This window comes from Coptis chinensis, chromosome 5, assembly GCF_015680905.1.
Source record: "Coptis chinensis isolate HL-2020 chromosome 5, ASM1568090v1, whole genome shotgun sequence".
Lineage (NCBI taxonomy): Eukaryota > Viridiplantae > Streptophyta > Magnoliopsida > Ranunculales > Ranunculaceae > Coptis > Coptis chinensis.
This window is the reverse complement of record NC_141460.1, coordinates 96,488,834-96,605,430: the sequence shown is the minus strand read 5'-3', so window position 1 is coordinate 96,605,430 and position 116,597 is coordinate 96,488,834. Positions and strand designations below refer to the sequence as shown.

Here is a 116,597-nt window from a genome sequence, read left to right as displayed (position 1 = left end):
TCCTTATGTAACTAACCTTAGCCGATAGTATGAAAGACTACACATGATTAATAATGGTTGTGTTGTTCCCCAAAAACTATAGTGCACACTAATCCAATGCCAATGCAACGGAAGCGAACAACTAATATCAAATGCGGTAGAAATAACAACCCACAACTACAAGAGAAACAAAGAAAGACAAAAATTTACATAGTTTGCACCTAATTAACTATAATATATGAAATCAACTAAATAATTCATAAATAAATAATAAACAATGTAAATTACTCACCAAATTAGCAAACCAATCAACCAAATAAGAGAGATAAATATTTACGTGGTTTAGTTTGTGCCTAATCCACAACCAAATATAAACTCCAATTGAAAGATAATCAAATAATGTTACACACTCACATTGGTTCAATAAAACCTCAAATTTCTTTTTTCTTTTACAAATTTCTTTTACAACAAACAACCAATTGTGTAGACAACTACCAATGAATTTGGGCATGAACAAAACTCTCAACAGAGACACTAAATTATAAACCCTAACAATCAATTTTGTCTCACATTCTCTCTTCTAAACCCTAATTTTATTTTAAAATGTAACTGAAATTTCAATAAATTTATTTCCACAAATAATTATCAAAATATCAAATCCCATTCGGCCATCCCAACAGACTGGTGTAGCAGAGACTACAATATGCTTGTATGCACAAATTCTTTGGGCAACCCAAAATCGTGATTACATCGTAGCAGAGAGTACGATGTAATTATTATGTCAAAGGAAGTCAAACGATCGCTAATGTATATTGGAAAGTGTCTCAATTTCAAGTGGCATGTATTCATTATGCAACTCAAAAAGCGCATTGCCCGCTAGAGTGCTAGTTTCCTAATATTATTAAAGTATCGGTGCTGAGCTGATCCTTGAAATTTTGAAATACACTGATATGCCGTAAGCCGATATTTATTGGAATTTTGTATTCAGTTTTTGTCCGTTGGTTGGATGAGGAATCCTATCGATTCTTCCCTGAAACTTGAAACCAAAACACGAACTCGAATCACACTGTCCAACTTCCCATACAACGAAGATATATATGGCGTTACAGATTCATTGTCCTTGTTATCAGCTCATCTCATATTCAACAATATCACGCACATCTACATTTTCATACTCACCATTGCACTCGTTTTCTAACCTCTCTTACTTCAAAACTCTTGGGATATCATTTGACTTGAAAACAAGAAACAGAAGAGGGAGGAGAGGGTGTGATTTCAGCTTCATTTCAACCTCTAGACTTAACTGAAGATAATGTAATACTGGTTTTAGAAGATGCTCGAACAGAGGTTCATTTCTAACTATTCAAGTCCAATAGTAGAATTAGAATGATATTGGTTTTGATTATGTGATTGTTATATGTCACTTGCAGTTCGCGCAAATATTCGATACTTCTGTTGGCATGACAGGTGATTTTTATTTTTTCCATTTTTTAGTTTGCAATTCTAAATTTGCATGTTCATATAAACAAGTCAAATATGTTCATACAAGTGGTTTGGCTAAATTTGCACGCAATTGAAGTACACAGAGATTTTGGTGTAGTGGTTTTTATAAAGCTTATGTACAGAAATAAAATTTAATTTCAGGAGTGGCAGAGCTTGCTGAAGTGGATGGTCCCTTTGTGAAAATTCGTCTGAAGGGACGCTTCTGGCATGAACGTTCACTTGTTATCGCAAGGCTGGGTAATTACCTCAAGCAGAGGATTCCGGTAAATATATCATAAACTCGATCATAGCCACACGCTTCTTAAAACTTCTATTTAACAAGGAGCATGACTGCATTCGTTATACTAACTCAGGAAATTTTGGAAGTGGATATTGAAGACGAGAAGCAACTAGATGATAGCCCTGCAAACTTTTAAGCTGCTGGAATTCTTTCACAGAACAGGTTTTCTTTTTCTACTTGTCTTCTTATTAAGGATCTTTTCGTTGATTCAGTACCACATATCCAAATACTTATGTTCTTGGGCATAGTTGTACTGATATGACATCATATACAGTTATCAAGCCGTCAATTCACATATCCTACACCTTTTTTTGCACATAAGTTTTTCTTTAATTGACTGCTGCTTCATAGAGCTTCTAGGTATAGAAATTTCCATTGACAGAAGTATTCTTTTGCAGTGAAAATATTTTAAGATTTGAAAGTCTACAGTCTTCCATTAAACCTACCACCAATATATTTTGCATCTATACCTATGTAGTCTTCTGCTCTTATTACACAACAGCCTATACAAGCTAGTTGACTAGTACCTTGTCTGATTTTGCATATGAAAGAACTGGGAGTTTTCCAATGATCTTCATTCTCAATTTGGGTGGCAGTTCAGAAACAGTTAAATCGGAACATATATCTCTACCTTGCCAAAAGGTCTTATCGGTTGTCTGTACTGATTAAGGTCTGACACGTAGGTGGTTGGATGAATATATCTATTACATTCCTGGTATAGCACCACGCCACCAGAACCCCTAGGTTTTGTTTTGAAAAATGGATCACTTCCTATACATGTTTCTCTGTTATTGTCTAAGATAGATTCCATTTTCTGTGAAAGTTTCTTTTAAGTGTGGAAGTCAGTTTGTTGTTGTCATAAAGTCGTGCTTAATTCTAGTCTTATTGGAAACCATTTGCAGTTTTCATGATGGTTATGAACTAGGGATCTCTGGCCAACGAAGTTGCAAGTCCTTGCAAGGTGCATCTATGGATCTATTGTGTAGATTTTGAGATGAAGATTTGTTGAAGGTATGTGTCCTGTTTGATTCTTTTCCAGTGCACTATTCTCTATTATTCTTGGCATATGTAACATATCTTTCAACATGATGGACAACGAGTTCAGCTCTGCATTTAGAAAATTATATGGATTCTTTTTCTTGGATAAGCTTGTCGCCGTATATAAATGGAGACGAATATTGAGAAGTATCGCCTTGATGAAATTGTGAACGACTGTGTTTTTTTAGCATTAAATAAGAAAAATGGTACCAAAATGTTCATAATTAGGACTTCCGCATTCAGCTAAAAAAATGTATAGGCCGCCTTAGGATGAACACTACATTAGAAAGCTGTCTTGACAACATTGTTTGCTGAATGCCGTTGCCCGTTGGTGGAAAATAGTACAGTTCTTACTTGCAGCAAATTCATGTTGCAGAGTCTGCAACATCGGCAAATGCTCCTGGCAAAATATGGTACTGTGCAGCTTAATAGTAGGAGATAGATTGTATGATTTCATATAGAGTTCAGTAAACTCTAAGACTCCAAGGGGCATGGTTCGACAATGCTCAGGTCTTGATCAGTATGTTATATTCTATTCATATTTTAAGCATCTAATAGCAAAAGGGATTGAGATTGTACATCACGTGCCACAGGAAAGAATTTATCTCTTAAAATGAGCTATTTAGAGGCCTTTGCATAGCTTTTCAGAATTCAGATACTGCACTGGAACTTCTCCGTCCTTTCCTCAAAGGAACCAAAGTTTGAAAAAGTCCGGTCCCCTGCTTTTCCGTCATCTTTTTCACTGTGGTTAATAAAAGCAGCACTTTGCAGCTTAGAAAGAAAAAGGGAGGCAAAAGATTGCTGGGCAAACTAGCCATGGGTAATGCCGTAATGGTAGATGACTTTGCTCGTGTGACTGTCAACTTTCATGGAAGTGGTATCACAATGAGCAGTACCATACTTAAGATACTTGTCACCTCTTAGCCATATTTCAGTATGCAAAGTTCCATAATTTTGCTCAATAGGTGATTATGTCTTCAACGAAAGCCATGGGGCAGTATAGCTGTAAAACCTAGCCCAAAATCAAACGGAGTTCTAAAGCCTTGAGCAAAATCAGATAAAACCACTGACATGAAACCCGTCCAATTTATATTCTTTTTATTTTTAATATTAGCTTATAGAAAAGATCATAGTGCTCTAAAAAATGTGTTGGGTTTTCTCATATTGACGAAATTTCAGATTGCATGTTTTCTTGAATCTCAAGAAATCCTTAATTATGGTCTATGCATATATCCCAACCTAAACGCCCAGTTTAAACTTTAAAGTGTTAACACGTCAAGATTCTCATTTTGAAAAGAGGAACAGGTCCATCATCCATTTTACCAGTCCTCTTTTTCAAAAAGAATTCGTATTTCTTCTTTCGAAGCTGGTGTCTACGTAATAAAGTTCAAATGACTTCTTCATGACCTCTTTATTTTATATTCTTAACACAACCACTCCAAATTTACCTACGAAAGAATCTATACAACCATATCTAACATTCTAACTACACTCCCCACTTTCTGCGCTCCTCCTTCACTGTCTCTCCCTATAAAACCCACTCCATGCACAAACTTCAACAAAAACTTCCAAACATGTCTCTGTTTCCTCTGTTTCTATGTTTGGGTTTTCTTTCATTTACAGCTGCAACCTCAAACAAGCTTGGTGTCAATTATGGTCAGCTTGGAAACAACTTACCTTCATTTTCTCAATCTATTCAACTCATGGATTCACTCAAAGCAACTCGTGTTAAACTTCTACAGTGCTGATCGTCAACTCCTTAGAGTTCTAGGAAACACTGATCTTCAAGTTGCTATTATGGTCTCAAATCAAGAAATATCTCATATTGCATCAAGTCAAAACGCTTCTGATGAATGGGTACGAACTAAAATCCTTCCATTTTATCCCAAAACCAAATTTAGATTCCTCTCTATGGGTAATGAAGTTTTGAGTTACTTCTCTGATGAAGATAAAAAAACTTGGTTGAACCTTGTTCCAGCAATGATTAGAATCAAACGTTCAATGAATATTATGGACGTTAAAAAGATCAAAGTCGGAACACCCCTTGCTATGGATGTTCTTCAATCTTCATTCCCACCTTCAAATGGTACATTTCGGTCCGATATTTCGGATACAGTGATAAAACCGTTACTGAGTTTTTTGAACCGGACTAGATCGTTCTTTTTCCTAGATGTGTATCCTTATTTCCCTTGGTCTTCTACCCCATCTCAAATTCATCTCGATTATGCTTTGTTGAGAAAAAGTAATTTCACCTACACTGATCCACTAACTCAGTTAAAGTACACAAACCTTCTTGACCAGATGCTTGATTCAGTAAATTTCGCAATGGAGAAACTCGGTTTTGGTGACGTTCGTTTGTTGATATCAGAAACTGGTTGGCCAAGTTCTGGTGATATTGACCAAGTTGGAGCTAATGTTTACAATGCTGCCACTTACAACCGAAATTTGATTCGTAAAATGACTTCAAAGTCATCAGCAGGTACACCAGCTCGACCGGCTGCAGTGATTCCAACGTTCATTTTCTCTTTATATAACGAGAATCAAAAACCGGGACCAGGAACTGAACGGAACTTTGGTTTGTTACACCCTAATGGGACTAGAGTTTATGATGTGGATTTAACGGGAAAACAAACAGAATCTGATTATGACCCAATACCGTTGGGGACGAATAATGCTCCATACAGAGGGAAGATATGGTGTGTAGTGGCGCGTGATAGAGAGGTGAGTGAGAGAGAGTTGGGTGATGCTATATCGTACGCGTGTGGACAGGGGAATGGGACTTGTAAAGCACTTCAACCAGGGAAGGATTGTTATACTCCGGTGAATTTGGTTTCTCATTCTAGTTATGCTTTTAGTTCTTATTGGAAACAGTTTAGAAGTTCTGGTGCTACTTGTTACTTTAATGGACTTGCTGTTCAAACGACTAAGGACCCAAGTAAGCATTCATTTTTCATTTCGTTCCCCATGTAATAATTTATGTTTAAAATGTTGATATTTATTTATTTATTTGTGATCTTTGTGGTGTAGGTCACGGATCATGCAAGTACCCAAGTGTGACTGTTTGAAGATGACAATCTGATAGGGAAAGATTATTAGCTTGATGTAATCTTATTATTACCTCTTATTCACATAGCTCAAGGTTTCTGATTTTGGAGAACTAGAATCTTGTAATTGTTTGTTTTAAGTGGTTTGATCTGTCTTTTTTTGGCATGCTTTAAGATCATCATTATAGTACTTTGTCTAAGCTAATGGCTATATTTTGGTGACATACAAAAAGCAAGAGTCAAAACATTGGATGTTATAATCTGCAATATTTGTTTTGTTCTGAACTTTCAGAAGAAGATCTCTACTTCATTACATGTACAAAATTCACAACCTAATTTCCCAATAGAACGACTCACATGATCTCAATGATTATGCCTTGGGAGCCAGTCTGCAGCCCCATTCGGCAGTTGCGTCCCTATATATATCTTCATCCAGCTAGAAGGCCATTAAAGCCATTACCGCATAGCAATAGGGTCAAGTCATCTGAGATGGGTCTTCATACCTGGAAAATGTTTTAGGAGTCAACTTGTATGAGCAAATTATTTATATTGAGTGAAGATGAAAGTTTCAGTCTATAATCTATGTAGACTTACAGCTACAATTCTCTTTTTCTGCTTGGAAATAAAGTTACCTTGCTCATGCTTTGGTCACGAAAGTATTGAGGTACATCTGGCTCTGTTTGTGTTGAAGTTAACAGTCTTGGCCAGTTGGCCCTGGACACCCTTAGTTAAATTGATCTCGATTATTCCATGGAACCAGACGAGGGACTTGACAGAGTTACTTTCATGAGGGATCAATTGAACCGTTTAAGTCTTGATTCCTTTTCATTGCTCCCTTGAGTCCGTTGAAGACCTCCCTTCCTCCTTTCTCCAACTTTCTACGCATTCAATAAGGTTCATCGAGAAGTCGATCCCTTTATAATCGTCTGTGTCCTTAGACGGCATCAGTGGCTTTACAAGGGGGCCCAATACATTCACTGCCTCCTTGATGTCTGCCCTTTCAGTATGTGGCGACGAAGTGCAGTGACGTGCCAGCTTAATTACTTTATCAATGCTTTCATATGTCTCGCCGTTGGCGTCAAGTTCAAGTATTGGGTCTAGATACCCTCGGATATCCTCTACACTTGTGATAACCTTACGAAACCACCTTACAAGAATTTGTCTGTCCTCTGGCTGTTTCTCATCCAATGCTTTTCTACCGGTGACAATCTCCATTAAAATGGCCCCAAACGCATAAACATCGGCTTTGGTGCTCACACTTCCACGTTCTGCAAGTAGAAACCACGGTATCAACATGTTAGATTTTTGGCGGTTTACAACATATATAAAACAATATTAACATAAGAACGTACTTTAAATAAGGCAGCAGGTTTCCCTCCGACCACAATTTCAAACCGATGGCGAAATAATGGGGGGCAGATAGTGAAAATGAGGTAAAGCCATATTCATAGTTTCATAGTCGTCTTGGACCATACCATAAGCACAATTGTACCAAGTTACCGACCGAATTTATTTGTCTTCAGATAATCAAATGCATAAGCTAACTAGCTACCCTACATAGTACAGTATACTCATTGTTGACAATTTAATCAACTTTATTGTTAATTATCACCAAATTAGATTACGTAATGTGTGTTATTAAATGGTTAGTTTATAGTTAATGCAATACAATTGATGCTTAAGACAATTTAGTCATCGGTGGAGATTAATAATACAAGAAAAGAGTTCAGAAATTGGGAGAAAACAATTCTAGAGGACACCGTTTTTTTTAGTGATTCACAAGGAAAAATTCCAGCAATTAAGTAATCTACGAACCCACGATTTCAATTTTAGTAACCCTCAAGGACAAAATAAGTTTACCCAGCCTTTTTATATTTTTTAAAATACCAATTTTACTCTTCCGTGTTATTATAAATATAAAACATATAAATTTTTCTTTATTTTTTAAATATCAGTTTCACTCCTTTGTGTTATGTTTATAACGTAAAGAAATTTGGTGATTATTCGTACTCAAATAGGTGAATATATTTATATACCTCATACACTATGTGTTGATGTATGAACAATTGATCGATGTTCTTACTAATCATACATTATGTTGAGATATGAATAATAATTGTATATAGCTCATGCTTGAAGTATGAACAATGATTGTTCATAACTCATGCCTAAATAGGTATAAACAATATAAATATTGATTGCTAATAGCTTATGTTTGAAGTATGAACAGTGTTGATGTATGAACAATGAATCATTGTTCATACTCCAATAAATATTTTTATTGATAATACTTTATATTATGTTGAGGTATGAACAATATTGATGTATGAACAGTGATTGTTCATATCATGCATATGAACAATGATTGTTCACAACTCATGTTGAGATTGTTTATACCCAACAATCTATGTTCATATACCCCAAATAGATATCATGAACAATGAGTATTCATACTCCAATAAGTATTTTTACTGATCATACATTAAACAATGTTGATGTATGCTTACGTGGACCGAAGTTATTCAAAACTTTCTTGAATAGGTTTTATGTTCATTAACTTTAATATATTCATTCTTCTATCATCATACATTATGTTGTGGTATAAATAATGATTGTTCATGCTAATATATTCACACCATGTCGTTTTAAAGGTTGGCCAACCTTCATTACAAGTCATTTATTATTTCATCGTCAAATTTAGTATACTTGACATTTCATCCCTATGGTGGCGGTATTTTTTAAAAATCTTCAAGCAAGATGGACAAACCGCAGAGGGCTTTATCGGCCGGGCCACCCAACAACTCAAGATAACCACTATTTTCAGGGAAGGAAATATCACAGTAGACGCCTTGGCAAAGTTTGGTACAACCCTCGCAGCCAATGAAAGAACTGTTTTTGCAGGCAAACCAGACTGGATTCACAAATGGAAAGGACCTTTCCAAACATTCTACAAATTTCAGTGAAATGTATTTTATTCTATCATAATAAATGGAAGTAATAGCTGTTAGATTGAGATTGACCTTAGAGAGTGTAGCATGTTGCCTCCCTAAACACCTTTTGTACTTTTTTTTCTTTAATACAATTAAATTTACCTAACAAAAAAAAAAAATTCATTTACCTGAGTCATTTTTTATTTCGCGTCAAGGGTATACTTAACATTTCATCTACCCGGTCTTTGTATGTGATTAAAAAAAAATAGTGTTGAGAGTGACTTTTTCCTCCAATTTGTCTTGGAGTGTCACTCCATGTTAATAACATTAATGAAAGAGATAACAACCAAAAATACAACGAACTTTGGTTTTGGTTTAAAAAATAAAATGTACTTTTTTATTTATTCAAAAAATGTGACGTTGTTTGATTTTTTTCATTCATACATGAACTCCAATTTCTTTAACACCATGCTTACGTGGACCGTTAGTTTCATCCCCAAATTTAAAATGTCTATGTCGCAACCTACAAAACCATGATGTGGCCAATATCGATCAACCATAAATCGTGATATGGACTCTAAAATTGAAAAATCAGAAAACCAAAAAATTAAAAAACAAAACAATGCAAAGACTTGTCAACATTACAAATTCCAAATGTGACGACATGTCAATATTTCAAATTTGGGAATGAAACTAACGGTAGCATGCGGTTAGAGAAATTAGACAGCATGTCTCAATTGAAACCAAATCAAATTACGTTGCATTTTTTTTTTTTGAAACCAAAACCAAAATTCGTTGTATTTTTTGTTCGTTAACCCTTTATGAAATTATAATGAATCATGCAATTACTCTATTCCTGAATTTTAACAACGTAACAGAGGGCACACGATTGACATATTTTTTTCAACCACCATAAGCTAAGAACTTTTCAAACAAAAAGCAAAGGCAGTACTTACCAAGAATCTCAGGTGCAATATACCCATATGTACCACCGAAGTGTATCGTCAAAATTGATTTATTGACATCTTCTGTAATTTTAGCCATTCCAAAATCCGAAATTTTAGCTGTCATGTCATCACTGAGAAGTATATTTGATGATTTTAGGTCCCTATGGATGTAAACACGCCCGTCGTTGTTCAGAGTATGTAAATATTCGACTCCTTTAGCAATATCTAATGCAATGGAGAGCCTCTGGTTCCATGCAAGTGGAGCCATCCCATTTTCCTTCCATCCGAATAAATGCTGGTTCAAATTCCCTTGTGACATATACTCGTAGACCAAAAGTCTTTCGTTGCCTTCAATGCAATACCCTCGCAAGGTAACCAAATTTTTGTGTTTCACGTTAGTAAGAGAATAAATTTCAGCTTGAAATTCAGTTGTGTCTGTTTTAGTAGATTCCATTCTCTTGACGGCTAGTTGAGTCCCTTCATGAAGGACCCCCTTGTACACTGTTCCGAATCCTCCCTTGCCCAATATATTCTTGTCGTCGAAATTGTTTGTAGCTTGGCGAAGAACCTCAAATCGAATTATAAAACTTTTAGCGTCAGATAATAGGACAGCATTGTGATCTTTACTTGTAACATTTTTGGTTCGTAAGCGCCCAAATTTCTTGGGATGTTTCTTGGTGATACAGATGTAACTAACCAGGAATACAGCTGTGATAAAAACCAGACTACCAATTACTATCCCAGCAATCTTACCAGCCCTGATTCTAGAATCAGTATCATTTGTAATAGGAGTGCTGGAATTTCCAGTAGTACCAGCACTAGTCCTCGCTCCACTCCCGGTGCCACCTCCGACTGGCACGTCAGTACCCAAGAAAAGATTACCTGGTGTTTTAAGATTCACCTTTGACGAAAATTTTGGTATCTTTCCTGTGAGATTATTGTAGCCGACATCCAATAGTTGGAGTTGAGGAAGCGAAGCTAAACTATCAGGTATAGCACCAATAAGGTCATTGTCGTTCAACAGCAAGTTTCTTAACGAAGTAAGCTTGCCGAAAGCAGGAGATATCGTTCCCACAAAATGTTGCTTCGAAAAGTTTATACCAGTCACCTTTCTTTCTGAATCACAGGTAACAAAACTCCAATCTTCACACGCATCATTTCCTTTCCAAGATTCTGCCAAGTTCATCGGATAACCAATTGCACCCGCAATTTCAAGCAATGTCGTCACTTGAGGGTCACAAGGACCAGGTTTGGTGTCACAAAATTGGTTGGTATCTCCGAGTTTGACAATAACACCTTTTCCAAACTCTGGTTGAGGTCCTTGCAACTTATTATTTTGGAGCTCAACATTACTCAACCGAGGAAGCGTGGTTACTGAAGGCGGTACAACTCCAGTAATTTGATTATCACGAAGCTGAAGATCGGACAATTCTGTACAATTTGATAAATCAGGAACTGGACCAATGAATGCGTTTACCTGAAGCCATACTTGAGATAACTGTGTCAGTGTGCCGAGCACATCAAGTCTGCCAGATAGACCCAATGCCTGATTATTAAGCAATAACTGTTGAAGCCCTGTTCCAGCAAAACTCATTGGTAGTGAGCCTGTGAGATTGTTGTAGGAAAGTCTCACGAATTGCAAGCTCGATAGTTTCCCAAAAACGTCAGGTAGAGAACCCATCAGATTAACTCGACTTGCAGACAAATTGACCAAGGCTTCTGATTGGCTCAATTCTGGAGGGAAAAACCATGGTTCCAAATTTTGGTTGCCATCAATAGTCAATTCCTGAAGACTGCTTAAACCAGAAAAGCATAAGAGTGGAACAGATGTGAAGTTGTTGTTGTCAAGATCAATGACGCGTAGGTTGGAGAGATTGGCAAAAGAAGGTAATGGCCCAGAAAAATGGTTCCCTTGAAGAAATAAGCTTTGAAGCATTTTGAGCTGATTTAGATTTGTTGGTAATGTACCCGATAAAGACATTTTGGAAAGACGGATGGCGGTAATTTGATCAGATGTATCACAAGTAATACCTGCCCAATCACATGGTTTCGCTTGTTTCCATCCCGACGGCGTTGGTGATATAGCTTTCGAGAGCTCTTTCAAAACAGACGAATCATCTCCAAGACTAAAACGTGAAAAGAAAAAGAGGAGCAGAGATGAAAGAAACAGTGGGCTTGATTTTGGTTCTCTCATTATTTTTATTATGTGTTTTGGTGTTTGTACGAAGAAAATTGCTCTCCTGATGTTTTTAGAGTTGATATGAAAGGCTGAGTTTTGTGAACAAGAGAAAGGGAGAAAGGGAGAAAGGTTGGGTGTTTCTGTATTCTGGATTTAATTTTTCTTTTCTTCGAAAGTTCGTTATTTGGCTGCGGTAGCGAAAATTTCCGGTTTCCTGTTCCGAAGGGCTGTTATGAGATGTTTGCATGGAACACCGATCTTCCTGGGATTGGCATTGAAGTCAATGCATGACACATTTGAAATGTTGTCAATTTTAGTGCTAACATTTGGGTGCATTTCGGGACTACATTAGTTTGTGACTTTGTGTTGTATATTTTGTCGGGAGATTTCATTAGAAAGTCACACCTCAATCTAGCTACTTTATATTCCAAATGATTTCAACTTTGAGATCACACCAAACAAATCACCCACCCAAGACTTTAGTAGTTATCACAACAAACTCAACAAAACAAAACCACTAGTTTATCATCACAATTCATAGCAACAATAAATATGGAAGTAAATAATGCAAAAAGACACAAAGATTTAAGGTGGTTCGGTAAATGTTATCTACATCCACACAAGAGTCGAGTTTCATTTATAGTAAAGATTGGAGAGTTTACAAAAGATAACAAGAATCAAGAACAAGAGACCTAGCTCAATAGAGCTCCCACAATACCCAAGAAATGAATCTCTCAAAGTTGTCTCAAAATCCTATTCTATTTCCTTTATATAGGTACACATAGAAAAAGATGAGAAAATGGGTTTTGGGCCGAAATATCGTAATTATGTCAAAATTTCGGTAGGCATGGCCATGCCAGGGTGCCCTAACCAAGTAAAAACATAGGTTTTCCAATGGTCGAAAGCGAGGTGCACTCTCCTTTCTTTGTTGACTTCCAGTGATTTTCTCATGACCAGAGCGCAGGTCGCGCCTTCTCCAAAGCTAAGCTGGAGCGCAGGGTGCGCCTCCTTCTCCAAACAAAAAAGTCGAGAACACATCGGACACCGGAGCAAAGCTCGAATGTTCCACAAACCCAACATATTTTTAGGTGATCTATGGCTCTATACATCCCAGCTTGATGTGCGAGTTAACATCAATACCAACGTGTTGCACAACATTCTTCAATTTATCGTACCCCGCAAGAAACTACAAGTACAATACCAAAATTAAAGTTGCCCAATAAACAAAAAAGTAACACATAACAAAGGAGCACTTACCAAACAAGTAGCCATATCCATGGTCCCCAACAGCGTCTCCATATTTTCGTCTTCAACTTCGGCCTTATCGCCATCCAACACGTTTCCTTACCAATTGCTATGATTCTGTTACGCGCAAACCACGTGCCAAGTTTCACTTCCCATCAAGACGTCATCCAACACAACTTGAGCTCTACGGTGTGCCAGTCGGTCCGTTCACACTAGCCCGCTCTTCCACTTATGCTCAACACGCACTACCGTTTTCTCTCAGCAGATCGCTTCAATGTACAACACAATCTATTGAGAAGGGGCTATGTAAGGGAGTAATATTCTCATTAAGGAATATTAAGCACGCATTAATCATAAGCAGAGATCGTAGCGAACTCATGTCATCGACCTCTAAGATCGAGTCCTGAGCACCTCGCTTCATGTAGGTGGTACACTTCAGTTCGCTCAAGAATACCTCAAGACGAATGAACGGCCTGAGGTAGAACGCTTCGAATAAAGACATCATCCCTAATCCAGATATAATCATCATCAGAGCCTTACCTGTACTTCCAATCACCGTGAAATATGAACTACTGCACCAACTCCCAATCATCACACAATTCCTACCCAAAACCAATCTAACACACATTCATAATCTCCACCCTACATATGTATATGTCAGTACACGTGTCTCGAAGATCAACACTCCTTTGTGCCTATAAATATCATCTACATGAATTACGTGAGACCTGATTCTTCTCTCCCCCCAGAATCAAGAGAAGATACGTAGGCAGCTCGCTTCTTTGCGAACTCGGTCTTTCCTTAATCCAATCCCATTCCTCTTCCTCCCTTGTATGTAAAGGAAAAACGCACATTTACAACGAGTATCGAAACTATACACCATTCACAGCAAAAGCCGTGCGAACAAAATGAATTCCATCATACCATGTAATACACCCAAACTTGTACTCCTTTGATGCCCCCTTGTCGTAAAATGAGACCTTGAAAGACGTCTTTGCGGAACTAGAAAATATAAGTATCATAATGCACCGGCTATTAAAATTGCCAGTTAATCCTTGTAGTTAACCTTCATCTTTGAACTTTGAGATGATTCAAAACTCAAGGCTGGCACCAATTCTTCTTTCTCCAGTCCCTGCACATCACACTATATCTATATCTAGTTAGTGTTTTGTTTGGGCATTCATGTAATTCCAACAGTTTGTCAATTGTTCAGCATATTCAATCAAGTCCTCCAATGTTGAAAGCATGATTAAATTCCGATGAACTGGAAGGAATAGCACGACTCATGGACCAGCCTTTTGAGACATAGTACAAATCAAGGAATTGAGGATGATTCATTTTCATGAACATGTTCATATACATGTACATGCATAGTACAAAATATCCCGATATATCGCGATATTTGGGGATATCTATCCAGATTTCAAAAAAAGATATATAAATATCACGATATGTTTGATATGTTCAGAGATATATACGACTGTAAATATCAGTGATATTTTGACGATATTTATGATATTTATGATATTTAGGAGATATTTGGCGATATTTTGTGTATATAACAATTTTATTTAATATTTACTATTATATTTCAAATAAATATAAATAATGTATCATGATATATTAAAAAATATCTATAATATTTATGATATTTATCGATATTTTGGATATATCCACGATATTTGCATGTGAAACAATGTCAAATATCCCCAAAGATATATCCAAAAATTGAATATCGATAAATAACCTATTTTGATATTTTGTACTATGTGTACAAAAAAAAAAAAAAAAAAAAAAAAAAAAAAAAAAAAAGGCTGGTGGTCATGGTCATGTCAATGAGTCGTGGACTGAAAAAGGGATGAAACCCAACTCTCTTTCTCTCGCCGCCAATTCCTTCTTACATTCTTCAAATACTTGTTTTTCTTCCTTCTGTTGTCATTCTTTACCATCTCTGTAACATCAAAACTACAGAAGGTAATAATCTTCTCCTTCCTCTTATCCCTCGTTTGAAATATCAGTAACTCCAAATAGTGTGATAGGGTTTTCTATATAATGTTTGTTTCAACGTTTAAGCACTTTTCTTGTAAAAAATGGATTGCCCATTGTAAATTTCCTCCATTTTGTTCAATATCTGCTGCTATTCAAGAAGCGTCCGTGCCCATTTCACACGACCACCTTGTAGAACTAGATACTGTAAGGGTTGTAGACATTTTGAATGATATGTGGAAAAAACCCGATGATGCGCTTTTGTTTTTTCGCCAACTAAATGACCGCGGTTTTCGCCATGATATTAAGTGTTATTCGGCTCTTGTTAGGATTTTGTCTGGTTCTGGTAATAGGAAAAGGCTGGGTTCTCTCTTTATGGAGCTCATTGTGTCTAAAGAGAAACATCCCCATTTTGATGTTTATGAGCTTTTCGAAGTTCTTGGGGAGATTTATGGTAATTATGAGGAGTGCGATAAATCGAGTCCTCTTGTACGGGCTTTTGATGTTTTGGTTAAGACTTATGTTGAACTTGGGATGTTTGATGATGCTATTAATGCGTTCTTCCAAACGGAAAGGTGGGGATTCGTTCCTCATGTTTGGTCTTGTAACTATATCATGAATTGCTTGATTGACCGTGGTAAGTCCGACACGGCATTGGCCTTTTTCCAGGAATTGAAGAGGCCGGGATTGAGTGCAAATGCTTACACTTATGTAATTCTTATCAAGGCGTACTGTAGAAGAGGGAATCCGGACAAAGCTTTCGAAGTGTTTTATGACATGAAAGAAGCAGGTGTTACTCCGAGTGCGTTTGCTTACACGACTTTTATTGATGGATTGTGCAAGCATGGTCGAACACGTGACGGCTATGAAGAGCTTTTGGCATGGAGGGAAGCAGGGGTCCCAATTGATGTCTTTGGCTACAATGTCGTGATTCGTGGGTTCTGCAATGAGAGGAAGCTGCAGGAAGGTGAGAATGTCTTACATGACATGAAGAAGCATGGAGTGGCTTCTGATGCTTACAGTTACAGTGCCCTTATTCATGCGTATCGTAAGACTGGTGACTTAGACAGAGCCTTGGATCTTTACAATGAGATAGAATCTGATGGTATTAAGACGAATTGTGTAATTGTCAGCTCTCACCTCCAGTGTTTATGCAAGATGGGGAAGACTGTCGAAGTGGTGGAACAATTCCAGAGGTTTAAGACTTCAGGGGGTTTTCTTAATGAGGTTTTGTACAATATTGCAATTGACGCTTTCTGCAAGATGGGTAAAGTGCAAGAAGCTGAGAAGCTGCTTGAAGAGATGAAGGGGAAGAAAATGATTCCTGATGCCATCCATTATACATGTTTAATAAATGGGTACTGCCGTCAGGGAGAACTTGAAGGTGCCTTGGGTATAATGAAAAAAATGAATGAAATGGGGGTTAAGCCCGATCTTATCACCTACAATATACTGGCCGGTGGGTACTCGAGAAATGGGAAAGCACAGGAAGCATTTGATCTACTCAGTGATATGGAATCCCAAGGTTTGAAACCCGACGCTAGTACATACAACATGATAATTAGAGGTCTGTGTAGAGTAGGCAAGACGAAAGAGGCCAAAGTTTTTTTTGATAGTTTGGAAAAAAAAAAGTGTGTTGTTACTTACAGTGCTATGGTCAAGGGGTATTGTGAAGCAGGCCATACAGAAAAAGCATTTAAACTTTGTCTGCGCTCGTTGTCTGAGCATCAAAACCTTGTAAGTAAAAATGCTTGCTCAAATCTCCTGAGTAAACTATGTGAGGAGGAAGACACCCAGGGAGCTCTTGTATTGTTTGAGAAAATGTTACTGGATTGGGACCTGGATGAGATATATTACTGCAAAATTATTGCTGTTTTATGCAGAGCTGAAAATATGAAGATGGCGCGGTATGTGTTTGACCTTATGGACTTCAAAGAGTTAACACCGGATGTCAAAACTTACACCATAATGATGAATGGATACTGCAAGGCCCATTGCTTGCAGGAAGCTTGTAATTTACTTGATGACATGCAAAAGAAGGGACTCAAGCCTGATGTAATTACTTATACGGTGCTCATTGATGGGATCCATAAAGAAAATCGAAAAAGACGCCACTCCAGTCATAACTCTGAGGGAACCACAGGGAAATTGTATGATGCTTCTACATTGCTTAGAGAAATGAATATCATGGATATTACACATGATGTTGTTATGTATACTGTTTTGATTGATCGGAACTGCAAGGCAGACAACCTACAGGATGCTCGTCATCTTTTTAATGAGATGATAGACAGAGGGCTAACCGCTGATGCCATCGCGTACACAGCTCTGATGTCTGGGTATTGTAGTAAGGGGGATGTGGACAAGGCTGTAAACCTTGTTGGTGAAATGATCAGGAAGGGATTAGTGCCAGATGACCGTACTATATCTAAGTTACAGGCTGGAAAAATTCAAATGAAGAAAGTACAGAAAGTGAAGTTTCTAAGTTGAATGTTTGTATTGCCAATGGATCAAACCTAGAAGTTTGAGTTATTCAAGTTTTGTTCAGGGGTAAGTGAGGAAAGAACTCAACGGATTATTTGTTGTCATATTTATTTGTTTTTTAAAGTAGTAATTTTATTTCTCAAATTTGTCATGATGTTTTGCAGGCTTCAAGAAAGGAAGGTTCAAAATGAAAAAAAGATTCACCGTTTGTAACATGCACAGGTATGAAAGCGAAACAATGTGCTTTCTCATCTTTGTTTCCAGTTATTGTTACTGTCATTTATTTCAGTTAAATATATGTTGTAGCTACGTAAATTTCATTGTTCGTCGTAACCAAACAAGATGTCCAACTGAAATCTCATTATGGAACAACGTAACTGCAAATAAGTTGAAATTCACATATCATACGTCTTGTCCTTATTGCATGAAATTAGACCTGGCTGCTGAAGCGAGATGGTGTCGTATTTGTAAGATCTTGACAGAGGTTCTTTAGCTTTGTTCTTTGTGATTCATATGGGAGTTCATGGCATTGAGTGAAAAGAAAACCGAACCATATATGTCTAGAAGTTTTATATTTCAGAGTGCAGATACACCAGCCTCCTCTGTTTCTGGGCAGTTATTTGACAAGTGGAAAACTCCAAATATACCTGATATGCATCACAGCAGGAACAATTCAGTTTAGTGAGCACTGAAGAAGAAATGCAAGGTGCAGGTGTCAAGGACAGTGGTATAAAATGGAATCATGAGTTTGCTACAGTGAAGCAGGACGAAAACTTTGCTACTCTGGAACAGGTTTACTTGCTTTCTTTTTTGGGTTCACTTCATAAGCCTTAAACAGTATCTGCTGTGCATGCTCTCAGTACAATATCTCTCATCTCCTTGGTAGCCCTTAACTTAGCAGCTATGATTACTTGTTGGATCTATTGGGCCCTTCACGTGTACAACATCTGCTATAGGTTTTATCCAAGGATATGGGTTACTGAGGAACCACTTAATGTTAATTATTCTCTGTACCCTTTTCTGTTGAGAATCAATAAAGTTGACTCAATTTGCTTGTCTTGACATTTATTCTGGTGTCTTTTGTTGCAGCATATTGAAGATCTGACACAAGCAAAGTTCTCTATGGAGCGAGATCTGAATGCCTCAAGATCCTTAGCAGAATCATTAGCTACTGAAAATTCTTCACTCACAGATAGTTATAACCAACAGGTAATCATAAAGTTATAGTAGATATATTTTGCTACAAACACATCTCGAATTTTTTACCCCTGATCATCCATCAGAAATTTCCTGAAGTTTATTTTCCCACAAAGTTATTGTAGATATATTCTGGTATCTTTACATTACTTAATAACATCTGTGGTATATAACCTACAACTTGATTTTCTTGATCTTCCAAATGCGCCAATTATTTTATCTTGTGAACATTTAGTATTATTCATAATGTTTATATTACATTCCTTTGAACTTTAGTGCGTATTGTTTGACGCACTTTTGCTAATTTTGTATTGATCAGCGGGCTGCTGTTAACCAGCTAAAGTCTGACATGGAAAGTTTACAGGAGGAAATCAAGGCCCAGATGGTTAGTATAACTGCAACTTGTAAGCGATGTGTACATAGCTATCTGTATTTCTCTATGTCCCTTGTTTAAATGCAAGTTCTTTCCAATATTTTCCGTCTTCAACTTTTCACATATGTATCGAGCCCTATTGTTACTGCATTGGATCCTATCACTGAGTGTCGATCTTCAGTGTCACTCCTTGTTATGATAGTGTTAGTTAACATATACCCTTTAGTTTTTAGTTTTTACATCAAATTTCTGTTTGCAATGTTGTCAACACACTTTTTTCATGTTTCGCTGAAATTTTGTAATTACTTCACAAGTTTCATCGCATTGTTTGGATGTAATGAAAGCTTTCGAGTTTTTGCAAAGTTTTCAGAGGAACTAAAATTTATGCCAAAAAAAGAAAAAAAAATTGCTATATAATTTTTTTTTTCTTGTTGAGTGATTTATCTTTAGCAGTCACTTTAGACGAGATCATAAAGCATAGCATGTATGTCCCAACTGCTGTCAAATTCGCAAACATATTGAAGAAGATGAAAACAGCATTATGCCTTATCCCTTCTTTAGAGTTATACACATTGTAGAATTGTGTGAACTTGCGTATAGCATGGTGAAATCTTTGTGAAATCTTTCGCTCTGCATGAAGCACGGTTTCTATTCATTAATAATATGTATTTGCTTACCACTGTATACTGCAAAGATTTCACCATCTTATCAAAATTAATTTTGTGGTATTACATCAGTACATGTTAATTAGGTGAATAATTCTGCTGGAGAAGCATAACGATGTTAGAAACTTTGTGCAGGTTAGGGTAGAAATACAAAGAGTCAAATTGGAATTAATGTTTAAGCTTGGGAGAAAACCGACCGAGGAAGAGATAATAGAAAAAGTAGGAATCTCTCCTGAGAGATACCGTGAAGTTATGAGGGCCTCAAAGTCTGTTCTCTCTCTTCATGCAAAGCATGCAACTACACAAGAGGAGTTCATCAATGGGATTACAGATGATGGTGGTGTAGGAGGTGATAGGAGGAGGCAACCGGCACTTCTCAGATTTGCTCTTGATGATGTGGTAACATTTTTATCAATACCATTTCTAAATACCTTGTCAGATTTAAACACGATGAAACATGCTTTGAAATTTGAATTATCTATCCCTTCTTAGATTTGCATGTAGATATGCATAAAGTGTATCTGAATGTGTATAAATTCCAATTTTTCAGCCTCTAGTATTGATAGTTTGATCTTAATTTTCGAAAACAACCTACTTTGTTATGCTTTCTCCAGCTTGATTGGCTAAAGCCTAAGGAGAGCCTGGTGATCAGACAGAGGTATGGGCTTGACGGCAAAGTGATAGAACGTTGGGAGAGATAGCTGGTAACCTTAATATCTCTAGAGAGATGGTTAGGAAGCATGAAGTGAAAGCATTAATGAAGCTCAAGCACCCAACCAGAGTCGACTATCTTCGCAGATATATCCTCTAAACTAAGAACTTTGATGTTCTGCACTTGGAGTCACGCTTGAAAGTCTCGTGTGTGATTTCCTCGTCTGCCATATTTTTTTAAATTCCACTGCTCTTGTTGTATATAAGTGATCTATAACATAGTTCCATTAACTATAAGATATCTTATACCACATATACTTCATAGTGGAAGGCCATGGATACAACTATACACAATTAATATTTGTACCAAAACGATGATGCTACAGATAATCAAAATAGTCCAAGTCGGAGCAGATTAATCCTTAACTTGTTCACTTGATTATTTGTTGCATGGGGAGATTTTTACAGCTTATGGTTACGAATATAATTCATTTTTATTACATCTTTATGGGTACGTACAATTTCTTAGTTCAATCCCATGGCACACTTAAGATCAGTAAATCAGTTTGTATTAGAGTCAATAAAGCTTTCAAACATTTAGCAGCTTATTGTTACTGCATTGGATCCTATCAATGAGTGTCGATCCTCAGTGTCACTCCTCGTTATGATAGTGTTAGTTAACATATACCACTTTACTTTTTAGTTTTTATATCAAATTTCTGTTTGCAATGTTGTCAACACACTTTTTCCAAGTTTCGCTGAAATTTTGTAATTACTTCACAAGTTTCATCGCATTGTTTGGAGGTAATGAAACCTTTCGAGTTTTTGCAAAGATTTATGCCCAAAAAAAAAGAGTGAAAATTGCTATATAATTTTTTTATTTTTTTATTTTTTTCTTGTCGAGTGATTTATCTTTAGTAGTCACTTTAGACGAGATCATAAAGCATAGCATGTATGTCCCAACTGCTGTCAAATTCGCGAACAGATTGAAAAAGATGAAAACAGCATTATGCCTTATCCCTTCTTTAGAATTATACACATTGTAGAATTGTGTGAACTTGAGTATATTAAAATTGATGGAATGAATCGCGGCCATATTATTATTCCTTCCAACCCTTCAGGAGACTTGAAAGTTGAAACTTTAGAACTTAATTGTAGCTTCTCCTTACCTTTATTGCCTTGCTAGTAATGGAAGGTGCTCATAAATCAAGTCCCCCTGAGTTGTAATATGAACTTTGAGATAATGTACATAATTTAGTACTAGTTGTTGAATTTCACAAGCAACATAATGGGGGCATGGCATACATATTATTAGAGTGGATATAAGGCTTTTACCATTTTAATAGTATTATTAGATTTATATCCAGTAATATGCATGGGATCCTTTTCGAGTGTATTGCATAGCACGTGCATTCAAAACCGTACTCTGTTTCTAATATTCACACAAATCATCTCTACACTATATGATAGCCGGATCTTTAGGAAGAAAATTTCTCAACCGAACTGTGTATTTGTAATCTCTCTATTTTATAATTTTAGAACCACCTCCCTTAATTATTCTAATCAGCTCCCTCCTTTTTAAACAATTTACCAAAAACTCTCTCACTTTATTGAAATTAGAATTAGCTTCATATTATTTAAAATAATTTAGAAAACCTCATTCACGTCACTCAAATTATATTCAACCCCTCCTAATGTTTTTATATTATTTTTTAGATTATAACTAAAATTCAAAAAATCATACTATCAGAGAGATGTTAGAGCGACAGGTTTAAAGATTTGAAAAAACACCGATGCGTAGCACGGTTTGCATACTCGTTAAACAAGATGTCATATCAAGATTATTTTCTATAGCTCGGAAAATAATCTTTTGTATTTATATTAATAACCCGTAACAAATTGAAGCATTTTGGAAGTGCCAACTGTGTGTTTCTCCTTAGTTTTACTTTTTATTTTCTAATTACTGTATAATCACCATCATAGTACTTTTGGTTTTGTATTGCATTTTGTATTTAATTCTTTTTATGAGGTTATAAAAACATAACAAATTGAAACCTTTTGCTAGTGCCAACTGTGTGTTTTTCTTTACTTTTACTTTTTTATTTTATGATTATTGTATAATCACCATCGTAGTATTTTTGGTTTTGTATTGCAATTTGTCTCTAAATCTTTTTATAGGGTTATCTGGCTCATTAATTAGTTATATTACATACTCTTCTAAACAGCTAGAACTTGATTCAATCAAAATGGAGTATGCAAATGCACAACTAGAGTGTAATATTGCGGCTGATGACTTGATGAGAGTGCTAGAATATTGGCTTAGAAGAAAATGTATTGTGTTTAATGGAGGGGTGCCAATGTCCCATAAAGTGGGGTGTAAATACCGCGACCCCAAACACCGTTAGCGAGCACTAAATGGGGACGAATGTTAGAAATATCGTAATAATGGACACCATGGTTGCTGCGAACACGAAATTGTCCGTGCCCCTGACTCTCAATGGTGCCTTCCCACCTTGTATTGTCATGTACAACTTCAACCATTTGATACATTCTATAATAGCGGTTTGCTGCTAGTATAGCAGTAGAACGTCGAGGTCTAAGATGGTTTCGGTGAACAATCTCTCTTAGCCTTCCAGAGTTATCTGGCTCCATCACGTCTTCATGAACAATAAGGTGTTGATCACCTTGCAATCCCCCTCCTGTACGTGCAATAACAACAACATTATGATGACCTCCGTTGTCTCCTACTACTAACTCCATTTCACTATTATCTATGTATATATCCACCAAGATCCAAATGATCAGCCATTACAATAAGTAAATTGATACTAGAAATTCCATGTGAGAAGTGTTTTTTGCAATAAGAAATATGAGGTACTTGTTGAAATAACAAGTGTAAAAGAAAAATTAGGTACTAACATTGAATGATGGTTGAAAGAATATATATTTGGAATATTTCTTAAATTAAGTGGTGGACTTACTTAACTCTAATTTGGAATGAACGAACCACATTTTTGTTGGTATCTTAGCTAGGGATTCCTCGTATGAAATGAAAAGAGAAGAGAAAAAAGGTAAAGATTGGAACGAATATGTTCCTTCCCCATATGAATATGAACTGACCAATGAGTAGCTCGAGGGCAAAATATGAAGCGGGCCAGACTATAAACGCAATGAAACAAATGCAACGCCTTGTAAAGGTTTAGTCTCAAATACAGTCAAGAAGGATTTAAGACTGCAAGTACTAGTAAATGATCGTCACAATTTTTTCGAGTTCGTCACATTTTATAATTGCAACTCTTTGACATTCATTTTTTGTCGGGAATTGTGTCGCATCATAGATGTCGGTAATAAAAATCGTTGCATTGTTATCCTCAATAGTTTTTTGAAGTTTGCTCGATGTACTTTAGCCATCAGAACTAGTAATTGTTCCAAATTTTTGCGGAAACTATCGCAAATAAATATTCTAATATCATATTGTCATATCTCAATTTCTTTTAACTGAAATTAAAACCTTTTTCATTATTAGTTTTTTTATTGTTTTTCGAATAGAAAAAAACATAATTGTAATAATTTTGAAAAGAACATGTCTTCAGTGCGCATGATGTATGGGTACGCAGGAATAAGGGCCTTTGGATCAGTACTTCTTTGTTGAAATACAAGTGGTATGAGAGTAGCAAGAACTTCAGCTCTAGAAGCAGGGCAACTGGAAGAAGCTAAGACACACCAATATCTAGAATTAATATGAATAGTAGTGTGAACAGAGAAGGAATCTCAGCATTTTGTTGTAGAGAAGAATACTTTTGAGTTGCTAGCAAGTATTGAAGATGTAGTAGACGAAGAGTCTATTGGGGGCGCAATTGATCAAGTGGTAGTTGTTCTAGAGACTCAGAAGCAAGTGGACAAGGAAGCTCAACACGCACATTCTCAAATGGGTGAACTCAAGGCTCGAGGGTGACAGGGTAGAAGATGAAAGAGAATTCACCCCGGATGTGTGTTGAACAAAAAGGAAGCGAGAAGACCAAGAGAACTAGTGGGTGGATGCAGTCCCATGTCTCACCACCAAACACTAGATATAAGCAGATAGAGTAGCTCCAATGCTACAGAGCTGATAGCTAAACTAGAGGAAGGAAGTGCCTCCTTTTTTTTTTTCTTAATACAAAAGTTAGCTCACTAAAATAAGTGTTTTAAAAGAGTGTTGTTCTTTCCTAAAACCTCAATAGTTGTGGGAGGGTAGTACCGCCCAGCTGGCTGAAGCTTCAGAGGAGATGCAGGTTCAAGTCCCCAGACTTGTAATTCTACTAAAAGTCATGACTAATTAAGACGCGGGAGCGGTAGCCTACTCCTTGGCTTATCTTGAGAAATGCCTGGTGGGCTGGCAGGACTCCGTGGTTACTAGGATCACTCAAAGAGCGATGAATACCACGTTAGCAAAACAAACTAACAATTTTATTATTGATAAGTCTGTTTTAAATAAGATCAGTTAAGATCAGTAACTTTTTGATGCTGGCGAGGTTCGAGTCCCAGATTTCTGGTTTCATCACCCAAAAATTTTACTGAATTTGCTAAATTAGCACAATTTTGTAGGAGAGATTGAGGGCATGTACTATTAAGATGGAAATAAGCTTATCATTACATTTTTTATCTTGTTAAATGTGTTAATCAAATGATTGCAAACATCTAAATTCGGTAACAGCAACTAGCAATGTATGGGGATGAGCGAAAATTTTGAACTGTGTGACTGCATATTGTAAATGTACACACCATGCCTGGTTAAATACTTCCACTACGCAATTATATTGTTTTTTTTTGGTGTGTTTTTAAGTTCACCACGACTTGTCGACTTGATCCCATGACCAAATTAGCCAATAGTCAACCACACTACCAACAGATCAACGGGTTGTGGTCATTATATTGTTTAATCCGATATATAATTGTGAAAATATATTTTTGTAAGCTGGCAGGAAAGATTTGCCTTTACAGTTCAGTTCTAGTCGAGGGAGGCGTGGATGGACGAATTTTGATATAGCAAATCACTTAACTCAACAAGATTACAGAAGGACGAGTTCCATAACAAAGATTTCTATTTATAATGTGACTTGTAAGCCGGTGGGAAAGAATTTTAATACCATAAATTAACTTACAAGATATTAGCAGGAAAGTTCTATGACAAAGATGTGCTCCCCACATTCTCAGGCCCTGGAATCATTTCACTAGTTTTTGAATATAATTAGAGAAGGATAAAGTGCAAAAAGGTCGCTGTGGGCATGTGGCTGCAACCACTACATGTGCAGCACTTTTCAATTCTTCGTAAAAGAATTTTGCTTTCAATACTCTCTATCCATTCTCATCCCATATAATAATGAGTTAAAAACTTTAGCTTCTAAAACACAAATAAATTAATAATGAACATCAGCGTACACATATGAAGGAGGAAAAAGGCATATAGGAGAAAAAGAAAGAAACAACCAGCTCAATGCCTACATCCATCTCATCATACCAACATATAACTACTCCATCAAAATAAAGTTTACAATCCTAATGACGCCATAATTTCTTAGTAGTGATCCAAATTACAGATTGGTACAGTAATTGATAGAACAAACCCGTTGACTTGTTAAAAGATTTATTTTTCCCCCACAATGTGTTATGGCATTGTAGATATTCTGGAGTCTTTAACTGAAGTTCTGGTTGTGGCACTGCGCTGCTACCTTACATGACAACACTATGAATTACGGATGCTTTCATTTCGATTGTGATGCATTCCAACTTCGCCCGACCTAAATCCATTTTGAAATATAAATATAATCCAATTTGCAATAGAATCTACAACTTTAAAAAGGGGCATATTCATACAGAGAAGAGATTAAAACAATAAATAAAAAGTCTAGAACCACAGTGAAAAGATGAGCTGAAGAAAAATATCAGCAAATCCCTCTTCTTTTTCTTTCATTTCATTCAACTTCATAACAAAGTCCGGCATCACAACCACTACCAATAACCTATCCCAAACATCAAGAAAATCATTCCATTTACATCAGGAAATCCACCTTCCACAAGACAAACAAAACGATCTACTACTTTAGAGCTTCAAATATACATATCATGAAAGAAAAGAAGAAGGCCATGTGAACGTCAAATAACGACAAATGAAAAAATCTTCTTTTGAAACTCTGTTATTGGTCCCTCGCTAACGGCCTGTTGAACCAAATGTGTCCATCTTTGTTGGTGGTATACTGGATTGCGTATTACCAAATGTCATTGTACCACCGAAGTCCATTGTTGAAGTTCCTTCATTTGCTTGCCATCTTTGTAAGGCTTGAGGAAGGCTCAACTGCAAATTGATGCCAATATCATCATCAACACCATCAGAAGGTTTCCACTGCTCTACCAGAGGACCCAAGACGTTAACTGCATGACCCATGTCAGGCCTTTGAGAAGGCTCCCGGGATGTGCAATGACCTGCAAGCTCAATTACTTTGCTGATGTTCTCAAATGTCTCATCGTCGGCCTCAAGCGTGGGATCGATAACCTTTCGGACATCGTTGTTGCTGACAATGAACCGACGAAACCATGTGACGAGATGAGATCTCTCCTCTGGCGCTGTCTCATCCAATGCTGGTCTTCCAGTAATTATCTCCATTAAAACAACGCCAAATGCATAAACATCAACTTTTGTAGTTACCCTTCCTGTCACTGCAGATGGAGATACAATGGATTCAACATGTGAGATTTGTTGATACAAAAGTACAGGTACAGCTATGAATCTATTGAAATAAATAAGTAACATACAAACCAAAAACACAGAACACTGGCAACCTCTGTGGACAAGATTTAAAATGAGAAAAAAGCCTCAATGAGATGTTGAATTCGAACAACATAGGCATTAAACTCCGTACAATGAGACACAAATTTTTAAAATTAAATTTACTATGGTAAATGGTTTTAGATAACTACAGACAATGTTCATATCATAGAATCTTTCAACCACAATGTTAACAGAATATAATATATAATGAAGTCATTAGACCAAGGGGGATTGAGCCTCGAGAAAGACAGCATGATAAAGAAGAGAAAATGAGAAAAAAGCCTCAATGAAATGTTGCATTCAGCACAACATAGGCATCAATTAAACACCGTACAATGAGCCACAAATTTAAAAAATTAAATTTACTATGTTTAAATGGTTTTAGATAACTACAGACAATGTTCACATCATAGAATCTTTCAACCACAATTTTAATAGAATATAATATATAATGAAGTCATTAGACCAAGGGGGATTGAGCCTCGAGAAAGACAACATGATAAAGAAGAGAAAATCAAAACAAAAGTCATAAGAAATGGTATAAAACTTCATTAGGTCTCTGAAACTTAAGTACCCATAATAGAAAAGACTAAATTCAGGAGCAAGATGATAAATAAAGCCAACAAAATTCCTTGCGCTAATTGTTGACAATGCAATCAATATTACTGCCTAAGTTACATTGACACAGGTATGTGTATGAGTGTATCCCTATTCAACACGGATGCAACACAGCGAAACATTAAAAATTGAGGTATATCACATACAATATGTGTGTGTGTCGTGTCCGACAACGATACATGGACAAGTAACCAACACGGATTATTTTTGAAATACGGCGTGTCCATTTACCATAGATTACTGCTAATTGTCACCAAATTAGAATGTTGTACTATAAATGATTCATTTAGTCATTATAAAAAATAGTCGGCACTTTGAGATAATTACTATACATGGAACAATCATTAAAAAAAAAATCAACGTGAATTGCACAAAGGTTACTAATGGTGCAAATATTTACATGACTTTCTATCTCCAACCACCATATGAAGATACTCATAGCTAGAAACAACAAGATCTCTATGGATGTAACTGCCAAAATATTTAGAAGAAATGGTGAGATAGTACTTACCAGCATATTCTGGTGCAAGATAGCCAAATGTACCCGCCAATCGTGTCTCAACAGAAAACTTCCCATCAGGAGCATTCTTTACGAGGCCAAAGTCAGCAACCTTGGCTCGCATATCATCACCGAGAAGTATATTAGATGGTTTTAAGTCTCTGTGGATGAAACTTGATTGTGCCAGACTGTGTAGGTATTCCACCCCTCTAGCTACGTCCAATGCAATGGTGACTCTCTGCTTCCATGTAAGAGGACTAGTACCTCTCTCACCCCATTCAAATAAATGCTGGCTCAAAGTTCCTTTTGGCATATACTCATACACCAAAAGTCTTTCATTTCCATTAGCACAAAAGCCCAGCAACGCAACTAAATGCCTATGTCTTACCTTCGTAAGAACAGCAATTTCGGATTGGAACTCTTTCAACCCCTTTGTACCCATTACATTAGATTCCATTCTCTTGACGGCAATTCGAGTCCCATCGTGAAGAACCCCCTTGTACACAATTCCAAATCCTCCTCTACCCAAAATGTTCTCTTCACTGAAGTTGTTTGTCACTTGCCGAAGAACATGAATTGGAATGACAACATTTCCACCTTCAAAGAATTGGATATCACTGTAATCATCACTGCTTTGACTGGTCAGTTCATACCCAACACCACCAAACCCATTAATACCTCCACTAGTGGAACCATTGTTTGATGCTTCTTCCTTGCCACTTGGTGGAGGAATTGGTACCCGCCCAAATTTCTTAGGTTGTTTCCTTGTGTAATATTTGTAAGAAACCATGAGGACAATGGCAATAAAAACCAGAACTCCAATAACTGTACCAGCAATTACACCAGGGTTCATACCTCCCGACTGACGTCCAGAAGAACCTCCAGAGGAATTTCCAGTGGATCCGGAACTAGACTTCCCTCCATTCCCAGTGCCACCTCCAGCAGGTGTACCACTACCCAAAAGGAGATTACCTGATGTTTTAACATTCACTTTTGGAGGAAAACTCGGTATCTTTCCTGTAAGATTATTGTTCGAGACATCTAATACTTGGAGCTGTGGAAGCGCAATCAATCCATCTGGTATACTACCAGTAAGATTATTATCATTCAATAACAAATTTCTCAAAGAAGCAAGATCTCCATAAGCCGGAGATATAGTACCCACAAAATGCTGCTTTGAGAAATTAATAACAGTCACATTCTTTCCCTGTGAATCACAAGTAATAAAAGTCCAACCATGGCATGCATCATTTCCTGGCCAAGATTGTGCCAAATTCATCGGGTAACCCATAGCACCAGCAATATCAAGCAATGTCGTCACTTGAGGGTCACAAGGACCGGGTTTTGGGTTACAGAAATTGTTAATAGTCCCAATCGTGACTGTAACACCATTTCCAAACTCAGGGTAAGGTCCTTGTAAATTATTGTTATCTAACGACACATTACGCAATTGAAGCATGGACATTAATGAAGGTGGTACCATACCAGTAAGTTGATTATCTCTTAGTTGAAGATCAAACAAATTCACACATTTCGATAAATCAGGAATAGGACCAGTAAATGAATTTTTCTGAAGCCATACCTGGGATAACTGTGCCATTGTCCCAAGCAAATCAAGCCCACCAGAAAGACCCGACATTTGATTATTAAGCCATAAGTTCTGAACCCCAGTCCCATTAAAGCTGCTAGGTAAAACACCAGTGAGATTGTTATATGAAAGTCTTACAGATTGCAAGCTTAAAAATTTCCCAAAGATATCTGGCAATGAACCCATCATGTTCACATTACTAGCTGACAAATTCACTAAACCTTCAGATTGAATCAAATCTTGAGGAAATACCCAAGGACTCAAGTTTATATTTAAACTTAGACTCAATGCCTGAAGAGTAGTTAACCCAGAAAAACAAGAAGCTGGCACAGAAGTGAAGTTATTACTGTCCAAAAACAGTTGTTGAAGATTGGACAAGTTAGCAAAAGAAGGAAGTGGACCTGAAAAATGGTTTCTTTGAAGAGCTAAAGTTTGAAGATTGGTAAGTTGGTTAAGATCTGTAGGTAATGAACCTTGTAAAGACTGTGAAGAAAGATCAATGGACGTAACTCTACTTGAAGAATCACAACGAACACCCGACCAACCATTACATGGATTTGTTCCTGCTTTCCAAGTTGATGGTGTTGGTGAAATGGCTTGAGAAAACTCTGCCATGATTGAAGAATCATCTGCATGAGTGAATGTGTAGCTAAAGATGGCGATAATGAAGATGGATAAGAGAAGTGGGTTTTGAGGCTCTCTCATTTTTGGAAACAAAGATGCGTGTTTTTTAATGTTAATGAAGAAGTAGTGTTAAGTTGCGTGAAGTGAAAAAGTGTACTGTGTTTGAGTTGTTTGGTAGTGAAGCGCGTGGGGTGAGCTGGTATTATAGATACACAGATGGGGATAGTGCTGGAAAACTGGATTATTGAAACAAAGTGGATTGACTTATTAATTGTTATAAAATTTTAGAACATGGTTTTTTTGTATAAGAAAGATTCGAGTTTTGAATTAGGTTGGTTTGTGGTTGACTATAGTTATAAAAATCTTTAGACAACTGATTGATGGTAACATGAACCGGTGGTTTGAACTTTGAACATGAATTTGGCCTGGTCCAATCCGGCTCACAAAACCGGTTCTTGTAACAATGGTATCGATCTATTTTTGATAGTTCTATCTCTTCAATTTAGGAAGTGTTCTAGGAAGTTCACGGGTCATGACTAATTAAGAAAAAGTAGGAAATAAAATAGGAAATAAATATTTAACTTTATCCTTAGATATATATTATAGTTATATATCATCACCGATCTATTTTTTTGGAGCATTTCCAGACTCTAGTTTTTTCTAAACTCTATTACTAATTATAAAAAATTTATATAAATAAGAAAACAATCCCATCTAAAGTTTCATCCGAATTTTACCAAGTCTCTAACTTTTCCTAAACACTAGCTAATTACGAAAAAACAACCCCATCTAGTGGGGAACAATAGGAGTCCCGTTATTCCCTGACAATGAGTAGACATAAACTTTTGTAGTTAGTCTTCCAGTAGATGCAAAATATAATCAACATTAAACATCATACAATATACAATATACCACAAGTTATAAAAACATAGTTCACTATGCATTCAATGGATTTAACTAACATATCTTCAACAATATCTACTATATCACAAATCATACCAAAATATTCCGGAGCTTGGTAACCAATGGCATCGACCATCTAACTAGGCCAAAATCACCGACCTCCACTTTCAAATTGTTGTTAAGGAAAATGTTAAAAGATTTTAAGTCTATGTGAATAAATGTTTGTTGCGCCAGTCTATGCAGATAAACAACTCATTTGATGTCAATCTATGTAGATAATCGACCTATGTGGCCACATCTAAAAATATGTTCAGTCTTTGTTTCCATCTAACTAGAGCTATACCATTTTATCTTTATTTAAATAGAGAATGATTTAAATCACCCTTCGCCATATATTTACAAACCAATTACCGTTCATCTCCTTTAGTGAATGTTATAAACAACATTATATATATACTTTATAAATACTATGTAATATTAGTTTGGTATTTCTACCCAAGGAAAAGTGAATGTTATGATGAAATTCATGTTAATGTTAAGATGATATAAATTATTATTATTCTTATAATGTTAAGAAACAAAAATGTTATGTAATGAGAGCTACACCATTTTCTCTATATTCATATATATAGAGATTGATTTAAATCACCCTTCGCCATATATTATATTCATAAACCAATTACCGTTCATCTATTCCAATAAATATTATAAACTAACGTTATATATATATACTTTATAAAATTGATGTTAAAAAGTGATCAGTGTTAGGATGAAATTCGTGTTAATGTTAAGATGATATAAGATATTATTTTTTTTATAATGTTAAGAAAGAAAATGGCTGTAATACTTTTTCATATTAATATTTATCAAAATTATACTTTTATATATACACACTTTTACATGTAGTAACTAAACTCAAAACTGGTATATAATAAAGTGATGTACTACAAAAAAGAGCCATTAAATAATTTATGAAAAACAACCCATGTCAATTAATGAAAATAGTTGTATTTAAAGGAAAATTCATGTGATCAGTTTATTTGTTGTTTAAAAATATTTAATTTTAAACCTCTTAGGAAAAGATGATGGGGACTCTCCTATATGTTTTCAGAGTTGATTTTTCGAACCGGGTTGGCTCATAACAAATCGATTATTAAAATTATAGATCTAGAATTTTATAAATTATATTATCCAACAGTCATAACAATTGTAAATCGTGCGAGCACTATATAAAATCTTAAACGAGTCACTAGTTCACTACTCTCTCAATCTCTTCTCAAACAGAATATTGAAACTTATATTTTTTTTATCTATAAATAAAATACGAACATATTTTCAATCTCCTACTTTCTCTTCATTAGGTAAACCGATCTAGTAAATTGGGATTTTTATTTATGTTATTTTCAATTGTTATAAAGAATTTTTTTTATTAATTTTAATCTCTCTTGAACACTTGAACTCGCTTAACATTTAAAACCGTCTAGTTTATTTTTGGTGTTTGTTACTGCCGGACCCCATATTGTGTTGGGTAGACCCCAAAAACAAAAACAATTATTACAAATGTGTCGTTGGCCCCAAAAGTTGTTTTGTGTTAGGCACCTCCCAAATCAAAGTGAATTTGACTTGTTGTAACATTTTCAGCCTTTCTCTTATATTATTTTCTCTTCCACCATAAAAAATCTTAAACTCTTAAACCCCAAAGAAAACTATATCCTAACACTAACACTAAACACTAAACACTAATAGAAAAGCCCAACCCCATTTTAGAACATGAAGATGAAAAAGAAAATGTAATGCATCATGACCCCATTCAAAAAGAAAATGTAGAACAAGTTCCAAATGACCTCATTCAAGAAGAAAATGTAGCACAAGTTCAAAGTGAATAAAATAGAAAAATGGATGATGATGCATTTAATAATAATAAGGTAAATCTAAATTAAACGTAATTATGCATGTAGTAATTATACATGTATTAATTATGCATGTAGTAATTATTCATGTGTACAGTGATGTATAGGACGGAAAGAGAAAATTCGAAGTCTCAAACGACCCGGCTAGGTCGTTCGTATTGCACATCAAACGGTCTGGTCACACCGTCTGGACTGAGTCCAAAACGATGTGGCCATGTCATTTGGGATTTGGACTTAGAAAAAAAAAACTTACTGGTGTGGTCACACCGTTTGGACTAAGTCCCAAACGATTTGGCCACACCGTTTGGACTGACCGTTTGGGACTCAGTCCAAACGGTGTGTCCATGTCGTTTGAGATTTGAACTTTGAAAAAATATGGAATTATGTTTTTTGGAATCTCTAATGGTGAGTCCATGTCGTTTTATGATTTGAACATAGAAAAACACAAACAGTGGTAAACAGTGTGTTTGTGGCATTTGGTACTTAAGCCAAACATCAATTAACAATTGTTCTTCATTTAGGATCCTTCGGTGTGTTTCGAGAACTCTGGAAACTCGAATGACGTGGATGATGTTCAACCACTTTCAATGGATATAACATAAATATTTACTACGGAAGAGATACATAGTATGCATTGTTTTCACTTGTTTTTATTTTCTAAATGAAATTATATTAGTTTATCGATTGTTGTTTTCTTTCATATCTTTAGGTATTTCATACACATAATGACGTAATTGGTTGGGCAACTGCTCGGGGAAAACAATGTAATGTGGTTGTGATAATTGGGAAGTCGCATAATACTAACGGAAACCGAGTTCGGGCGTATATCCATAACATAATTCAAATTGAAAACAATCAAAACATATAGTAAGCTCAGGGACCTTAGAAAAAGTTGAGACGTCCAACTATAAAGCTTATTAGTGTAACGTCTCGAGATAAAAAACTTAGTATAACGTCTCGAGATAAAAGAACAGTAACTCAACTTAGCTCTCAAAATTAGTACAAGGTCATTTCTCAACATATATACCAATCTTGAACCATTCATTCCATTAACATCCACAATGACAACGAAATTAAAGCTGAAAACAATCGGAACCAAGTTAAAATACAAATTAATTAGCATAAAAACAATTTGAATGCATCACAACAACAAATTCCACGTGATTCTAACTAAATGAAACACCACTTAAATACTTTAGAGAACTAAACTCAATACATAAAATTCAGAAACTGGGTCTTGTCCAAGCTAGATGATTCTTTGAGCAAAACCAAATATTCCAGACACTAAATATGCACAAAACAACTACATAATTACAATCATATGAAGCAGAAACAAGTAGCTCAAAACATATAACAAAATGGGTGTCTAGAATTCAAAATAATTGAATCAAACATAACATTATAAAAAGCATTCATAAGGCAGTAATAATCTCCATTAATTTGCTTTATACCACGCATAAGCATTCATAAGGCAGTAATAATCTCCATTAATTTGTTTTATGTAAGTGGCGGACATAAACACATTATGGTAGTTGAATTGAATCAAACATAACATTATATAAAAAAAATAAAAAATAGAAAGATAGAACAATTACTTGAAACAGGGCAATATAAGTATTATAGTTTCAAAGACACCAACAACTTAAAAACCAAAAATGGATATTGAAATCCGTCTATAAATATCTGTACTCGTTTCTTTCCTTTCTCTGTGCTTGAGTGCTTGGGTAGTTGAGACTCTGTTTTTTGTCTAAACAAGAAAGATTATTAAGAGAGTTTAATTAAGACTTAAGAGAGTGTTTGAAGAGAAGGGATGATTCCGTACTTTAGTTAGAGACTTATGTGTCTCTGTTAAAAAAAAATCGAGATTGAGAGTTTGTTTTTGTGGGTTTTTGGTCGAGCAGAAATCACGAAATCGAGGGTTTGAAAGACGGAGTGTGGTTGTCGGTTTCTCGGTTTCTTGGGTATTTGGTTGGGGGGTGTATGATTCGAAGTTGTGCCCAACACAATGGGATCCGGCCGTAACAGGACTCTTATTTTTTAACCGGACGAGTCATAAAACCCATGGGTTGAAAGGCCTTGGATACACAACTAACACAACTAGTCGTCTAGTCCATTCAAACTTTAGCCCCGACCCATTTCCTTTTGGCGCCAAAATGAGTGCCTTTCCCTCCATTTTCTATAACATTTACCGCCATAAACACACTCCTCTCTCTCTATCTCATTCAAACCAAGCAAGAAGAAGAAGAAGAAAACGAGACAATGGAAACAAAGGTAATAAAATCAAACAAAAGAAAACAGTACACATCACCCACCGACCCCTTTGAAAGAATCTACACTCGAAGAAGGAAAAGTTATACTTCTTCTGTTAGAAATCTCCATGCAAGAAGAGTTTTCCCACCTGCTGAAGTGAAGGGAAGTATAGTAGAAGCTAAGTTTGATAAAAAGAAGGATAAAGCTGGTGTGGGGTTTTCAGATAAAGGTCAGAAAAACAGTGTAATGGGGACTGAGGGTTTATGCGAAGTGGCTTCTCAAAATACACCACCAGATAATGAACTGTTCGGTAGATCAGAGCAGAATACAGGGATTGATCGTGTTTCGGAGGGCTTGTTAAAAGGCGAAAGGGCTAAATCGGTTTGTGTTATTTAGTTTTCGAGTTTTTTTTATTGAGTAGCTTGGATTGCAAATGTAGCTGTTAAAATTTAAATTAGAAATATTGAAGAGTTGAAAACATTGAAAATGTACTAAACCACTAAACCAATTTTTGTACATTAAAAGAATGAACTGTTTCGTCATCACAATAATCTGTAATCTGAATTTTATCGATACTGTATAATTTAGTAGATATTGATATGAGTGTGTTGCAAACAATAGACCATACGAACTGTGGAAATTTGAGTTCAGGAAGTAGTATTTGGCTAGAGTTCATATTTTTCTAAGCCATATGACTCACTTTTTGGACTAGTACATCAGAAAATTTTATGTAGACTGTGTCGTGTGTCTTTATGTACACTTTTCACATCAGCTTTCCTTACACAATCTCGCAAATTTGTATATGGCAGGGTGATGTTATTACTCATTCGCGGTCGAAGTTATTTAAGAATCCAAGTTCTTTTAGCTACAGAAGATTGTTGCCATACCTTATGGATCTCGCGAAGAATAACCCTAGTAAGTTTTATGGCTCCTAAATCTAAATATCAATATGAACAAGATACATAGCAATTAGCTTATTTCAATTCCTTTAGTAACATTGGAGTATTTTGATAATGTATTATATGTTTTTAGAAGTTTTTTGTATGATCAGAAGTAATAATCTTAAGAATTCAATTGCTTACAGATGCTTTGGGAGTAAATCAATGTGGAACAGTTGCCAATTCTGTGGAAGAAATGCCTCCTCCTTCTTTGTTGGTGTCTCAAGATGGCCTAATAGACAGTGTTAACAAAGATAATGGACATCCTTTTAATGATTCAGGTGCTTTTCCTATTGGCACGTCGAATGAAGAAAGCTCATATCTGTTATTTCCTGAACACCCTTCTAGAGAATTGCCCGCTCAAAAGCCTTGTGAAGCCTCAACTGTTTCTACAGTTAATGGTTCTATGCCCACAAATCTACCACTCCATTTGGATTGTGAAAGCGTGTCACAGATTTCACAAGATACGTCCAATCCTGCTCATGATGCTCCTTTTGTTCAACCTTCATTACTAACTGAGGGTGTTGGGCTTGATAATGATAAGGTTGAGTTCACTGTAGAATCCTGTCAGGGGGATGAAGGACTTCAGTTGCCACCTCCACATGGTGGTGTATCTCTTAAACCAGAGCAGGGCAGAATCAGGCATGGTGCTCTTGGCAGACGATTGAACAACAGAAGTGCTAATGACAAAGACAGCTGCACTGGTGAAGGTGAAAGAGATAGGCGTTTGAGCCCAAAGGCTAAAATGGTGAGTTAAACCTACCGACTAATATGAGCTTCAGATGTTACTCTTGTTTCTATTGTTACTATACATTCTGTTCTATATATCTATTTGAGGTTCATCTCATAGTAATAAACTAATGATTACATATGGATTCCAATTTCTCTTTCTTGCTAATAAGTAAAAATAATATGTTGAGGGATTGTTATATTATTGATTACTTTGGGGCCGGGGCTATTGCTTTTTGTGTATTTTTGAGTGATACCCTATTTTGAAATTGTTGTAAGTTTGGAAATAGAAACCATATGGTGGCAGACATATACAAACACTTTGGAATAACTATTCCACTTAATATAAGCATTGCTAGGGTATAAGATTTAAGACAGCGAAAACTTGATTCATGTTATCATTGTAATTGTAATTGTTAGTTTTTTGTATCCTGTATTAATCATTTTTTATGAAATTGAAGTTCCGTTCATAAGATTTCACTTGCACACTTGCTTTTATCTGTCATTCTTGGGTTTTGTTTGCAATAAACTATTTATACTAGATTCTGAATGTGGAATATTATAGGGATTTCTTGTTCCTTGTTCGCGGTCGAAGCTATATAAGACTCCAAATTCTTTCAGCTACAGAAGATTGTTGCCATTTCTGAAGGATATTACGGAGAATGATTCAAGTAAGTGACTTATCGCCCCTTCGCATCAAACAAATAGATATTTATATGATGTCATTGGCTGACTTGATCCTGTTTTCTGCATCAGCAAACATGTTTATTACGCGGTTATTGGTTTAATAGAGTACGAGTCTTTCTTGTAACTTTGCAGATTCCCAGGAATCCCGTCCATGCCAAAAAGTTGACGAGTTCTTGGAAGAGATCCCCTCCTTCTCTTTGGTGGCATCTCAAACGATTTCTAAAGATGGACTTAACCAAGAAGTTCTGAGCAAAGGACATCCTCTTGGTAGTCTAGATGCTTCTCCAAATTTAAACCCAACCGAAATGACTTCATCTAACGTTGATTGCTCAAATCTGGAATCTAGTGAACACCCTCTCGCTGAGTCACCCATTCAAAATTCTCCTCAGTCTTCTATTCTTTCAACATTTAGTAGCTCGATGATCACAAATCCATCACACACATATCAAGAAAGTGGATCACAAGTACATCAAGGGATGCTTGATGGTTCCAAAACTACCAAGCCAGCTCATGATGCCATTTGTATTGTTCAGAAAACAAACCACCAACTCAAGTCATCTTCTCTTGTCATTTCGACCTCAGTAAACGAGGGTGCAACCAAGGATCCAAATCCTTTGCCTGAAGTTGTAAAAGACTGCTTTGTCCATTCTCCAAAATCTGGGACAGATTTTAAGTCTCCTGAAAAATTGAGCCTGAATCGTGAGCCATTCAACATTGAACCACTTTCTCCTATAGATAAGCTTGCATGTGGTCCATCAATGGGGATACTCAAGAGATGTCCACAGGGATGCAGAGGGATTTGCAGTTGTCTCAAGTGTGCTTCATTCCGTCTCCATGCAGAAAGGGCATTTGAGTTCTCGAGAAACCAGATGCAAGATGCTCGAGAAGTGGCCTTGGAGCTAATGAAGGAACTGTCGTGCATTCGCAGTCTATTAGAAAAATCTGTTGATGGCGCTGATGGTCGTGCCATGGTTGAAGTGGCTCAGGTATACATAAATTTGTTCAGAAAAAACACCTCAATTTTTTTCCTGATCTTACTACCTTCCTGGTCTTTTGTCATTCTTTTGAATTTCCCATGTCTATGCTGTTTCTAGGAAGTCTGCAAAGAAACAAATGCGGTGTAGAATTCTCACTTAGTTATGAAAATTTGAAAATCATTCTGTGCAGCTGTGCTATGTTTACGCTAGATCATTAGAAGAAGTATATCACGTTTTTATCTTTTCAATGACTTAACTACTTTAAATTGAAGTCTCGACTTCAATTAGGGGATTAAAGGAAATTTCTGTGATAAGTATGAATGGTGGTGTTGCTAACATGTATCTGCAAAGTTAAACTGCAGTACAAAACAATGTTCTATAATCAGTGAATAAGTTGGAAAAAAAGTGTCAATGGGAGCAGTATGAAGTTTTTGATGTCTTGGTCTGTAGCATTCTGATGGCTCATCTGTGTACGAGCTGACACAGATATCATTTTATGTGGCACATGTTGCTCTACGCCCTTGTCCTATTTACTTGGAATTTTTTTATGAACAAGTCTATTGTAAGGGTTCTCTATAAACACTTGATTTATCCAGGAAAAGTACCCAACTGAGATACTACTTAACGTACCTATTGGTGGTCATATGCACCATATGTCAAAGGATGTGTGTTATCTTAAAAATAGTTGTAGAAGTGCAGTAGGATTAGCTGAAAGTTGGCCTCCATTTTTACCTTTTTAGTAAATAACATTGCAGGTAAAAGTAGCATGCCAGAAGGCTTTAAGAGCAGAGGACTTGGCAAAGAGCCGTCTAAGGGAAATGAACGAAGAACTCAACATTCACTGTAAAGCCCCAGTAAGTCTGTTGGCTGTTAAAGTGTTATTTTGTTGCCTCAGAATAGCTGGAACATTGTAGTGCTCGTTACTGACTGTTTCCTTTGGCTTCCACCAGTGCTTGCAGAGGCCAGGAGTGAAGTTTGCTGATCCAAATGAACAAGAGTTGCTAAGCAAATAGCTCGATCGATGTATGTGAAACACATAAAACTGCTAAGAATGCAAACGATGTATCACGAGAGTTTATGTATAATTTTGTTGGCTGCCCAAGTTGTCCTGTCCATGATCATCATGAGGGCCTAAAGATGTGGAATACAGCATTAGCCAAAGGATGCCTTCGCTAATTGAGTTCCATAATAGGCTACACTCCGACGCTGTGTAGTCTTTGTGTTGTTGTTATATTATATACAGACTCATCTGAAGTTAAAGATTCTATTCTCTCTCGCTTTTGTTTAATCAGTGCACTAAATCTTCCTTGGTTTTTATTCCTAGCATAACTCGTTTTTAAGTGTAGTAAAAAACAAAAAATCACCATAAAAAAAAAAGTGTAGTAAAAAACAAATCAGAAAACATCAGTGCATAAAAGCGAGTGATTTTTTGCTCCTAGGTTCTTCTAATCCCTCCCAGGGAATTATCAGCTACACGTCTCATTTTTTCCAAAAAAAAAAAAGTAAATGTCTCTCATAAGTCATAACTAATAACTAGAAAAACAAAAAATAGGAATCAAAATATGAAAAACACAATGGATGGATTAAGAACAAATTAACAAGAAGATGATATTATTGTTATTAACATGTCTTTGCGGAAAGAAAATAATGAAAAAAAAATACACAAATTTTTATTGGTTTATTCTACTTTACATTTTATTTATTTATTTATTTTTATTATATTTTGAGAAACAACCTAGTAAAATTAGAAATTTTGAGGATTTTGCCGGTTGTAACTTCTTCTCATCATAGAAAAATGAGATTTGTATGGGGCTCAAAATTCTCTTGGAACGCTGAGAGCAAAAAAATCACTCAATAAAAGCGACAAATATAAAACACCACGTGTCAAAATTAAAGACCCAAAGGTAAAAAGAACACGTGGACAAAAACCGAACTGGTTCTTCATTTTTTCAGTCTCATCAACTTGATCACAGATTTCAGATCTGCAGTCAGCTGTTGTTTATAAACATACGAAAGAGATTACCGAATAAAAAAACTCTCGATTAAATTTGTTAAATCTCAAAACGCTGTTTGGTGTAAGTGACAATGATGGCGGGAAGAAGAGTAGCAACAAATAATAGAAATCATGGGAAACAAATGAACGGAGGTGGAATACAAGGAATGTTAAGTAGATTATCAATAGCTGTACTCGTTCTCATCATTTGTACTCTCTCTCTTTATTCAACCATCAAGGGCACTACTACTACCACTGACTCTCCCACTCGATCTCAGGTCACTTCTTCTTTCTTTCTTTTCCCTAATTAAATTTCTCAATTCTTTATTTATTATTAATTTTATGTTTAAAAGCAGATTAGTGTAGATCAACTTTGGGATACTGCTGCTTCTCATGGTTGGAGACCATCATCGGCTCCTCGTTCTGATTGGCAACGTATGTAATAACGTTTTCTTTTGGTTGATACTTTATGTAGTAGAAACTAGAAAGCAGTTTGTGATTATAGTTAATTTGTTTGCAGCTCCTCCAAGTGAGAGTAATGGTTATTTGCGTGTCCGTTGCAATGGTGGTTTGAATCAACAACGCACTGCGGTTTGTATTTGTTTGGCATTGGTTTTTTATTGGAATTATAGTTACTTTGAGTATCTTTCGTTGTGATGGTCGTACAAGTAGTTATACAATTATTTGTTGGATGTTGTAGATTTGTAATGCGGTCCTTGCTGCACGTATCATGAATGCCACACTTGTGTTGCCTGAGTTGGATGCAAACTCATTCTGGCATGACGATAGGTATTACTTTTTCATGCTCACACAACCATTGAGATGCCATCTCTTGTTAACTTGTTAAAATTATTAGATGTTTCATGGTTTCAGTATGCCCTTCATCATTTTAGTTTTTGTGAATTTGTTGATTGATTCTTAAATGTAAGTGTTGAACCTTGAAAGAGACCAGGGCTCTCATGGCATTGAACTCAACCTTGAAGGAGCCCACTGCAGAAAGATAATAGCCTTAATAATTTAAAATTTAAACAAAGTTGATCCCATTCTGCAATTACTAAACTGTAATTTTACTACCAGACAGTTGGGAACGTTTCCACTTAAACTCTTCCATTGAATCTGAGTTTATAATTGAGACCATACACCGTCATGTCAACTCACATTTACATGCCAACTTATGTGAAACAGAAATGTGTAAGGGATTATCAAGTGGATACTTTAAAGTTCTGAATTTTGTAAGCTACCATTAGTCCTCTTCAAGCAAGCCTTCCTATTTTGAGAAGTCTCTCCTTGAAACTTAAAAAATCTTCCATTCTAAGAGACGGAGGTACTCCTTTGCAATTTTATCAATTATATAATGGTCTCAGTCGACCGGATTCAGTGCATGTAGAATAGTGGTTTGTCGTCATTATTCATAATTTCATATATTCATCTTGTTGTATTGTGCAAGTGTATGTTATTTGATGCTTTCCCCCGTTTTTCATGTTCACTCAGTGGGTTTAAAGGTATTTATGACGTTGATCATTTCATCAAATCACTGAGATATGATGTGAGAATTGTGGAAAGCCTTCCTGAAATCCGCTCTAATGGGAAAACAAAAAAGAAAATGAAAGCTTATCAGGTGAGGCGAGATATTCGATGTGCAAAAACAACTGTATATATATATTCAATGTGATCATGGCCATATAAAGTTGCCTGCTAGATTTTGAGAATATTCTTGCTTCTTACTAAAATATTACATTACAGCTTCGCCCCCCTAGAGATGCTCCTGTCAGTTGGTACACAACAGATGCTTTAGAGAAGATGAAGGAACATGGTGCTATTTACCTTACACCGTTTTCACATCGTTTGGAAGAAGAGATTGATAACCCTGAATATCAAAGATTGAGATGTAGAGTGAACTATCATGCCCTGCGGTTTAAGCCACAAATTATGAAGTTAAGTAACCTGATAGTAAATAAACTCCGTTCACAGGGCCACTTCATGGCGATTCATCTTCGATTTGAGATGGATATGCTTGCATTTGCTGGGTAGGTACTTACATTACTATATTTTACTTTAATAGTGCATTTTGTGTCTTGAAAACTCCAAACTGTTGAGTGACAAAATGTTCCTCTCTTCGAGCAAAGAATTGTGAGAATGTTTCTTGATGGGAAAATGTATATAATCTAGTATTAAAATAAAAGATACACACACACACACACACACAAATATGCATATATGTATGTATATACATATGTTATGGGGAGGGGTGCACAAACATTGGCCTACTGGCTCAAACGCATAAGGTGAAATATCTCCAGTTGGCTTCACTCGTCAAGATGTTTATTGTGTGATCTAGATTACCTATTAATTCGTGCATATTACCAAGTAAACTATGTTGTATTGATTTTTACATGGATGACTCGTGTTCTTGATATTGAACATGGAAATAGATGTATATATGTGAAGATAGATGTGCAAAATAGATGTGAAGATTTCATAGTCCGTAATGGAAAATACATGTATATATGTGTAGAACCTTTCCTGTATGCATATCCATATCACATCCTGATGGTCTTTAATCTATGAACTACAGGTGCTTTGATATCTTTACACCCCAGGAACAGAAGATACTAAGGAAGTACAGGAAGGAAAACTTTGCTGAGAAATCACTTGTTTACAGTGAAAGGCGAGCTATTGGGAAATGCCCTTTAACTCCTGAAGAGGTGAATGCTTCTTGTTTATCTGACACCTGTAGTTCTTTTCTTATATTTCATTTAGTTGCATTGGCTTGAGATAGTAGAAATTGAAAAGGTATATTCCATCACCTACTCCACCCTAACACTGGGCTTATTAGATTATATCAAGGAAAAGAGGGAACAAAAGAAAAGAAAATAAAAAAGGGGGCCGCTTATATGTTGTTTTTTTGTCTTTCCCGTTGGATTTAAGGTCAGCAGTGCACTAGGAGGTATGAAACTAGGTGGGATGTCTTGTAGCATGAACCAAGTATGTTATTGTAGTTGGTAGGAGATGTCAAAGGTCTTGTCGTCAAGCAACATTGTCTCGTCCTGTTATGGCACAATCTTGATGCAACGTTGAGATTCGTATTTCTTGATGGAACATAGATTGGCTTTATTTTGGCCCAGCGTTAGTCGAGGATCTTTCGATTTAAAGAGCCAGATGTGCTCTTTACAAAATTAGCAGAAATGAGATTGATAACAGTACATAGCTTTGGGTAACCCGATCTGTTGACTTAAGTGGTCGATATCGTTCTTAGTAGACTTTATTGAATCATAATTTACCTTTTATCTGGTTTAACCAGGTCCTTTGAAATAAGTATTGTATGTGAAGGACAAAAAATGGTAGTTCGCATGCTTCATCAGCAACTGACAATGAAATGTTTTAAAAGTTCTAGTTCAAGTACAAATTTGCTATAATTGTTGATCCTTCCTTTTTATCTGTATTGCTATCATTACTTATTTTTGTTAATATTGAGAGATCCTTAATGTGTTTATTTTAAGAAGTTCGTATTCTATCGAAGCATAACAATAGTGTGATGACATGCTAAGTTAAATTATATGCAGGTGGGTCTCATCTTACGTGCCATGAATTTCGACAATTCAACTCGAATATACATTGCGGCTGGTGAACTCTTTGGTGGTGAACGCTTCATGAAGCCGTTCCGAACCCTATTTCCACATCTCGAAAATCACAGCACAGTAGGCCCTTCAGATGAGCTGGTTGAGAACACCCGGGGTTTATTGGGCTCTGCTGTTGATTACATGGTTTGCCTCCTAGCAGACATTTTTATGCCAACATATGATGGCCCTAGCAACTTTGCCAACAATGTTATGGGGCATCGTCTTTACTATGGCTTTCGCACCATAATTCAACCTGATAGGAAAGCTCTTGCTCCAATATTCATCGATAGGGAAAACGGTCGAACAGCTGGTTTTGAAGAAGCTGTTAGGCATGTCATGCAGAAAACACAGTTTGGTGGACCTCACAAGCGGGTAAGACCAGAGTCTGTCTTTACCAACTCATGGCCAGAGTGTTTCTGTCAAACATCACCACAGAATCCAGCGGATAAGTGCCCACCAGAGAATGTGGTAGAAGTTCTTAATAGCAAGATGCATGGTGAAGAAACTGATGGCAAGGAAACAGGTTCATTAAATCTGACTGATTCCACTGAAAAATAAGAAGCTTTGTCTCGATACAAAGATTGGTGGTCTTCTTTTTCTATATTGAGGCAGTTTTGTAAATTGGATGAGTGGATAGTGCTTCCTGAACGGGTTACAACTTTTCCGGGCGATTAATTTGTGACATTGTTGGATGTTGTGCGAGTGCAACGTCAGGGTGGTGGGTGATATACTGGGATTGCCGTTCAGCAGTGTGTAATATAAAAGGAAAAAAGGAACATTGTACCCTTCTGTAACCGATTCCCGTTGAAAGAATACAATCCTGTGTAGGCGTTAGTTGGAAAGGTGATACTGAGCTGTTGTGAACTTGGATTCTTTGTGTTTGACACTTGACAATGGTTACACGTAGATGGAGAAACTGTAATTGGGGTGAATCTTTGCGAGTCATCGCATAATTATATCCTAAAATCCAAAACTGAACGACTTCTATTACCATACTGGGCGAAGCAACTTCAGCCTAGTGCACCATGCAGGTTTACTTGAGATTGATTGAACACGTCTCACTACATGCACTTGCTAAAATTGTTGACTCGAATACAACTTATAAACTTTTCGAGATATAATCTACTGCTTTAAACTTGTATCAATAGTGGATTTGGATATCGTAAAAAAACCAGATTGTCCTCAACCACGAAAAAATGTCTCGTTACAATCCACACCGTGTGTTTCTAAAACTATTGAAACACAGTGTGGTGACACGACACAGTGAATAAAACTATTGAACGTATGGAACTGCAAAGTTTGCGGATAGAATTTGTCCAGAGCTGAGCTGGCACGTATGTTTCTAAATTCTTCCCCGCTTGCTCTCTTGTTTCAACTTTAATCCCGATTTTAACAACTTGTGTGTATTATTGTTCCTTCATTCTGGAGGGTGTTTTTTGGCATTCGTTATAGTAAATATATTATTGTCTCAACTCTCAGAGTGATTGGATTTTATATAGAAGAAAGAAGTTTTTTTAGTTGTGGAAATTGTATTAAAGCTGGCCATCCCGTAATCCACAACTCAACACCGATAAGTGTGTATTTCTATTACCTTGATTATAGTAGTCTACTAGAATTACTGCATAGCCGTGGGGAAGTGAGCGTAGCAAGGGTAGGAGATGAGAGGAGGAGGGAGATGAAGAGAAGGGACAAAGAGAGTGAGAGGAGGAAGATGAGAAGAGAAGCATAAGAAGAGAGAAGCTATAGGGGGGAGGGGGTGTGCACAGACAGACAGCAACCAAGAGTAATTGTACCCCTTCCAAAAAAAAAGCCAACTCAAGAACGTTCCCATACGCTCACTTGACTAATATACTGCGTGGCAGTGGGGAGTGAGCGGAGCTGCGGCGAAGAGAGAGAGTTGGGTGATCCGGGGGGAGAGAGAGAGACGGGTGAAAGAGAAAGGTATTTGGGCGAAAAAAAAATAAGAGAGAAGATGAGAACAGACAGACAGAAACCAACCAAGTTGGTTTTTGTCTCGCATAGCCCCCCTTCTCCCAAAATCGTTCGCTACGCTCACTCGACTAGAATCATCTTTTTGGTCGTTTCCTCCTCAAACTTCTCACAGGGTCCTTTTATATTGAAGTCTGGTTTAAGATGATTATATACTCACTGCGGAAAATATATCTCACTCATGTTCTCCACTTTTGCGTTAATGTTCTTTCTTCCCCCAATCATTTCAAACACCATCATTCCATAACTATAAACATCTGACTTGTGAGACACCCCTCCAAAGTTTCTGCAGTAGACATCAGGTGCAATGTAAACTATAGTTCCTCAAGCTCCATAACTTAAAACAATTAATAACTTGTTTGATAAGAATTAAGAAAATGGATAACTATGGATGTCTTGGTCTACAAAGGTATAAGTATTCAGAAGTCAAGAAGATGACCAATTCCTTCAAAGATACATTAGGCAAAGGAGGATATGGCTGCGTGTTCAAAGGACATCTCCGTGATGGCCGTTTAGTGGCAGTTAAGGTATTGAATGAGTCCAAGGGTAATGGAGAAGATTTTGTCAATGAAGTTGCTACAATTGGTAGGACTAACCTTTCAATGTGGTCAGCCTTCTTGGCTTTTGTACCGAGAAAGCCGAAAGAGTTAGTGTATGAGTTCATGCCGAATGGATCACTTGAAAGGTTTATTTACAAAGAGAAGGAATCAAGTTTCGCGCCTCTTTTGGGATCAGAAAAGATTTACCTAATAGCACTTGGCATAGCCACAGGTTTAGATTACCTGCATCGTGGTTGTAACACACACATTTTACATTTCGACATAAAACCTCACAATATCCTTCTAGACGAAGACTTTTGCCCAAAAATCTCCGACTTTGGTTGGGCTGGCCAAACTCCGTCCAACAAGAGATGTCAGTGTCGTGTCCATGGTTGGAGCTTGAGGAACTATAGTTTACATTGCACCTGATGTCTACTGCAGAAACTTTGGAGTGGTCTCACAAGTCAGATGTTTATAGTTATGGAATGATGGTGTTTGAAATGATTGGGGGAAGAAAAAACATTAACACAAAAGTGGAGAACATGAGTGAGATATATTTTCCGCAGTGAGTATATAATCATCTTAAATCAGACTTCAATATAGAAGGACCCTGTGAGAAGTTTGAGGAGGAAACGACCAAAAAGATGATTGTAGTGGCTCTTTGGTGCATACAAACACACCCAACGGATCGGCCTTCTATGACTAAGGTGGTAGAAATGTTAGAAGGAAGCAATGAAGAGTTGGAAATGCCTCCAAATCCTTTTCTTCATCCACCTTCGCAATCTTCTTCATCGTCATAAGAGTTACTCTACTACCGAATTTGAATTTGTGCTACGACACTGCTCTTTAAATTTATATAGGGAAGGGTCTCATTGTACTATTTTTCAGCAACTGTAAAAGATATTTTATAGCTCCTTTCTTCGACTGTTATCCTCCAATGGCATGATCGATCTTCAAGCTCCATATGACTCTTTGGTGTTACAGGGCTTTATTAAACTATCGAATGATCGCAATTTCTCTCAATGGCAATGTCAAACTTAGAAGTGTTATTTTTTTTGTTTTTTTTAGTTAAATAAGTATTAGATTATAAATTATTTCTTCTCAACCCTGTTTTTGAGGTACTTTTTGCAGCTTCCTGTGTTTGACATCTTTATCCCGATGGTTTTAACTTGACGCAAAGGAATATTTAGTTTACATTTTTGTATTTATACAGGTGTTTCTTGTTGCCACTGCAAAAGTGGAGAGTTCAGAGATAGAATCTGTCCACAGACGCGTATGTGATTAACTTCTTTCTCTCTTTACTGTCTTGTTCAACTTTAATCCGTAGATATTCAACAACTCATGTGTTTACAGCAATCTTATATTGTGTGTGTCCCATGTTCTGTTTATTTTATTAGTGGTCTCGTAGCTTGCATTGCCATTCTTAAATATTCATACTTTTACTAGCTATATTGTCATATAAGGGAGCTTTCCGTTTTCTTTTTCTTTTGTTCAATAGGTTTCAGTTGATAGAGTGGTGGATTTTGTTCTTTTGATTGTTGCCTTGGCAAACTAGTTTCAGTATTCAATTCAGTATGTTTATTTATAAAAGCTACTGACAATAAAACATTTTAAGTTCTAGTTCAAGACTTCAAATACTGAAATACATAGTTGCTACGATTGGTAGTCCCGCCTTTTTATCTGTATTGCTATCATTACTTATTTTTGTTAGTAGAGAGACATCCGCTGTGTTTGTTTTCAGAAGTTCGTATTCTACTGAAGCATAGCAAGAGTGTGCTTAATATGGCACTGGAACTTGTTAAATTATGTGCAGGTGGACCTCATCTTACGCTCCATAGATTTTGACAATTCAACCTGAATATGCGTTGCTGCTAGCGAACATTGAATTGCTTTCTCCTATGGGGATACTCAAGAGATGTCCATGGGGATGCAGAGGAATTTGCACTTGTCTCAAAGTGTGCTTCATTCCGTCTCCATGCAGAACGGGCATTTAAGTTCTCGAGAAACCAGATGCAAGATTCTCGAGAAGTGGCCTTGGGGTTAATGAAGGAACTGTCGCGCGTTCGTAGTCTACTAGCGAAATCTATTGATGGCTCTGATGGTCGTGCCATGGTTGAAGTGGCTCAGGTAGAAATAAATTTATTCATAAAAGTTTCTTTATTTATTTATTTTTATCTCGCTACCTTCCTTCCCTTTTGTCGTTCTTTTGAATTTCCCATCTTGTATATGCTGTTGCTAGGAAGTCTGAAAGAAACAAATGCGGTGTAGAATTCTCACTTAGTTGAAAATCTGAAAATCATTCTGTGCAGTTGTGCTATGTTTAGGCTAGATCATTAGAAGATACATAGCATGCTTTTATCTTTTCAATGACTTGACTACTTTAAATTCAAGTCTTGACTTCAATTAGGGAATTAAAGGAATTTTTTGTGATAAGTATGAATGATGGTATTGCTAACATGTCTCTGCAAAGTTAAACTTCAGTAAGAAACAATGTTCTATAATCAGTGAATATGTTGGAAAATAAATGTCAAGTGGAGGACTACGTAGTTTTTGATGTCTTGGTTTGTAGCATTCTGAATTTCTGATGGCTCATCTGTGTACGAGCTGACACAGATATCATTTTTCAGAGTTGTGTTGCTCTTCACCCTCTTCCTATATACTTGGAATTTTTTTATGGACAAGTCTATTGTAAGAGTTCCCTATAAATATTTGATTTATCCAGGAAAAGGATGAACTGAGATACCACTTAACGTACCATAATCATATGCACCATATGTCGAAGGATGTGTGTTATCTTAAGTACAGTTGTAGAAGTGCAGTAGCATTAGCTGAAAGTTGGCCTCAATTTTACCTTTTAGTAAATAACATTGCAGGTAAAAGTAGCATGCCAGAAGGCTTTAAGAGCAGAGGACTTGGCAAAGAGCTGTCTAAGGGAAATGAATGAAGAACTCAACATTCACTGTAAAGCCCCAGTAAGTCTATTGGCTCTCTCATTCTCTATACCTATGTTAAAGTGTTATTTTGTTGCCTCAGAATAGCTGGAACATTGTTGTGCTCGTTACTAACTGTTTCCTTTGGCTTCCACCAGTTCTTGCAGAGGGCCAAGAGTGAAGTTTGCTGATCCAAATGGACGAGAATTGCTAAGCAAATAGCTCGATCAACATATGGGACAAAATATGTTGGTGAAGTGCAATGATGGCGGGAAGAATAAGAGGAACAACAATTAATAGAAATCATCATGGGAAACAAATGAATGGAGGAGGATGGATGCAAGGAATGTTTGGTAGATTATCAATTGCTGTTCTTGTGATTTGTACTCTCTCTCTGTACTCCACCATCAAGGGCACTACTACAACTAGTAGCAACTCTTCCACTCGATCTGAGGTCACTTCTTTCTTTTCCTAATTAAATTTGTCACTTTTTTATTATATATTTATTATTAATTTGATGTTCAAAAGCAGATTAGTGTAGTTCAACTTTGGGATACTGCTGCTTTTCATGGTTGGAGATAGGGGTGACTTCGGATCGGATTAACCTCCTTCGGAATTTTTCTGAATTTTTTTCGGAACCTAATATGCTAGCCAAATGCTAGCCAAATCCGATCAAATTTTTTTTCGGATTCAAAATATATTTCCAATTTCGGAACTTTCGGAATAACTCCGAAATTTCGGAATACTTGGTAAATTTTCAAAGATCTCTTTACTTTCAATTATTTTTGGAATATCATACGCCAATGTTCATTGTAGGGAGAGAAAACTATGTCCACAACACCAATGTACCAACAACAATACGCACTTGTTTACTGAGAAAACCCATTTTCATTCAAACCAGTGATTCAAGAAAAAATGAGAAAAAGAACCTGCGACCACCAACGGCAAAGCGTTGCATTACGTTTGAGGTCTGGGTATTTGTAATGTTTCAATCTTTTTTCGTGTGTGGAAATTGAAGCGTGAAGTGTTTGCATGAATAATGGATTCTGGTCTTGGACTCTAAGTAGCTTTACATAGCATTCTATCTATTGGAATTTGACTTTTGGATTGGTCTGGAAGTCATTGTATGATTCAATGACATTTTTTTTCATATCATTATTGTTATGGCGATCGGTGTAATGACAGTGGAGTAGTCCAATTCAAGTGGGGAAGTAGCGGCTAGGTTATGTTTTTGTTTTGTTTTTGGAAGTAAAAAACTAGAAAATGAATGAACGGTCGAGATCTAATCAAGTGGATAGTGAGAGAAGTACATATTTTCGGAATAAATTGGCAATAATATCGGAAATTTCAGATCGGCTATATATCGGAACTTTCGGATCGGATATCGGATCGGATCGGTTTTTAGAGTTATATCCGAATCCGATCCAATTTTTTTTCGGAATTTTCGAAAATCGGAAAATCAGCCCATGAAAACTACACCCAGAGCCAGACCAATTTTGGGTCGGATTTCGGAAAAATCGGAAATTCGGCAAAAAGAGACACCCCTAGTTGGAGACCATCATCTGCTCCTCGCTCTGACTGGCCACGTATGTAACCTTTTCTTTTGGTTGACACATTATGTACTAGAAAGCAGTTTGTGATTATAGTTAATTTGTTTGCAGCTCCTCCAAATGAGACCAATGGTTATTTGCGTGTCCGTTGCAACGGTGGTTTGAATCAACAATGTAGTGCGGTTTGTATTTGTGTCATTGGTTTCTTCTCGGAATTTTAGTATTAAGCTAATCATTGATAATTAAAAATGAGCAGGCTAGCTGTTCAGCATTAGGTTACATGAATGTCTGTACTTTTTTGTTAACTGCTGAAATGTATCTTAGTCACTTTGACTATCTTTCATTGTGTTGGTCGTACAATTATTTGTTGGATGATGCAGATTTGTAATGCGGTTCTCACTTCTCACTGCACGAATCATGAACGCCACACTTGTGTTGCACTGTTGCCCGAGTTGGATGCAAACTCATTCTGGCATGACTATAGGTATTACTTTCTCATGCTCACACAACCATTGAGATGGCATCTCTTGTTAATTGTTAAAAGTATTAGATATTTCATGGTTTCAGTATGCCCTTCATCATTTTAGTTTTTGTGAATTTGTTGATTGATTCTCAAATGTAAGTGTTGAACCTTGAAAGAGACCTGGGCACTCGAGGCAATCAATTCAATCTTGAAGGAGCCTACTGCAGAAAGATAGTAGTCTTAATGATTTGAAATTTATACAAAGTTGATCCCATTCTACAACTACTAAACTGTAAGTTTACTACCATACACCGACATGTCAACTCACATTTACATGCCAACTTGGTGAAACAGAAATGTGTAACGGATTATCAAGTGCTTACTTTAAATTTCTGAATTGTGTAAGCTACCATTAGTCCTCTTCAAGCGAGCCTTTGTATTTTGATAAATCTCTCCTTGAAACTTAAAAAATCTTCCATTCTAAGAGACGGAGGTACTCCTTTGCAGTTTTGTGAGGTTTATGATATCAATAATATAATGGTCTCAGTCTACCTGATTCAGTGCATGTAGAATAGTGGTTTGTTGTCAGTGGGTTTAAAGGTATTTATGACGTTGAACATTTCATCAAATCACTGAGATATGATGTGAGAATTGTGGATAGCCTTCCTGAAATCCCTCTCAAATGGGAAAACAGAAAAGAAAATGAAAGCTTATCAGGTGAGACGAGATATTCGATGTACAAATATATATATATATATATATACAGCCCGGCTCCTAAAAGGACCTTACACCGTTTTCACATTGTTTGGAAGAAGATATTCAAGACACAACAGATGCTTTAGAGAAGATGAAGGAACATGGTGCTATTTACCTTACACCGTTTTCACATCGTTTGGAAGAAGAGATTGATAACCCTGAATATCAAAGATTGAGATGTAGAGTGAACTATCATGCTCTGCTGTTTAAGCCACAAATTATGAAGTTAAGTAACCTGATAGTAAATAAACTCCTTCACAGGGCCACTTCATAGCAATTCATCTTCGATTCGAGATGGATATGCTTGCATTTGCTGGGTAGGTACTTATGTGAAATATATTTTACTTTGATACTGCATTTTGTGTCTTGAAAATTCCAAACTGTTGAGTAACAAAATGGTCCTTTCTTTGAGCAAAGAATTGCTATACTGAGTGAGAATGTTTCTTGCTGGGAAAATGTATATAATCTAGTCTAAAATAAAAGATATATACACACACACACTCACACACATATATACATATATGTATGTATATGTATATGGGGAGGGGTGCACAATCATTGGCCTACTGGCTCAAACGCATAAGGTGAAATATCTCCAGTTGGCTTCACTCGTCAAGATGTTTATTGTGTGGTCTAGTGTACCTATTAATTCGTCCATATTACCATGTAAACTATGTTGTATTGATTTTTACATGGATGACACTTGTTCTTGATATTGAACGTGGTAATGGGGCAAGTAACACAAAATAAGTGATGTGAAGATTTCATAGTCCGTAATGGGATATACATGTATATATGTGTAGAGCCTTTCCTATATGGCTGTATGCATATCCATTTCACATCCTGACGGTCTTTAAGCTATGAACTACAGGTGCTTTGATATCTTTACGCCTCAGGCACAGAAGATACTAAGGAAGTACAGGAAGGAAAACTTTGCTGAGATATCACTTGTTTACAGTTAAAGACAAGCTATTGGGAAATGCCCTTTAACTCCTGAAGAGGTGAATGCTTCTTGTTTATCTGACAGCTGTAGTTCTTTTCTTATATTATCATTTAGTTACATTGGCTTGAGATAGTAGAAATTGAAAAGGTATATTCTATCACCTACTCCACCCTAACACTGGGCTTATGAGATTTTTATCAAGGAAAAGAGGGAACAAAAGAAAATAAAATAAAAAAGGGAGCCGCTTATATGTTGTTTTTTGTCTTTCCCGTTGGATTTAAGGTCAGCAGTGTACTAGGAGGTACGAAACTAGGTAGGATGTCTTGTGGCATGAACTAATTATGTCATTGTAGTTGGTAGGAGATGTCAAAGTTCTTGTCGTCAAGCAACATTTTCTCGTCCTGTTATGTCATAATCTAAATGTAGTAGGAGCTGTAAAAGTTCTTATCTTAGAAAGAAGTCAGGAAGTTCCAGTCAGGCGTGAATGATGCAACATTCCTCTTGTCTCTGCTCTATTCCTAAAATTCCTTGAAAATACTGGAGTTGTTATGATGTTGAGGTTTTAATTTCTTGATAGAACATACTTTGGCTTTATTTGGTCCAGCATTAGTCGAGGATCTGTCAATTTGAAGAGCCAGATGTGCTCTTTACAGAATTAGCAGAAATGAGATTGATAACAGTACATAGCTTTGGGTAACCCAATCTGTCAACTTAAGCGGTCGATATAGTTCTTAGTAGACTTTATTGAACCATAATGTACCTTTTATCTGGTTTAACTGTCCTTTGAAGTAAGTATTGTATGTGAAGGACAAAAAATGGTGGTTAGCACACTTCATCAGCAACTGACAATGAAACATTTTAACTTTTAAGTTCTAGTTCAAGACTTAAGTACATATTTGATATAATTGTTGATCCTGCCTTTTTATCTGAAATACTATCATTACTTATTTTTGTTAATAATGAGAGATCCTTAATGTGTTTCTTTTCAGAAGTTCGTATTCTATCGAAGCATAGCAATATCGTGATGACATGTTAAGTTAAATTATATGCAGGTGGGTGTCATCTTAAGTGCCATTAATTTTGACAATTCAACCCGAATATACATTGTGGCTGGCAAACTCTTTGGTGGCCAACGCTTCATGAAGCCGTTCCAAACCCTATTTCCACATCTCGAAAATCACAGCACAGTAGGCCCTTCAGATGAGCTGGTTGAGAACACCCGGGTTTATTGGGCTCTGCTGTTGATTACATGGTTTGCCTCCTAGCAGACATTTTCATGCCAACATATGATGGCCCTAGCAACTTTGCCAACAATGTTATGTGGCATCATCTATACTATGGCTTTCACACCATAATTCAACCTGATAGGCAACCTCTTGCTCCAATATTCATCGACAGGGAAAACCATCGAACCACTGGTTTTGAAGAAGCTGTTAGGCGTGTCATGCAGAAAACACAAGCGAGTAAGACCAGAGTCTGTCTTTACCAACTCATGGCCAGAGTGTTTCTGCTAAACATCACCACAGAATCCAGCGGATAAGTGCCACCAGAGAATGTGGTAGAAGTTCTTAATAGCAAAATGCACGGTGAAGAAACTGATGGCAAGAAAACAAGTTCATTAAATAGCTGCGACATCTTTGTAATTGTAGAACGGATACCAACAACACTGTTGTCAAGCTGCTGGCAGAAGTGGTCCCGGAATCCACTTAACAACTCGACAAAACAAAAAAATGTGTCTGCCTCTGCAGAGGCCTGCATATCAACCATGAAAAGCAGTAAGGAACGAATCGAGAGTCAAGACTGACTAAAGAATAAGGGCCCCCAAAAAATAATAATCAGATATGGTTTACCTCCTCTAGTGCCAAGTTACAAGAGTATGAAAGAATGATTACCATATATATGTTACTTATTATCATTTTTAACTTTTGTCAACTTGGAGGATCCAAATGTAGAAATTGTAAACAAAGAAACAACATATTAACTCATAATGCCTCTAATTTGAAACTTGAACGATAAGGGAGTTAAGTTCGAGTATCATAGAAAAGGAAAGGTAACCAAGCTGACTCAGCTCGATACTGCCTTAATTGCAACTTAAGTCTTGAGTATGCCATCTCCAATAACGAGAACCTTAAAGAAGAAACCCTTAATTGAGATCTCAGTGAAAAGGATTACTCATATTAGACTCCCAAGGATTGGGAATGGATAATTGGTGAAAAATGACAACTCAGCCAGTTTTTGACTTCAACCGCAATCAATTTGTGTCATTATGATATCACCCATTAACTGGATCTTACTTCCGAAACTTGACAATTATTTGTTCACTTCTTAAGTTCTTAACCCTTCCACCACTTGGCTCTAAACGACTACTTGACCACAGTTTTACCTCGGGCAGGACTACAGGATATAAAAAACAGTGCTCAACATTTTTAGAATAAAAAAAAAAAATTGTCTCTATTTATGATTCTAAGGTTCTTTATTCACTCAATCCAACAAAACTTTAGAGTTGAGACATAAAAGAAGATGTCAATTGACATGACCCCTCTTTGCTTTCTTATTAGACAACAATCACAACAAAATTAGTGTGTAAAACAGAAAGAATGAATGAGACATGTCCAAGAAGGGCACAGTCCGAAGTGAGATTTAAGAATCACTAATTCTTACAGCATTTTCCTCGTCAGGGTCATTCCTGAATACATAGAACAGTGGTGCCAAAACTTCATTCATTCCTTGAACATATCTTATACCAGGGTTCAGCTTTGCAAATATTATCAATATCCGTCTCAAAGCCTCCTGCAAATAAAAGAAAAACCAACTGCTTTAGGTCATTGAGCCTATCTCTTGCCTAAGCCCAAATAACAAGGGCCCACCTGATTAGATTTTGCAAAGGATGAATCCCCAGAGAAGAAATGCAAGTCAGGATGAGTGCGCTTTACATCACGGTCAATCTGCTCGATGATTTCTGTGTCCTGCAATATGTGATTTCCGATTATATGAAACTCTCTGTGTCCACATTTTAACCTTTCATTACACCTGTACCGAATTTAAAAACTATCTGAATTCATTACGTATAAAATCTGGGACTATGAGTTACCATGGCCTTTGATATAAGTACCTGGAAGAACTGATTCCAAATGCTGGTCTTTCCAAGGCTCAAAGGGTGTTCCCCCTGTGGAATTTCAGATCGTGGTAGCAGGCCTTTGTCTTCCAATTTTGATTCATCGGTTTCAAGTCTGGTAGATGTCTCCAACTTCCTTGTGATTTCTGACTGACTAGCCACAAAAACATTTAGAAATCCAAAACTCTCTATAGACACAAAAGAAAACGGGCACAAAAGGGACACCTATGGATACAAATAGTTTTTCAACCTAATTAGGACACCAATAAGTAACAAAGAAAAATATGTCTGTAGGTCATCTATCAAAATCCCCTCTCAAAGTTGTAATTGCAACCTCATTGTTTGAGGCAAGATATTAAAATTGTACAGCTGACGGTCTTTGATCTATGAACTACAGGTGCTTTGATATCTTTACGCCTCAGGAACAGAAGACACTAAGGAAGTACAGGAAGGAAAATTTTGCTGAGAAATCACTTGTTTACAGTGAAAGACGGGCTATTGGGAAATGCCCTTTAACTCCTGAAGAGGTGAATGCTTCTTGTTTATCTGACACCTGTAGTTCTTTTCTTATATTTCATTTAGTTGCATTGGCATGAGATAGTAGAAATTGAAAAGGTATATTCTATCACCTACTCCACCCTAACACTGGGCTTATTAGATTATATCAAGGAAAAGAGGGAACAAAAGAAAAGAAAATAAAAAAGGGGGCTGCTTATATGTTGTTTTTTTGTCTTTCCCGTTGGATTTAAGGTCAGCAGTGTACTAGGAGGTACGAAACTAGGTGGGATGTCTTGTAGCATGAACCAAGTATGTTATTGTAGTTGGTAGGAGATGTCAAAGTTCTTGTCGTCAAGCAACATTGTCTCGTCCTGTTATGGCACAATATTGATGCAACGTTGAGTTTCATATTTCTTGATGGAACATAGATTGGCTTTATTTGGTCCAGCATTAGTCGAGGATCTTTTGATTTGAAGAGCCAGATGTGCTCTTTACAAAATTAGAAGAAATGAGATTGATAACAGTACATAGCTTTGGGTAACCCGATCTGTTGACTTAAGTGGTCGATATCGTTCTTAGTAGACTTTATTGAATCATAATTTACCTTTTATCTGGTTTAACCAGGTCCTTTGAAATAAGTATTGTATGTGAAGGACAAAAAATGGTAGTTCGCATGCTTCATCAGCAATTGACAATGAAATGTTTTAAAAGTTCTAGTTCAAGTACAAATTTGCTATAATTGTTGATCCTGCCTTTTTATCTGTATTGCTATCGTTACTTATTTTTGTTAATACTGAGAGATCCTTAATGTGTTTCTTTTAAGAAGTTCGTATTCTATCGAAGCATAACAATAGTGTGATGACATGCTAAGTTAAATTATATGCAGGTGGGTCTCATCTTACGCGCCATGAATTTCGACAATTCAACTCGAATATACATTGCGGCTGGTGAACTCTTTGGTGGTGAACGCTTCATGAAGCCGTTCCGAACCCTATTTCCACATCTCGAAAATCACAGCACAGTAGGCCCTTCAGATGAGCTGGTTGAGAACACCCGGGGTTTATTGGGCTCTGCTGTTGATTACATGGTTTGCCTCCTAGCAGACATTTTCATGCCAACATATGATGGCCCTAGCAACTTTGCCAACAATGTTATGGGGCATCGTCTTTACTATGGCTTTCGCACCATAATTCAACCTGATAGGAAAGCTCTTGCTCCAATATTCATCGATAGAGAAAACGGTCGAACAGCTGGTTTTGAAGAAGCTGTTAGGCATGTCATGCAGAAAACACAGTTTGGTGGACCTCACAAGCGGGTAAGACCAGAGTCTGTCTTTACCAACTCATGGCCAGAGTGTTTCTGTCAAACATCACCACAGAATCCAGCGGATAAGTGCCCACCAGAGAATGTGGTAGAAGTTCTTAATAGCAAGATGCACGGTGAAGAAACTGATGGCAAGGAAACAGGTTCATTAAATCTGACTGATTCCACTGAAAAATAAGAAGCTTTGTCTCGATACAATGATTGGTGGTCTTCTTTTTCTATATTGAGGCAGTTTTGTAAATTGGATGAGTGGATAGTGCTTCCTGAACGGGTTACAACTTTTCCGGGCGATTAATTTGTGACATTGTTGGATGTTGTGCGAGTGCAACGTCAGGGTGGTGGGTGATATACTGGGATTGCCGTTCAGCAGTGTGTAATATAAAAGGAAAAAAGGAACATTGTACCCTTCTGTAACCGATTCCCGTTGAAAGAATACAATCCTGTGTAGGCGTTAGTTGGAAAGGTGATACTGAGCTGTTGTGAACTTGGATTCTTTGTGTTTGACAATTGACAATGGTTACACGCAGATGGAGAAACTGTAATTGGGGTGAATCTTTGCGAGTCATCACATAATTATATCCTAAAATCCAAAACTGAACGACTTCTATTACCATACTGGGCGAAGCAACTTCAGCGTAGTGCGCCATGCAGGTTTACTTGAGATTGATTGAACACGTCTCACTACATGCACTTGCTAAAATTGTAGACTCGAATACAACTTATAAACTTTTCGAGACATAATCTACAGCTTTAAACTTGTATCAATAGTGGATTTGAATATCGTAAAAAAACCAGATTGTCCTCAACCACGAAAAAATGTCTCGTTACAATCCGCAACGCGTGTAATAGTTTTCTAAAACTATTGAACGTATGGAACTGCAAAGTTTGCGGATAGAATTTGTCCAGAGCTGAGCTGGCACGTATGTTTCTAAATTCTTCCCCGCTTACTCTCTTGTTTCAACTTTATACTTAGATCTAATCCCGATTTTAACTTTATACTTGTGTGTATCCATAAACTATTACCCTGTTCCGATTATTTTGTTCCTTCATTCTGGAGGGTGTTTTTTGGCATTTGTTATAGTAAATATATTATTGTCTCAACTCTCAGAGTGATTGGATTTCATATAGAAGAAAGAAGTTTTTTTAGTTGTGGAAATTGTATTAAAGCTGGCCATCCCGTAATCCACAACTCAACACCGATATATAAGTGTGTATTTCTATTCCTAAAACTCTCAGAGTGATGCAACGTTCCTCTTGTCTCTGCTCTATTCCTAAAACTCCTTGAAAATACTGGAGTTGTTATGACGTTGAGGTTTTAATTTCTTGATAGAACATACTTTGGCTTTATTTGGTCCAGCATTAGTCGAGGATCTGTCAGATGTGCTCTTTGCAGAATTAGCAGAAATGAGATTGATAACAGTACATAGCTTTGGGTAACCCAATCTGTCGACTTAAGCGGTCGATATAGTTCTTAGTAGACTTTATTGAACCATAATGTACCTTTTATGTGGTTTAACCAGGTCCTTTGAAGTAAGTATTGTATGTGAAGGACAAAAAATGGTGGTTAGCACACTTCATCAGCAACTGACAATGAAACGTTTTAACTTTTAAGTTCTAGTTCAAGACTTAAGTACATATTTGCTATAATTGTTGATCCTGCCTTTTTATCTGAAATACGTACTATCATTACTTATTTTTGTTAATAATGAGAGATCCTTAATGTGTTTCTTTTCAGAAGTTCGTATTCTATCGAAGCATAGCAATATTGTGATGACATGTTAAGTTAAATTATATGCAGGTGGGTGTCATCTTAAGTGCCATGAATTTTGACAATTCAACCCGAATATACATTGTGGCTGGCAAACTCTTTGGTGGCCGACGCTTAATGAAGCCGTTCCAAACCCTATTTCCACATCTCGAAAATCACAGCACAGTAGGCCCTTCAGATGAGCTGGTTGAGAACACCCGGGGTTTATTGGGCTCTGCTGTTGATTACATGGTTTGCCGCCTAGCAGACATTTTCATGCCAACATATGATGGCCCTAGCAACTTTGCCAACAATGTTATGTGGCATCATCTATACTATGGCTTTCACACCATAATTCAACCTGATAGGAAAGCTCTTGCTCCAATAATCATCGACAGGGAAAACCATCGAACCACTGGTTTTGAAGAAGCACTGGTTAGGCGTGTCATGCAGAAAACACAAGCGAGTAAGACCAGAGTCTGTCTTTACCAACTCATGGCCAGAGTGTTTCTGCTAAACATCACCACAGAATCCAGCGGATAAGTGCCCACCAGAGAATGTGGTTGGAGTTCTTAATAGCAAGATGCACGGTGAAGAAACTGATGGCAAGGAAACAAATTCATTAAACCTGACAGTTCTGACTGATTCCACTGCAAAATAAGAAGCTTTGTCTCTATACAAAGATTGGTGGTTATTCTTTTTCTATATTGAGACAGTTTTGTAAATTGGATGAGTGGATAGCGCTTCCTGAATGGGTTTCACCTTTTCTGCGATTCGTTTGTGACAGTGTTGGATGTTGCGCGAGTGCAAGGCCAGGCGGTGGGTGATATACTGGGATTGGCATTCAGCAGTCTGTAATATAAAAGGAAAGAAGGAACATTGTAGTATTCTACCCTTTTGTAACCGATTCATGTTGAAAGAATACAATCCTGTGTAGGTGTTAGCCACTTGGTTGTAAAGGTGATACTGAGCTGTTGTGAACTTGGATTCTTTGTGTTTGACAATTGACAATGGTTACATGCAAATGGTGAAACTGTAATTGGGTTGAATCTTTGTGCATCATCGCATAATTAAAATTGGCTCCGGAGCTACCGAGATATTCTTAGGGGTGAGGGTCCGCAGACTGTTGGATGTATGATCCAATGGTATGAAAATCAAGAACAACAAGAATGAGAGAGAAAATGAGATAATATTGTATTTCTAGACCGTTGGATTACACATCCGATCACACACATCCAAACATCTAAAGGTCGGAGACCTCATCCCTATCCCTATGAGGACATTCTCGGGTAGACAACCTCATTAAAATTGCTTATCTTGGTCGTTTAGGGTAAAGTCAAGTCATTACAAATTCCTAAAATCCACAACTGATCGACTTATTATTCTTTTTAGATAAGAGGAAACAACGACTTATTATTCCCAAGCTGGGCAAACTGAAAGTAACTCTCAAGAAAAGCAGACTCAATACAACTTAGAATTGTAGACTCAATACAACTTGGTCTCATCCTGTAGGTGCAAAGTCAGGTGAACCTAAAACAATTATTACCACACATATTATGTGGAATTGAATGGCAGAAGACTTGATGAAGTCGTCTATGGAGATGAGCTCTATTATTTAAAATCTTGTCCCTGTTGTTCCACTGACCTGCTCAAGAGTTGTAAACAGATCAGAAGTATAGTATGTGTGTGTGAGATTGGAGTTGTCATAATGTTTCAATTGCTTCAGTTCCTCACTTTCGTCCTAGTTCTCATCGGCCTCAATGGAATTCTTCTAGTCACTTCCGAGAATTGTACAGCCGATTATCCTGTTGGATACCCGTTTCGACTTAATTCAGGTGACCAGTTTGTGAGAAATGACGGGTTTATCTATCACGGGTTTACTTTCAATGATGAAGGATATCCAGGATTAGTGATAAAATGTTTAGACTCCCGTCCGGTCATTAATATCTCCAACCACCACTATCTTGTGCGAGAGATAGATTACAGTAAGAAGTTTGTAAGAATAGTGGACGTGGATATAGTAGACCAAGATTGTCCTCAACCACGAAGAAATTTCTCGTTACAATCCACACCGTACTTGCGCTACTTCGATGAATATACCAGTGCTATTGTTTTCTACAATTGCACCAACAATACCCAAAATGTCGAGCAGCTTCTTCCTTGTCTAGACATATACAACAACAACCACACAAATGAACGTTCTTATGCTTTCACTGAAGGTAACATTCCAATAGGATTTGACGGGTACAAAACCTGTTCGGAGAGTGTAGTGGCAACGTTTAGTAACGCGGCACCAAACTTAACACAGGAATTAAAACTAGGGTTTAAGCTCAACTGGTCTGCGCCTACTAATGAATGTAAGGACTGCGAGAAATCAGGAGGTTTTTGCCAGTTTAATAGTACAAGTTTTCGTAGTTGCATCTTCGATTTTGTTCCTGATAGAGGTATGTTTCTAATTTCTAATTTCTAATCCTTACAAATAAATGAATAATCATCTTTTCTTAATTCTACACTATTATCAAACAAGTAATTCATTCTTTTAAGTAATTATCCATATTGTTTATAAGTGATTCTAACGCGAATTTAGCATGAAAAATCATTTCGATGACAGTTCAAATATCGTTGGTATTAGAAATTGAGATAGAGCTTGTAATGCACTCGGAATTCTAAGAGAAAAAAGAACAACAAAATTATTGTACGATTCAATAAAATGAGCTTGTGACTATGGTCATGCCATGTGCTAAGATAACCACATGTTTGAATTGCAGGCAATATGGCAATCCAGATAATAATTATTATTGGTGTTCTTGGTGAGCTTACTATATACTATATATCATGTATCGGCTCTTTATAAAAACATTTGCAGTTTTTTAATATAAAAGCTTTCTCTTTGTTTACAGGTTTACCCTCTGGAGTAGTTCTTACAATCTTATTGGTTCATTACAGGAAGATAATTTTCTCATTTGTCTCTCGTTGCTGGAATAAAAAGGAGACTTCAACAAATGTGGAAGTGTTCTTGGAGAACTATGGATGTCTTGGTCTACAAAGGTACAAGTATTCAGAAGTCAAGAAAATGACCAATTCCTTTAAAGATACATTAGGCAAAGGAGGATATGGCTGCGTGTTCAAAGGACAGCTTCGTGATGGCCGTTTAGTGGCAGTGAAGGTATTGAATGAGTCAAAGGGTAATGGAGAAGATTTTGTCAATGAAGTTGCTACCATTGGCAAGACTAACCATGTCAATGTGGTCAGCCTTCTCGGCTTTTGTACCGAGAGAGCCAAAAGAGCTCTTGTGTATGAGTTCATGCCGAATGGATCACTTGAAATGTTTATTTACAAAGAGAAGGAATCAAGCTTAACGCTTCCTTTGGGATCGGAAAAGCTTTACCTAATAGCACTTGGCATTGCCAGAGGTTTGGAGTACTTGCATCGTGGTTGTAACACTCGCATTTTACATTTCGACATAAAACCTCACAATATCCTTCTAGACGAAGACTTCTGCCCAAAAATCTCTGACTTTGGGATGGCCAAACTCTGTCCAACAAGAGATGTCAGTGTCGTGTCCATGGTTGGAGCTCGAGGAACTATAGGTTACATTGCACCTGAAGTCTATTGCAGAAACTTTGGAGGGGTGTCTCACAAGTCAGATGTTTATAGTTATGGAATGATGGCGTTTGAAATGATTGGAGGAAGAAAAAACATTAACACAAGAGTGGAGAACATGAGTGAGATATATTTTCCGCAGTGGGTATATAATCATCTTAAACCAGACTTTACTATAGAAGGATCCTGTGAGATGTTTGAGGAAACGACCAAAAAGATGATTGTAGTGGCACTTTGGTGCATACAAACACACCCAGCAGATCGGCCTTCTATGACTAAGGTGGTAGAGATGTTAGAAGGAAACATTGAAGAGTTGGATATGCCTCCAAGTCCTTTTCTTCATCCACCTTCACAATCTTCTTATTCATTATTAGAAGAGTAACTCTACCACCGAATTTGGATTTGTGCTACGACACTGCTTTTTAAATTTATATAGGGAAGGGTCTCATTGTAATATTTTTCAGCAACTGTAAAAGATATTTTATACTTCCTTTCTTCGACTGTTATCCTCCAATGGCATGATCGATCTTCAAGCTCCATATGACTCTTTGGTGTTACAGGGTTTTATTAAACTATCGAATGATCGCAATTTCTCTCAATGTCAATGTCAAACTTAGAAGTGTTCTTTTTTTTGTTTTTTATTTTTGTTCTTTTTGCTTAAATTAGTTTATAAATTATTTTTTCTCAACCCTGTTTTTGAGGTAATTTTTGCAGGTTCTTGTGTTTGAGATCTTTAGCCCGATGGCTTTAACATGATTCAAAGGAATATTTTCTTTACATTTTTGTATTTCTACGTGTGTTTCTCGTTGCTACTGCAAAAGTGGACATTTCAGAGATAGAATCTGTCCACAGACTCGTATGTGTTTACAACTTTAATCCATAGATATTCAACAACTTATGTGTTTACAACAATCTTATATCATGTGTTACCCCTGTTCTTATTATTTTATTCGCAGTCTCGTTGCTTGCATTGCGATTCTCAAATATTCATACGTCTACTAGCTATATTGTCATAGAAGGGAGCTTTCCCTTTTTTATTCTTATTTTTCAATAGATTGATTTCAGCGGATAGAGTGGTGGATTTTTTTTCTTTTGATTGTTACTTAGGCGAACTAGTTTCAGTATTCAATTCAGTGTGTTTAATTATAAAAGCAACAAACAATAAAACGTTTTAAGTTCTAGTTCAAGACTTCAAATACTGAAATACATATTTCTGCCCAAAAATTTGCTTTCCTAAAGTTCCTTCTCTATATTTCTTCCCAACATATACTGAAAATAGTGTAAAAAGAAAGTTCCTCATCACCTACGTGGTCTTTGTCACTGGACAAAATAGTAAGTTCCAGAATACACCAAATGCTCGGTCTGGGTGTGCACTAATATCTGTGCAACTCTTTCCTTTCATCCCAACTACCGAACACTTTTATATGGAGCAATATCATATAGGTGCATCAAGGATATATATATATATATATATATATATATAAGGATATATATATATATATATATATATATATATATATATATATATATATATATATTTTTTTTTTTTTTTTTGATATAAGCAAAGTGTTTTGGCCCATTTCATTGACTGAGCTGGTTTAACCATCAATTAGAAGTCTGTCAACATTGAGCCGATTGAACTGTTTTTGTCTTAAAACGACCACGTATTAAACCAATCAACTGTGACTCCGACGGGACAAAATCTCATCATACTAAACCAAAATGAAATGCATTATACGAAATGAGATGTTTGCTACGGACATACATCTATAACTGATACATTTTACATTCTGAAGCAAGGGATATGTGGAAAGAGGTGTTGGAGATGGCGCAAATTACAATCCCCAAAAATTTGGAATGGTTGTGCAAACTACCCAACTGACCGAGCACGTAACTTGTCAGCAACATACAGGAGGTGACTGATATTGGTTGATGGGTAGTGTTGGAGCAGCTTGAGATTAGAAGTGAAATCTCCTGCCAATAGACGCCTGCGAATGAGAACCAACATTGCACAGCATACCCGCAGCAAGGTCTCCTGCACATACCCAATCTTCAGCATAAAAAAATGAAAGAAACAGGATTACACTCACAAAAGCATCGACTCCTTACCCATTCACATACTGCACAAGTACATACGTTCTACTATGGACATCTGACGAATTTGCAACCAAAATAAGATAGATTGTACTGGCAATTTTTAAAAACATCTCTTTCCTTGGATTCTTTTCAATGAGGTATAAATCGAATTAATTAAAATAATTAGGCAACCTTTAACATTATATCTACTATGATACTACATATCCCCGACAAAATGTTTAAAGAGTGTCTTGGCATTGCAGATGTGAATACACAAATGGGATGCGTGACACCTACAGACTTGTATCTTTGCCAGTGTGTATTCAACAGTATTAGAAACAAGAGACACAAAAGCATCTCTCGCGAATATGTGAATATTATTGTACTTTAACACAGTTAGCTACAAGTAAGATGACAGTAGTTGTTATGAACCGCTTTATAGCATTGTTATGAACCGCTTTATAGCATAAAGAATACAATCAAAGAACCAGTACCCACCTGAGGACCTTCTGGGTCACTTAAAAGTGTGTCCCAGATGTGAAGGCTGTCTGCAAAGTTGAACTCTTGGGTCAGCAGCAACGTTATCCATCTAAATGCATAGAACTGTGGATTCACCTGTCATTTCAACATCCAGAAATGAGGTCCTTTAGATGAGCTATACCACTTGAGGACATATTTCTAGAAAAATTATGTTGCAAATGAAAGCCATAGCATCCAAAGGCAAAGAACCTGAAACCAAATTGTATGGCTATAACTACTGTAACTCAAATCTGTAAATTTAAGGGACTGCAGTTAGGATCTTTGAGAACATGGAAGCAACAGAGCATAAAAGATCGACCACTTTTTGTGTGCTCTTTATAAGTGTTGTACCATGAAAACTTCTCTAGCTTTTCAATAGGGTAGAATGATGTCAACTGCCTTGAACTCCATTTATGATTATTCTTCATCAGGAATCACTTCTTAGTATAATTTCACATTTCCTCTTGAAGCAAGTTAATAACTATTTAAACAATATCTTTACTTTGTCCCTCCTCCCCCCCCCCCCCCCCCACACACACACACATGCACGGAGAAATACATTGGATGACGAAAAATAAAATTATGAACTACTGGAAGACAAAATTTAGCACTTCGTAATGTAACCATATCTTACTTTGGTTGTGATCTCCAGATGACGCCAAAGTTCCTCGTCATGCTCCTTTAATAGCTGCGACATCTTTGTAATTGTAGAACGGATACCAACAACACTGTTGTCAAGCTGCTGGCAGAAGTGGTCCCGGAATCCACTTAACAACTCGACAAAACAAAAAAATGTGTCTGCCTCTGCAGAGGCCTGCATACCAACCATGAAAAGCAGTAAGGAACGAATCAAGAGTCAAGACTGACTAAAGAATAAGGGCCCCCAAAGAATAATAATCAGATATGGTTTACCTCCTCTAATGCCAAGTTACAAGAGTATGAAAGAATGATTACCATATATATATTACTTATTATCATTTTTAACTTTTGTCAACTTGGAGGATCCAAATGTAGAAATTGTAAACAAAGAAACAACATATTAACTCATAATGCCTCTAATTTGAAACTTGAACGATAAGGGAGTTAAGTCCGATTATCATAGAAAAGGAAAGGTAACCAAGCTGACTCAGCTCGATATTGCCTTAATTGCAACTTAAGTCTTGAGTATGCCATCTCCAATAACAAGAACCTTAAAGAAGAAACCCTTAATTGAGATCTCAGGCAGTATCAAGTGAAAAGGATTACTCATATTAGATTCCCAAGGATTGGCAATGGATTATTTGGTGAAAAATGACAACTCAGCCAGTTTTTGACTTCAACCGCAATCAATTTGTGTCATTATGATATCACCCATTAACTGGATCTTACTTCCGAAACTTGACAATTATTTGTTCACTTCTTAAGTTCTTAACCCTTCCACCACTTGGCTCTAAACGACTACTTGACCACAGTTTTACCTCGGGAAGGACTACAGGACATAAAAAACAGTGCTCAACTTTTTTAGAATAAAAAAAAAAAAAATCTCTATTTATGATTCTAAGGTTCTTTATTCACTCAATCCAACAAAACTTTAGAGTTGAGACATAAAAGAAGATGTCAATTGACATGACCCCTCTTTGCTTTCTTATTCGACTACATAATTAGTATGTAAAACAGAAAGAATGATTGAGACATGTCCAAGAAGGAATATAACATGTGACATGCACAGTCCGAATTGAAATTTAAGAATCACTAATTCTTACAGCATTTTCTTCGTCGGGGTCATTCCTGAATACATAGAACAGTGGTGCCAAAACTTCATTCATTCCTTGAACATATCTTATACCGGGGTTCAGCTTTGCAAATATTATCAATATCCGTCTCAAAGCCTCCTGCAAATAAAAGAAAAGCTTACTGCTTTAGGTCATTGAGCCTATCTCCTGCCTAAGCCCAAATAACAAGGGCCCACCTGATTAGATTTTGCAAAGGACGAATCCCCAGAGAAGAAATGCAAGTCAGGATGAGTGCGCTTTACATCACGGTCAATCTGCTCGATGATTTCTGTGTCCTGCAATATGTGATTTCCGATTATATGAAACTCTCTGTGTCCACATTTTAACCTTTCATTACACCTGTACCGAATTTAAAAACTAGCTGAATTCATTACGCATAAAATCTGGGACTATGAGTTACCATGGCCTTTGATATAAGTACCTGGAAGAACTGATTCCAAATGCTGGTCTTTCCAAGGCTCAAAGGGTGTTCCCCCTGTGGAATTTCAGATCGTGGTAGCAGGCCTTTGTCTTCCAATTTTGATTCATCGGTTTCAAGTCTGGTAGATGTCTCCAACTTCCTTGTGATTTCTGACTGACTAGCCACAAAAACATTTAGAAATCCAAAACTCTCTATAGACACAAAAGAAAACGGGCACAAAAAGGACACCTATGGATACAAATAGTTTTTTTAACCTAATTAGGACACCAATAAGTAACAAAGAAAAATATGTCTGTAGGTCATCTATCAAAATGCCCTCTCAAAGTTGTAATTGCAACCTCATTGTTTGAGGCAAGATATTAAAATTGTACAGCTGAGAACTTGCTCTGAGAATTAGTGTCATCTATCAAAATCCCCTCTCAAAGTTGTAATTGCAACCTCATTGTTTGAGGCAAGATATTAAAATTGTACAGCTGACACTAATCGTTGGAATGTCATCCAGGTTCCAGCCAAGAAAGGCTAAAAAGGACCAAGACATTGTCTAACTGAGTATACTTAAGGACTCAGATTTCCATCTAAAAGGGGTGATGCAATCAGTAGTAAGCTGTGCAGCATACTCTCAAAATAGTATCTTCTATGTTTTCATTCAAACAACACCAATATCCTAAAAGCCAATTAAAATGTGTGAGGCATCATTAATAAAACTGTTAAACTGACTCACGGGATTGACAAGAAGCTCGTCGGTAAAATGCTTATACTGAGATCTCTTCCTAGCTAATTCAGCTACCCAATGTCCACGATCAGTCGGTAAATAACTCAATAGAAGCTGCACAACCAACCAACCAAAGCAAACATAACAATCACTTCAAAAAAACAAAGATCCAAAAAAAGTCAACCACTAAAAATTCAATAAATATACCTTCCATACAGTAGAACGAATCCCAGCTCCATCAGGTATACCTTGTGATGCCAATCTTCTTAACTCAAGCAAATTAATCACCTTCCTTGACAACTAATGAATAAAGAAAACAATTAAAGTGAAATTTAATATTAAAAAAAACAAATAAAGTATTAAAGGTAATTAATTAACCACCTCAGCTAAAAGTTGAGATTGTCTAGAAATATCTTCAGGTGAGAAACTAGTTCCATGATGCTCATCCTCTTCTTCTTCTTCTTCTTGTATACTTTCTTGTTGTTTAACAATTTGGGGTTCTGGAATTGGAGGAGTTTGGATGATGGGTTCAGGTTTAGGAATTGGAATTGGAATTGGAATTGGAGTGTATCGTTCTTCAGTTTCTGGTGATGGATTTGAAGTCCATAATGAACTGTTCATCCATTCCGGTACTCTTTTCTTCACCATTTTCTCTCTCTAACTTTTTCAATTAATCAAAACTTTTTTCTTCATTTAATTTTGGGTTTTTTTAGGGTTTTGATTTTTGAAGATATCGATGATTATTAATTATTAATTAATTAATTTGAGTTGATTGATTGATTGATTAATTGATGTCTAGAAAGTAGAAACACGTGGATTACACATTTTCAAAGTTTCGATGCCGGTTTCTCAAATCTCGGCACATTATTGTCGACATATATTGATGAGTATAACAAGTTAGCAAGTAGCAACACACCATGTGCACTGATTGTTAGTTTTCTTGTTGGTTTTAGCTTGTTTTTGGTTTTTAGTTTTTGGAACAGTTCCAGATAAGGATAGATATATATGTTACTCGATGGTATGAAATAGGCCAGTGTATATCTCAGCTCAATCCGATTAAGTTTTGGACTTTGGTGGTTAGTGTCATGCTTTTTGTCGACCTGCTACGCATAACAAGTGTCTGAAATAATATGCTCATGAATCTCAAAATTCAGTCGGCTTTTAGTTTAATACTAAGAAAATGTGGTATTCACTGATGTGTTCATAATACTCGGGAACAGGTGCGTGGTGTACTTGGAAAGAATTGAAGCTTCTCCTCATAATGCTGAGTTGAAGTACTGAAGAGTAGTCCAATCTAGTCTTGCTTTCTTGTTCTACAGTAACCTGTAACCATTGCCCTTATGGTCGTATCTAGGGAATTAATACAACAATGGTAAACTAGCTAGCTAGCACTGATAGTGAAGTTGAGATAAATTAATGTTTATGAGTTTCAAATGTTTATTGCTCCTTCATCAATGCTACACATATGAACCCTGGCTAGTTCTTAGTGCCTGCAGATAAACAGAAATAACAGTAATGAACATTTATAGTTCAAGCAATTAAGAAGCTAGCCTCTGAAGTTGCAACTAACAGTAAAAGCATTATATTTATGAATTCAAGAAGGTACACATATTAACGTATATCTATCTAATAAAACACAATGGTGTGGGGCCTATGGGGCCTCCATCCAGATGGATTCTGGGTGTATTTTAAAGTTGTGGCGTAAAGAAAATAAAGCCCGTCCCAAAATGCTTTCATTTATGCCCTAACACCTGGATCTATTGGATCTTATTCTTCAAACAAACTATGTATGCCCTATCCTTCCTTCCTGCCGCCGTCACTCTAGAGAAAGAATTGCCTTGTTTCATTTCCACAACCAACACAGGTAAATGACGAAGCTTGAAGCACAGGTAAATGAGGTCTGACTTCAGTTTTCATTCTTAATCAATCTTTTGTTATTTTGTGTTATGGAAAAGCGGGAAACAAACAAACTTAATTAAAGGTTGGACAAGTTGAAGTACTACGACAAATCGATGGTGTTGTGTTTGCATGGTACTCTTTTTTACAAGTACTACGACAAGTTGAAGTACTACGACAAATCGATGGTGTATAGTGAAAATGACTTCAAAATCAGAATTTGGGTAAATATTGGTTAATAAAATGGATTTTGACAGTAAATATTTTGCAGTATCTCGCTTCTACTTCATAGATAATATAAAATTATTTTATGTTCTCTTGGTTCGCTTGTTTATTCAGTTTTTGTATGATTACTGTTGTGGTTTAATTAGTATTTTAATTATGAAGGCGGGGTTGAGATTTTAGACATATAGGTGCCACTCTGAAATTAAGTTGAAATTACGTCCATTTTCAGGCTTGTAAATTTACGAATGCATTCATCTATACCTAGGTTCATTTACCGCCAAACCACATAGAAAGATCAAAGATACATAAAAGAGCACCCTACCAATAAAGAAACAATACAGTCATATTAACTTCTTAATATGTCTAAAATAATGGAGCAATATGTCCTCTTTGTATCTTAATATAACACCCCGTGTTTTTATTTAATATTTTCTTAGTACAATAAATAATAAAAATAATAAAAAGAGATAAAATAAAATAAAATGATAAATATTAGAAATAGATAAGGTAAAAAGGATAAAGATTATGAAGAGATAGGGTAAAGTGGATAAAGCCCATTCCATATTTTTCGGGGTGGTTTTAAAGTTAAAAGAAAAAAAAAAGGATTCACACGTGGAGGGGATTGGACACAAAGAGAAGAAAATAAAAATGGAGTTTTTCACATAAAGAAGAAGAGGGGATTTTTGCTAGAAATCTACTGATAGATAGCTGCTAGCAGGAGCGTATCACGGGTGAGTATATATTTTTATATATCTTATGATTTTCTCATGTTTTAAAAATAATATGTAAATTGTCGATTGTATATATATTTTTATATACTTGGATTGAAATTTTCGGTGACGTTGAATACTCAAGTTTAGTGTTAATAATTGCAAAAACAACAAATTTATAAAATAAATAAACAAGATAAATAGATTTTGGTTCGGAGGCAAAAACTCAATTGTAGATCAAATTGTTTGATGATCGTTAATAGATTGTGATTCTGTAATTATACTATTGTTTTCTTTGCTATATATAATGAGTTGTGTGGTTATTGTAAATGGTTGAGTTTTTGGGAGAGATTGGAGATTGATTTGGGATTTGAAATAATGGCTGTCAGTTTCCTTTTGTTAAGAAATTTGAGTTGGGCGTTTAAAACTTTGAACTAATGATTTGATTAATTTTGTTTTGTTTGTTGTTGTATATGGATTGGTTCTTGGTTTCAATTAGTTTTTGTTGTAGGTGGTTCAAATCTAGATTTGGTTTTTGGAGAAATTGATGATTTGTTATTTTGATTGCTAATAGGCTATGGGGTTTTCATGCTAGTGATTTTCGGTGGGTTGATGGTGGTGGTTGGATAGGTGTGCGTATTAGTTGTTTGGTGGAAAAGAAGGTCGATGGAGAAGATGATCGGGAGTGTTAGCCAAAACTCCCGCTTGGGTTTAGTTAATTTGTGTCGGATCTTTTAGGTGGGCTGAATTCGGTTTACATGGACCGGGCTTTAAGTTAATATATGGGTTATGAGCTGATTTTAGTTGGTCGTATTCCTTGAATGTACGGAATGTAGGTTTGGGTATTCCTTGAATGTGGCGGGAATGACTCGGGGCATTTATTGAATGTGCCATGAATGGCCCGTTAGTGTTATGATGGGTATTCCTTGAATGTGGCGGGAATGACCCAAGGTATTCATTGAATGTGCCATGAATGACCGATATTTTGTTATGCCCAAAAGAGGCTTTGTGATTATGTGTATGGAAAGCCCCGAGATGGTGTGACTCACAAGTTCTGAGTTTACAAGATGAAAGTATGTTTCACGGAGGCGATATCCCACTTGGGGGCGTATGTCTTGTAGTGGTACTTCTCGGTGTGAGTGAGTATATACGGATATGTGTGATTTGGCAAATGTGTGTAGTGCAAATCGTGGAGTAGGAACTAAAGGTTGAAACGTGTCTTTGAATAAAGGAGTCAACAAGATAATTAATAAGCAAAGTAAAAAAATATTGATTTTACGTGTGATGGAGTTATTGCATATGATGTCTATGATTTCTTATGAGAAATGTTTACGTGGTTTGTATGAGTTGATACTCACAAGGGATGAATGTACTCCTTGGTTGTGACTTTTCCTTGTTCTCATAAGTAGGCGAAAGTGATACTAAAGTAAAAATATATGAATTGTGTGATGCTATGGATATGAAGTGTGTGATTGAATAATACTAATAAATGATTGTGAGTTCTATGTGACCGCGGAATTGACTATAACTTGATATGTTATTACGAAACTATTAATGACTTGTGATAGTCCGAGATCTATGATTATGCACTTGAAACTTTATGGCGTAATGATGTCATATGAATGACTACCCTTGATATAGGTATTATGATAAGTGGTATTCCCGAATATCTTGAGACGAACCGGGTCATATCAATTAGACTTAAATGTCTTAAATGAGGTTTGGTTATGAATGAAATTTTTTAGGTGAGATAAATCATTTTATTGTGATGTCTAACTCTGTTTTGCGGGAGAGTAGGATCTATTAATCTTTTCTGCAGGGGACGTAAATATCCTACCCTAAGGCGGCGTGTTGGCTTAAAGGTAAAAGATACCAAACACATATTTAATTAGGTTGTCATATGTGCATTTAATAAATGGAATGTAAGTGGTATTGTATTGTGAGTTATTTTGGAAAGTTGGAATGGCCGAGTCTTGTTATATGAGATTCTTGGAATTTGTATGTTGGGGGGGTGAAATCTTACTTGGGAAGAAACTACACGCCGTTTTTGGAAAACGGAACTATATTGTCTTCAAGTTGAAATTGTTTGAAATGTTACATTTATTCATTTAAAAGATTATTATATATTTTGTTGTTAGTCTACTCATACCAAAGAAATTCAATTTGATGACCCATGTTTGCTTTGTTTTGCAACGTGGGTGTGTTCTTGGAAACATAGATGGTGGAGTCACGATGGATAAGGAGGCGTGATTTGGAGTTGCTCTTGGAGTCTTACGGTTTAAGATTTTTCTCAAGAGTGAGTTAGTTTCTTTATAATTTAATAATGTAATTTAAGGATTTTTTTTCCTTTTCGTTTCTTTTGATTTCAGTTTTTGTATATATCGTGTTTGATAACAGGGTTTTGGGTTTTGTTTCACCCCGGGTTTCCAGATAATTAAATATAATTGTTTTAAATATTGTCTGAAAATTTGGAGTGTGACACTTAAGTTCTTAATTAGACTTTAGTTTCTATGCAAGGCTTTAGACAGCAATACAGTCATATTCTGAAAATGCGACTGTTCCTTGTTCTTAGTGTCGCACAAGGCAATAGACGCCAGTCTCATACCAAATTGATTTCTGCTCCCTTTGACAAGGCTGGCAACCACGCTTTGAAAAAGGCCAGTTTATAAGGTTGCATTTGGATAGTTCAAAACTCCAAAGCAAGTACGCAATGCAGAAAAAGTGGGCCTATGCTAAGTTAACTTTGATCGTCTACAAAGATTTCAGCAAATTATTATCGGAGATCGAACTAACGAACCATCCCCTGAAAAAATGTAATTTGATTCCAAGCCAAATGACAAACTTCAGCCCAATGAAATGTAATCTTTTGTTATTTATGTACAATGCTTTTGTTCATTCATTCTGACTTCAGTTTTCATTCATTCTGACTTCAGTTTTCATTTGATTCATTCTTTATGTACAATGCTTTATGTACACTAATAAAGCAAATATTATATGTACGCCTCTTTATGTACACTAATAAAATGAGGTCTGGCTATTGTTTGTTCTTTGAAGGAGTGGTTCAGTTCATGTGTTCTGGACGCCTCTTGCAGAAGACTGAATGTATAATTGTTCCTCTATTATTCAGCAAATATTATAAATGTAGATGGCCAGAGCTTTGTGAACTCTACAAAGCTACGGGATCTTGAAATACCGTTTCTCGACCATAACACATGCAGTTTATTCCCCGCTTGAGGATAATGTTAACTCCGATCAATGTTTAGGCTACTTCTTCAAAGTTAGCGCCATGACGACTCTATCGATCTTGCGTCTGCGGCAGGCATACCCTAGTAGAATACAAATTAAGTTGGTGAATATATATAGATATGGGTTGGGCCTCGAGGAACTCCAGGTTACATTCACCTGGAAGTCGATCATTTAGAAACTTTGGAGGATTTGGAGGGTGTCTCACGAGTGGGATATAATGTTTATAGTTATGGAATGATGCAGATGGTGTTAGAAATGATTGGTGGGAGAAAGAACTAACATTGATGCACCAGTGGAGAACATGAGTGAGATTACTTTCCGCATTGTATATATATTTTTAATATATAGAAAAACGAGGGGGCGAGTGAATAGTGAATGTGTGTGGACGTAGAGGCATTTTGGTCATTTCACATTTTTTATTATTATTTTTTTAACTTTTTGAGGGGTAAAATAGTAATTTAATATTTATAAGTTAAAAAAAAAATCTATAGATCCCACGTGGGTACCACGTGCACAGTAGCTAGTGATTGTATAAGTGGGTAGAACATCTCCACCAAAAATCAATTTCTAATTTATTGTTTTTCATAGTGGAGTTTTTTTAGAGTTCGTATAAATTAAGTTGATACAACGGGCAGAATATACGATAATGTGAACTCCACTTAAGGTGACTCCAAAGTTACTCCACCACTAAATTCAATAAACTAGCCCGATCGAAGACTCACCTGGCCCAACCTCTCCCCTGAGGAAAAAGGTACACAACCAATTGAGCTAGAAGTTTGTGTGCTTTTCTTCTTCTTTTTGGAGGATATTACATAGATGAGTAAGTTGGCAGGGGAAGTTGGAGGATGGAATGCTTATTCGTTATTTGACTGAATCCAGAAATACATACATGGAACAAGATATATTGTCAACACTAGATAATATTGGTGAAGTGTGGTTTGGCAACCACAAACAGATTTGAGACTCTGTGCATTGAGATACCAAACACTTCAGTCATGTCCAGATCCTTGGCTTTGATGCCTGGTGGAAGCGTCCAGTCAAAACTATGGAGAAGCTGCGCTAGAGCAAGCTCCACAGTTGCGATTCCAAATGTAATAGCAGGACAACTTCTCCTTCCAGCGCCAAATGGAATCAGTACGAAATCCTGCCCCCTGAAATCTATGCTGCTACTCATGAACCTCTCTGGCTCAAATTCATGTGGATTCTCCCAGGTTTGCGGGTCTCTGCCAATTGCCCAGGCATTGATGAATATGCGCGTTTTGGCAGGAATATCATATCCATCTATGACTACATCTTCCATGGATTCCCTTGGAAGTAGTACCGGAACCGGAGGGTGCAATCTATATATCTCCTTGATCACGGCTTTCAGGTAATGCAGCTGAGGCAGATCACTCTCTAGTACGAATGTTCTTTCTCCCACGACTTTTCTTATTTCAGTTTGCGCTTTTTTCATTGCTTTTGGGTTCATGAGAAGCTCTGTCATTCCCCAGTCAAGGGTTATGAATGTAGTATCAGTTCCTGCCGCGAACATATCCTACAACCAGCAAATGATGATTTAATGTACCACATTAGCTGTCAATGGTCAATGATCTAGGCTCAGTAACCAGGCAAGCATGATCACCTTTAAGGGAGTGAGATACATAGCTGACTTGGGGAATTGACACATAAAGTCATCCCCTATAACCAGCTAAAATGGAATCTCGACCGCCTCTTAGTTTAGACTCAATTGAACACTTGCCAATAGTGAACTGAGTGTCAATTTTACTGAAGAGAAAACTTTGTCATTGAGTGTATTAACTCACCAAGATGACAGCCTTGATGTTATCCATTGTTAGAGCTATGTCAAGCGTTCCACCTTTCTGCAAATCAAGCAAAACATCAACAAGGTCCTTATGTTCTCCTTTTACTCTCTTAGGATTGAGATGTTCTTCAATGATCACATCGAAGAAATGATCAAAGCGCCCAAATGTTTTAACTAGTCTTGATTTCATGCCTGTCAGAGTGTTTATCCACTCCATGGAAGGGAAGTACTCCCCCACACTGAATCCTCCAAGCAAAATTTGATACTCCTCGAGCATCTTTTGGAATCCGTGTTGGTCATACTCACCCCCTTCAGAAAAATCCCTTCCAAAGGCGGCTTCACAAAGTACATCATTTGCATATAGCCCAAGAATCTTCGTAAGATTGGTGGTGCCGGGATATGAGGCAGCAACTCGGTTAATTAGACGAGCAACCTGTTTTTCTCTTAAAAAGCTGAAAGACTGAACTCGTTTCGCACTTAAAAGCTCAAGTATGCAAATCTTCCTTAAGTGCCTCCAATAAGCGCCGTACGGAGCAAAGGCTACATCGGTACAGTTATAGAATAAATGTTTTGCAGAGTAGAGCTGGGGGCGACTTGAAAGAGCAAGGTCATGTGTTGTCATGACTTCTTTGGCTAATCTAGCTGATGAGACTATCACAGTTGGGATATGACCTAGTTGTAGGTAAAAGATGGCGCCGAACTTCTCCGAGAGGCGACTGAGAGAGAGGTGAGGACTGTTGCCAAGCTGGTGAAGATTGCCGATAATTGGCAGTTTTGAGGGGCCTGGTGGGAGATGGAGCTTTTTACTTTTTCGATGGCCTTGTATTTCATTTGCGTTCTTAATTAAGAGAGAATATAGCAGTAGCAGCAGAAATATAGCTGCAACCAGAAAGAAAGGCAGATTGCTTTGTATGCTTTCCATGGATAATTGGTGCACATCCAAGGTATACCACCACAAATAACTTGGGATGAGAAAAGACACTCATTTATAGCCCATATAATGCCCTCCACCTAGCATTTGACCATGCGTTTTGTTTCTAGTCCAACCTGATCTTCTTTGTACCAATCTAGCTAGCTAGTGGATCTCAGTGATTAGAGTAAAAATTCACATGCACTGTACGTGTGGCTGAAGCATGGTTTCGCCAAATAATGGAAATACAAGTATGGGAACCGTGCTACACATAGGTGTTTTTTCAAGTCTTTAAACTTGTCGTTCTAATATTTCTCGGATAGTATTCTCTAACCTATGTCTCCGATAGTATAATTTTTTGAATTTTAGTTTTAATCTAAAAATTAATATAAAAATATTAGGATGGGTTGAATATAATTTCAGTAATGTGGAAGAGATTTTTTTAATTATTTTAAATAATATAAAATTAATTCTAATTTCAATAAAGTAGAAGAGTTTTTTGCAAATTGTTTAAAAAGAAAAGAACTGATTAGAAATTTAGAATAATTAAGGGAGGTGGTTCTAAAATCTTAAAATAGAGAGATTGGAAATACATTGTTGGGTTGAGAAGTAGGACTCCAAAAGACCCGGCTATTATATAGTGTAGAGATTAGAAGTTGATTCTGCACACGATCGAGATCATCCTCACAAAAAATCGGTTCATTTGAAGATGTACAACCTCGTCAAAAATAAAAAATCAATCAGAATATTATGAAATTATCAAACCGCCATTTTTTTTAAAATTTCATAACAACTTTTGACAAGGTTAAACATATTCAATTGAACTAATTTTTTATAAGAGTATACTCCGTCTTGTGGTGTATCTCTTCACAAAAAATTAGCCCTCAATTCATCTTGTAAATAAATTTGTTTTTGCAGGTTTCTTTGTTTGACATTTTTAGCCGGATGGTTTCAACTTGATGCAAATAATATTTACGAAACTTTTGTATTTCTACAGGTGTTTCTCGTTTTTACTGCAAAAATGCAGAGTTTAGAGATAGAATATGTCCACTGACGCATATGTGCTTTACTTCTTTCTCTCTTTACTCTCTTGTTCAACGTTACAATAAAACGTAGTCATATTCCAGCAACAGATTTAGAGAGCTCCTTGAATACGTTTGAGATCTCGTCAGCCTTTGCTTCCTTGGTTGTGTAGGCGACAAGAGGGCTACCCCCAGGAACAATGTCATCCTTTAAGTAGCTTCCAGTTGTCCGGAGCAGCTCTTCAGAACCATTCTCCACTACCCCTTTCATGATCAAGGTCTTGTGCGTCCCTGATATGAGTTCTTCATAATCTGTATCTCCAGTTTCGCCAAGAACCACGTACATATTTGCAACATTTAATCTCCACCGAACAAAAAGATACCTGATAATTATAAGAAGAAAGATTGACAAGATTATCAACTAATAACTTTATATGGTTAGGGCCATAAATTTAATCCACTCCCTGAACGTGGTGAGTCTGTAAGTGAACTCATCCTAATAAAAAGAACCTTAGCAGTCAGAACATTCCGACGACCCAAATCACAATGTGTTCCTCCCACTCACCTAATCCTTATTTTTCTATCCTTTTCTGGTAGGCTGTTGATTTAAGATCAAAGATTACATTATATATCATAAAAGTCCAAATATATGAATGCCATACTGATTGTTCAATGACTGAAAAGTCGAAGTTGGCGAACAGTGAATTGACAAACATAGCACATGCCCTTAACTAAAGGTATTACATTTTCAATATTCTTTATTGTCTATTTTTGGGAGATAAAATTCTCTAAAAATATTCAAGGACAACCAGATCACCTTATTACGAATGTTAAAGTAGGTCCCAAGTAGGATGCAAGTGAGACACCTAAAAGGTAATTTATTATGCATCATCTATTGTTAAGGTTAACAAATGATAGCACAACACACACACACACACACACAGAGAAAACATACCTGAGTGCCTGTGATCGTGATGCAAGAAGAGGGATGGCTTGCATTCTTGTTGAGTTTCGGCAATACATTAGATGGCACCTGAGTCCCCGCATTCTAAGCTTCTGTCTCATGTCATCTACTCGCTTTGCCTGAAATGGCCAGACACATCAAAATTAAGTCAACTCTACAAGAAACCAAGCAGTTTCTGATATTTAAGGTTGCTCGTTTTCCTTCTACTTTTACCTTAGAAGAATCTTTGATGAAGTATGAGATACAGTGAGCATTGCTTGATTTCACGTCCTCTTCAATTGGGCTTGCTGACTTCTCAGCTTTATCTACTCTACCTTCTCGTGTATTCATTAATTTCCAAATAGTCTTCTTAAGGCCTTCACAACCCCATCGATAGTCAATATGTGAGGCGTAGTCTGGATCCGGAGTAAGCTTCTCACCCTCCTCAGCTGAAGTACCAGGGTAATACACTTCGCTCCCACTGCTACAAATTACAGCATCAAACTCTGTAACCTGGACGTGACCTGATTTTAAGAACTCCACTGTCTCAGACAATGGCATAGCAGTCGTCAAAGCAAAACCTGAGAATCGAGCAGCTTGTGAGTCGATTAAGCCCAGCCTTAAGTATCTCATGTATTATTGGAAGCATTTTATTGTCAGGATTCCCCTCACTATTGTAACAATCCAGGGCTACAACAATCAGTCTCCGCCTCCTCCTCAGATTGGGGTACTTATTCCCAACATTCTCAAACTGTTTCTTTCCACCCTCAATTTCTTGCTGCTCTGACGCCCGGCTTCTTTAATCTTGCTAAGAATCTTTTTATCTGATCTTGCACCTCAGGACCACCCTGGGCTGAAGCAACTTTCTCTAATTCAGAACCACCATACTCCAAGGAACCATTGACTGAAGCTTTATCTCCATCAACAGATAGCCTAAGGGACATATCCTGCACGTCCTTAAGTGAGTCCCCAAGAGAGTCTTCTGCTTCCAGTTCATCCATTGGAGTGTCAGTTTGCCACTGTGGATGCCTCATCCTGCAAGCTGCCACCCTTGTCAGGTACGTGCGGCAGTGCTCTGGCCATGAAAACAGATGTATATTCCTCCATCCGTTCTTCCTGCAGTCCTGCCACAAATTCTTCTCAGAGACGAGCTTGAGTAGTGCATCTGCTATCGCTTGTTGATCATGGGGGTCCACGAGCAACCCATTGTTCAATGCCTAGAAATTGTTCAAATGAGAGAAGCATCAGTTAAACCTTCTAACCATCTGATAACATAGAATTAACCAACGCAAGAGATCCTTTCAGGGAACAAAGGAATAATGATGATTGCAATAGTTTAACCGCCCTTGAGCTTAGTACAGGATGAACTAAACAAATGCTTGAAGAAATTAAAAGGCAAACATCAAGTTCTGGGGCGAAAGATAGTTGTTGACTCCTATTGAAGAGGCAAGGACTAAACGTTTCAATTTTTTGATGGATCTTTTTTCATCAAACTCAGTGGACAATTAGGGAGTTTCTTTACTGCAACATGAACTAGCCAGTGGGCTGTAGCCATATTGTGGAGAGTTTTGTGCTTGATAAAGAATAACCAATTTGACTCGGTTCAGGTATTCTGAATATCTATTCAGTCACATGTTGTATTCATTGTATTTTACCTTAGGCCAATTAAGTAGGAATTTTCCATTTACATCTTCTCTATCAAAAAGGAAAAGAATGCATTATTCAAGAAGTTGTACGCATCAGAATATAGAAAAAAAATGTATCTCTCTATTTGCGTTCTCTTGTGGTGGCATCTGAAGTCTCAAGATTATTTTCAACAAAGTAGATGCTGCTATAAACTGAAGTTTTAAGGCTAAGTTCACCTGATGTATGTCGACTGGACCACCATTTTTAGTAGCAACCATCGGGAGCCCATGAGCTGCTGCCTACAACATTCCGTACAAGCCGAGTCAGATATTCTTTTACGAGATGAAAAAAGAGAATAAGATCAAGGGGAAAAAATACAATAATAACTTACCTCAATTAAGGTAAGACCAAAAGGCTCAACCAAAGCTGGGTTTATGAAAACACCCTGTGAGGTCGAAATTTAAAAAGGCCAATTAGCTGATTACACTGTTTAAAACAAGAAAAAATCAGTTGAAACAAGCTACTATAAACAAACCTTTGATTTTGCTGCAAGGCGGTATATATCAGGAACATCAGACTGCTTGTGATGCTTTGGATAGGCAACATGCCCATAAAGGTCATACTTATCTATCAGTTTCAATACTGTTGTAAGCACACTAGCATTACCCGATGACATTTCTTCTATGTCATCCCTATTCCCCATTATGAGCATCTGCAAACAAACACATGGGTTCTTTATAAGCATTTGTTAATGTTTTCTTAGTGGTGAACCATGTAAATAGGGAGAAATCCTCACAAGATTGGCTAGTTCTCTCAATGGACGGCATTCTCCAAAGGCTTTCAAAAGAGTGGTCAGATTCTTCTTTGGATCTGGTCTTGATAATGCCAGGATAATCGGTTTGTGAGGATTCGTGAAAAAGCGCATCACCTGCAGAAAGATACCTTTATTTAAATCTCATCAACGAAAAAACAAAGACGAAGAACTTTACAAACTGAATCTAAATAACTTACTTCTGACCATATAGGTGGGACAGCTCTAGGAGATCCATCGCCTATAAGTGCTGAGAGTTCCCCATCAGCCTCTGGCATCTCCTCTTGAACCACATTGCTGAAGTCCATACCAGGAGGAATAACCTGCAACAGCATGTGATTATAGCATTATTCTTTCTCGTTTCAATTGCACAAGCTAAATTGATATGGTCGACAACTGCAATCTTGGTTCACGTTATACAGAAGAAAAGGCCGTATCCCAGCATGCTCATAACTTCTTCTTAAGCTAGTGACTGACTCGCTCAATGCAGACACAAGCAGTTTAAATATAAATAAGATTTCCTTACCACCATCCTTGGCATGTACCGGCCATGGCAGTTGACCCCACGTCTGGCACGTGCACGCAGCACCTTTTCAAGCTTAACATCAAACCCATCATACAAACCCCACTGTTCCTCAATCTCTTGCTTTGTGCTTGTGATTACAAGTTCAGCAGCATCAAGGGAGAGCTCTTCTGCTTCTATCCTCCGCATTATTTTGTAAGTTGAGTTAATATCCTCTTTTGACTGGCGTCCCTGCTTAAGAAGCTGTTCCAACTTGTTCCTCCCAAGCGAATGCCCAGTGAGAACCATGGGGACATTCAACGCACCAGAAAGAAGTGCAGCACTATCCCCAGCATCTGCATAATGGCTATGGATGACATACGGCCAGACAGGGTGACCTCCGCCTATCTGTTCACCCAACACCCTCGACATATTAAGAACGTGAGCAAGAGCACCATCAACAAACTCCTGAATATGAGGCCATAGCAACTCTTTGTGAAGGTACTTGTCTCGTGGACCAAACGGTATCCTTATGATATAAGCCCCACTACTCTCTCCTACATCATTTCTGTCATTCGATTCAGAGCCAGCTGTCAGCATCTCAGTGGGCTCTCCATAACTCCAATCAATGTCAGGGGAAGATATCTGGCGAGTGAAAAGGTCTACCCTGTAAACTCCAGGCATCATAGCAAGTGCGCGTGCAAGCTCAACCACATATTTGATCTACCAATTCACCCAATAACTTGGTTATGAAATGCATATGACAATTTCATGACTTGTTTAACAAAACATATACATGTGTGTTGTTATTCACCTGACCACCAGTGTCCGAATCTCGCCCAAGCTCCATATTATCTCCTCGGACCAGACCATGCAAACTGATCAGGAAAACAAAACGTTCAGTCTAAGTAAAATGTGCAAATACGAGTATAATACATCTGATGAGATGAAATTGGAGCAGTTTAGTAACATAGCTGAATATAATTCCACAGCCAAAAGACTACCTGATGAGGATTATATATAGCTTCTTTCCTTTGTTATCGTCAGACCAAACTTCCAGGTTGGAGAAATTTCTTTGGAACCTTTTTCTTGGAGTCTCACTCTGAACAATTTCCCCTGTAGGGTCGACCTTCTCAGTCTCCGAAAAGTCCTCAGACATATCTTCAGTAGCATCTCTTCGTCCCAGCTCCCTCTCATACCTCCTTGTAGCCAACCTCTGCGTATCTTCCGACTCCAACTGCTCATTATACAATAAAAAAATAGCATGGGATTTTCTGTGATGAAGATAACAAGCAATATAGAGGAACTTAAACAAACACATTGAAAAAAAAAAGAAAAAAAAAAGGCCGGACCTGTTTCTTCTTTCTGGCGAGATGCCAAATACGCCAACAAATATTCTCAAGTCTAGAAGTACGTTCACGAGTATTACGAGTAGCAACAACTTTAATCCAAGTTCTATGTAAATCAGTTTCATCAACACCTGAAACAACTTCTTCCACAAAATACTTAGTTGGATTAAAGCCAACTGGTGGTGTTGGTTTTAAATCTTCTGTTACTGTTGTTCCTGTATCTATTATTGCTTCTAAGTATCCATTAATCCATTCATTGCCCGCCATTACTTCAAACAAACAAACAAAAAAAAAACAGAGCACTAGTAAAACAAACTATAGAGACAATATTAGAAAAAGTTTCCTTGGCGAAAAAGATAGAGAATGGAGTAATAAAAGAATGGGTATTGATTGTTTTTATGTTTTGAGGTGAAGCCACGTGAAGGTGGTGAAGAAGAGAGAGTATTCTGTATTTGAGTTGAAGAAGGAGATGTTGAGGTGTAAGGTTTACACGTGGCGAAGAAATAGAATGTGGGACCATGTGGTGTATACGTGTCAAAAGATCTTTGCCCGGTGTTAGTGGTAACTTTTAACAGCCCGATCTTTACTCTTTTCAATGAGTCCTATTCCTATGCGGTTTTTTCGTTTTTTTTTTTACTGAATCGGAATCTGGTGGTCATGGGAGTAGATGTTTGAAGTTTGGGTCAGGGTCTATCGGTCCACTATCAATTCTGTATTAATAGACCCGGCCCAAAGGCAGAGCAAAAAATAATAGAGTTTAGTTAGTTGCTATTTATTTAGGACAAAAAATAAACCAATCATAATAAACACACGATTTCAATTAATTCCTCAATACCTAAGGGATTGAGGTATTGAAGCCCTGTGAAGGTGGTTTTTATGGTTTGAGGTGAATCCCCGTGAAAGTGGTGAAGAAGAGAGAGTATTTTGTATTTGAGTCGAAAAAGGAGATGTTGAGGTGTAAGGTTGACACGTGGCGGAGAAATAGAATGTGGGACCATGTACGTGTCAAAAGATCTTTGCCCGGTGTTAGTGGTAACTTTTAACAGTGTGGTTGCCCGATCTTTCCTCTTTCCAATGAGTCCGATTCCCTATGTGGTTTTTTCGGTTTTTTTGCCTTGTGAATTGGAATCTGGTGGTCATGGGAGTAGATGTTTGAAGTTTGGGTCAGGGTCCATCTGGGTGACTCGGTCCACTATCAATTCTGCATTAATAGACCAAATGTAATTTTGATCAGAAAGAGACACAAACTATGAGGCCCATTATGTCATTTTAGGTGGTAAATGACAAAGATTTTTTTTTTTTGTTGCTGGGTGAACTTTTCAGTGAGATGAAAAAGAGGAAATGTAAATTTTCTGTTGACTTTGTTAACTTACTAATCCTTTACAATTTAGGGATATATATAGACAAAACAAGCCCAAAATATCGAATTCGGTGAATATTTCGATATATTCAAAAACCGAACTGATATGTATTGGATATATCGGAAATATATATTTTTTTGTTCACCAATCAAAAATTTGTTTTGTATGTCGATATATCAAAAATATCGTTGATTATATCATAAATATTGTCGATTATATTGGAAATATCGTCAATATATCGGTCAAAGTCAACAATATTTGGTCAAAATAACAATATCGGTCAAAATCAACAATTTATATCGTATATATTGGTCAATATATATAGTTATATCGGAAATTGCAATATATATTGGAAAAAAAAGAATTCAATATTTGGTTGAGATATATCGAATATATCCATATTAGTATACCAAAAAAACAATATATATCGACAATACATCGGATATATCGGCGATATTTTAGGCCTTGAGACAAAATACTGCCTGCCTGGGTGATCTTGTAGTAATCGATGGCATACAATTTCTCACTATTGTATACACTATTTCTCAGCACAAAATGACTTACCATTGAGGAATGGGTAAGTTTAGGATGCAGCACATAAATGAATGTGTCTGTTGTAATTTCTACTTGGTCACATGAAGTCTGTTACTAGTTGTTATACAATCATGGCAATAAGGATGACTCGCAAACGCAAACTTTGATCAGTATACCACTACACCCACAGGATGATACTTTAGTGGACTGCCGAAATTGTACTTGTGGAACCGCTCAATTTAATATATCAAGTGTCTGAGTCATGTTCTAAAATTCTAAAGTTCGACCACTGAGAAGTGAATTGAACGTTTGAAGTTTGAACCACACATCCATGATAAAGAATTGTCCTCCTTTTATAGTCTGTGTGGTATTACAAGTATATCTTCCTTCTCCGGAAATGACCACCTACATTAAAATGTTATCTTTATTGTCAATTTTACTACAACAGGAAGTTTCAAAAAGCGCTTTGTCTCTCTTTTGTTGGTGATCAAGCTCTTTCTTCACAAGGAGATGATGTTGTGATGACAAATGGCTTGCTTGTATGAAACAAAACAAGATGACAATCTCACTTTTATGATTCTCTTGGCATCTTTCATTGAATAAGTGACACGAAGTTGGGGACTCTTTTGCGTCTAGAGAAGGAAATTACCTCAAGAAGATGGATGATGTACTTCACAGAGGTACCACCTAGACAAAATTTGAAGGGACAGCTGATATCTCGCATTTGCTCCTTCACACGAGAGTATGAGACTGTCACTGGAAATACAAATACTGTTTACAATTCAAAATTTTCATACCATGTCTCTAAGTCTAAACAGGCCTTTACCCAAAAAAAAAAGCCTCGAATTCTCTAAACAGCCTCGGTTTTTAACAAATGTAATTAAATTTGTTCAAACAAAAGTGCCTTCCTAAGTTCCTACTTCCTAGCCATCCGTATAGATTCAAAGGTGAAACAGTTAAGCAAGTACAGTTTTTTAGAGATATATTGTTGATTTATAATAATGGGCCTTTATTGGGACTATCCTTGGGCCGGGCTTCTTAGGGGCTTTAACATTGGACCAGATAATACTTACTTCGTTAAAGACTTGAAGAACTTTGAAACCCATAAGAGCAAGTCCAAGGAAGAGCTGCTAAATTGGGCTGTTTAAAGGTATCACATAGGCTTTTTAACTTGCCCAGCCAAATTTGACACCCCAAAATCAAAAAACCAATCCAATCGCATTTTTCTGTTTTGAAGTGCTAAATGATACGGACAACATAGTTTCTGCTGTCCGTCCATTATTTTGTAACTCAAGTTGAAATTTTTTTTTTTTTTTTGACGACGATTGATTTACGCCGTCCGTCAAAATTTAACACACGGATGGCAAAAACTATGCCATCTGTCTCCCAAACTTATTATAACAACTACTAGCAAACTTTGACTGAATTTTTTACTCCTTCCAAATTTAAGACCCTTTTAGCAGCCCATATAGCCGCCATTGGACTTGCTCTAACTCAAAAATGAAAAGAGCTGCTCCTTGTTGAGTTGTTGGTTAAATCTCTAGGGCAGGGTACAGTAGAGTGAGTTGTGCCTAGTTACCTTTGCACATTTCTGAGTTCTGACTCTTCAAGTGACACCAAACACCCTTAGTCCCTTAATGCAATCAAGTATTACCCCTACTTACGTAGTTCTACCAAATAATCCCAAGATATTATTCAATCGCTACATCCACATCTGAGAAAGCACACTTTAATAATTCCAGTGTATATGTATTTGGAGGGTGACCAAAAAAATAAGATCTCCTTTCACACCTTCCATTTTACTCTTACGTCAGTTCCGTAGCCAAAACCATACAAGCCAAATATAAAAACAAAAAACACTACAACACACAAAATGAGAGACGACCGCCTACATTCAACAGAAAATACAAAATTTTGATCAAACCATCAATTGAAATATGCCTTTCCATCACTGATATTTAATCAGAGTACCTCTTTGACATCTGCTGATTCGTGATCAAGTGCTATAAGAAAGGCGATGTTAAGTCAAACTTAAAAAAAAAAAAACCCAAAACCACCTGTAATGTGAACAGTTGGAGGAGCTGCATGAAGACCTCTCTCAACCTCTGTAATTAACAGTCTGGCCCTGGAGAGTTTGGTCTAACAGTCGGTCATATTCGAGAAGCAGGTCCTCCGATTGCTTTTGAAGGGCCACAACACGATCTTCAGCAGCGATAACCTGTTTCTCCTTCTCTTGAGATTCCAATTGTAGTTTCTTCAAATTCTCTGTGAGATTGGAGATTTCTTCCTTAAGTGACCTTATCTCCTCTGAACTTTTATCTTTGAGCCGAAGGTTCTCTTTCTGAAGCTTTTCAACTTCCTGTTCAGAAGCTCCAACTTTACTCCTCAAACCAATTAGTTTTCGAAGATATTCGTGTAACCGATCAATAACGTATACAAGAAAGAGAATGTAGCCTGCAAGATAAAATTTGGTATTAGAATAGAGATGATTAAACATAAGGATACAGATGAATGTGTACAAAAATTAATTTCTAAGCTTCCTCTTTTAATTCACAATTACCTAATCAAGTTCAACTTTTTAAAATTTCTTTCTGCATAATGATCCTCATTTAGTTCCACATACCGACAATTTCCAGTAAGTTCTTGTTATACATGACTTTGATGCATGAATTTTTATATACGGGTTATAAGAAAGAAAATGGATACTGGTGTGAAAACCACATGCTGGGGAAACAATTTAGTTAATTTGCATGAGATTTCTTTGAAAGAACCCATTTTTACTCTATCTAGGGGAACCAATTTAGTTATCCAGTTCCTAACTATATCATGGTTCCAATTCCTCTTGCAGAGCTTCTTCTTACTCCAGCTGAATTACCCAACTCAATAGAGAGAAGTTACATTGGTCTATACAAAATCATCATTCAAGATGAGCCTCCAGATAGATACAGCGTTCTTTATACTGACGGCCTCGGGGAAGTCTTTTGTATCTGAGCACCAATTGTCAAAAACTGCAGCCCTCGCTTGTCGACTTTCACTCTTTTGTCTTCATTAAACAATTTCCCACCTCAACACCTTTCGAAATTCGTTTAACCAGAACAATCTGCTTTCCCTCTTAACAAATATTAGGTTCTTTCATCTCTCTCCTCAAATTCAACAATATAAGTAAAATGCGAGTCATTCCAGTCTTGTTTTCAAACTCTGTCCTCTTCAGACCTATAATCTTCAATTTCCATTACGTCAGTTTGACGCTTAAGACAAAATGCATGTCCATAAAGTGACAAAGCAAAGTCTAACTATACCACGAATCTATCCTTGCCAGAGGGAACTTGGACAGTTGGACCAGATGAGCTCAAAGCAAAAGAGGGACTACTTCTAATGATGTTCTCTCCAGAAAGGTGCATAGGTTTATCGTCAGCAATCCAATACACTAAAGTACCTGGTCAACAACAAGTAACAGTTCAATCTACTCGGAATTGGGAACCATTCATCTAATTTGGAATACTATTATTGTTTTTCGACAGCAAGTAACTCACATCCACTACGTCTCAAGGAGTGATCTAAATTAGAAGGCATCCCTCAAGGAGTGGCTTGGGAACCCAAGTTCCCAACCGAAGACTGACCATAAAAATCATCACGACATACACTTCCACTTACTACATTACTGTTTAATATTGACTTATCCACAATACACAACATCAACTAGTGTGTTCATGGGAACCATCACAATCTATGAGTTTTCCTTTCCAAATTTATCTTGATATGCCAAATTAAGCAACCCTACATCGTGCTGTCTCATTTACACTCAAAGACAGTATCAACAATCTATCCAATTCATATAGTTAAGCGATCAAAAACTGCATTTCAAAACTATCAAAATTCTAGACTTGCCACTTTCCAGGTTTATCAAAATCTATGATAAATCCTTAACAGCCAATTTAATCAGCCTTAATTTCATCAAAACAAACTAACAAGTCACATACATAAGCTTTCCAAACTACATTTCTAGCATAGATAATACAGAGAGACACACATACATGATTCAATGTAAATAGAAACAATAAGAAAAATGGCTGGCACATACCCAATAGAGAAGCTTCAAGAAGGTGAGTTCTCCAAAGAACCTGATCCATAGGAGTAAGTGTACCAAGCTTAACCCCTTTATTCTGGATCTTCAGAATACTTGTAACACTTGACAAAAAAATCACAGACATAGTACAAGCAATGGTTTTCACAGTTGCTGGACCTTTACCACTACTCTTCAATTGATCCAACCCTTTCATTACCAACTCTCTCAAAGGTCCAATCTTTAACATTAGAAACAATGCTACTGTTCCTTCTGCAAACAAAACTAAGAACAGGAGCTGAATCATCTTTCTTTACTTGTTTTGTAAGTAAAGTTTGATACTTTAGCTTGTATAAATGAAAGGGGGTTAGTGTTTTATTGTTTTAAAGCCATTAATGGTGATAAGATAGTGGACTTTTCATGTTTCTGGGCATTATTATAGAAGTTGAAAAGGTGGAAAACATGAAATGGGTAAGAAGGGAATGGATCAAAAATGTGAAAATGAGATGAAGTTATAAGATGTTGGGGGAATGTTTACTCCACTCTTTTTTGCTTTTTGTTCCGTGTCTTTGTGATTAAGCATGATTAGCTTTATACTCTTTTTTGTGTTTAGTCATTTGCAGCAATTATTATGTTGTGTTTTCCGCAGCAAATATTTTCCTTTAGGAAATGAATTTTTCAATGTTTTGTGGTTTCATATAGTGTGAATTTTTGTGACAACTTTTTCATAAAATAAAATTTCAATGTTTTGCATTGAATAATAATTACTTTGCACGGAGAAGGATATTGTATTTTGCATAGATTTTCATATTGTGGATGAGAATGTGAAGGTACACAAATACGTACTTTCAAATTTCAACAGAAGAATGTGGACATGGGTTATGGATGTAACTCAACAGGTTTGGTGTACTGTGTACATACAACGCTCAAGTCACAAAATGTCTCAAGTCTCAACCCTCAACCCATTGCAAATGCAGTTCCCTCTTCCCATATCCTTACCGCAACGTTACATAAACCTTAGAGCATCTTTAGCATAGCAACAAAAAAAACACCAAAATTTTGAACTAAAAAAACACCAGACAACTTTAGGAGCAACATCAAAAAACCACCAAGCAACTACGCGGTTTTGCCAAAATCGCGCCATATAGCACGCGGTTTTGCCAAAACCGCGCGGTGTTCAGAACACCGTGTGCTACTTTTATATAAACAGCTCTAAAGCCGCGCGGTTCAGTCACTTTCACCTCTTCTCATGATTATAAAACCCTCTCCTTAGTTAAAAAAAAAAAAAAAAAAAAAAACCTACCTAAACTCTTAAAATTTGATATGGATCCTTTTGAACCTTTCGATGGTGATGATTGGCAGTACACGGACGACATTGGCAATGAGGGAGAAGAACCTGAGGAAGTAGAATACAGTGGGGGAGAAGACAGTGGGGGAGAAGAACCCGAGGATGTTGCGCCGACTGATAGACATCTCTATGTACTGGAGTATCATATGAACGACTTCGATTGGCAATTTGCACCTGGAGAAGCACTTGATACGGAAGTTGTGTCTTCTACACGTGATACAAAACACGTCGAAAGTCTGATGGCTAATACTCGGGTAATTAATTAGTTTTGATTAAATATTTTGAATATTAATTAGTTGAGTTGGACTAATTAATTATTTATCTTATCTGCATTATTTTTTTTATAAAATCGGCATGTTGTTGACTTCTAGAAGTTAGATCGGCTTTACTTGGTGTTAAAAGAGTAGTGGAAGGTTATTAGGAGTTTGGATGAGTTTGTACATATTAGAGATAGTATTTTGTATACACCTTTGGGTATTTTGATTGATCACGGATTATGAAAATTTGATTGGGCTGATGGTCATAGCTTTAGTAGAAATATGGTGGAGTAGAACTCATACATTTCATTTTCCTTGTCGGAGTTAGGGTTCACACCACTAGACTTCACTATGATTTACGGGTTGAGTATCGGTATAGGCAACCGATACCTTTTCATACAAATTATGAGAATATGGATAGTATGCTTATGAGTTTTCCCTCGTTTGGAGTGCGGATGCTTATGATTCTTCCGGGATTAAGTTATCATTATATTAAGGTCAGTATATATGGAACCCCTCTTGCATCCCGATACACGGAGTTTAACTTTGACTTTGGAATCTGCGGGGTAGTGAGGGTGTTGATCAGTATGTTAGAGCTTTTTTGATTTTTTTTATTGGGCATGTTTTGTTTCCCAATAGTCATTCTACGGTACGGCTGGGATATTATGCTTATGTATCTTATTTGCATACTATGAGAGATTATGACTGGAGGTAGCTTCGGTATATGCCACATTGATATCGGCGTTAGATAAAGCTTCACAGACATTCGGAAGTAGAAGTCCTCAAATTGTAGGATTCACGGGACTTTTAGAGATTTGGTTTTATGAATACTTTCGATGTCTTTTTCCTAACATAGACATGATTCTTGATACTTTCGCCCTAGATTTGCTAGTTGGTCGAGGGCCTCCTTGACTAAATAGAGGGCAGATTAGGAATAATATATGTATGGCTCATGCTTTCAGTTGATAGTAGATCATTGTCATCTATTGAGTGGGACGCCTTGGCGTTTGTCTACTACCTTTGACGATCGGTTATGCAAAGATGTTTGTGTGTTTATCACGTCCGCGAGTTGTTTTGTCGCGCGTGATTTGTCGGGTTTGAATGCTTGTGGCGGCGGATGTTGGAAGCGGATGGACGGGCGTTATGGAGTTCCATGTGCTCCCATGCGGATGTTAGTGATGCAAAGTCGTGGGGTAGAATTCAAGTTCATGAAGTTCATGCGATGGTGGTCCTTGGCGGATCGTCTTCTTTTGTTGTTGAAGCGATGGCGATCGGTATTATAAATGGTGGAACCGTGTCTCCATGGGTCCGTTATTGCCTCTGTTGATCGGGCTAGCAACCCGAGTTTGTGGGCCCGGAAGGGATGAGGCGTGAGCTCACGATTCTTCATCCGCCACAGCTGTTTACAACCCACAACCTCTGAATGCATATCGGCCCGGCTCGTAATGCGCCGGTAATCCTCGGATGTTTGCGTGTGTGGACCTCGATGGGGAGCCTACTTATATTTCCATTCTTGAGGTGCCTCATGCTTTCGTTTCTCTGAGTTAGAGCCGCGTATTGATCAAGATACCATGGTGAGTTTAATTGTTTTATTTATCTTCTTCATTATATATATAATATGTACTCATTGCTGTATTTTATTGGATTTTTAGCCGAGGTTCTAAAGATATGAGAACCGGGGTTCTTATATTTGATGGGATGAGGATCTACCTGTATCATTATAGCCAAAAATAGATGAGGCATATTCTCGGACATATCGGCAATCCCGCAAGTATGGCCGAGACTTCGAAAGCGATGAGGATATCGCGACAAGTGTACACGTAAGAACAACATCAGGGATATGAGGAATTTCCCGTTTGAAGTAGTTAACCTCCGCATGGACATAGAATATCATAATTCTCGAGTTAGGAACTTAGAGGAGCGACTTGGGAACGTCCAAATAGAGAGGAGAGGATCGAAAGTGCTAAGGGGCTTAAGAAGAAAACTAAATAAATTTGATATAATATGATAGGTTTTGGATTATTTTGGATATTATATGATTATATCATAATCATAGATTTTGACCTACATAATCATAATCATAGGTTTTAATTTCTTTAATTTTTTCGATTTTGAATTACAATTCTTAATTTCTTCAATTGCACATTGTTAATTTCTTAACTTCTATGCACAACTCATAATTTTTCAAGTTCTATGCACCACGGTTCTAATTTTCGAAAAAAAACGCGGTTTTGGCAAAACAGCCCATTGAAGCTCAAACCCTGCGGTTTTGCCCCTAACAGCGCCCACCGCATAGAAGCCCATTTAGCAGCCCATTTAGCCCAAGCCAGCGGTGTTGGCAAAACCGCTATGTGGTGATTTGATCTGACACCAAACACGGAACCAAATATTGGTCGATTTGGTGTTTGGTTTGGTGTTTTCATCAACATGTAATTCTCCTGAAGTTGAAAAAACACCAAATTCTTGGTGTTTGATGCTAGGTTGATATCCTGAAGTTGAGAATTTGGTGTTTGATGCTAGGTTGATATCACTGCTAAAGATGCTCTTAGGTGGTGTGCTACACTTATAAATGGTACGCAGAAGAACTGAGAATTCAGTTTGGTGAAGCCCACAAAGGAAGAGCAGGCTTCACCTTGAAGTATATGAAACACAATTACCCCACAAAACTTTATGCAGTTATATGCCCATGATGATTGATGAAGAACACCAGCCTCTCATACCCGAAGTAACACAAGGCAAATTACAAACCAGACAACCAGTATCAATGGAAAACGGACAAAGGGCATGTAATCACAACCTAATTCAATTACCTAAAAAATATTTTCCTTATGGTTACATGAAATCCAACATCAGAAGCATAATGAATCCTTAAAATAAAATGCATGTTAGAAAAAAAAAGTAAAACTAAATAATCTTTTAATAAGAAAGGCCATGACAGAGTAATAGAGTTGTACCTTCAATTTGGTTTATCGTCGGTGATAGCAATTTCTATCCTAATCATAATGGGTATGTCGCCACTGTTCATTCTCAGGATTCATTGCTGATGTCTGAAGCCATTCAACACTTATCATTATCTGTTATCCATATTACATAGAAAAATCAGGAGCCATAAAATCGGAAAAAATAATAATAATAAAGAATAAGATTTAAGTAGTTTAATGAGAAGAAAAATCTGAAAATTCGATCGATGTTATCCAAACATTGATAAACGCCCGAAAAAAACTGGTGAGAAGACATAAACATAAAAATAAGCATTTAATCAAAACTTCCTAATTAAATAAAAGAGGAATGGAAATGACAAAAAAATGGAACAAAGATTACACATCTTCAAGCAATGATTACCAACATGTTTGTGCATTAATTAGATCAATCAAGAATGGAAAATAAGATAAATACATAACAATCTGCTTCCAACTCTATGAATAAAACCCAAGGACAGAGGAAACCCATATTTTTTATATTAATATGACATTATATCAGTTATGAAATCAACTGCACATGGAGCCATATTAGATTGTCAGCATCCACAGGAACAATGACTTGATATTGAAAAAAAAAAAATGGCTTTGATTGGACCTAAGCTCGAGATTTTCAGGGCTTTCTGACTTCAGATTGTCATTGTCAATTGCAATACTTTACTCTGACTTACTAAAGAAATCGATAAGGACTTTTCATTTAAAGTTGATTGAAACTTGTAACAGGGATGTGGATTTACTGTGTAACCATGGCTTACTTTAGATTCTCAGGATAGGGACTTATGATTTTGGTATATGGATTTCCACATTAATATTTATCATATTATAAGTTTTCAAGTAGAAGTTCAACCCTCCTATATAGTGGGATCGATAACTGGTTGAAGTAGTACATATATATATTTCCTTGCAACCTCCAACTCATACCCTTTAATGAGTGAACAATAGCCAATAATCTACATTAGCAACAGACAGGCCAACTAAAAAATATCCGGATAATAAAGTAAAAGACTTACAGGTTTTTCAGTTCCCGATATATTCAAGAATGTTTCCATGAATCATACAATTCCTCAGTATCCTACATTTTAGAAGCAGGCTTAGGATATAATCAAAGCAAAGATATGGCAGTAGAGAATATCTTAAAATGAAAAAAAATGGAGTGTTTATCCTAAGAAGTTTAACTTACAAATGTTTTCATGGATTTCATTGTACTTAACTGTGGGAAATCAAATCCTTCCCCTTTAAATCACAAATTCTCCTGCACGTTATATAAAAGTAAATCGTTTGACCATATAGACATCCAAAAGTAGTATCTAAAAAGTACTTGCGGATAGAAAAAACGACTCTGTGGTCTCCATAAATTCTTGCTTTTGGGGACATGGAATGGAAACTACAACTTCAGAAAATAGTGCTATTTGTAAATTTCTTTGGAATTTTAACATCCGAAATTAATAAAAAAGTTGCAAAATTGTGGTGTTGCAACTTTTGGGAAGAAGCAACAGCTTAGATTCTTTATGTACTCATCGAGGTTAGCGATTTGATATCAGTAAAATGAATTAGAAAGACATACTTACAAATCACTGAAGCTAGTCAATGTACAAATGCCTGCAGGTATAGGCCCCTCAAGAGAGCTTCTTTGTATATGCCTGAAACATACCGAGCCAAATATCAGTTAGTAAAGTGTAAGTCACTATTTGGGGGCAATAAGCAATCAATCAGTGCACCCTTGCAAGTTGAGTTGGAGACTACTACTGGTTAACTAAGTTTAGTCAGTCTTGCCAAAAATGTACTGTTTTTTTTTCTTATTCAAGTGAAAAGACTCACTAACCAGCATTCATAATCATAACAAATACACCCTAAGTCAAAATTAATAAAGTTGTGGTGGTTTTCATATATTTTCCAATTTTCATGTTAAAACAAATTATGAAATTGAATATATATATGTAGTCTAAAGGAAAACACAAACGAATACATAAAAAAAATATCAAAATTAAATAAAATAGTATACCTCAATCGAGGTAATGAGCAACGTCTCGTCTGGCCTCTAGAAGCACTTCTATTTTATGAGCCACATCTCTTCTTATCCAATCAACATGTACTCTAAGTCCCTGGAGTTAGACAGAGATGCATACGTATAAGAAAATGAAAAAAATGATACGTAAATGTAACTAAACATATAGAACTAATGGTATGGTATGCATTTCTTTCTTTTATTTTATTATGCAATCCAAATAATCCACTTCCTTTCATTTCGAAGAGAAAAACCTGTAATACAAAGAAATTTATTAAAAATGAATAAACTTGAAACCAGACAATTCTTAGAGTGACAACTAAGCGATGTCAAAAAATGACGACAACGAAGAGCAGACAATTAACATACCCAGTATTTAGTACCTAATCGCCTCTCTGAAGCGTCGTGAATCGGGAGAATGGGATATTGAATGGAAACTTGGAGAATAAACACTTGGAGAAGGTGGGAACCTTAAATTTTAAAAGCCATGGTTTTAGTTTCGATTTTAAAGTTAATTTGGGTATTGGTCAGGAACGAAGAAGACGCGCGGTTTTCCTTTTTTAAATTGTGAAACTGTTGAAACGGTGTCTCTGTCTCTGTTTGCTGAAGAAGTTGACCTTTATAGTTCTGGGATTTAAATTACCAATTAACCTTTTTCAGCGAAGAGCAAAAGCAAAAGCAAAAGAACCGCATTATGGGTCTAAAACCAATGAGAGTGTTGAGAAGATGGAGACTGAAAGGCGAACGTTAGTCTAAAACCAGTGAGAATGTTGAGAAGATGGAGACTGAAAGACGCAACGTTTAGATTGTAACTGATTTGTTTCTAAATGACGAATATACCTTTCAACTTAAAACTGTCCGAGAATTTTTTGGGTGAAACTTTTGGGTACCCCTTTGATTTAAAAGATTGGGTTAAAATCAAGAATACAGTTCTTATGTTCAGGAAATCAGACGAAGCGCTCCAAAATTCTAATTTAATTGCAAAATGAAAAAACGAAATTAGACCAAGCACTCCAAAACTTTAATGTAACTGCAAAATGAAAAACAACTAACCATTTTGACCAATACCCTTGATGATACACGAGATATGTTTTCAAGTTTTCCTGTCTGTTGATATCATCATTCGCACTTTCACCGCTCCCACTCTTTTCCCTTTCTTCAAAATTGGAAGGAAGCAAGAGAAAAGCAATAAGCAACAAAAGATTTTCATTTTTCCAATAGAGATTAGGCAACAGAGATTAGGACCAAACCTGAACTCGTTACTTAGAAAGCATAGATCGTTCTCCAATACTAGTTGAACAAAATTTTCGTTGAAAAATACTCCTCCTTGTGCTCTTCACCATCTGCAAAAGTCCTAAGTAATATGACCAAAGCTGCCAGACGCATATATACAATATATTTCATCATCAAGTAAGTTTCATCATAATAGTAGGCGATAAACAAAAACGAAGAATTATCAATTAGAGTGGAGAGAAGAATTTTTTTCGTGCATACCTATCTATTAGAGAACGTATTTTCGCAGACAAGGAGCACACAGTGAATTGATGCGCGCCCTACACAACAACAAACCAAAACATAAAATTTAAAACACTGAAGCAAAGCGGAACTGAAATTTTTGCATTTAAGAGTTCAGTTTTGCAATCAAAATTAAGAAACTGAAATTAAAATTAAGAGTTCCCATAGAATTTCTTAGAGGAAATGCAAGCAGACCTTCTGAGCCTAAAACAATCTCTTGAAGAAGTGAATTCTCTTTCGGCATTCCAACGTGTCACTTATTTCTTGGTTTGTGAAATATAACTTGGTCTCAGCCGCTGGGTTTTACCACGGTTCAAACCAAGTGGGCCTAAAACAATTATGATTATGTGGAATTGAATGGCAGAAGACTTGATGAAGTCGTCTATGGAGATGAGCTCTATTATTAAAATCTTGTCCCTGTTGTTCCACTGACCTGCTCAAGAGTTGTAAACAGATCAGAAGTATAGTATGTGTGTGTGAGATTGAGTTGTCATAATGTTTCAATTGCTTCAGTTCCTCACTTTCGTCCTAGTTCTCATCGGCCTCAATGGAATTCTTCTAGTCACTTCCGAGAATTGTTCAGCCGATTTTTCTGTTGATTACCCGTTTCGACGTAATTCAGGTGACCAGATTTTTATCTATCACGCGTATACTTTGAATGATACTTCGGATGATACTCACAATGATTCTGGATATCCAGGATTAGTGATAAAATGTTTAGACTCCCGTCCGGTCATTAATATCTCCAACCACCACTATCATGTGCGAGGTATAGATTACGATCTGAAGTTTGTAAGAATAGTGGACGTGGATATAGTAGACCAAGATTGTCCTCAACCACGAACAAATTTCTCGTTACAATCCACACCGTACTTGCGCTACTTCGGTGAATATGCCAGGGCTTTTGTTTTCTACAATTGCACCAACAATACCCAAAATGTTGAGCAGCTTATTCCTTGTCTAGACAACACCACAAAATGAACGTTCTTATGCTTTCCCTGAAGGTAACATTCCAATAGGATTTGACGGGTACAAAACCTGTTCGGAGAGTGTAGTGGCAACGTTTAGTTACGTGGCAACTACAAACATAACACAGGACTTAAAACTAGGGTTTAAAGCTCGGCTGGTCTCCGCCTACTAATGAATGTCAGGACTGCGAGAATTCAAGAGGGATGTGCCAGTTTAATAGTACAAGTTTTCGTAGTTGCATCCACTATTCCTATCGTTATGTTCCTGAGCAGAGAGGTATGTTTCTAGTTTCTAATTTCTAATCCTTACAAATAATCCCGAGTTTAACAACTTGTGTGTTTACATCATGTAATTCTGGGTTTGCTATTGCAATCCATTCCAATTATTTGTTCCTTCATTCTGTAAAGGCACAGTATGACATTTCTTTAGCTCGAGATATCATCTGTAAAAATCTCTTTTTCGACTTTATGGGTTTGTCCCGCCCCGTTTAGTTTAATTAATGAGCACTTCTTCAGTGCGCAGGTCGTTTGGGCCTTTGGATTCAGTACTTCTGCCTCGCAATACACACGCACCCTTGATGAGTGGCCGAGATGTAATGGCGCACCATACATCTCGCGCACTGAAGATTTAGCCTTAATTAATATGAAAATATTTGGGGAAAAAAAAAATTATTTGTTTCTTTCATTCTGGAGGGTGTTTTTGGCATTTGCTCTAGTAAATATATTGTCGATTAGAGTGATTGAATTTTATATAGAAGAGAATGGTCCTTTGTTCCAAGCACAAGATAGTTTATGAATACACCATAGCTCGTTTCCTTATTACTTTTTCCTGTCAAATAGTTTTTTTGTGTATTTTCTGCCCGGAACGCAATTAATAGAATAAAAGGTCGTAAAAAACAAGCAAAGCATTAAAAGTAAGGTTCACTAGGTTACTAATTGTTTTATCTTAATTAGACAACGCTTGAAGAACTTTTTAGCACTCGGTCAGGAGCGAAATTCATTAGGGCATTGTTCTGCAATCCTCAATCCATAAGTGTGTATTTCTATTACTTGGATTATAAGTAATTATCCATATTGTTTATAAGTGATTCTAACGCGAATTTAGTATGAAAAATCATTTTTCAGATAACAGTTCAAATATTGTTGGTATTAGGAATGGAGATAGAGCTTGTAATGCACTTTCGAATTCTAAGAAAATAAAGAACAACAAAATGATTGTACAATTCAATAAAATGAGTTTGAAACTATGGTCATGCCATGTATATATTAACGATAACCACATGTTTGCATTGCAGGGCTTATCCATTATAGCACGCCGCGATAATTACTATTGGTGAGCTTACTATATACTATATATCATGTATCGGCTCTTTACAAAAACATTTGCAGTTTTTAATTTAAAGGCTATCTCTTTGTTTACAGGTGTAGCCCTATGGAGTTGAGTAGTTCTTATAATCTTATTGGTACTTTACAGAAGATAATTTTCTCATTTGTCTCTCGTTGGTGGAATAAAAAGGAGATTTCAACAAATGTAGAAATGTTCTTGGAGAACTATGGATGTCTTGGTCTACAAAGGTACAAGTATTGAGAAATCAAGAAGATGACCAATTCCTTTAAAAGATACATTAGGCAAAGGAGGATATGGTGTGTGTTCAAAGGACAACCGTGATGGCCGTTTAGTGGCGATTAAGGTATTGAATGAGTCAAAGGGGTAATGGAAGATTTTGTTAATGAAGTTGCTACCATTGGCAAGACTAACCATGTCAATGTGGTCACCTCCTTGGCTTTTGTCTTGAGAAAACTAAGCGAGCTCTTGTGTAATGAAGTTCATGCCGAATGGATCCCTCGAGCGGTTTATTTACAAAGACAAAGGAATCAAGTATCACCTCTTCTAGGATGGGAAAAACTTTACCAAATAACACTTGGTATTGCTAGAGGGTTGGAATACTTGCATCGTGGTTTTGTAACACTTTCGATTTTGCATTTTGATATAAAACCTCACAATATCCTTCTAGACGAAGACTTCTGCAAAAAATTTCTGATTTTGGGATGGCTAAACTATGTCCAACCCGAGATATCGATTATTTTGTCATGGGTTGGAGCTCGAGGAACTCCCCGTTACATTGCACCAAGTCTCGTTTAGAAACTTTGGAGGCTTTGGAGGGTGTCTCACAAGTCGGATGTTTATAGTTATGGAATGATGGTGTTAGAAATGATTGGTGGGAGAAAGAACATTGATGCAACAGTGGAGAACATGAGTGAGATTTACTTTCCCTTGATGGATATATAATCATCTTAAACCCGGACTTCAATATAGAAGGATCCTCGAGATGTTTGAGGAGGAGACGACGAAAAAGATGATCATAGTGGCTCTTTGGTGCATACAAACACACCCATCAAATAATAGGCCTTCAATGAGCAAGGTGGTGGAGATGTTAGAAGGAAACAATGAAGAGTTGCAAATGCCTCCAAATCCTGCACTATCTTCTTCCTCATCATCATAGGAGTTACTCTACGACCAAAGTGGGATTTGTGCTACAACACACTCTTTAAATTTAGATAGGGAAGGGTCTCATTGTACTAATTTTATGCAACAAGAAAAGACATATTATAGCTCCTTTTTCAACTGTTATCCTCCAATGCATGGCAAGATCGATCTTCAAGCTCCATAACGACTCTTTGGTGCTACTGGGCTTTATTAAACTATCCAATGACATGTATAGCTAAATGAAATTTCTAGTTGACTTTGTTGTTTCACTTGTTCCTTATATTTGTACTAGGGTATGCCCGTGCCACGCGACAATCGATATAGTCGCCTCGACGCTAACTCTATAGAAGCGACGAACTTGAACACACACACATAACACTAAACACACATATCGTTCAATAGAAATCCTTATACGAACTATATTATCTAAAAGTATAAATTTTCCCTCTACTGAAAGTAGTGAACTACAATTAACTTGAAAAACACCATATGGATCACTATCCACCTAAGCGAGCAACAACAAAGTAGGTAACCAAAACCGGTTTCAATAATAGTACATTTTGTTTCAAGAACACAAAACGGTTGTACATAAATGAGGGTAACAAAATATTTGAAATGAACTTCGGGTTTATCATCCGAGTCCCGATACAATCTTGTAATAAGTATGGCGGAAAGTTCTCTCAGAGTTAGAAGCGAGAATCAAACAATGTTAACCTAGAAAGTAACGAAATGGGTTGTAATTCTACTTATGCTTCAGTTTATTTATGCTACTTTTCCTTTTTATTAGTTGTACCCAGTGTATGTCGCAATCTATATTTCGGTCTTTGCGGCCACCCAAACTCTTCCAAAATGCTAAAACTACTCCGTTTGTCCATCCAAAGCCACCGCATATAGGTACACGAAAACACATAAGAATTGAGATCACCCCACACATCATTGTGCGTGATTGCTCTTGATTCAAGGGAAATTATCTATTACTGAAAACAGATTAACGGTTTATTTTGTTTTATGATAATTAATCACAATTTCAAATATTTGCAAATAGACCATGTAACTTACTTGAGGGATGTATTCACCACCCCTTCCAACTGCTCCACACGATTCCACATCGTATTTTTTATGCATTGTGCCTGTTTTCTTGTAAGCTACATAGTTTGTTTTAAGCCATTTCATAGCAATATCCTCTCCATGGATCTTATGTCTTCTAAACCGGACACAGGCAAGACCTTCAACAATCATGTGTTGCGGTGGAGCCCAACCATTTGAAAGTCCCTATTCAGTTCCATTTTTCTCGAGTCGGGGATATGAACCAAAGGAAAATGGATGATTATATGAAGTTATCATGAACCTAAATAACTTCCTCGTCTTTGTAAATTAAACTTGAAAAATAATGGAAAAGTTACTAACCATTCTTTGTCCGAAATTTGATAAAGAAGTTGCAATTCAAAATTTTCACAAAGCAGACTGATCTTTGAAGACTTTCCATAACTCGCTTCACAATAATATTGTCTGTAAATATCCAATTCACGAGTTATCACAAGAAAATATACTTCTCGAAGTATGATAATGATATAAAATTTGACTTATCAAAATTAAGTTATAATTAAAGTAACATCTGACATTCCTTAAAATTGAGGCAATGACAAGGACACAAAGAACACATGGAAAATATGGAGAAACGAATCTATGGAAGTAGCAAAGTTCTTAAAAATGTATGTAGTAAGCTACTTACGGGAGCAACTACAAATGCACCAATCTTCTTGTAAGACACCATGTCTTTTGAAACCTCGTTAATAGGAGCTTTAGATTTATGGCATTTCTGGAGAATCATAAATATCAATTTAGTAATATGCAAATGATAATTATAGGCTAAAAGCAGAATCTGCGGTATGCACAACCAACGCTGCGTACAAATTAGGCATTGTGCTAAACCAGTTTGTGGAAAGAATACAGCTTACCCTTTTCTCCATCCACAAAATATGAGATCGCATTTGAGCTATGATTTTATATCCTTGTGGTGTTCCTGGCTCAACCAAAACCTACAACAGATTTGGCCTATTATATTAGTTAATTACCATAAGTGCACTACATAAAATTCACTGAGAAATAGTGAATCCTGTTAAGGTGGGGATCAATCCCAAGACCTTGGGCCCAACCTCCAACCTCCCAAGGCTTGACCAAGAAGGCAACTTCAATGAATCATGTCAATAATTGACATCCGCACCTAAAATTTTCCACAACAGATGCAAGAGAGTCGGGTTCGAACTAATAAAGTAAATATCATACCCCCAGCAAAGCCTCGCAATCTTTTCAAGCAAAGTAAAAAGATAGGATTTGTGTGTGCATGATTTTTGACATAATAAAATTCGCCCACCTCACGAGAAAAGAAAAAAAAATATATCAATACAAATATTTATAGACATCTAGAACTTCCAGAGTCGGTAATCATTCTTGAACAAACCAACAATTGTGCACATAATTGTGTTCGAAAGTTACGTATTGTGTGTGTTTGGGGAGGAGATCCACGAAGCACAATGACGGACTTTTATCAAGACTTGCAGCTAACTCAAATGGACACTACAAAACCATATACACAAGGGAAAAATCACTTCCCTCACATTTTGACCTAGGATTACGCCTTATGTTAATATAATTATCCATATACTTCATATTGTGCCATTTTGTTAACAAGAAAGATTTATGAAGCTACTTAGCTATATACGTTGCATCTTTTCTTGCAGTCCCTTAAATCTACAAGCTTAGTTACTTAAAGCTCCAAAAATATTGGAATCTCCACAAACATTAGACTCTACAAAAGCATTTACACTTCTGGTCCAACTTTCTCAAATTTTCTACCAGTCCTTTGAAAAGGATTGGAGCCAAGCCAGATTTATAGTTCCATTGAATGGTGGAATGGGGTTTAGCAAAAGGATAGCTGAAATTGCACAAAGATTCAAACTGGAAGCAGCAATAGCAGCTTATGGCTCTAATAATCTGGTATGGTCGCAAGGAGGATAAACAGAGGTGGAATATGTTCAAGACCAACAACCCTGTTACTACTATATGTAGAGATTGAGATAAGTAAAATCTCAACAGATTGCACTAATCAAACTACAAATAAGAATTTGGAAGGTATGCAGTCACGTGTGCGGGGGATGGCTAGGTTCCAGGGAGAGCCTAGAGCCAAGAATTTGAAAGGGAAGGCTATTCTTGTTTTCGACTTACTATATTAAAACCTCCAACAATATCTTGTAAAGTAAAAGACACGTGGAGATACTTTGCTACATTGCAGTGGAACAGGTACTAATAGACAACATCCCAACAGTATAAGTAATAGTATCCAACAGCAGGCAGCATGACATTATATGCCAACTATCCAACAAACCATGAAGCATAAGCATTAACAAGGTTTCCACTATAGATTAACTAAATAAACCTTTCTGGCTCTAATCCGCACTTACATGAAAGTTAGGGACAACTGCTCCTTGCGCCATAAATAACTTTTCCAAGAGTTCAGCTGTCATAATTCCATCTTCAAAAGCACCTAATGAGGCCTGTCATCATTTTTGAAGTAGTTAAGTTATATATTGGTTATTACTATAATACTATTCTTCCTTTTCCTTCTCTTTCTTCTCCCCCCCCCCCCCCGTTTCTTTTTTCTTTTGTGAAAAACAGGATTGAGTTCCCACCATTTTGATGATTTTATAGAGAAAAATGACTGAGCAAGCAACAAATACACCACTCACTTGCCGAGTTTTTACAGCACGTTCAGTCCCACTCGAGAAGCTAGAAAACTCCATATCTTCCTCACCTGAATAAAATCCCAGTTTTTGTAATGCTTCCTGTCATGATCACACCCCTATTAGAATCCAAATTTCATTCCAGAGATTTAGGTTTAACACTTTCAAGTTTCAACTTATAGGTGAGAAACCAAAGAAATTCATGTTACCACCATAACAAACTTGGGTTACTCCTGTTGAATATACACCCATTACTATGACATTTTAGCTCTATCCTAACTGAGATGCTATCCGGTATAAAGTGCAAGTACAGACAATTAAGTATATTTGTTTTATAAATTTTATCAAGCACATTTTCCCTCTTGCATAGTGGGTCATAATCAAGTTCTTGTCCAAAAAAATGTCTCCAACTTTTCATCCTCACAATTTACAATATATGAGACCCCTTCTGACCAGTTCAAATGGTAAAATGTGCTAAGTATCACCTTTACGTCTAATATCCCAAAATCCTTTGACAGTGCGCAATGTTTTTAAATATCTGGCTATAAGACAATATGTGATTATGAAAGTTTCAGCTAGTTCACTACTTTCTACATATAAAATAAGCAAAAAAAAGTTTATAAGCAGAGCGCTTTCGCAACCCAGAATGCTATAGAGATCTGATTTCTGCAGAAGTGCAGAGCACCAGGTAATAAACACTATGGTCACAAAGCATCATGTCAGTCTGTCTTGACTAGCCTCATTTCTGTGGTTATGTTAATTGTCCTTTAATTATTATTATTCATAAGTGCATGCTACATTCCAATGTCGGACTTCTCATCTATAGCAAAATTCACCAAAACATGAAACTGTCTGCGCAATTCTTTTTCATCTGTAACAGATCTTATACATAAGTGTCATAAAAAAATTATATGGACTTATTCAATTCAAATTATATATAAATAAAATCAATCAACCAAACTCGCATTGAAATTTCTTAGAGGAAATTAATGCAAGCAGACCTTCTGAGCCTTTCCTCAAAGACGAAACCCTCTTATTCTCCGAAACTGACCAATCTCTTGAAGAAGTGAATTCTCTTTCGGCATTCCAACGTGTCACTTATTTCTTGGTTTGTCAAGTTTGTGAAAACCAACTGGGTTTAAATATCTCAGCCGTTGGGTTTAAATATCTCAACCAACAAGGCTCAAACCAAGTGGGCCTAAAACAATTATGACCACACATTATGTGGAATTGAATGGCAGAAGACTTGATGAAGTCGTCTATGGAGATGAGCTCTATTATTAAAAATCTTGTCCCTGTTGTTCCACTGACCTGCTCAAGAGTTGTAAACAGATCAGAAGTATAGTTTGTGTGTGTGAGATTGGAGTTGTCATAATGTTTCAATTGCTTCAGTTCCTCACTTTCGTCCTAGTTCTCATCGGCCTCAATGGAATTCTTCTAGTCACTTCCGAGAATTGTACAGTCGATTTATTAAATGTTGATTACCCGTTTCGACTTAATTCAGGTGACCAGATTGTGAGAAATGACGGGTCCATCGATGCCGGGTATACTTTCAACGATACTGGATATCCAGGATTAGTGATAAAATGTTTAGACTCCCGTCCGGTCATTAATATCTCCAACCACCACTATCTTGTGCGAGAGATAGATTACGATCAGAAGTTTGTAAGAATAGTGGACGCGGATATAGTAGACCAAGATTGTCCTCAACCACGAAGAAATTTCTCGTTACAATCCACACCGTACTTGCGCTACTTCGGTGAATATGCCAGGGCTTTTGTTTTCTACAATTGCACCAACAATACCCAAAATGTTGAGCAGCTTATTCCTTGTCTAGACAACACCACAAATGAACGTTCTTATGCTTTCCCTGAAGGTAACATTCCAATAGGATTTGACGGGTACAAAACCTGTTCGGAGAGTGTAGTGGCAACGTTTAGTTACGTGGCAACTACAAACATAACACAGGACTTAAAACTAGGGTTTAAGCTCGGCTGGTCTCCGCCTACTAATGAATGTCAGGACTGCGAGAATTCAGGAAGGAGGTGCCAGTTTAATAGTACAAGTTTTCGTAGTTGCATCTACTATTCCTATCGTTATGTTCCTGATAGAGGTATGTTTCTAATTTCTAATTTCTAATTTCTATTACTTGGATTATAAGTAATTATCCATATTGTTTATAAGTGATTCTAACGCGAATTTAGTATGAAAAATCATTTTTCAGATAACAGTTCAAATATTGTTGGTATTAGGAATGGAGATAGAGCTTGTAATGCACTCGGAATTCTAAGAAAATAAAGAACAACAAAATGATTGTACAATTCAATAAAATGAGTTTGAAACTATGGTCATGCCATGTATATATTAACGATAACCACATGTTTGCATTGCAGGCTTATCCATTATATTGGTGAGCTTACTATATACTATTGGTGAGCTTACTATATACTATATATCATGTATCGGCTCTTTACAAAAACATTTGCAGTTTTTTAATTTAAAGGCTATCTCTTTGTTTACAGGTGTAGCCTGTGGAGTTGGAGTAGTTCTTATAATCTTATTGGTACTTTACAGGAAGATAATTTTCTCATTTGTCTCTCGTTGGTGGAATAAAAAGGAGACTTCAACAAATGTAGAAATGTTCTTGGAGAACTATGGATGTCTTGGTCTACAAAGATACAAGTATTCAGAAGTCAAGAAGATGACCAATTCCTTTAAAGATACATTAGGCAAAGGAGGATATGGCTGTGTGTTCAAAGGACAACTTCGTGATGGCCGTTTAGTGGCAGTTAAGGTATTGAATGAGTCAAAGGGTAATGGAGAAGATTTTGTTAATGAAGTTGCTACCATTGGCAAGACTAACCATGTCAATGTGGTGACCTCCTTGGCTTTTGTCTTGAGAAAACTAAACGAGCTCTTGTGTAATGCGAAGTTCATGCCGAATGGATCCCTCGAACGGTTTATTTACAAAGACAAGGAATCAAGTATCACTCTTCTAGGATGGGAAAAACTTTACCAAATAGCACTTGGTATTGCTAGAGGGTTGGAATACTTGCATCGTGGTTTTGTAACACTTTCGCATTTTGCATTTTGATATAAAACCTCACAATATCCTTCTAGGCGAAGACTTACGCCCAAAAATTTCTGATTTTGGGATGGCTAAACTATGTCCAACCGGAGATATCGATTATTTTGTCATGGGTTGGAGCTCGAGGAACTCCCCGGTTACATTGCACCCGAAGTCTCGTTTAGAAACTTTGGAGGCTTTGGAGGGTGTCTCACAAGTCGGATGTTTATAGTTATGGAATGATGGTGTTAGAAATGATTGGTGGGAGAAAAGAACATTGATGCAACGATGGAGAACATGAGTGAGATTTACTTTCCATGATGGATATATAATCATCTTAAACCAGACTTCAATATAGAAGGATCCTCTGAGATGTTTGAGGAGGAGACGACGAAAAAGATGATCATAGTGGCTCTTTGGTGCATACAAACACACCCATCAAATAGGCCTTCAATGAGCAAGGTGGTGGAGATGTTAGAAGGAAACAATGAAGAGTTGCAAATGCCTCCAAATCCTGCACTATCTTCTTCCTCATCATCATAGGAGTTACTCTACGACCAAAGTGGGATTTGTGCTACAACACGCTCTTTAAATTTAGATAGGGAAGGGTCTCATTGTACTAATTTTCTGCAACAGTAAAAGACATATTATAGCTCCTTTTTCAACTGTTATCCTCCAATGCATGGCAAGATTGATCTTCAAGCTCCATACGACTCTTTGGTGCTACCGGGATTTATTAAACTATCCAATGCCATGTATAGCTAAATGAAATTTCTAGTTGACTTTGTTGTTTCACTTGTTCCTTATATTTGTATATAGATGAGTTAGAAATACAGAACATTGTGTCAACTGAGTTGGTGACCAAGAATTAAAAGATGATTAAAAGAGTAGTATGTGCTCAACATTCCAAGTTGTCAATTTTCAGTTGCTTCAACTCCTTACGTTCCGCATTATCAATCTGAATGGAGTTCTTGCAGTGACATCCAGTTATTGTCTGGAAGCGACTAATATTCGATATCCACTTCGGAATTAATATTCTTGTCGGTGATGATGGATATCCAGGATTATTACTGATCAAATGTTCAGAGTATCCATATCGTCTGTTCATTAATATCTCAAACCCCATCTATCATGTGCAACGCATATATTATGAAGGGAAAATTATAAAAGTGGTTGACGTAGATATAGAAAAAGAAGAATGCCCTCTACCAAGAAGGAACGTCTCATTAGAATCCATACCGTCTTTAGACTACTTTAATGAACAAGCCAATATGAACATTTTCTATATATAATTGCACAAACATTGGAAATGTTGAGCATGCTCTTCCTTGTCTAGAGAATAACAACAACAACAACAACAACAACAACAACAACAACAGGAATACTAGTACATGTTCTTATGCTTTCGTTCGAGATAACATTCCAAAAGATTTAACCTGTATGTAAACCGTGAGGAGAGTGTGGAAGTCTTGTTTGACTTTACTCTTGATTAATCTCTTTTCGGTCAAATCCTCACATCCGAGTTTCGAGAATTACTCTTCACAAATTCTTCAATCTTCTAGTACAATCCTCACGCCGTTGTGTCCAAAAGTGAAGATTTATAATGGATTTGTATGAACTGGAAAACCCAACTATACACGATAAGAGCCCAAAACCAGAGTTTTAACCCCTCGTAATGATCATACTTTTAGACCAATTATATGAGTAATAATTAAGAGTTAACACTAATTACGTATTTTTATGCATTTCAGGCTTCAAAGTCCATTATGTGCATAAATGTGCCACTTTAGCGAGATAAAGGAGCAAAGGTCGGTTACTAAGGAGTTCTGTGATTAAAGGCCAAGATTCAAGAAGACAAAGCCTTTCTAAAGCCTGGTCAAAAGCTGAAAAGTCGACGCGGGCAGAAACATCACACAAAGTCAGCAGAATTTCCGAAGGCCGTATTTTTGGATTTAGACCTCGGAATTGGGCCTACCTTATGTCAAAACGACCGGCTTGGAAAGAGCTTTCCAATGGTCTAAGCCTTGACCCAATCAGAGGAGCAGAAGTGGACGAAAAGTCTGTTGAAGCCAACTGCAGCTGAATAGGCCTTTTTGGACTGAAAGAATTGGGTTTTCAAAACATGGCTCCAAGCCCATGCACGATTTTTCGATCTAAAAGTATAAAAACAAGAGCTTGACTCTTTGTTAATGGTAGCTAGTTAGACCTAAAACTATAGATAATTCTAGATCTAGTTTCATGTAATAAAATTAAGTTTAGTTTAATTTCAATTATTGTTTTAGATTAATCTTTAGAGTAATTGTTCTTCATTAGTTTGATAAATAAAATAGCTAGGTTGTCAATTTCGATTCTTGTCATTTACAATTGTTTAGATCTAAATTTCCTTATTACGTAGATAGCTAGACCTAGATTAGTTAGATTATTAATTTAGTATTTGAATCGTTGTTTTATTATTCATTAGATTAATAAAATAGTGTTCTTGATAATCTAGTTTCATTTCCATTAATTGTTTAGTTTCAATTCTTAGATTCAATTACTTGTCATTATTAGTTTAATTAAATTATTGCATGAGTAGTTTCTATTTGAGTTTAAATAAGTAAAATTCAAATCTTTATATCATGTCTTGTTTGAATTCCATTAGGAATGATAGCGTGATGATTCTCGGCTAAACCTCCATTAGAGGGGGTTGAGAAGCCTTGATGAAAGCTTGATTCCGATTATCCTAGAGTCATCGTAATTTCTATTCCACTCTAGAAATGATTAGTTCACCATGAGAATGGGTTTAATCATTCACATGCTAGTTACGAATTGGTAGAAATGCCATGTGTAATTAAGGATTAGGATGAACCAATTGTTTCCGCAAGGGCGATTCATTCGGATTACGACGATTCGTCGTTAGTAGGATTAAGTCGAGTTAAGGTGGAATCAATCCCCCTCTAACTTCTTATCATAGAATCAACGTAGCATTCCCATAGTTGTTCTAATAGTCGACTAGTTGCATCTTGTGGGTAATTGCATCATAGTCTAGTTGTCATTTCGTAAATCTTTCATTAGACTTTAGAGTTTAGTTTACTTCTACGTAGAGAACACAGCATGCGGAAGGACTAAGAGTGGAACGAACTTCCTACTCCACTATATCTTATAGGATTGAGAGTAGAAATCTTTGATAATTAGGCACGTAATTAAGTTTTAGTTTACTTACGTTTTGAGTTCATCGTTCATTGCGTAGGTAAACTATCTTTTTATCTATTATCAACCTGTAACAGTCTTTCAGGAGGCGGAAAGGTTAGGTGGAAATGCTCTTAATGGATCATCAAATGCAAGCAATAGAAGAATCTCTTTTGTTGAAAAAGTTAAAGCAAATGCTTCCATGGAAATCGATATAGCTGCGTTATCCATTCCTGGGATGAAAGGTAACATTCCATCTATAAGAATTCCAAAACAAGCAATAGACAGAGGTTTACAATTATGCAAATTCAGTTTAGTAGGTCGACTTGATTTCCAAAAAATCAACATAGACACTGTTAGAACTATTGCTGCAGAGAAATGGCGTCCAAAAAGTTGTTGGAAAATAGTCCCACTGGGAAAAGGTTACTTCATGATTAGACTTACCTCTGAGGAAGATCTTGTCAGAATTTGGAGTGGAGGGACTGTTTCAGCAAGATTTGCCAAAACACACCAGTTGAGGGTTGGAAGTAATGTTTTTTTTGGATATGGTGAAGGAGATGGTGATTGGGGAAAGATGAGACTGGACTTCGGTTTTGAAGTTGCCTCACGCACTCAAAGATATTGCTTGGGATCAAGTCTCGATTAGGTAGTTCGGAAAAATGACGAAGGTTGGATTTTATAGGTAGCATTGGTGATAGTTACTTCCTCGTTCTCCAATATTCCAATCGTGGGATGAAGTTGGAGAATCCGGAGGAGAACTGTCCAATCATGGGATGAAGTTGGAGAGGCTGGCGGGGACACGGCTTAATGGGATGAAGTTGAGAGAATTAATGAACTGTCGGTTCGTGGATTGAGATTAGGAGAAGGGAGAAACTGCCGATTCGTGGATTGAAGTTAGGAACCGGCGGGACAACCTGTAGCTCGTGGAATGAAGTTGAGAACTGGCGGGACATCGGTCGGCTTCGTGGGATGAAGTTGGAGAACCCGCGGGACATCGGTCGGCTCGTGGGATGAAGTTGAGAACCGGGGACATCCGTCCGATCGTGGAATGAAGTTGAGAACCGGCGGGAGAACCGCCTCGTGGGATGAAGTTAGAACCCGGCGACATCCGTCGGCCGTAGGATGAAGTTGGAGAACTAGCGGAGAACCGCCGGGTTAAGTGGATTGAAGTTAGAACTGGGGGAGAATCGTCATTTCGTGGAATGTAGGCTTTGAGCATGGGCTTTTTCAAAGATAAGCTCGAAAGCATGGGCTCTGGCGTGGGCTTGTTTATAGTTGGAGCTCTGGCGTGGGCTTGTTTATAGTTAAGCTCGAAAGCATAGGCTCTGGCGTGGGCTTGTTTATAGTTGGGCTCTGAGCATGGAGCTCTGGCGTGGAAGCTTGTTTATAGTTGGAGCTCGGCGTGGGCTTGTTTATAGTTGGAGCTCGAGCATGGGCTCTGGCGTGGGCTTGTTTATAGTTGGGCTCGATCGTGGGCTTGTTTATAGTTAAGCTCGAGCATGGGCTCGGCGTGGAGCTTGTTTATAGTTGGGCTCTGAACATGGGCTCTGAGCGTGGGCTTGTTTATAGTTGGGCTCTGAGCGTGAGCTTGTTTATAGTTGGTCTTATATTGGGCCACATTTGTGGGGGCCGGAACATCGCCCTCTCTTTGTTACATGGGCAAGGCCCGTGTGGCAAAGAAGTAAAATAAAAGTGGTCGGAAATTTTTTTGAAGAGTTTGACATGAAATCGGTATAAAAAATCAAATTTGTTCGATAAAAGATGGTATTTTGGTAAATATGGGAGGAATTGGAATTGGGCTTTGATAATGGGCTCTACAATATTTAAATAAATACGAGGAGCAAGTGGCTAAAAGAGCTTGTAGGATCGGTCTAATTTGAAAGTTGGAAAAATGAGAAGAAGTTATCACCAGCGGCAAAAGTTTTTAGGTAGGTGTTACTCAAATTGGGTGGGATATTGATCGGGAAATTTTGAATTTAGTTTATTTTGATAGAGAAGGATTTGCCAAATTGGATTGGCAATGCGTGCGGCATTTATGGGATCTGCGATGCGGCATTTATGTGATCCGAAACAGTGGAAAATTTGAATTGCTCTGAAAACACACATCCAGGGCATTTCAATACAGCGGCATTTCAATTCGAAAACACAAATCAGCGGCAATATATCCAGCGGCATTTCAATCAAGCGGCAACATATCCAGCCATCTGACCATATCTTGGTCCCATTAGGTTTTAGGAGTATCTTTGGCACACAAAGCGGCATTGAGCGGCATATCTAACACACTTTGGGTCGCCAATTCGAATCTCCATCAGCGGCTGTTAGAGCAACTTCTGCCTGTGTCTTTTCAAAACCCATTGCCAACATATGGAGAAACCTGATTCGGAACCTCCTAGTGTCAAAGATATTAGCCATTTATACCAGTTTGTTGATCCAAGAACGAAGCTCGTTGTTCTGACTGGAGCAGGAATAAGCACATAAAGTGGCATTCCATATTATAGAAGCCCTAATGGAGCTTATAGTACTGGTTTCAAACCAATTACACATCAGGAGTTTGTCCGATCAAGTCGGGCTCGTAGGAGGTACTGGGCAAGAAGTTTTTCTGGATGGAGACGATTCAACTGCAAGACTGACCCAGTCCAGCCATATTTCTCTAGCATCGACGCAAGAATGAGTATGCTTCTGATATCGATTTAAACTTTGATCTGCACTTACTTTTTCATGTGCTGGAAAACGATCAGGGTGAGATTCCCATGCTTTCCTTTTATATGCTGCTTTAACCTGAGATGGAGAGGGTCGAGAATCGGGTGGGAACCCAAGAAGGTCCCTTGCCACGCTTCCCTCCATTTCTTTTCTTTTTTCCTTCGGTTCAACCTTTCTTTCCAATTTAATTCAAACAAGTGTATCTGACCGACTGACCATGGCTCTTGTCTATCACAAACATTTAGTTCTTGTCTCAAGCTTTCATAATTTGGGAGGCATGGGCGATCCTATAAATGCAGGATTTCAAGCAACATATATTAGGATTTCAACCTAGGTAATCCCTTAAAACCTCCACTATTCATTGACCAGAGAACTAAAAAGTGCTGAACATCAGAACAGGTAAAAGGACCCCAGCGAGAATTCCAGTTCGTATAAGTTCCTGTATCACGACCTCAATATTTCATAACGTGCTTACAAATCAGCTTGAAACTTGGCTTTACGGCAATTCGAGTTTACTATTGGCAGCGGCAAATCAAGGTTACTATAGCCAGCGGCCTTCAGCGGCATACAGCGGCAATTCAAAGCGGCTATTCTTCAGCAGCGGTTATTCTTCAGCGGCTATTCTATGGATCAGCGCACCAGCGGCATTGGGACAATGCGAGCGGCATTATTGGATCGGCTACTCGAGCGGCAATAAAACAGTGTAGATAGCCATCGAAACTCTGAATATAAAAAACCCATACATACGGATAATGTTCCATCTCGCATGTGTTGCCAATCACAGCCAAACCAGTATTCTCTACCTGAGTACCACCTTTGCCGCCCCATACAAAAAAGTTTTCTGAGAGTATTGGTATTGGGCTTTTGCTTAGGGGCTAATTAGATATTAGGATTAGATATTAAATATTAGGATCAACAGAAACAAAGAGAGAACATCATATGGGCGGCAAAGAAAGATAATGATATTTATCTCAATCTCTAAAAACAAGAAATTTTTTCAATTCAAAAGGATCGGCAGTTGATTCCAACCCAACTACGATGCCAATTAAATTTTCTTTGATAGCGATTCGGACCCAACCCAACTGTCATGCCATTTTTCAAACTCCAAAATTGAATGATATTCAGCATAGCTTGGGGTCGGCAATTTAATGGATTGGCTGGTCTGGGATCGGCAACTCATGCGACTTTATTTCTTTCTAAGTTCAGGAGCGGCAATAGAAACCCATTGTTTGTGAAAGACCCAATCAGTTCAGGAGCGGCAATAGAAACCCATTGTTTGTGAAAGACCCAACACAAGAAACCTTTTGAATTTTATTGGTTGTGAAACACATGGAAACCTATTGGTTTAGGTTATTTATTAGTCCTTGGATTTAAAAAGAACGCAAGTCGGCTCTTCATCAGTCATAATACAGAGAGAGAAGAGAAAAAAACAAAAATCAAAATAAAACAAAGTTCTGATTTTATAATTCTTTTCGTTCGTCTTGCTCAGTAAGGTTTGCACGTTGGAGACTCTAGTGCTTACCAAGGTGATTACATGTTTGCGGGTTTGATCAATTGAATTGAGGTTTGTGAAAATGTTAGATTTTTATTTTGTTTAGTTTTTGACAGTATTGAAAATATTTGATAATGGAGAAGAATTATAACTTGAAGAGGAGATGGGGTGATAAGGGGGATTTTAATATGAATAGGGTGGCGAAGGGAATTGATGTTGATAGTTTGAGAGCAAAGTATGATATCGGAGATGATGTTTCTATTGAGTATGTTGG

General features: G+C 37.0%; 15 protein-coding genes and 2 long non-coding RNA genes across 26 annotated transcripts; 8 read left to right on the top strand and 9 right to left on the bottom strand.

Annotated features, from left to right (window-relative positions):
- Positions 1 to 1,218: 1,218 nt before the first annotated feature.
- Positions 1,219 to 2,947, top strand: LOC147500590 (uncharacterized; the record flags this gene model as incomplete). The annotated part of the gene is made up of 5 exons (XM_086563661.1): positions 1,219 to 1,326; positions 1,410 to 1,446; positions 1,624 to 1,745; positions 1,836 to 1,924; positions 2,665 to 2,947. Coding segments are annotated over 4 exons (330 nt in total), but the record flags the coding sequence as incomplete, so codon positions are not given.
- Positions 2,948 to 4,196: 1,249 nt separating this feature from the next.
- Positions 4,197 to 6,049, top strand: LOC147500589 (putative glucan endo-1,3-beta-glucosidase A6). Its single transcript, XM_086562184.1, is given in 3 exon segments — positions 4,197 to 4,536; positions 4,538 to 5,735; positions 5,828 to 6,049. Coding segments are annotated over 3 exon segments (1,428 nt in total). The 5' UTR covers positions 4,197 to 4,344; the 3' UTR covers positions 5,866 to 6,049.
- A 30-nt stretch (positions 6,050 to 6,079) lies between these two features.
- Positions 6,080 to 12,038, bottom strand: LOC147500588 (receptor-like kinase TMK4). Its single transcript, XM_086562180.1, has 3 exons — positions 9,731 to 12,038; positions 6,477 to 7,112; positions 6,080 to 6,347 (listed from the first exon to the last, which is right to left on the bottom strand). Exons 1-2 carry the CDS (start codon positions 11,913 to 11,915, stop codon positions 6,670 to 6,672), a joined length of 2,628 nt encoding a protein of 875 aa, XP_086418306.1. The 5' UTR covers positions 11,916 to 12,038; the 3' UTR covers positions 6,080 to 6,347; positions 6,477 to 6,669.
- Positions 12,039 to 14,946: 2,908 nt separating this feature from the next.
- LOC147500587 (uncharacterized) lies at positions 14,947 to 20,126 on the top strand. Of its 9 annotated transcripts, XM_086562174.1 has the most exons (5): positions 14,948 to 17,681; positions 17,780 to 17,837; positions 18,705 to 18,824; positions 19,132 to 19,216; positions 19,986 to 20,126. In XM_086562174.1, exon 1 carries the CDS (start codon positions 15,198 to 15,200, stop codon positions 17,619 to 17,621), a length of 2,424 nt encoding a protein of 807 aa, XP_086418300.1. In that variant the 5' UTR covers positions 14,948 to 15,197; the 3' UTR covers positions 17,622 to 17,681; positions 17,780 to 17,837; positions 18,705 to 18,824; positions 19,132 to 19,216; positions 19,986 to 20,126. The 9 variants fall into 9 exon arrangements, with proteins under 9 accessions (XP_086418305.1, XP_086418302.1, XP_086418298.1 ...); XM_086562175.1 differs by lacking the exon at positions 19,132 to 19,216 and having other exon boundaries at positions 19,986 to 20,117; XM_086562179.1 differs by lacking the exons at positions 18,705 to 18,824; positions 19,132 to 19,216; positions 19,986 to 20,126 and adding an exon at positions 18,232 to 18,309 and having other exon boundaries at positions 14,947 to 17,681.
- A 6,255-nt stretch (positions 20,127 to 26,381) lies between these two features.
- Positions 26,382 to 30,864, bottom strand: LOC147500586 (Leucine-rich repeat protein kinase family protein). The gene is made up of 2 exons (XM_086562170.1): positions 28,436 to 30,864; positions 26,382 to 27,194 (listed from the first exon to the last, which is right to left on the bottom strand). The coding sequence occupies exons 1-2, from the start codon at positions 30,714 to 30,716 to the stop codon at positions 26,689 to 26,691; spliced, it is 2,787 nt and encodes a 928-aa protein (XP_086418296.1). The 5' UTR covers positions 30,717 to 30,864; the 3' UTR covers positions 26,382 to 26,688.
- A 4,807-nt stretch (positions 30,865 to 35,671) lies between these two features.
- Positions 35,672 to 40,304, top strand: LOC147500585 (uncharacterized). The gene is made up of 7 exons (XM_086559375.1): positions 35,672 to 36,079; positions 36,508 to 36,613; positions 36,783 to 37,384; positions 37,931 to 38,036; positions 38,185 to 39,038; positions 39,785 to 39,883; positions 39,980 to 40,304. Exons 1-7 carry the CDS (start codon positions 35,708 to 35,710, stop codon positions 40,040 to 40,042), a joined length of 2,202 nt encoding a protein of 733 aa, XP_086415501.1. The 5' UTR covers positions 35,672 to 35,707; the 3' UTR covers positions 40,043 to 40,304.
- Positions 40,305 to 40,924: 620 nt separating this feature from the next.
- Positions 40,925 to 45,512, top strand: LOC147500584 (O-fucosyltransferase family protein). The gene is made up of 8 exons (XM_086562168.1): positions 40,925 to 41,300; positions 41,379 to 41,457; positions 41,543 to 41,613; positions 41,723 to 41,811; positions 42,514 to 42,640; positions 42,766 to 43,049; positions 43,598 to 43,727; positions 44,586 to 45,512. The coding sequence occupies exons 1-8, from the start codon at positions 41,115 to 41,117 to the stop codon at positions 45,198 to 45,200; spliced, it is 1,581 nt and encodes a 526-aa protein (XP_086418294.1). The 5' UTR covers positions 40,925 to 41,114; the 3' UTR covers positions 45,201 to 45,512.
- Positions 45,513 to 45,659: 147 nt separating this feature from the next.
- Positions 45,660 to 59,238, top strand: LOC147500582 (O-fucosyltransferase 1-like). The gene is made up of 9 exons (XM_086562169.1): positions 45,660 to 45,976; positions 48,384 to 48,443; positions 48,984 to 49,297; positions 50,044 to 50,142; positions 50,259 to 51,686; positions 51,762 to 52,134; positions 52,290 to 53,186; positions 57,325 to 57,454; positions 58,312 to 59,238. The coding sequence occupies exons 7-9, from the start codon at positions 53,164 to 53,166 to the stop codon at positions 58,924 to 58,926; spliced, it is 768 nt and encodes a 255-aa protein (XP_086418295.1). The 5' UTR covers positions 45,660 to 45,976; positions 48,384 to 48,443; positions 48,984 to 49,297; positions 50,044 to 50,142; positions 50,259 to 51,686; positions 51,762 to 52,134; positions 52,290 to 53,163; the 3' UTR covers positions 58,927 to 59,238.
- Positions 55,043 to 57,226, bottom strand: LOC147500583 (uncharacterized). Its single transcript, XM_086560896.1, has 5 exons — positions 57,191 to 57,226; positions 56,925 to 57,152; positions 56,680 to 56,778; positions 56,474 to 56,602; positions 55,043 to 55,564 (listed from the first exon to the last, which is right to left on the bottom strand). The coding sequence occupies exons 1-5, from the start codon at positions 57,224 to 57,226 to the stop codon at positions 55,295 to 55,297; spliced, it is 762 nt and encodes a 253-aa protein (XP_086417022.1). The 3' UTR covers positions 55,043 to 55,294.
- On the bottom strand, positions 58,581 to 62,278 carry LOC147500581 (uncharacterized). Its single transcript, XR_015196419.1, has 2 exons — positions 62,141 to 62,278; positions 58,581 to 62,101 (listed from the first exon to the last, which is right to left on the bottom strand). It is a non-coding gene; the product is annotated as an uncharacterized LOC147500581 (long non-coding RNA).
- On the top strand, positions 62,095 to 64,697 carry LOC147500580 (LEAF RUST 10 DISEASE-RESISTANCE LOCUS RECEPTOR-LIKE PROTEIN KINASE-like 2.5). Of its 2 annotated transcripts, XM_086562166.1 has the most exons (3): positions 62,095 to 62,939; positions 63,264 to 63,305; positions 63,396 to 64,697. In XM_086562166.1, exons 1-3 carry the CDS (start codon positions 62,204 to 62,206, stop codon positions 64,478 to 64,480), a joined length of 1,863 nt encoding a protein of 620 aa, XP_086418292.1. In that variant the 5' UTR covers positions 62,095 to 62,203; the 3' UTR covers positions 64,481 to 64,697. The 2 variants fall into 2 exon arrangements, with proteins under 2 accessions (XP_086418292.1, XP_086418293.1); XM_086562167.1 differs by lacking the exon at positions 63,264 to 63,305.
- A 1,114-nt stretch (positions 64,698 to 65,811) lies between these two features.
- LOC147500579 (uncharacterized) lies at positions 65,812 to 70,391 on the bottom strand. Its single transcript, XM_086562165.1, has 9 exons — positions 69,980 to 70,391; positions 69,806 to 69,898; positions 69,608 to 69,712; positions 68,887 to 69,039; positions 68,642 to 68,740; positions 68,436 to 68,564; positions 67,328 to 67,507; positions 66,673 to 66,789; positions 65,812 to 66,133 (listed from the first exon to the last, which is right to left on the bottom strand). The coding sequence occupies exons 1-9, from the start codon at positions 70,244 to 70,246 to the stop codon at positions 65,969 to 65,971; spliced, it is 1,308 nt and encodes a 435-aa protein (XP_086418291.1). The 5' UTR covers positions 70,247 to 70,391; the 3' UTR covers positions 65,812 to 65,968.
- A 6,127-nt stretch (positions 70,392 to 76,518) lies between these two features.
- Positions 76,519 to 78,464, bottom strand: LOC147500578 (cytochrome P450 71AP13-like). The gene is made up of 2 exons (XM_086562164.1): positions 77,478 to 78,464; positions 76,519 to 77,209 (listed from the first exon to the last, which is right to left on the bottom strand). Exons 1-2 carry the CDS (start codon positions 78,396 to 78,398, stop codon positions 76,589 to 76,591), a joined length of 1,542 nt encoding a protein of 513 aa, XP_086418290.1. The 5' UTR covers positions 78,399 to 78,464; the 3' UTR covers positions 76,519 to 76,588.
- Positions 78,465 to 79,332: 868 nt separating this feature from the next.
- On the bottom strand, positions 79,333 to 85,007 carry LOC147500577 (putative sucrose-phosphate synthase 3). The gene is given in 14 exon segments (XM_086562163.1): positions 79,333 to 79,791; positions 80,364 to 80,491; positions 80,586 to 80,957; positions 80,959 to 81,133; positions 81,135 to 81,568; positions 82,214 to 82,276; positions 82,369 to 82,422; positions 82,513 to 82,689; positions 82,774 to 82,905; positions 82,989 to 83,111; positions 83,315 to 84,013; positions 84,105 to 84,168; positions 84,295 to 84,527; positions 84,643 to 85,007. Coding segments are annotated over 14 exon segments (3,207 nt in total). The 5' UTR covers positions 84,907 to 85,007; the 3' UTR covers positions 79,333 to 79,502.
- A 3,242-nt stretch (positions 85,008 to 88,249) lies between these two features.
- On the bottom strand, positions 88,250 to 91,233 carry LOC147500576 (uncharacterized). The gene is made up of 2 exons (XM_086562162.1): positions 90,616 to 91,233; positions 88,250 to 88,988 (listed from the first exon to the last, which is right to left on the bottom strand). Exons 1-2 carry the CDS (start codon positions 90,902 to 90,904, stop codon positions 88,633 to 88,635), a joined length of 645 nt encoding a protein of 214 aa, XP_086418288.1. The 5' UTR covers positions 90,905 to 91,233; the 3' UTR covers positions 88,250 to 88,632.
- Positions 91,234 to 96,361: 5,128 nt separating this feature from the next.
- On the bottom strand, positions 96,362 to 106,939 carry LOC147500575 (uncharacterized). The gene is made up of 7 exons (XR_015196416.1): positions 106,898 to 106,939; positions 98,680 to 98,738; positions 98,436 to 98,528; positions 98,239 to 98,341; positions 97,183 to 97,282; positions 96,749 to 96,820; positions 96,362 to 96,432 (listed from the first exon to the last, which is right to left on the bottom strand). It is a non-coding gene; the product is annotated as an uncharacterized LOC147500575 (long non-coding RNA).
- Positions 106,940 to 107,078: 139 nt separating this feature from the next.
- Positions 107,079 to 108,990, top strand: LOC147500574 (LEAF RUST 10 DISEASE-RESISTANCE LOCUS RECEPTOR-LIKE PROTEIN KINASE-like 2.5). Its single transcript, XM_086563660.1, has 3 exons — positions 107,079 to 108,009; positions 108,290 to 108,328; positions 108,419 to 108,990. Exons 1-3 carry the CDS (start codon positions 107,271 to 107,273, stop codon positions 108,988 to 108,990), a joined length of 1,350 nt encoding a protein of 449 aa, XP_086419786.1. The 5' UTR covers positions 107,079 to 107,270.
- The last annotated feature ends 7,607 nt before the right edge of the window (positions 108,991 to 116,597 follow it).

Bases quoted from the DNA above. Each gene is read 5' to 3' on its own strand.
- LOC147500588 (XM_086562180.1), bottom strand. From the start codon at position 11,915: ATGAGAGAACCAAAATCAAGCCCACTGTTTCTTTCATCTCTGCTCCTC. The intron at 7,113-9,730 runs GTAAGTACTGCC...TTCTACTTGCAG, and splicing joins TATTGCACCTGAGATTCTTG to AACGTGGAAGTGTGAGCACC.
- LOC147500587 (XM_086562174.1), top strand. From the start codon at position 15,198: ATGTTTGTTTCAACGTTTAAGCACTTTTCTTGTAAAAAATGGATTGCC.
- LOC147500586 (XM_086562170.1), bottom strand. From the start codon at position 30,716: ATGAGAGAGCCTCAAAACCCACTTCTCTTATCCATCTTCATTATCGCC. The intron at 27,195-28,435 runs GTAAGTACTATC...CTCCATCTGCAG, and splicing joins TCTTGCACCAGAATATGCTG to TGACAGGAAGGGTAACTACA.
- LOC147500585 (XM_086559375.1), top strand. From the start codon at position 35,708: ATGGAAACAAAGGTAATAAAATCAAACAAAAGAAAACAGTACACATCA. The intron at 36,080-36,507 runs GTTTGTGTTATT...TGTATATGGCAG, and splicing joins AAGGCGAAAGGGCTAAATCG to GGTGATGTTATTACTCATTC. The intron at 38,037-38,184 runs GTAAGTGACTTA...GTAACTTTGCAG, and splicing joins TATTACGGAGAATGATTCAA to ATTCCCAGGAATCCCGTCCA.
- LOC147500584 (XM_086562168.1), top strand. From the start codon at position 41,115: ATGATGGCGGGAAGAAGAGTAGCAACAAATAATAGAAATCATGGGAAA. The intron at 41,614-41,722 runs GTTTGTATTTGT...TGGATGTTGTAG, and splicing joins TGAATCAACAACGCACTGCG to ATTTGTAATGCGGTCCTTGC. The intron at 41,812-42,513 runs GTATTACTTTTT...ATGTTCACTCAG, and splicing joins TCATTCTGGCATGACGATAG to TGGGTTTAAAGGTATTTATG.
- LOC147500582 (XM_086562169.1), top strand. From the start codon at position 53,164: ATGGATATGCTTGCATTTGCTGG. The intron at 53,187-57,324 runs GTAGGTACTTAT...TATGAACTACAG, and splicing joins GATATGCTTGCATTTGCTGG to GTGCTTTGATATCTTTACGC. The intron at 57,455-58,311 runs GTGAATGCTTCT...AATTATATGCAG, and splicing joins GCCCTTTAACTCCTGAAGAG to GTGGGTCTCATCTTACGCGC.
- LOC147500583 (XM_086560896.1), bottom strand. From the start codon at position 57,226: ATGACCTACAGACATATTTTTCTTTGTTACTTATTG. The intron at 56,603-56,679 runs GTGGGCCCTTGT...TTTTATTTGCAG, and splicing joins CCTTTGCAAAATCTAATCAG to GAGGCTTTGAGACGGATATT. The intron at 55,565-56,473 runs GTAAGAATTAGT...GTTGATATGCAG, and splicing joins ACCCTGACGAGGAAAATGCT to GCCTCTGCAGAGGCAGACAC.
- LOC147500580 (XM_086562166.1), top strand. From the start codon at position 62,204: ATGTTTCAATTGCTTCAGTTCCTCACTTTCGTCCTAGTTCTCATCGGC. The intron at 62,940-63,263 runs GTATGTTTCTAA...TTTGAATTGCAG, and splicing joins CGATTTTGTTCCTGATAGAG to GCAATATGGCAATCCAGATA. The intron at 63,306-63,395 runs GTGAGCTTACTA...CTTTGTTTACAG, and splicing joins AATTATTATTGGTGTTCTTG to GTTTACCCTCTGGAGTAGTT.
- LOC147500579 (XM_086562165.1), bottom strand. From the start codon at position 70,246: ATGGTGAAGAAAAGAGTACCGGAATGGATGAACAGTTCATTATGGACT. The intron at 67,508-68,435 runs GTAAGAATTAGT...GTTGGTATGCAG, and splicing joins ACCCCGACGAAGAAAATGCT to GCCTCTGCAGAGGCAGACAC. The intron at 66,134-66,672 runs GTGGGTACTGGT...GGGTATGTGCAG, and splicing joins GTGACCCAGAAGGTCCTCAG to GAGACCTTGCTGCGGGTATG.
- LOC147500578 (XM_086562164.1), bottom strand. From the start codon at position 78,398: ATGGAAAGCATACAAAGCAATCTGCCTTTCTTTCTGGTTGCAGCTATA. The intron at 77,210-77,477 runs GTGAGTTAATAC...TGCTGGTTGTAG, and splicing joins ACATCAAGGCTGTCATCTTG to GATATGTTCGCGGCAGGAAC.
- LOC147500576 (XM_086562162.1), bottom strand. From the start codon at position 90,904: ATGATTCAGCTCCTGTTCTTAGTTTTGTTTGCAGAAGGAACAGTAGCA. The intron at 88,989-90,615 runs GTATGTGCCAGC...TTTATCTTGCAG, and splicing joins TCTTGAAGCTTCTCTATTGG to GCTACATTCTCTTTCTTGTA.
- LOC147500574 (XM_086563660.1), top strand. From the start codon at position 107,271: ATGTTTCAATTGCTTCAGTTCCTCACTTTCGTCCTAGTTCTCATCGGC. The intron at 108,010-108,289 runs GTATGTTTCTAA...TTTGCATTGCAG, and splicing joins TCGTTATGTTCCTGATAGAG to GCTTATCCATTATATTGGTG. The intron at 108,329-108,418 runs GTGAGCTTACTA...CTTTGTTTACAG, and splicing joins GAGCTTACTATATACTATTG to GTGTAGCCTGTGGAGTTGGA.